Genomic DNA, 144,179 nt, shown 5'->3' on the forward strand with positions numbered 1-144,179 from the left:
TTCCTGACCAGTAAAACTGTAAGTTTTAAACATTCTGAGAACAGAAGTGAACATTTTACCTGTTCTGGGAACATTTTACTATGGTCCCCTGAAAGTTTTCCTGGGAGTTTTTATTTACGTTCTGAGAACAGAATATATGGGTTATTTTGAGATCTTTGAATAACTTCCTTAAAACGTTCACTGAATGCTTCAGTAATAACATTGCTAGCTTAGGTTAACTGTTTGAACAGATAGGACACATGGAAATTAATTTGCTTAGGCATTAATCATGCAAACACATTTTTTTATTTTTTTATTGTGTCACGGCATCAGTGAGATTCGAACCTATGATATTCTATTCTCTAACCATGGAATTAGTCCACTGCACCACCAGGATGGCGCTAGCGTGCCATGTTTTTTTTTACTCATAGAAAGCTGTTCATTTTAGTCTTTTCAAACATACCCCATTTTAAAGGAAACAAGCACTCATTAAGACCAATTAGTGGATGAGGCCAACATATCTGAACACACTTAACAAGGTAGAGGATAGAGTTTTGTTGATGCTGAGAACCGAATGTATATGTTTTTAAATAACGTTCTTTGAACGTTACTAATGTTTTCTTGTGGTTTTATGGTATTTTTTCATAATGTTCTGAGAACGTGACTTTAAATAGAACCATGAGGAAACCTGCAGAAAGCGTTATGCTGAAGTATTGAAATTCCCACAGAAGAACGTTGTTTCTTAACGTTCTCTGAACTATTCCCAATGTCAAACCAGTTGGAGAAAGTTTCTTGAACATTACCAAAAAATATATTACATTTAACCAGGTTTTAACTTTTAGGAAACATTCTGTTAAAGTAATGAAATACCAAGAAAATAACATTATTTTGTCAAGTTCCTTAAATGTGCTGAGTGTGTTCCAAAGCCAAGCAACTATCCTGCACCATTCCCAGAACTTTGCGGGAAGGTTGTATGCAAAACAACCATAGGACAACCACACTCTCACCAAGCTCTAAGAAACATATGGTTCTCAGAACGTTATGTGCTAGCTGGGACAGGAGGTGGAGGAGAACTGTTTGCCTACTCAGCATATGACCCACTCTGCTGTCATGTGACCTCTGAGAAATGCAGTGTTTAGTAATTTGTAACCACTTTCTCTTCCAAAGAGAGGTCAGAGCTGGAGGGGTGTGTGTGTGTGTGTGTGTGTGTGAGAAGCGGAGGTTGTTCGGTGTACTATGCTTGAGTGATGAGTAGCCCAACCTTGCGTGAGAACTGAAGAATTGTGTTAGCCCACTGAGCTAAAGCCTAGGTCTGGGAGCTAACACTATATGTAGGTGTGCAGAACTCAGGTGTACATTCATTGGCCTTCCAATGAATGATATCACAACCATGCTGAAGAAAACTTTTTCAGCAAACAAATGAACCTTTTCAAATTACCCAACCCATTATTGCTTAGCTTTAGGCAGGAGTTAAGTTGAAGCGACCATCTTTTGCAACTACTTCCAAGTTGCTGTAGCCGATCTCTGTTCCATTCTGCAGCAGTTGAATCAGTCCAAGGCTCTGCTTTTAGCACACACACAGTCTGGGCAAGCGAAAAAGGAGGAGAGAGGGGGCGGCCGGCGCTGTGTTTTCAGCGCTGGCACTCGCATTATCACAACTCCCCCTCCGGCCCTCTTTACATTTCTCCCTAGATCTGCTGCGTTTCTAATTGTTTGAGCACAGAGGAAGCCGAGCCAGCGGTATCTTGAAGACGGAAAGAGATGCCTGCGCTAACATTCTTATAGACGCTGTTGTTAAAAAAATCGCTGCTGCTGTACAGTCATTCATATCTGTATGGTTGTCCAACACTTTCTCTTGTCAACATAGCGCTCAAAAAATACATTCACTGACCTTGACCTAGTCACATAGAACACCCTATTGGTAAACATAAGTAGATTTAGATAAGATAGCATTGGTTAGAACACAGCCTCCGAAGAGAGAGGTAAAGAGAGATGATATGAGGGGAGAGATGATATGAGAGGGAGATGATATGAGGGAGAGATGATATGAGAGGGAGATGATATGAGGGAGAGATGATATGAGAGGGAGATGATATGAGGGAGAGATGATATGAGGGAGAGATTATATGAGGGAGAGATGATATGAGGGGGAGATGATATGAGAGGGAGATGATATGAGGAGGAGGAAGAGAGAGCGAGAGAGAGAAGGACAAAGAGGGAGCTAAAGAGATGCCTATGAGGGAGAGGGAGTGAAAGACGGAATGAATGAGTGAGAGATAGATTGTGTGTGTGTGAGAGAGAACCATTACTTGCATATCATTACCCCTACTGCTATTACTACTACTGCTCCCACTACTATCACCACTACCAGTACTACTACTACCACCACTACTGCTGCTACTAGAGAGGTTAAATGCGGAAGACACATTTAAGTTGAATCAAATCAAAATCAAATTGTATTTGCCACATGCGCCGAATACAACAGCTGTAGACCTTACAGTGAAATGATTACTTACAAGCCCTTAACCAACAATGCAGTTAAGAAAAATAAGTGTTAAGAAAAAAATTTAAATAACAAATAATTAAAGAGCAGCAGTAAAATAAAATAAACAGTAGGGAGGATATATACAGGAGGCACCAGTACAGAGTCAATGTGCGGGGGCACAGGTTAGTCAAGGTAATTGAGGTAATATGTACATGTGAGTAGAGTTATTACTGACTAGGTATCCCCTTTCCTTTCTTTCTACCACCACTACTACTACTGCTACTACTACTACTACTGCTACTACTACTACTACTACTGCTACTACTACTGCTACCACCACTGCTACCACTATTTCTACTGCTACTACTACTGCTACCACTACTACTGCTACCACCACTACTACTGCTCCCACCACTACTACTGCTACCACTACTACTACTACTGCTAACACCGCTACTACTACTGCTACTACCAATACTACTACTATTACTGCTGCTACCACTACTACTCCTACCACTGCTACTACTACCGCTACTGCTACCACTACTACTACTACTGCTACCACTACCACTGTTACTACTGCTACCAGTACTGCTACCACTACCACTTACACTGTTACTACTGCTACCAGTACTGCTACCACTACTACCGCTACCACTGTTTCTACTACTACCACTTCTACTACTACCACCACTACTACTGCTACCAATACTACACTGTTATTACTACTACATTTACATTTTAGTCATTTAGCAGACGCTCTTATCCAGAGCGACTTACAGAAGCAATTAGGGTTAAGTGCCTTGCTCAAGGGCACATCGACAGATTTTTCACCTAGTCGGCTCGGGGATTAGAACCAGCGACCTTTCGGTTACTGGCACAACGCTCTTACCCACTAAGCTACCTACTACCACTACTGCTATCACTACTACTACTACTACTGCTACTACAACCACTACCAATACTACACTGTTATTACTACTACTACCACTACTGCTATCACTACTACTACTGCTACCAATACTACACTGTTATTACTACTACTACTACCACTACTACCGCCACTACCACTGTTACTACTACCACCACTAATGCTACCACTACTACTACTACTACTACCACTACTACCACCACTGCTGCTACCACTACCATTACTGCTGCTACCCCTACTACTGCTACTGTTAGTCCCACCATTGTTGTTATATGTGTACTTTGACAATGTAAGTAATATAACTTGCCATGTCAATAAAGTCCACTGAATTGAATTGAGTAAATGAAAGAGGGATGTAGAGGGGAAGACTGGTCCTGAATGCATTAAGGGGCTTGTGATGACTGACAGAGGTCAGAAGGTCACTGGGATTAGGGTAATGGTCCATTGATAATAACATTATTAGAAGGCTAGAATAGCGACGGAGCACAGAGCCTAGCGTGGCCTATTGATGGGCGTGACTGGTGCTAGGGTGGGTAGTAGGATGAGTCAGCACTAAGGCCTTCAGCCTTTCCTTAATTAAAAATACCTGTCAAATTAATTCAAATCAATCCAAATGACTACTGCCACCAACATATTTAATTAAGGTAGGCTTTTTAATCACAAACTGCCCCTGTTGAATCTGCATTGGCCTAGTCTTTGGAGACTTCAACAGGCACAGATCCTGAAGTTTCCTCACTTTTCTCTCCCCTCCCCCCTCCCCCCTCCTATCATCTCCCATCCCATTCTCTCCTCTCCTCTCCCCGTGTCTGTTAGGAGGAGCAGATGGTAGCTGTTACCTACCAGAGAGAGCAGCTCCGACACACGCAGCGATGTGTGTGTACGTAGCCATACGTAAAGCCTTCGGTCTCACACCTTAACCTACCCTCTGCGTCTGACAACGTGTGGAAGGGTGTGTGAATACCAATTGGTAAGTCATAAAGATTGTAGACTTCGAGGTCAATTTGTGTATTGGATATCATTCTATAGGTTAAGCCATGTATGGAATTAATGTCAGTTTAGTATCTGGCAGGTAAATCATGGAGATGCACACTAGGAGTGTGAGACAAGACGCCCCCCCCCCCCACTACACCTCAGAAGACCTCTCTCTCTGCTTCTCTCTCTCTTATAATATGCAGCCAAGGGCCCCTAGAGATGGCACTCTCCGATTTCCTTTGTAGAGCAGAATAATGTGATCCTTTCAGTGAGGCTCCCTCCCCCGCTTTAGTCTGAGATTGATTGCCAACACCTTACCCCCGCTTCATACTCCCTCTCTCTGTAGGCCTAGTGCTGCGGCAAAGCACTGCGTGGCGTCCTGAAACGCCTCCTGTGAATTTATTAGTTTCGAGGTTACTTAATCCACCTGAAAGTTTTTTTCCCCTCTTCCTGCCCAAACTAGAAATCTGCGTGTCACCACTACAAGCGCTTTACGCACACAGCCTGCACCTCCCCCTTGACAGGCACATGAATACTGTATATATGCCTACGTGCGAGAATGTGCGCGCACGTCTTTATGACAGCAGTAAAAATGTGATGCAGAGAGCGTGCATGTCCCCCTCCCTCCGCCTCCCAACAGATGCGCCTTCGCACTGCCGCCAATGCTTCCTTTATCGCTCTCCCCCTCGCTCCGCGCTCCAGAGCCTCCAATGTCACAGCTAATAGATACGCGGGGGATTAGCCCGCGTGCTAGCGCCAATCTGATGACGGGAAGGAAATAATTACCCCACTAATGTAATTTATAGTTTTTTAATTAAGTAGCCTACACACATTTAACCCCCAAAAAGACCCGGAGTGGGAAAATCTAGTCAAACCTCGCTAATTGGAGTGGCAGAAGAGAAAACGTTACCGGTTTGCTTAATTGATAATGATAGCCTAAATCAAAATGATTATTTATAATATTGATGTCTGATTTTGGATATAGGCGCTAGCCTACATTTCAAATACGCCTATTTTATCGGACCATGCTAGCACACGGGCTATACATAGGCTAGTCATTATTTTTGGAAATCAAATATGAAGGGAAAAAAGTGTGTTGCCTAGGGGTTGCTTTCATGTTCTTATACTTCGGACATAACACACCGGAGGTAAATCAACAAGACCTACAAGCGTCAGAGCAAAGGTTTATTTTTGATGTATTGGAGCTAGAAAAGGATAACAGATTAAACAACATGCATCTGGCGCAAACAGGCTTTCCTGCGGTCAGTGCCATAACCAGGCGCTGCTATGCAGCGGTAGATTGTGTCAACTTGTTGACGGTGTTTGTTGTTCTGCCTGGCTTTGTAAAACATTGATCTGGATATTATGCGAACACAAACCAGGAGATATGACTAGCAGCACACCACACAGAGATAATTCATCTTCCGCTATTTCAAGGCAACAACCACCACATGGAATAATAAGGTAGGTCCTATTTCCCCCCACATTCTGACAGAATGTTCTACTTAACTACAGAGGACTGTGTGTGAAGGGAAGGGCGCAATAAAAATGTAAGTGTTTGGGATCCTGGGACAAGGGTTAGCCTAATTTTGACTCGAGCCAAACTATTCCTGCACGCAACACGACGCATGTTCTTCCTCTTCCTATTTATAAAACAAGATCAACCAAGGATGGAAAGTCTAGTGCCCTGAGAGCGGAGTGGAGCGCGAGAGAGCCAGCGTGGCACGTTAAAACCAGGATTCAACACACACAAACAAACCACCAAGATGACTGCAAGAGAAAACAGTGAAAGCTGTTTGGGAGCACTGTATTTCTAGACTAGATTATCCAAAAATGGGGAGGTAGGTTATTCATAGTGGCAAATGTGAATAAAGTATTTTTCAGACCTTATAAATAGGCTTGACAAGCTGTGTTTTTCCATAGTCCTGGTTGGGAGATTCCAAGAACAAGGCAGGAATAAGCAGGAAATCTGGAATTCTACAACCAGAACTTCTGGAAAACCTGGACATTTTGGGAAAGTTACCAGAATTTTACAAACCTAAAAATGGAAATGATTAAGATGAATAAAATACGATAAAGGTTCACTTTTATTGCCATTTATTTAAAGGAACTTTTTTGTAAAATATAAATACAAATAATAGTGTATTTAATTACAAAGTTTAAACACTTACATTGCCAAAACAAAAAGTTAATCAAACACCCCAGTCAGAAAAACAGTTACTGAAATGGTCATCTTATTTACAAGTTCAAGCATGAATCTCACTCTTCAATTGACGTGACATGTAGTATCTTACATTAATATTTTACAAAAAACCCACATCAAATATCTTAATTCCTCATCGTCATAAATACGAGACAAATAAAGCTAGGTTTTTAGACACAATGTCGAAAATAAAATCCCAAAATCTTTGGGATGAGCCATGAGTGCTAAAATGTTTGTCACAGTTTACCTCTATATCTATGAACCACCTGACAAAGTCAGATGGGTCGGTAATGCTCAAATCAAGTGCACTGCCATGATCCAAAGTCAAACAATAACCTTTACCTCAGAGGTCCACATTCAACTCACATTGCTCCTGACCTGTTCACTAGCCTAGTCCCTGCACATCAACCCAAGCAGTGGCAAAACCGACAACCTGACCAAAACATGACAACCAATGCAGCAGATATACAGTATGGATATACATTTATATGTATATATATATATAACAAATCAAATCAGCTGTTAATGTATACATATACATATATTTATTTAAAAAATTCAGTCCTTTGCGTGGCGCTGGGTCCGTTTCCTCTTTGAAGGGATATTGTCCAGTGTTCTAATGTCCAGTCCTCACAGGGCATGGGAACGTACACTAGATACACATGGAGTATGTGTGTGTTGGCTACGTCCCAATACTCTCTCCTTCCTCCCAAAGTGTGCACATGTTCACTTCCCTTCACCGATTTGAAAGGAAATGACTGGTATAAGAAATATGGTGGAAAACTACCACTAGCCAAATATCTGCACCAGATTTGTGGGAACTAGTGAAGGAGTGTCCACTTCAGGTAGAGAGTAGATCTTATTGGGACTCACCCTCGGTGTGTGTATCTCAGGGTCACGAGCGGGCCTTAGCTTTGGCCCGGGCCACTTTGGGCTCCCATCGGCTGTCCAAACACTCTAGCGAGGAGCCGAGCAGCGCGGCCAGCTCCGAGCTGGTCTCAACCAGGTCCAGCAGCTCCTTACTGTCGGGGAGGAAGGCGGCGAGCTCGTCGGGGCACGAGAAGAGCTGCGACAGGGATGCCTGCTTGTAGAACTCCGCCTCGGCGATGGTTGCTACCTCCAGGTGGGCAAAGGCTGCCCTGAAAGCCCTGGAGGACATTCTGAGTCTTTTCAGGACATCTGATAGGAGCAGCCAGTTTCTGGGACTGAGGGGGGGAAGAGAGAGAAGGAGAGGGGGAGAGAGAGAGGGGGAACGGGTTAGCACAGCTCTACACTTGTGATGTGAGACCGGTGGCTCCAGCTTTTCAACACTTGCTGTAATTATGGGCTGTAGCACCGTGGTTGGGGTTTTCAACATCTGTCACACACGTATAAACACAAAGGCTTTTCTGGGGGGCGCTCTGTGAATTCAGTTGGTGTGTGAATAATCCTTATGTGAGAATGGATGTGTGTAACCACCCCCCCCCCCCCCTCCTCCACACACACACACACACACACACACACACACGGTAGGGTAGGTGACGAACAACATGCGCTGTTCAATCGATAGCACTTGAAATGGTTAGATGTGTAGCGTTGCGGCTGGGGAGCAGCTGAATGGGGAGAGGAGTGGAAAAGCAAGTGCTGCCGAGGGCCTCCGTGTGTGTGTGTGTTTGTGAGCGCAGGCCGGCCTCACAGCCCAGGAGATCCATTAATACTGCATCAGCCAGAAGAGCAGAGCGAGCCGAGAGAGACAAGAGGAGAGAGGGAACGAGAGCAGAGAGAGAGAGAGAAAGAGTGGGGGAGGGGAGCTCCGCTGAGAGATAGAGAGAGAGAGCGGAGCCGAGCGGTGCTCAGACTGAAGATTACACAGAACAGTGCGCTGCAGCCAAGACAGAGAGAATGAGAGAGAGGGGAGGAAGAGAGAGAGGGGAGGAAGAGAGAGAGGGGAGGAAGAGAGGGTGTGTGACGAGGCCAGGAGGAAAACGGTGTGGGAGGCAATTAGCGCTGTCTGCATTCACATACGTCTCTAGCTAACGGCAGTCCGCCGTGCTGCGTAGCTTCAATCTCCATCTTCCCCTCTATATTTCTCTCTACCATCCCTCAATCAATCCTCCCCTCTTTCTCCACCATCATCAATCCTCCCCTCTCTTTCTCCACCATCATTATATCAATCCTCCCCTCTCTTTCTCCACCATCATCAACCCTCCCCTCTCTTTCTCCACCATCATTATATCAATCCTTCCCTCTCTTTCTCTACCATCCCTCTATCAATCCTCCCATCGTTCTCTCTAACAATCCCACTCCTCCTGTCTCTCCCCACCCTCTCTGTTCCTCTCCATCTCTCTCTCTCTCTCTCTCTCTCTCTCTCTCTCTCTAACCCCCTCATTTTTCTTCTTCCTCATATCAGAGCAACCCACAGTATTAAAGAGCTCTGCTTCTACTAGTCTCCCTCCCTTAACATAAATAATTTCCTCCTGTGGCGAGCCCCCCGGCTAATGACCCCCCCTCCCCCTCCTCCCTGTCGGTGTGACTAATGACCCCTTCCTCCTCTCCTCCCTCCCCCAGGTCGGTGTGACTAATGACTTTATCGATACCCTGGTCATAATGATCTCTCCTCTCGTCTGCTTAATAACACACTGGAACGGGGGAAAGGAGGGACGGATGGTGGGATGGAACCCAACATGCAGTGAAGTGTAAGGGACTGGTGAGAACAACAACACTATCATAATGTGGCTGGGCTGGGCTTGGTAACGGTGACAATACTGTTGTAATGTAATGGGTGGTCACAGGTGGATGGACTAAAGCTAATTATTTTGCTTACTGCAGGACAGAAACTTATTAAAAACTATAGTCGGAACTGAAAGGAAAAATTGTATTTCTGGGGCTCATAACGACACACACACTTACCCCTGTGAGAGGGAGACCTGAATGTTGTAGCAGGGGAGGAGGGGTCGGTCAGAGAACTCAAACTCAAATCCCTGCCTGGTGTCCTCCTCCTCCTCCTCTCCTGGTCCTGGGGGGTTAGCCAGGATGTCATAGGCTGCTGGGTCCTCACCTGACTCTGCAACACACACACACAAACACGGTTAGAACACTATTCTGGAGCGATGAAGACACACAAACACGGTTAGAACACTATTCTGGAGCGATGAAGACACACAAACACGGTTAGAACACTATTCTGGAGCGATGACCAAACACACGGTTAGAACATTATTTTGGAGTGATGACCAAACACACGGTTAGAACATTATTTTGGAGTGATGACCAAATACACGGTTAGAACATTATTGTAGTGATGAGTGAACACACACACTGTTACAACACTTGTCTGCATCAATGGAGATGACTGGAGAGCACTACACACATCTTAAAAAACTCAATGAGGTGTGCACATACAAACATTCCAAATGATATGCACATGTCTGTCTGTCTACACCTGCACCCCCCCGAACACACACAGCCAGGGTTGAGCTGGAGATAAATGCCTGTGGCAGATAAGGTCAGCCTCGTCAAACAGACAGTCAGAGCATTGTGCTGCTGGTTGTACTCCCTTCTCTCTCCCTCCAGTGATCGCATGAAGCAGCCAGGTGTTGCCTTGGGGTGCCTAGCTCCACTCAGCCCACCGAACCGACCGCAGGGTGTGTGTGTGTGTGTGTGTGTGTGTGTGTGTGTATCAGTGTGTTGAATAATGCAGGTGTGGCGCGATCCTAGCAGCCATCCCCCCCCACTCCATCCACTGCTGCCTTCACAGGACTAGGGATGGTATTAGCATGGACAGAGGGAGTGGGAGTGAAGGAGAAAAGGTTAGAGGGAGGAGAGAAGAGAGTTGGCTTTCCTAACAGCTGGAGTGGGGCCCATTCTGCAGTAGCCCCCCCCTCCCCCCCCTCCCCCCCCTCTCTCTCTCTCCGCTCAAACCTCCACAGCATCACTAGTTAAAACCGGTGACCTTGCTGCATGGCATTGAGATCCACGTATCTCAGTTGGTTGGAGAAAAGGTTGCGAGTTCGATTTCCACATGGGCCATCAATATTGATCGTATGCAATACGTGAGCCACTTGTGGTTTGGAGATCGGAGGGGAGGCAGGCAGGAGGGGAGGTGGCATGAAAGTGTAGCTCGCTCCGTAGCTGGGAGCGAAAATCTATCAGAGACAAGACACTGTTCTTTTTCTTATTTGGTCCTCTCCTGGATCAACGCTCGTCTACTCCCAGAAGACTCCCACAGAGATTTACCTGAGGGTCTTTCTCTCTCTTCTTCCTGTTCCTCCTCCCTCTCTTCTCCTGTCTCCTGTGTGTGTGTGTGTGTGTGTGTGTGTGTGTGTGTGTGTTTGTACTCACCACACACGGCGCTGCCATAAAACTCCCAGTAGATGCCTTCGTCATGGTCTTCACGCCCCTTCAGGTCAGAAAAATACTCTAGAGAGAGAGAGATGGAGACACGTTACGCTATAAACAGGGACAGAGAGCGAGAGAGAGAGAGAGAGAGCGAGAGAGAGACATGTTACAGCTATAAACAGGGACAGAGGAGAGAGATGCATCTTGTTGTAGAAGAGACGTCTGGCTCTGTATTGGCGAGACAGACACAGTGATGAAAAGAAAAGAAAAAACGGAGGATAGAGAAAGCTGCTGCTGCAGACGAGAGGAAAAGAGGACATGTAACCCTTCCCCCGGCCCCCACCCTCCCTGTTCCCTCTGACACACACAGCCTCACCGTGGAACAGGCGGAGCGCGGCAGTGTGTGAGTGCAGGCAGACATGCATCTCTAATCAGATTCCACTCGGGAGCCTTCAAAGCCACTAGAGAGCCATGCACGCGCACGCTCACACACACACACACACACACACACACACACACACACACACACACACACACTTAAAACCACTGGGTGTTCATTCCACAGAGTGTTCATTTAAAAACGGCTCCGGCTGGTTGGACAGCAGGTCACTATGTTTTGCATTCTCTGTGTGTGTATGTTTATGTATGTGTTTGTGTGTGTGTGTGTGTTTGTGCTTGCGCACAGGGAGCCGGTGTGGGAGCGGGGGCAGCTGTGCGGTAGCTTGGCGTTGGGTGGGTAGTGTTGAGATGCCAGAGGCAGTAAGGGAGTGTTATGCCAGCTACAGCCATTCAGGGATTCAGCAGTTAAGCCTCATTAAAAACTCCACGGAGCGAGAGAGAAAGAGAGAGAGGTAGAGAGAGAAAGAGAGGTACTCGGGAGATGGAGAAAGGAGAGAGAGAGAGATGGAGGGAGAGAAAGGAGAGGGAAAGTTAGAAAGTGTGTTGTCTGTGTTGTGCTAGCTACTGATTAGAGAGCTCCCAGGGGGAGGGAACAGATTGGGGGAGGGAGTGGAAATCAGACTGGCAGACAGCACATCCAGACAAACCTGCTGATTTACCACGCCCCCCCTCTCTCTCCCTCTCCCTCCCTCCTCCACACTCCCTCTCTCTACCTCCTCCACGCTCCCTCTCCCTTCCTCCTCCACACTCCCTCTCCCTTCCTCCTCCACGCTCCCTCTCCCTCCCTCCTCCACACTCCCTCTCTCTACCTCCTCCACGCTCCCTCTCCCTTCCTCCTCCACACTCCCTCTCCCTCCCTCCTCCACACTCCCTCTCTCTACCTCCTCCACGCTCCCTCTCCCTTCCTCCTCCACACTCCCTCTCTCTACCTCCTCCACGCTCCCTCTCTCTACCTCCTCCACGCTCCCTCTCTCTACCTCCTCCACACTCCCTCTCCCTTCCTCCTCCACGCTCCCTCTCCCTCCCTCCTCCACACTCCCTCTCTCTACCTCCTCCACGCTCCCTCTCCCTTCCTCCTCCACGCTCCCTCTCTCTACCTCCTCCACGCTCCCTCTCCCTTCCTCCTCCACGCTCCCTCTCTCTACCTCCTCCACACTCCCTCTCCCTTCCTCCTCCACGCTCGTTCGCTCTCCCTCTCTCTACCTCCTCTCGCTCAATCTTTCATTCTCTTTCTTGCTCCTTCACGCTTGCTCAGTCTCGTTCCAGGTCTCTCTGTCACACTCCCCCCCACCCCCCCCCCCCTCTAGCTTTCATTCTCTCTCCCGTCTCTCACTCTCTAGCCCTTCACGCTCCCTCCATCTGTCTTTTAGTCGTACTCTCTCTCTATTTCACACTCACTGTCTCTAGCTTCCTTGCACTTGCCGTGTCTTTCACTCGCTCCGTCTCTCTCTCTCTAACGTGGTCTTACACAAAGCCTGAGAGTAGAGACGGGGAGAGGAAGGGAACGAGGGGACGGAAGGAAGGATGAATCAAGAGGAACGCTCCGGCTCAAGCCTGGGGGCCATTTTACCTCAACACCCCCTCTTCTCTCCCTCCATCCATCATCCCAGCTCAGCCTGCAGCAAATTAGATATGTGGTAATACTAGGTAATACTAGGGGAAATACTGGTCACTTAACCCAAACAGCAACAGCAATGAGATCATTAATATTACACTGCAACGCCACTGAGTGTGTTCATATTTTAGTGCTGGCTTGTTGTATAGACGCACCTCTGCAGTGTGTGTGTGTGTGTGTGTGTGTGTGTGTCAGCAGGGTATAGCTGAGCACTGCGCTCCCCATAGCTCTTAATGACAGGCTGGCTCTGTGGCCGTGCTGCTCTGTGGCCGTGCTGGAGTTTGCGGGGGAAGCAGCCGTTTTAAATGCTAAGTGGGAAGTGGTGATTAGGGGAGGAGAGCGGAGGGAGAGAGGGAGCGAGGGAGAGCGGAGAGGAGAAGAAAAGAGAGGAGAGGTGCTGGGCTCTGATTGCTACCCCCGTCCACCCCTCCTCTCCCCCGGCTCTCTGCTCTCCCTGGGTAATGTGGGTCACGATGTTGCAGCACTCAGCGCTCAGGGCAGTGTGTGTGTGTGTGTCTCTCTACCGACACACACCCCCGATGTGTTATATCACCACCCATACTTCCAGCTCCACACACAGACACGGAAACACACTGCTATTTCAGCTGTCGTCTCGTTAATCTGACATTTCCACGGCGTTCGGGAACGAGGGATCTACCTTCGCAAATAAACAACAGGATTAGGGAACAAAGTCCCAGAGAATCCCTGTAGAAGGCCTAGAGGCCAGGGAGGGAGGGAGGGTGGGCGGGAGAGAGGGAGGGAGGGCGGGAGAGAGGGAGGGAGGGCGGGAGAGAGGGGAGAGGATAGGGAGGGAGGGACTCAGGGTTCTGGGGTGCTCCTAGTGGGCAGGTTTATGTAAAATAGTATCAACTCATCAACACTTGAGGATTAGTGAGTGGAGCGAGGCAGAGGGGGCTGGAGCTGTAGCAGCACTGTGGGCCACCGTGGATTTCAACTGAAGGGGGAAATGGAAATTCACTTTCCTCTTTCTAATCCCCCCTTTTGCCTAAATGGATTGGATTTGTTGTGCGTTTTCTCACCCTCTCTCTGGGAAGCACAGATCAGGTTAGGGGAGTGGACTGAACTAGGCACCGTTTGGCAATCGCTGCTGGAGTGTGTGTAAGAGAATGAAAGTGTGTGTCTATGTGTGAGAGAGTGATAGTGTGTGTGTGTGTGTGTGTGTGTGGGTGCCAGAGCAGGGCTGATTAATAAAGCCCTGAAATAGCCGGGGAGGAGGAGAACGGACAGAGAGAGGAAGAGGGAGAGCGGTAGGGAAGCTAGCTCACTGCGGTGCTCTCAAGCACTCAATGGAACACTGTCCTCTACTTCCCCTTGGAATATCTCCTCACCATCCATTTAAACTGTGTGGTGCCTGTGTGTGTGTGTGTGTGTGTGTGTAGTGAGTTCCCTGTCCTGGCCCCATATCCAGTCAACCAAATCAGCTTGGCTCTATTGCAGACTCTCTCCCCTTGCTCCAGCCAAATGCTCCGCCACGCCCTGCATCCGAGTACCCCCCCCAACGATTTCTAGAGGTTTGGGCCAGAGCCAGAACACACGTGGGTAAAGCGGCGTTTTTTGAAAGTTCGTCATTAGCTTTGATACACCAATTGGTTTAGCGATGATCCAACCGCTGATGACTTTGTTTACTTGGTACAACATCCCTCATTTTGACGTCACCGCCAACGACCTCCCTGACGGCAGTCTCAGACTGTAGTATGTAGGGAACATAGAGCAGCGGAAAAATGCAGTTTCAGTCGTCAGGCAATCTCTCCCCCATCACTGCACCGCTTACAGGGGCCAATCTCTCCCCCATCACTGCACCGCTTACAGGGGCCAATCTCTCTCCCATCACTGCACCGCTTACAGGGGCCAATCTCTCTCCCCCATCACTGCACCGCTTACAGGGGCCAATCTCTCCCCCATCACTGCACCGCTTACAGGGGCCAATCTCTCCCCCATCACTGCACCGCTTACAGGGGCCAATCTCTCTCCCCCATCACTGCACCGCTTACAGGGGCCAATCTCTCCCCCATCACTGCACCGCTTACAGGGGCCAATCTCTCCCCCATCACTGCACCGCTTACAGGGGCCAATCTCTCCCCCATCACTGCACCGCTTACAGGGGCCAATCTCTCTCCCCCATCACTGCACCGCTTACAGGGGCCAATCTCTCCCCCATCACTGCACCGCTTACAGGGGCCAATCTCTCCCCCATCACTGCACCGCTTACAGGGGCCAGCCCTTAGTAAACACACACACACACACAAATTCCAAATCTGCTTTAACCAGAGCCGATTTTCCCGGCGCCGCCAGAGGACGACCCCCTCTACAGCTGTTGCTAAGTAACCTGTTAGTGGGGTAACGAGAGGTGACTCCCGAGGATGATACTGTGTCCCCCACAGAGGAACACAAACACACACTCTCTCTCTCTAAAGCGGTCTCACCAGAGAGGAATCCCTCCATGCCGTGGGAGTGTGTCATGCGGAGGAGGCTGCGGCCAGAGTAAGTAGCCAGGGTGGGGTCAGCTCCGTAGGACAGTAGCAGACGGACCACCTCCAGATGGTCATTCTCCACCGCGTCATGGAGGGGCCTGGGGATGGAGAGAGACACGGCACACACACACACATTATGGAAGGTCATTGTCCATATGTCTGGCCTGCGCCTATATGTCTGGCCTGCGCCTGTATGTCTGGCCTGCGCCTGTATGTCTGTATGTCTGGCCTGCGCCATGCTTAAGTGTGTGTGTCTACCTGGTGCCGTCCTGGGCGCTACAGTTGACGTCGGCGCCGTGCTCCAGCAGGTGCTGAGTGATGGCAAGCCAGCCACGTGCACACGCTTCGTGCAGCGCACAGTAGCCCGCATTGTCACGGTGATTGACGTCACACACCCTGTTCTCCAGGCAGTACAGCACTACATCCTAGATAGACCAGAGACAGAGGGGTTAGGGTCTCCACCTCCTACACAGACAGGGGACAGAGGTGTTAGGGTCTCCACAGACAGAGACAGAGGGGTTAGGGTCTCCACCTCCTACACAGACAAGGGACAGAGGTGTTAGGGTCTCCACAGACAGAGACAGAGGGGTTAGGGTCTCCACCTCCTACACAGACAGGGGACAGAGGTGTTAGGGTCTCCACAGACAGAGACAGAGGGGTTAGGGTCTCCACCTCCTACACAGACAGGGGACAGAGGTGTTAGGGTCTCCACAGACAGAGACAGAGGGGTTAGGGTCTCCACCTCCTACACAGACAGGGGACAGAGGGGTTTAGAGAAGGTCATAGGGCTCCGAATGGAATGCGGTGCTTTAGTCCACATCTTCCAGTTCCATTAAAAATGCCATTCAATTCAATGAAGCTTAAAAGAAACATAGGTACACATTGACAAAGGTGAAATTCATCAATAGCCGCAGGAAGTTTTGAAAAGTTGATTTAGATCAAATTGACAACACATTTGAATGAGAACACGCTCTTGGGTTAGGCCATTAGTCTATTTCTAAGGTCCAATTGAAACCCTAGACCCTGTGGTATTTCTCAGTATTCCAAGTATGTACTACACTATCTGTATCAAACTGACTCAACCCTGCCTTGCCCCTCTTAGCCAGTCCTTCTAATATCAGAAGATGGTGTCAAAGAGAGATAGAACTGGAACTGGTCCAGAGAACTGGATCTATGCGGTTCCCATTTCTCCTCCCTCATCCTCTCAACCAGGGCAGTGGAAGGTAAGCCATTACAGGAGCCTCCGCTCTGATTCCCATCTCTATGCAAATGCTGTGGAGTGGCCGCCGAGCCTTTCATTTTTCAATAAGTCTTATCAAACGGCTGCCTGGGCAGCTCAAAATAGCCCAGTCAATCTGTCCCTCCTGAACGGTCCCATACATTTTCTACCAACATCTGGGTAATGGATTTGGATGGCTGTGTGTGATGGCTCAGGCTGGCCAGTTATGGACCATATCCACAATGGCTGCTCGGTTGCTCTTAAAAACCTGGGATTCTGAGCCACTGGAGAGTATGTTTGAGCCGGAATGCCTCCTAGCATGGAGATCCTTTAACCCAACAGCAGGGAAGCAGGGGCCATTAAATTGTTTCCCCCCACCCAACTCCAGTCAGTAAAGGGGATTAAACAAAATTGAATTCATGTTTGGAATTGGAAAACTGCCAATTATTTTTCCATTAAGGAGGGATTCAATTTCAATTCACTTACAATTTCACTAGACCCTGTAGAGATAGTTAGGATTCTAATTCTGTGCCCGACCTTAAGGGGATCCTTCGTGATTTTGGCAATGAGGCCCTTTATCTACTTCCCCAGTCTCAGATGAACTCGTGGATACCATTTGTATGTTTGAGTCCAGTATGAAGGAAGTTAGAGGTAGACCCTTCCAGTCGATGCGCTAACTCTAGTTAGCAATTACAGTAGCGCTAGTTAGCAACTTCCTTCAAACCGCATGCAGAGACATCAAAATGGTATCCACGAGTTCATCTGACTCCTGGGAAACATGAGTCACAGTAGCAATGAATTAGAATGAATTGTAATTCTATAGACAGTTGTGGAAAGTTTGCCGACTCCAAGGCCTGACCAAAGCAAGGTGACTATGGCTAACACAATGAGAATGAATGTGTAGACCTTCTAAAAAGTCCTCCATAACAGAAATGTATAGTCCTGTAGTATATTGTTAATGATAGAATCCAGTCAGAATGAGAAGAGCAGAACAAGGCAAATGAAGCATCAAGTCAACAGCAGTCTCTCTTCAGTCATTGTGATGGAGCTCCAGTGTCTGTGTGCTCATTTACCTGTCAGTCAGACAGCGCTGCGTGGCGCGGCTAGCATCGTTAACAAACCACACACACCCTTCCAGTCAGCCCAGTGCGACTAGCATCAAACCACACACACCCTTCCAGTCAGCCCAGTGCGACTAGCATCACAAACCACACACACCCTTCCAGTCAGCCCAGTGCGACTAGCATCACAAACCACACACACCCTTCCAGTCAGCCCAGTGCGACTAGCATCACAAACCACACACACCCTTCCAGTCAGCCCAGTGCGACTAGCATCACAAACCACACACACCCTTCCAGTCAGCCCAGTGCGACTAGCATCACAAACCACACACACCCTTCCAGTCAGCCCAGTGCGACTAGCATCACAAACCACACACACCCTTCCAGTCAGCCCAGTGCGACTAGCATCACAAACCACACACACCCTTCCAGTCAGCCCAGTGCGACTAGCATCACAAACCACACACACCCTTCCAGTCAGCCCAGTGCGACTAGCATCACAAACCACACACACCCTTCCAGTCAGCCCAGTGCGACTAGCATCACAAACCACACACACCCTTCCAGTCAGCCCAGTGCGACTAGCATCACAAACCACACACACCCTTCCAGTCAGCCCAGTGCGACTAGCATCACAAACCACACACACCCTTCCAGTCAGCCCAGTGCGACTAGCATCACAAACCACACACACCCTTCCAGTCAGCCCAGTGCGACTAGCATCACAAACCACACACACCCTTCCAGTCAGCCCAGTGCGACTAGCATCACAAACCACACACACCCTTCCAGTCAGCCCAGTGCGACTAGCATCACAAACCACACACACCCTTCCAGTCAGCCCAGTGCGACTAGCATCACAAACCACACACACCCTTCCAGTCAGCCCAGTGCGACTAGCATCACAAACCACACACACCCTTCCAGTCAGCCCAGTGCGACTAGCATCAAACCACACAAACACACACAATCCCAGACAAACAGATGGAACCAGGGTAGCGAAGCGTGGAAAGAGAGAAAGGTCCAGAGAAAGAGAGCGAGAAAGATAGAGTCTAGCTGCAGCGCTCCACACAGAGAGCAGAGACAGACATTAGCATTCAGCTAGCGTAGCGCTGCTTTGACGCGCCCTCCCTCCCGACCCGTTTTCATGGAATCCATTCATAGCTCCACACAGCCGTGCTGCGAGCTGCGCAAACACACACACACACACACAGTGTCTGTATCTTTGGATACAGCGTGGTCGTGTGGCTGCCGTGGCAACAAATGAGTCCAACTCCTGCTACCGCCAGCGCTGCGGCAACTTAACAAGCACTAAACAGCGAGGGCTGGCATTGGGGTTGGCATGCCTGGTGGACAACAAAATAGACCATAACACAGTACACAGTGTTGAAACGACCAGCAGCCCCCCCCCCCCCCCAAAAGGGCTCTTCTCCAAAAAATAGCTCACCAACAGTGCTCAAACATAGGCCGTACGGTCCCTCTCCACTCAAAACACACTACTACAACACTTCAGTGCTGAAAGCTAACGGTGTCCCCTGCCTGGTTGCTCAAAAGCTGCTTTATAGTTGCTTACTGTTGTGTGGCAACTCTTAGTCTACTACTGTGGTAACTCCTAGTCTACTACTGTGGTGTGGTAACTACTAGTCTACTACTGTGGTGTGGTAACTACTAGTCCTCTACTGTGGTGTGGTAACTACTAGTCTAACACTGTGGTAACTACTAGTCTAACACTGTGGTAACTACTAGTCTAACACTGTGGTAACTACTAGTCTAACACTGTGGTAACTACTAGTCTAACACTGTGGTAACTACTAGTCTAACACTGTGGTAACTACTAGTCTAACACTGTGGTAACTACTAGTCTACTACTGTGGTGTGGTAACTACTAGTCTAACACTGTGGTAACTACTAGTCTATCACTGTGGTAACTACTAGTCTATCACTGTGGTAACTACTAGTCTACTACTGTGGTAACTACTAGTCTATCACTGTGGTAACTACTAGTCTATCACTGTGGTAACTCCTAGTCTACTACTGTGGTAACTACTAGTCTACTACTGTGGTAACTACTAGTCTAACACTGTGGTAACTACTAGTCTATCACTGTGGTAACTACTAGTCTAACACTGTGGTAACTCCTAGTCTACTACTGTGGTAACTACTAGTCTAACACTGTGGTAACTCCTAGTCTACTACTGTGGTGTGGTAACTACTAGTCTGCTACTGTGGTAACTACTAGTCTGCTACTGTGGTAACTACTAGTCTGCTACTGTGGTAACTCCTAGTCTACTACTGTGGTGTGGTAACTACTAGTCTGCTACTGTGGTAACTACTAGTCTAACACTGTGGTAACTACTAGTCTACTAATGTGGTGTGGTAACTACTAGTCTGCTACTGTGGTAACTACTAGTCTAACACTGTGGTAACTACTAATCTGCTACTGTGGTAACTACTTGTCTGCTACTGTGGTAACTACTAGTCTGCTACTGTGGTAACTACTAGTCTACTACTGTGGTAACTACTAGTCTGCTACTGTGGTAACTACTAGTCTGCTACTGTGGTAACTACTAGTCTAACACTGTGGTAACTACTAGTCTAACACTGTGGTAACTACTAGTCTAACACTGTGGTAACTACTAGTCTGCTACTGTGGTAACTACTAGTCTGCTACTGTGGTAACTACTAGTCTAACACTGGGGTAACTCCTAGTCTACCACTGTGGTAACTACTAGTCTAACACTGTGGTAACTACTAGTCTAACACTGTGGTAACTACTAGTCTACTACTGTGGTGTGGTAACTACTAGTCTGCTACTGTGGTAACTACTAGTCTAACACTGTGGTAACTCCTAGTCTGCTACTGTGGTAGCTACTAGTCTGCTACTGTGGTAACTACTAGTCTGCTACTGTGGTAACTACTAGTCTACTACTGTGGTAACTCCTAGTCTGCTACTGTGGTAACTACTAGTCTGCTACTGTGGTAACTACTAGTATACTACTGTGGTAACTCCTAGTCTGCTACTGTGGTAACTACTAGTCTGCTACTGTGGTAACTACTAGTCTGCTACTGTGGTAACTACTAGTCTGCTACTGTGGTAACTACTAGTCTGCTACTGTGGTAACTACTAGTCTGCTACTGTGGTAACTACTAGTCTGCTACTGTGGTAACTACTAGTCTGCTACTGTGGTAACTACTAGTCTGCTACTGTGGTAACTACTAGTCTGCTACTGTGGTAACTACTAGTCTGCTACTGTGGTAACTAAAAAAAAAAAAAAACGACTAGTCTGCTACTGTGGTAACTACTAGTCTGCTACTGTGGTAACTACTAGTCTGCTACTGTGGTAACTACTAGTCTGCTACTGTGGTAACTACTAGTCTGCTACTGTGGTAACTACTAGTCTGCTACTGTGGTAACTACTAGTCTGCTACTGTGGTAACTACTAGTCTGCTACTGTGGTAACTACTAGTCTGCTACTGTGGTAACTACTAGTCTACTACTGTGGTAACTACTAGTCTACTACTGTGGTAACTACTAGTCTGCTACTGTGGTAACTACTAGTCTAACACTGTGGTAACTACTAGTCTGCTACTGTGGTAACTACTAGTCTGCTACTGTGGTAACTACTAGTCTACTACTGTGGTGTGGTAACTACTAGTCTGCTACTGTGGTAACTACTAGTCTGCTACTGTGGTAACTACTAGTCTGCTACTGTGGTAACTACTAGTCTGCTACTGTGGTAACTACTAGTCTGCTACTGTGGTAACTACTAGTCTACTACTGTGGTGTGGTAACTACTAGTCTGCTACTGTGGTAACTACTAGTCTACTACTGTGGTGTGGTAACTACTAGTCTGCTACTGTGGTAACTACTAGTCTACTACTATGGTGTGGTAACTCCTAGTCGTACTTCTACTCTGAACATGTGTACATGGTACATGTCCACATATTAAAAGCACAGTGGGTTGTAGTGAGCTGTGGAGGTCTGTGTTTCCCAGACCGCTGGTCGGTCGGTGGAGCTAAGCGGGGCATTAAACACACGATAAAGCACAGCTTTAATGGCCACCAGAGGAGAGGAGCGCAGTGGAGAGCACACGGTTGTTGATTTCTTTCCCACCGCAGTAAAACACCCACCGCCCTCTCTCCTTTCATAGGTCGTCTTTAATCTCTTCCTCCTCAGGGCGGATGGCTTTCCAGCTCCCTCCCCCTGGACCCCCCCACAGACTGTTAACCCTCTAGCTACTTCATCACCCAGAGAACACATCAACCACACACTACCTACCTCTCTCACAAACCCACACATACGGTATCATCGACAAGTCTCACAAAGAAGTGTTAGAATTGAAATGCATATGGAGATTACAGCGAGGAGAGCGAGAGAGCGATTCCAACCGTGAGAATGCTGAAGCCTCGCTTCTCATCTCCTAACACTTGACAGACTGGGACACACACGCTACACAGGCATTGTGTCCATGTTTCACTGTGTCCTAAGCATTATCTAGTCCGGCACCATTTAGATAATCAGGAAGTGAAAAACAACAGCGTGGTTCAGAGCTCTCTGACGGTGGTTCTAATTTTACCCTCCATTCACCCCCAGACAAAGACTAGGAGACCACACCGCGTATTACTATGGAGAGAAAAGAACAGAGGAGCGGAGAGAAGAGGAGAGGAGAGGAGGAAAAAAAGAGGAAAGAGGGGAGCGTGAAAAAGGCCGGGGCGCGCTAAGTGGAGTTTTAATTGAGCGGGCGTGATCTCTCATTTCTCTCGCTTTTCTCTCGTACTCATTCAGCCAGTGAGTGGGAGTACAGCGTTGAAGGGGGAGAGTGCTGGGAGGGAGAGGGAGGGAGGGAGAGGGAGGAGACAGGGGTGTCGAGAGAGCAGTGGGGGGCCTGGGGATATGGAGAGGGTGTGTGTGTGTGTGTGTGTGTGTGTGTGCGCGCTGGGGATGTGTCTGAACGGCTGTGCCTCTGAGGTCTGGCAGACAGACAAGAGAGGAGGGGGGATATGAGCTGCGATAAGACCCTACAGCACTCTCACATAAGGGCCTGTGTGTGTGTGTGTGTGTGTGTGTGTGTGTGTGTGTGTGTGTGTGTGTGTGTGTGTGTGTGTGTGTGTGTGTGTGTGTGTGTGTGTGTGTGTGTGTGTGTGTGTGTGTTTGCGCTCTCTGAGAGAGAGCGCGAGCGGGTGAAAGAGATAGCGTGAGCATGCATTTTTAGAGGGCAGAGCTATATGTGTTTGTTAGCCTTTATGAGTGCTTGAATTGAATGTGCTGCACGTGTGTGTTTTTAAAGGTCACTCCTGCGAATTCTTGAGGAAGTAAAACCTCCAGTGTTTTTTATGGCAAGCATGTGTGCTGACAATCACTTACTTTGGACACGTAAGCATGCAAATGAGTACAATTAGGTGTGCCCATCCCAGTCTCTGTGTGTGTCTGTCTGTGTTATTAGTTCTGGCAGGTACAGGACAAAGCGTTGTCTCATTTTCAATCCAGCCTCATTAACATATCCCATTGACACCCTCGGCACGGCAGGATTGTGACGCGAGAGAGAGAGAGAGAGAGAGAGAGAGAGAGAGAGAGAGAGAGAGAGAGAAACGACTCATGTCGCGACACGCATCGAAAGACTAAAGGATTATGAAATATGCAGGAAGTGAGTGTGTGTGTGTGTGTGTGTGTGTATGCAAGGCAAAGGGCTTGGCTGCAAGCGTGACAGCCGGTAGGAACCATACAGGGCTGTGTGTGTGTGTTGAGTGGAGACACTGTGTCGAGTGTGGCGCTGCTAGCTGGTCAGTGACAAGCGAGTGACAACACAAAGACAGGAGGGCCAGTCTCAGCACTTTGCACTTTCTACCCTTCCCTCACCTCCTTCCCTCACCTCCTTCCCTCACCTCCTTCCCTCCATGAACATTGACCTCACATGACAGAAGAAAGCAACATGGTGGAATCTTATAGCTTACTTTAATGGCAAACAAAGCCACAAAATATGTAGAACTTCCGATATTCACTATTTAACAAACACATACAATTAATCTGAATAAATAACACACAGCCAAATAGCTAAATATAATCTTAATATTATTAGTGGTGAAATGATAGCTGCTCTCTCCCAGTTCTAATAATGAATAGATGCTGTGATCAGACAGACTATGGAAATCACTGCATAACCAATGTCAACCGTTTCAGCAGATAAAAACAACAGTGGCGTCTCTTGCAACCACAGTAAGAAACACAAACCAACGCCATGTCTCACCACTGATACTCATTCCACTCACACACTGCACTCCAAAACCACACGCAAATACACGACTCACTGTAGATGTATACACACACACACACACACACTCTCCAACCGGGAATTGAGATTTTGCACTGAAGCCAGAGTGATATTCCACATTTGAATGTGAATGTGCATGCGTGTGTTGTGTGTTGGTGTGTGTGTGTTGCGAGTGTGTGCTGTGAGTGTGTGTGTGTGTGTGTGTGTGCTGTGAGTGTGTGCGTTGTGTGTGTGTGTGCGTGTATGTGCGTGTGTAATTAAAGGTAGTCCTAAGGCTAAGTGATACAAGTGTGAAGAATGCGGGAGAGATCGATCCCAACGGAGCCTCCCAGCTTTGCACACCGACTGGAATTTGTTTTGGAGGGGCTGAGAAATGAAAGCAGGCGGGCAGGCGGCAAGCCCAGCGTGTGGAGTGGAGGGGGAGGAGGAAGTGGGGGAGGAGAGGGAGGGAGGGAGCGGCGCGTTGAAAGGCCTGGCCTCGCAGCCCTGTCATATTTCACAGTCTTCCTCTCTCTCTTCCATTCTCTACAGTGCTCACTCTGTCTGCTGCGATGTGCTCTCGCTCCCCACCCTCTCTCTCCGTGCTGTGCGAAAGAGAGAAAGAGAGCTAGAGATATATAGAGAGAGAGCTAGAGAGAGCTAGAGAGAGAGCTAGATATATATATATATATAGAGAGAGAGATAGAGAGAGAGAGCTAGAGAGAGAGAGAGAGAGAGATATAGAGAGAGAGAGTGCGGGCGGCCTCAGGGAGCTGCTTGTGGCTTATCACACGCAGGCAGTTAGAAAAGCGCTTCCTGTCGGGGTCCCGCTGAAGGAGGGAGGGAGCCAGGGAGAGAGAGAGGAAGCAACGGAGGGAGAGACAGAGGGAGGAAGCGAGGGAGGGAGGGAGAGACGGCGGGAGGGAAGGAAAAAACCCTGAAGGCTAGAAAAACAAGATGCCGTTGGGTTTACACTCAAACACAGCAGCCATGTCTAGCGGTGCCGAGCGGGGAATGAGGGAGGGAGAGAGGCCTCAGGGGCGGACAGGGCTAGCGGAGGAGAAGAGGAACAAGGGAAGGAGGGAGGGAGAGAGGAAGAGGAGAGCGGACGCTACAGGATTAAATCTGCCCTCCCCTCCTCCTCCTCCTCCTCCTCCTCCTCCTCACGTATAAATCAAAGAGCTCCGTCTGGAGCGCATGCCTCGCTGCCTCCAGCACACACACTATCGAGTACACACACACACACACTCAAAACGCTGGCCACAGACGCTGGTCTACTAAAACCAACCCTACCTTTGATCTACAGGGAAACCATTTCTCCCACCTCACACACCTCCAAACCGTTTTATCTTCCCAGGGGGACATTTCATAGAACACACTACCAATTCTCTCCAACCCCAACTCCATCTGTCCTGCTGTCCACCTCAGGTAAAGACCACATTCAATTTGAGACGCTCTCTCACCCTTCCTCTAACCCCCCAGCTCATCCCATCTCCCCTCGTCTCAAAAGGCTGTCTGCAGTCTGCAGTCTCCTTTAAAAGTACAATGTTTTGCATCGGAGGGTAAGAAGAGGGGGAGGGAGAGGACGAATCATGCGTTCCAAACAGCATTAACGGTTGGTTTTCCTGCGCGCGGTGCCAGTCCTTTCAGACAGCCCTGCTGGAACTAATCCACAGGCTCATTAATCTGGGGGGACAAATTAGTAATGGACGGCCTTAGTCCCAATATTCTTAGTATTCCCAGGGTTTAGACCAGGAAAGGGGATAGGAGGAATTTTTAGGGATCCCAAAAAAGTATGTAGTTTTGGGAAACCGGGATGGATGTGGTAGGAAAGGGTTAAGAGCTACTGGAGACTGGAGAGACAGAGAGAAGAGCTGTACTCCAGCAAGTCTGTGTGTGTGTGTGAGGGAAAGCAGTGTGTGTGTGTGTGCTAGCTAGGCGACTGCTCCGAGCTCTGTGCCTGGTGGAGGGCTCTAACATGTGGCCTCCCGTCTCTTAGAGAAGTAATGAGATGTGAATGATGTGGGTGGGGGGGGGGACGACACACACCCCCAACACTCAGAGGCGCAGAGAGAGAGAAAACGAGAGAACTAGCAGACATAAGCTGAACGAGATGGAGAGAATGAACGACAGAACAACCCAGGAGAGAGAGCGACAGAAGAACCAACCAACACACACTACCACCACACACTACCACCCCACACAACCCTTCAAACCAACACACACTACCACCCCACACAACCCTTCAAACCAACACACACTACCACCCCACACAACCCTTCCACATATGGTATCAGATCATCTTACCTCGTATCCTAGACGGGAAGCCCTCTGGAGCAGGGTCTCTCCTGCGTTCTTGTTGACGATGAGCCTGCGGGCCTCAGGAGGCATGGGTCGGCTGGCAGGGGTACTGGTGGGCACCGGGGGGGTGGAGGGGGTTGGCGTGCGGGCCTGGGTCTCTGTAGGGCTGGGCAGGGGGCTGAGCTCGGGGGCCGGGGTGAGAGGGGGGGCGGGGGAGGAGGGTTTGAGGGGGGAGGAGTGGGAGTAATCCGACAGGGAGGAAGACCTCCTCTGCTTCTCGCTGCAGCGCTTTTCGTTGACCTGGTGTGTGTGGTGGGGGGGAGGGGGAGAGAGGGAGAACGTATTAAGAGTCTGGATGACAGATATTCCACAGAAATCTTCTGACACTCACATACTGAGACAACGCTATCCTCTCTCCATTCTGTGTGTGTGTATGTGTGGCTCGACACACCTGACACATGGCCGTGGAGTGGGGGAACAACAGAACAGAGAGCGGAGGAGAGGAGAGAGAGGTTATCAGAGAGCTTTCCCTCTTTCAGCCTCCTCCTCCCTCGGCTTTTATTATCTGAGCTGCCCTCCTCTCCATCCCTCCCTGTCCTCTCTGCGGAGGTGATGGTTTATGCCGTCCTCCCCTCCCCTCCCCCCTTCCTTTCCCTCTTCTCCTCCTCCTTTCTTCTCTCCCTCTACGGAGATTAGGGTCGCTGGTCTAGTCTAGGGTGAAGTGCTAATTATTCCCGACCACAGGTTGTGTGTGTGTGTGTGTGTGTGTGTGTGTGCGCGCGTTTGTGTGTGTGTGTACTGGCTGCACGGTGGCGGGGCTAATAAATGTCAGCTCTTCTCCTGGGGCCCCGGCCGTGGCCTCGCAAAGTCATTTATAACCATGAGCACACGCTTGTCACCAAGAGAGAGAGGGAGGGAGAGAGGGGAAGGGAGAGATGGAGTGATGGAGGAGGAGGGGGAGGGGGAAGCGAGAGCGTGACTTGACTGCCCACCGCCTGAAATGCCCCAGGACACACACGCGCACACAATTGTTACTCCAAATGTTAAGCGCCTAACAAAAAGCATATTTTCTCACACACTACCTTTCTAACGCTGTTATAAGTTAGGCAAAGGCAGCCATTATAGCAACACACTGCGGTTACAAATTCTACTAATATATCTTCTTCACACATTCCTGATGGTTGGCTATCCAGTTAATATCAATAGTTGATGGTTGGCTATCCAGTTAATATCAATAGTTGATGGTTGGCTATCCAGTTAATATCAATAGTTGATGGTTGGCTATCCAGTTAATATCAATAGTTGATGGTTGGCTATCCAGTTAATATCAATAGTAGATGGTTGGCTATCCAGTTAATGGTTGACACATCTAGATTGTTACCCTGAGTGTGACAATGTTTTATGTAAATATTACTTACATGTATGAAATTATAAAATGCAATATTTAAAAATGGGATCTGAAAAAAACCCTCCATATTTAGGCTATGCGTTTCTGATTTGACACATTTTAAAAGACACGTGAAATTAATGCGACGCTTCTAAAAGGAAAGCAACATGAAAGACGTTACGATGCTTTCATGACATAGATAAGCACATTGTGTGTGTGTGTGTGTGTGTGTTTGGACACATCTGTCAGCGACGGCGCTCGCAGCAGTCAGCGAACGGCAAACAGGATACAGACGCGGCGTCTGCCCCAGAGAGATCTGTGTGTGTGTGTGTGTGTGTGTGTGTGAATACCGGAGCAGGGGGGAGGAAGGAGGAAAGAGGAGGAGTTAGAGAAATAGGGGAAAGGGAGTGGAGAGTTCATGCGAAGCGCGAGGCTCGGGGAGGGGGGCTGTGTGTGTGTATGTGGTGTGATTCTGCAGGGGCCGTGCTGACAGCTGCCTCGCTGGGTAATTCCTCAGGGCTGGACGGACAGACACGCCATCACACACACACACACACACACACACACAGAGTAACAGCACACCACAACACCTGCAATATAGTCAGTATCGTGATGTGATCTACATAGCCAGAGACAAGGCTCTCACAGACATGACAGACACCAGCCGAGGCCCATTACTGCACCCTAGGGTTGGTGTGTTTTGTGGAGAATGTACTTCCGTCACACAGGCCAGACCTCTAGAGCACACTCCCCCTCTTTCCCTTTTTCTCTCTCCCTCACTCACTCCTTCCATCCCTCCTCCTCTTCCAGTCTGGGGAGGATTGTGTTCCGAGCAGGGGGAGTTCACAGCAGTGACACACACACACACACACACACACACGGTGACCCCAAGCACACCTCCCTCTGAGCTTTCCCAGTGAGCTCCAATAAGCCCCATAATTGTAATAATCAACATTGTTGTGATTTGAAGCATATTCAAGGAGCTCTGCCCAGGGGGTTTCAGCCCATGGGAACACACTGTGGAACACAGAGGACTCGCTCTCTCACACAGAGAGAGGATGACAGAAAAACACAGAGAGAGAGAGAGAGCGAGCGAGAGGGTGTGTTTCCGCAAGAGCGTGTGCACAAAAGCATGAAAAGGAGTGTGTGTGTGTTCCACTCACCTTGTTCTCTCTCTCCTCCCCCAGCTCTTCATTCCCCAGCCCCAGCCCCACCCTCTCCCCCAGCTCTTCATTCCCCAGCCCCAGCCCCACCCTCTCCCCCAGCTCTTCATTCCCCAGCCCCAGCCTCTCCCTCTCCCTCTGGCTGGTGTGTTTAGTCTTGCACTGCCGCTTGCCCTTGGGCTTGTCCTGGTCGCCGTGCCGACGGAGTCTGGGGGCCACCAGGTCCCCCGTTTGGTTGGGGTCATGGTCGGGGTGAGGGCCGGGGTGGGGGGGTCCCAGCCCCAGAGCACTGGTCCTGCGGTGTTCCTTTAGCCTCTGTCTCTTGTCTGACAGCCGTGGGGGGGTGGGGGGGACGTGGGGGTGTGCCGGGGCCAGGGAGTGAAAGGGGGTGAGGGCGGGGGTGGTGGTCTGGAGGGGTGGTCTTCTGACAGGGGTGTTGGACGGGGTCCGGGAGAGGCGGTCCAGATGCGCTGGGGTCAGAGGAACAGACGGTAGCACCACTAGACAGAGGGAGGGAGAGAGAGAGGTTAGCTGATCCATTCCCAACAAACAGAACCATCTCCCACAGAGAAAATACAACCAGCTGAATTTAACAAAGATCAGCGTTACACTACAAATACTACATATCCCCTGGAACTACCGGAAGTGCAGGCTTTTGTTCCAGCCCAGCACCAACACACCTGGTGGACCTGATAAGACAGAAAGAATGGACTATTGTTTGTTTCAAGGCCATGTGCGACAGCCAACACCATAAAAAGAAGTCTCTGTTCTTTCCCCAGTCTCTCTTCTTTCTAGGATGAAAACAAAACAAGCATGGATGTAGACTTTCCTCCAAGGTCTCGTTAGGGAATGTGATGGGACAGAGAGGGCTGGGGCTGAATGCTAGAGTGATGTTCTCACGAAGACGTCCGTGGTATCTGGGGATTCTGATCTAGAGGGGGTTATGGGATACAGGAGGGAAATATGAAATATGACAGATTGACAAAGAGAGGGAGAACGGAGAGAGAGAGATCGGGTCGGCAAGAGACGGAGAGTGAGAAAGCGAGGGGGAGGGGGAGGGAGAGGGAGAAGGAGCAGAACAAAGAGAGAGGGAGTGTAGGAGAGAGAGCGAGGGAGAGAAAACACAAGGGACTGGGGGGGGGGGGGGGGTGCAGAGAGGAAAAAGCGAGAGGAGGGTGTGTGTCAGCTGTTTTCCATTGCGTGCTCCAACAGCGGCTTGAAACATACAAGATGACAAACCCTGGGTGCAGCTGCAATACACAGCGCACACACTCACCAACACACACACACACACACACACACACACACACACACTCACTCACCAACACACACACACACACACTCACTCACCAACACACACACACACACCAACACACACACGTGGTGAAGAGAAAGGGAGGCGGTTTCAGAGAGCCAGTGGGGAGTTTTACCTCGTCCATCTGGTAAATGATTTATTGTTCTGGGCGGGAGGCTCACTGCAAATGGCCTTCCTCCTCCTCCTCCTCCTCATCTCTCCTCCTCCGAGGATATCCAGAGGTGAGAGGCCGATCCACCACACACACAAAGGTGTGCCTGTCACACACACACTGGTTTTCACACTATCCTGGTCACACACACACTGGTTCTCCCACTATCCTGGTCACACACACACTGGTTTTCACACTATCCTGGTCACACACACACTGGTTCTCACACTATCCTGGTCACACACACACTGGTTCTCACACTATCCTGGTCACACATACACTGGTTCTCACACTATCCTGGTCACACACACACTGGTTCTCACACTATCCTGGTCACACACACACTGGTTCTCACACTATCCTGGTCACACACACACTGGTTCTCACACTATCCTGGTCACACACACACTGGTTCTCACACTATCCTGGTCACACACACACTGGTTCTCACACTATCCTGGTCACACACACACTGGTTCTCACACTATCCTGGTCACACACACACTGGTTCTCACACTATCCTGGTCACACACACACTGGTTCTCACACTATCCTGGTCACACACACACTGGTTCTCACACTATCCTGGTCACACACACACTGGTTTTCACACTATCCTGGTCACACACACACTGGTTCTCACACTATCCTGGTCACACACCACAGCTCTTTCCTAAGTACTAGTACATGGAGGACGGGCTAAATGGAGGACGGGCTAAATGGAGGACGGGCTAAATGGAGGACGGGCTAAATGGTGTGAAAAAAATGACGTGTTCTATATTGTGTGTGTGTGTGTCTCAAGAACTCTAAGGACAGACTGGGTACCATGACAACAATTGGCACATGTTCTGCTTACCACCAACCAATTCCTATCTGCAGAGAACAAATACACACGTACGTGTGTGTGTGTGTGTGTGTATGTGTGTGTGTGTGTGTGTGTGTGTGTGTGTGTGTATGTGTGCCAATCTGTCTCGCAGTATGGAGGAGGATCCCCATCATCCCCTAGCTACCTCTGATCCCCCCTCCCCCCTAGGGAACAGTCCCCAGAGGGGTGTAGTGTACCAAAGCACATGGTGTGTGTAAACCACTTCCCTTCTCCTATAAGGTCTAATTAACACCCTGTACTGTTGTGTTTCCTCTAGGGCAGGGGTATTCAACTCTTACCCTACGAGCTCCAGAGCCTGATGGTTTTCTGTTATACCTGATCATTCATTACACCCACCTGGTGTCCCAGGTTTAAATCAGTCCCTGATTAGAGGGGAACAATGAAAAAAAAGGGTTGTTTCCTCTAGGGGGTAGAGGAGACACTTTAAATATCATTTCACCCCTCATCCTATTAATCCCCCCTTTTCATGACTCAAGGTTTAACAGGGCTCTTATCCGCCTGGGGTGCAGCTGCACATCTTCAAATTAGTCAGCGCACTCTGACAAACCCTGGGACAACGTGGAGGGGCTTTGAACACACCTCTAAACACCCTGACAAACGAGACTAATGGAAAGGGTGGGTGGTATCTGTGTCGTGTCTAGTCACTTCCACAGAGGATATGGATGTGTGTGCGTGTCTGTGTCTGACTGAGGGGTGTGTGTAGCACAGGGATTGCAGAGGAATGGGTGTCATCTGTTGCAAAGCGGATATCTCTTTGCGGAGCGTTGAGAGTGTGTGTTTGTCGTAGGTTCATTAAACAACCATTAGGATGCAACATGGCCGAGAAGTGACTCAGAAAATAGCAGTTTGACTGACACACCTCTGCATGTTCCATACGTCAGTTAGACTCTCTAAGACAAGGAAGAAGGGAAAGATATCAAGGAGAGAGAGAGAGAGGGTGTGAACAGGTGACTAACAGAAATAACAGGTGACTAACAGAAATAAATCAGAGATGCTAAATTGGAGACGCTGACATGAGAAAGTGAGAGACAAAGATGGGAAAAAATACATTGGCTGGCAGAGAGAGAGAGAGAGAGAGAGAGAGAGAGAGAGAGAGAAAAAAGAGAGAGATAAAAGAGAGAGAACTGCTGGTTGAACTACCAGTGTTATTAGCAGTGGAATCTGACGCCTCATTATGCCCAGGCACAAGTTGCCAAGGCGATATCGTTTAAGAGCCAGAGAGAGGTAGTGGGAGAGAGCGAGAACGTTGTGTGAGAGAGAGCGAGAGAGAACGTTGTGTGAGAGAGAGCGAGAGAGTCAGACAGAAATCTAGAGAGAAGGAGAGAGAGGTACAAGCTGTCTGTCACCCAGACAACCACTAACACAACTCCCCAAAACGGCTGCCTAGGGCCTTCGTTTCCACAACAACACGTTCACTTCCCTGAGCTCTGTTCTCCCTGTAACCCCAAAGAATGGAACATACAACATGTAGGCTATGCTAGCTAGCTGGCGCCAGGCCAATCGTCAAGGTCATTTAGCCAAGGCAACACTCCTGTAGCCTACAGTTACTAAGGTCGAAAATGGGAGCAAAGCTCACCCCCCCCCCCCCAAAAAAAAATAGGTGCAGTGAAATGTGCAGTGAATATATTCATGGTGCTGAATGCAGTGAGTGACTCAACACTATAGCGCTGGAGTGGCTTTTATTGATGTGGAGTCAATAAAAGGTGGGGATATTGTTCTTCATGGACGGTGGTAAAGAACATGATTATCATGCATTCCACATTCACACAGCTCAAAGCCTCCGTGTCTCAATTGAAAACTGTTGTCACCATCTGCCAGAAAGGATGGTTGGATGGATAATTATTATTAGGAATAATATATGACTACCTTTGAAAGCCCAAGCTCTAGCAGACCAAAAATAAGCCATTTTTATCAACTTTGTTTTAACGTACCTCGCTCGTTGTCGCTGTGACCAAACGTTTCATGGCACCAGGCGTGGCCGTTGACCTCTGACCTCCGTTTCAGGCTCCGGTCTTCCTGTGAGGCAACCTTGACCTTCCTATCTGTGGCGCCGACCTCGGGGCACCCGTTGGGCAGGGTCGTCGTCATGGCGATGCTTCCGTTGACCTCTGTCGACCTCTGGGTGGCGGCCTGCCATTGGCTGAGCTCCTGGGCGAGGCGGGGCTTGCTGAGTCGGAGGCCGGTCAGCTCGATACACACCTTGAGGTTTTTGACTTCCTCTGGGACAGGCTCAGTGGGGCCTGGGGAGATGGAAATGGACAACCAATGGTTAAATCAACGTTTGGGAAAACAAGTCAGTGTGGGTTAGATGATTTATGACGTTCACTCAGAGCAACAACCTAATTGAAACCAATGGAGAGAGGCTGTGTAATGGTAGACTGGAAGCGCTCTCCATCTCTCCTGTTCACTGTCCCTCCCCAAATCCACCACCAACACTTTAAAATAGAAATCATCTAATAATTAATGGAAAACACAAGAAAACAATTCTCTCTAATTACATTTGGGTGGAAAAATTATTGCACACCATTAGAATGTTCATAAAAAGAGGGAATGAATTCTAACGAAATGCGCTTGAGTTAAATACATTTTGTTGCATTGGGAGCTCAGCTAAATGTAATAGAAGTTCAAACCTTTTTAAAGCGCTCACCTCCAACCCCATTAACAACAAATGGGAGCATTTCCATTGTGAGTTTTAAATAAAGTAGCGATGCTCAGAAGGTTATTTTGGGTTGAAACCAAACTGGTGTGTTTGTGAAGCCCCTTGACGAATCACAGCTGTGTGTGTGTGTGTTTGGTTTCGTGTAGGCAACTGAACACAAATCACACTACATGAAAGGACTGAGAAAGACACCACCACAAAAGAGAACAACAGAGGGAGAGAGAGAGAGAGCCCCGCCACATGAAAGCAGACGAATCCAGGCAGGGGAGAGAGTGATGACAGACAGGATGGGGGGATTCTCTCCTCCTTGCTACTGAGCGAGGGATGGGGAAGCTGGAAAGGAAAGAGGTAGAGAAGAATAAAGGAGTGGTAAATAGGTCCATGCTGAGGGCCCTTACAGTTTGTTAGCCTGGCTCTTTTGGCTGGAACGTCCATCCTCTCCTCCTCTTCTCTCTCATTTCCATCCCCCTCTTTCCCCTGGCTGTCGCCCTGGAGTGGCAGGCACGGTTCCAGGGCGTATGTGTGTTTCCTGCCGGGCACCGCAGTGGGCATGGAGGCTGGCATGGTGGGCATGATGCCAGGGTTGGCATCCTTCTGGGCCAGCCTTTCCACTGGGGCCGTGGGCAGGCTGGCAGGCTGCTCCCGTGGGGGCATACACACCCTCTCGTCTTTCTCCATCGTCATCCCCCTCTTCCACTCCTCCAGGGTGGGGCAAGCCTGCTCCCTCTCTCTGGGTGGGAGGCCCTCGGTGTGTGGGCATCGCTGGAGAACAGGCACTCTGTTGTTGGGGCACGTCGGCTGCACACCTGCACACACAGAAGGGGGATAATCAAATTCACTGAGCAGCACTGGAGAAACCACAGCCCTCTCATCAAACTAAATCAGTTTCAAATGATGACCGCTGGTCCAGGCTCAAGACGAGGTAGAAAATACCCCCCACACAAATAGCAGCCACCACTATGTTAGGCCGAGGCCCACCATGCTCTTCCCACACAGAGGCAGAGAGAGAGAGAGAGAGGGGCAGAGAGAGAGAGAGAGGCAGAGAGAGAGAGGGGCAGAGAGAGAGAGAGAGGGGCAGAGAGAGAGAGAGGCAGAGAGAGAGAGAGAGAGGCAGAGAGAGAGAGAGAGAGGCAGAGAGAGAGAGAGAGAGAGAGAGAGAGAGAGAGAGAGAGAGAGAGAGAGAGAGAGAGAGAGAGAGAGAGAGAGAGAGAGAGAGAGAGAGAGAGAGAGAGAGGGGCAGAGAGAGAGAGAGAGAGAGAGGCAGAGAGAGAGGCAGAGAGAGAGCGAGCGAGCAGGCAAGCGACTGGGCCTTTCCGACTCCCTGGGCTCAAATTAGCTTCAAACATCAGCTCGGGCTGGCTTCCAGCTCTACCCCCTATTCCCACCCACTGCTGCTTTCAGCTCTCTCTCCCTCTCCATTTCGCTCAGTCCTCTCTCGCTTTTCCAGCCCTCTTTCCCTCTCTCTTTCTCCCCTCTCTCTTCCTCCCTCCCTCCCTCCCTCCTCTGCATGTCCGGGGCTGTAAAAGGCTCCTTGAGAATGTCTCCAGGCGTTCTAAAGCAGCCGCTTGGATCAAAGGCAGCTGGTGGGGGTGTCTGCTCTCTCCATCGCCGGCTCTCTCCCTCCCTCCTCAGCTGATGGGGGTGTCTGCTCTCTCCATCGCCCGCTCTCTTTCTCCCTCTCTCCCTCCTCAGCTAGTGGGGGTGTCTGCTCTCTCCATCGCCCGCTCTCTTTCTCTGGCTGTATCCCAGACCCAGGCTACATGCTGTGCTGCCTCACAGGGCTGCCCTTGTACTGGCCCGGACAGGAATGCCCCGCCCTGCTCTGAGCCACACACACACAGGCTTGAACATACACTCTCACCCATCCCCCCAGGTCCTGTCCTGCCAGCGCCCCAAATATCTCTCCATCTGGTAAACAGCATCATATGACTCACGCCACTCCGCTCGGCACGGCGCGCAACCCATAACGACAGTGTCTGCACCATGGCAACACGCCACCAAAGGGGGTCACCATGGAAACATGTGCCGCTCTGTGCGAAGAGGGCTACACGCTGCCCCTCTCCTAATGTCCACTGGTTTCCAAAACGTCCAGAGAGGAAGCTAGTTCACCCATGCCGTGCAATATGCCATAATAGCTCTAACACACAGCGTGTTAAAATATCTTCCCCTAATATAGACTCCAAATTCCTCTCCCCCACATACTCAACAGTGAAGTATTCTAATGTTGTGGCTTTTTATGCATAACAGGTCCTGTTGTAGGGGACGGATAGGGAAGGGTTAAATGTGAAGGCTGTTTTGTTACAATAGAGAGAGAAAAAGCCCTCCGTCAGCCCTCATGAGGAAGGGAGAGAGGGGGTAGGCTGGGCAGGCGTGCGGATGTGTTTACCGCCCCGTATCCGCTGGTTACGAGCTGCTGCACCGTGTTACAGCTCTTTGGGGCTGTCCCTAGACAGGGAGGAAGTGCGCAGCAGCTCTTTGAGGTAGGTAGGAGTGTGTGTGTGTATATATGAGTAAGATAAAGAGCAGACAGGAGTGAGAGTGAGTGAGAGGCATACAGTACAGATAGAAGGGCGAGCATATATAGAATTTTATTTTATTTCACCTTTATTTAACCAGGTAAGCCAGTTGAGAACAAGTTCTCATTTACAACTGCGACCTGGCCAAGATAAAGCAAAGCAGTTCGATAAAAACAACAGAGTTGTGTGTGTGTGTGTGTCTGGTGTGAGCGGAGCGCTCCGGGTTCCTCTTACCGTCCTTCTCAGCCTGGTCTGTGAGGGCTGTGGCCCCTGGCCCCGTTCTGACTGGGCATTGGCAGCACGCCCAGTCCTCTCCTCCAACTCCATCCCCCTCTCCCTCTCCCCGCTGGCGCTGGCTGTCTGCCAAGTCCACCGCTGCCCCCCCTCCTCCTCCTCCCTCCTTCTCCTTCAGTTCCAGCTCAGAGAAGCGCAGCATAGCACGCTACAGACACACACACACACAGTCATGAGACCGACCCTGCGCTGCTCTCTTTCTCTCTCTCTCTCTCTCTCTCCGCACCGAGGCCTCTTTCCCTGCTCCTCTACAAAGGGTCTGCGTCCCCAAAGGCCAAAGTGACTTCCTTCCTTCCTTCCTCCTTCCCTTATTTCCTCCCTTTATTTATCGCCTCCTGTCCGTCATTTGCACTGATGTGGATGCAAGAGCTGACAGGGTGAACGCCAGCCTCTGGAGAACTCTTAGTTATGTAGCCTTAACCTTCACCTGTCAACTTGTTGTGAGATCAGATCAGTGCAGATTGAGGAAGGTGAGGGGGAAGGAAAGGAACCCATTTTAGACTCTGGCTGTGATATAGCTGTTCATGTTTTACAGTGAGGTCACCTCAACAACAGCTAACATTGACATTAATACAACAGTTATGGTCTGGTAACAGTATTCCATGCCCCTTGTCGATTCTTACTCCTGACTGTCTTTAACAGAAACACACAAAAACAACCACAGAAAAGCCTGATTCTTCTACTACGCTCCTGAAACTGCAAAAACCAAAATGAAAAGAATCATTTGTCAAATTTTGGAATAAGAAGTGTAAATGAACTGACCTCACAGTAAGCAGCAGGTTGACTTAATTTACTGTCCTCTTGTGTTAAGCCTTCCATCTAAGTAATTGAATTAAATGGGTGCTCAATATTTTTGGCCAGTCATTTCAGTCATACAACTGTCATTTCAGTGATATAGCAAACAACTGTGACATTCATTGATATTAAAACCCTTCCTATTAACATCACACAGTTATGCATATGAATTGATTTAATAAACAAGTCAACAGAGTAGTAAGGTAAACAGCAGTGTGAATAGTCTATAGATCACATTCAATCCAACTGGGTTTCTGACAGCCAAATGCCAATCTAGAAAGACATGAACACTGGAGCACACAATCGTGGGAGTAGTAGAAACCTCCCTGTTGGACTCCCATATGGGAACCATTAAAGCAGTGGTTAATCAATGACCAGGCAGCAGAGGCAGATATCTGCTGGCTGATTGTGTGTAGGTTACATGAGGTAATGAGTATGGGGAATAGGTTTGGGGCTGTGGAATAGGTTTGGGGTTGGGAGACCGAAGCTTGGGAATAAGGCTGGGGTTGGGGAATAGGTCTGAGGTTGGGAGACCGAAGCTTGGGAATAAGGCTGGGGTTGGGGAATAGGTCTGAGGTTGGGAGACCGAAGCTTGGGAATAAGGCTGGGGTTGGGGAATAGGTTTGGGGTTGGGGAATAGGTCTGAGGTTGGGAGACCGAAGCTTGGGAATAAGGCTGGGGTTGGGGCGAGAGCCGCTCTATTCGCAGGGCTTTGTTGAGTCTGTTTAGCGAGGGCTGCTAGCGGGCGCTAATCTCCACCGTCGGAGAAGTACTGGGACTTGGCCAGGATTCCACTAGAGCAGAGCTGAGAGAGCCAGGCTGACTCCGTACCGCAGCGCTCAGCCAACAGAGCAAGGAGGAGGAGGACGGGGGAGAGGGGGAGGGGAGATTAACAGAGTATAATTTAAGGACAGAGGAGCCTTTTGGGGACTGGGAGAAGGGAGGGGGCTGGCTGCTCTACCTCTATGCCACCCCTCCTTCACCACCATCTATACCCCCATCCCCAGGGCTCACCTGCAGGTTAACAATAGCCCGGGGCTTTAAGAGCCCGACAGGCCGCCAAGGCACACACACGCTCAGAGGCACACAAACACACACACACACAAGCAGCTGAGCTTCTGCCCGGCTGAGCAGCGCAGGCACACACACACAGCGTGTTGTGTTCACTCGCTCTCCCCGCAAACTAAACCACCACTGCAGTGGAGGGCAGCTCCACGGGCTCATAGCATGGGCGGGGGTGAGGGAGGGAGGGAAGCAGGGAGGATTGTAGGAAGGGAGGGAGGGAGACAGAGGGGAGGGGAGGCAACGGCCAACAGTAATTATACTGGAGCTTGTGGAGTCGGGGATGGCAGGGCAGAGCAGCTTATACAGAGCAGAGAGCTTCCTACTTCCAACTCCACTGCTCTCTATAGACCACTGTCTCCTTTAGTTCTGCCCAGTGAAACCTTACTGCCTGAAATCTTAGAAAGCCCTATCCTTTCAGTCTTCCTCCCTTGTGGTCCCAACTGCTAACACACCAGATTAAAGTCATCATCTAATCACAAAATCTTGATTTTCAAATCAGGTGTGTTATTCTTGGGTTGGAACAAAAGCCAACACGTACTGCCTCGCTCTAGGAACCAGGAAAGGACTATTGAGGATGTTTTTAAAAACTTTTAAAAGGTTAGTTGTGTATTTGTTCTGGGAGCTCACCTGCAGTGCCCGCTGCTCTCTGCTCAGCTTGCTGGAGTCGGCGTACAGCTCGGTGGTGACACACTTGATGCGGTCACCAACGTAGCCAGAGGAGTTAGCGATGCGCTTGGCCAGGCTGGACCTCCTGGCCCTGGGGTAGCCTTGGTCGTCGTACTCCTCACCCTCGTGGGACTCTGTGTCCGTGTGCATGTCCTTGTCCAGGTCCGAGTAGTGGTCCATGGTCCTTTCATTCCTAAACCCAGATTCGTTCAAGGTGCGTTCCCTAGGAGAGTGGTCTCCGGAGGTGCGGTCCTCGCAAGAGCGGTCCCTACATGTATGATCCACACATGTACGGTCCCAAGAGCTGCGGTTCCCAGAACTACGGTCCACAGAGGTGGGGTCCTCAAAAGTACAGTCCCTGCTATCAAGGCCCTCTAAAGAGTGGTCTCTACGGTCCCAAGAGGTGCGGTCTCCAGAAGTCCTTGCGCAGCGAAGGGTCTGCTCCTCCGGCAGGTCAGAGAGGGGGCTGCTCTCTGCAGGGCTGGGGCTGTCCTCCTCATGGCTGGGGAAAGGGCAGGGGGAGAGGGAGGGGGGCTCAGGACAGAGGGAGGAAGGGTGGAAGCCCAGCCACAGCTGGCTGCGTTGCTGCTGCTCTGCCTGCATGTGGGCCTGGCCTGGCCTGAGTTCAACAGCCTGGCCGGTACGGAGCATGTGCTGGAGCTCTGCCTCTCTCCCCTCGTTTCTCCCAATACTCCCACTACCCACAGGTTTGGAGGGGTCTCCTCTCTTAGCACATGGAGAGACAGCTTTGGTCAGGGGAGAGTCGCTGTCCCCATCGTCTTGGATTAAGTCGATACAGACTATCTCCTCTCTAGTTCCCGTCAGGGGCTTGTGGTTGAGGCTCTTTGAGCCCAGGCCTGTGGACCGGTCTGTCTCTCTGTCCCCCCTGCGGGTGTGTTTAGTGTCTGGGGCCTGGGTCTGGCTCTTGTAGGCCGAGGCGGAGTCCTCGTGGTGCTGCCAAACCTTCTCATGGGGCCTGGACCGGAGCTCCTGCAGCCGCTCGCTGTTCTTGAGGTCCAGGCCTGTGTGGGGGGAGGACATGAGGGGGTGGACCATCTCCTGAGAGTCATGGTAGGTCATGTAGTCCCCGTGGCTGGGGGGGATGCCATACGGGAGGCCGTGCTTGGGGGGCAGGCGGGGTGGGTACAGGCTGCTGCTGCCCAGCAGGACAGGGTGGGGGTACACTGGGCCTTTGCCTGGCATGGGCATGTGGGGCAGGGACATGCTCTCCTGGACTGAGTAGGGCAGGTATCTGTTAGCGTAGGCTAGGCTAGGGGGCAGATAGCCGTCGCTCTGGGGGAGGTAGAGGTGGCTGGGGGGGTGGCCGGACGGATGGCCGTTCTCTAAGTGGGGCGGCTGCTGGGGTTTGAAGGGCATCTCCTGAGCCTCTGGTTTCTTGAGGGGTTTCAATGGCTTCCCAGAAGAGGGATGGCTGCCCACTCTGTTGGAAGAAGGGGCTTTCTCAGAGTAGTTGGGGGAGGATCTTGGCCAATCACCGTTGACCTTGGGAGAGGGGGAGGCAGAGGACGGTCGGCTCCCAGAAGGAGCCACCACAGATGGGGCAGGGCTCGGGACGACAGCCCCATCGACCTCACCTATCCTGGGACAGGAGGAGCTTCGCTGCTGTGGTGAAGAAAAGTTATCCAGGTTTTTGTTTTTGATGACAGAGGGGTCTTTGTTGTGGTTGGCGTCTGAGCTGGAGCTGTCGTGGACCAGGGTCGGGCTGGGCACCACCCAGGAGGAGTGTAAAGTGCTAATGATCTCAGGCCTCTCTGGGGTTTTGGAGGAAGCCTCTGACGGGGAGAGGGTCTCTTTGAGGAGCTCCCGGCTGGGGGGTAAGCCGTATCGAGCCGCGGGTGAGTATCCCAGCTTAGCCAAGGCCTCTAGTTTTGGGGGGAATCCGTTGGGGGAGCCTTCCAACTCCAGGATTTTGGCCGACAGATCCAGAGGCTTGTCCGCAGGGTCTTTGGCAGGAGCCTGTAATACCGCTGGTCTATCAGAAGACAAAGTCTTCAAAGGGGACTGGCTCTGCTTCCTTTCCCCGTTCCTCTCCACGTTCCTGTGCTCTGAGCTGCTACCCTGCTCTTTGAGTTTGGCTTTGTGGCTGTGGCTGCCGGACCGCACAGGGGAGCGGTGCTCAGAGGCCATGCTGCTCATGTAGAAAGGATGGGACACCGACGGGGAGGAAGAAGAGGTGGTGGTGGAGCAGGGGGGGCTTCTGAACAGTGACTTCTGGAAGTCCAAAGTGCTGTTGTCTATGAGAGGAGAAGGGGGAGGGACCGAGGTCTGGGGAGGGCGGGGGGCTGTGCGGGGGGACTGCATTATAAGTGCTGGTTTGGAGTCCACTGGTAGGCTGCTGCTAATACCAATCCCAGCACTAATACTACTGGTAATACTGCTACTGTTGTGAATGCTGCTGCTGCCAGAGCTCTTACTAGAGGAAGTCCGGCTGGGCTTACTACTGCTGCTGTTGCTGTGCTGCCTGTCATTATGGGACTGGGGTTGGGACTGGCACTGCCTGTCACTACTGTGTGACTGGTGATGGGGTTGGGGTTGGGGCTGCCTGTCACTATGGGACTGGTGATGGGGTTGGGACTGGGGCTGCCTGTCACTATGGGACTGGTGATGGGGTTGGGACTGGGGCTGCCTGTCACTGTGTGACTGGTGATGGGGTTGGGACTGGGGCTGCCTGTCACTATGTGACTGGTGATGGGGTTGGGACTGGGGCTGCCTGTCACTATGTGACTGGTGATGGGGTTGGGACTGGGGCTGCCTGTCACTATGGGACTGGTGATGGGGTTGGGACTGGGGCTGCCTGTCACTACGTGACTGGTGATGGGGTTGGGACTGCTGGTGTGCCTGGTGCTGCTGGTGAAGCTGGGACCCGTAGGGGGAGGCCTCGTGGTGGATCCGGGGCCCCAGGCCCTGCATCGGGGAGAGGGTGGTGGGGGCCACTGTGGCCATGGGGATCCTCATAGGAGGGGCCAGGGGGGAGGAGATGGGGGCCGGGGGGTACGGGGGCATGTAGAAGAGGCGCTCAGCCCCAGCGGCGCTACCCCCCGCCCCGCCACACAGGGACTGGTAGGCCAGGTGCTGGGGCAAGTAGGGTGAGGGCTGGGACAGGAACGAGGCCTTGTACATGTTGAGGGCTGCGTATTTGGAGGAGTCCAGGAAGGGGTACAGGCCAGGGTCAGCGTACGGGTTTACCGCCCAGGGCAGCCGCAGAAAGCCGTTGCTGCCGTTGAGGCCCAGCTCAGAGGGCTTATCTCCAGGCCCCACACGGCGCTCCATCCCCAGGCCCTCCCCTCCTCCGCCAGGCCTCTGCAACCCGGGGGGAGGGCTCTTATACAGACCCACATAACCGTTACCAGGCTTCCTACCGTCCAAGGTCAACCCTTCGGGTTTGTAGACAAGGTCGTAGCCCAGGGGCAAGGAGGAAACCCCCTCCCTGGCTTTTTCGGAGGCGGACAGGGTGCGGATGCCCGGGTAGACCATCCCTCCGTGGACGCGGAGGCTCTCCCTCATCAGGCTGCTACGGTCCATGCCCAGGGCAGCTAGCGGGTTCATTCTGCAGGCAGCACTCGCATCCACCTGCAACAAGACAACACATAAGGCCAAAGAGAGGGGTGAGACTCAGAGCGTTATAGCACTGAAGGGATGACATTCTCATTCACCCACACACATTTATAGTTTCTCAGTATACTGTGGAATCCTATTAGAGAAGCTCTTGTGATTTTACATTAGAGAATATTAAAGTGAATTAACTCACTTTTGGAAATAAAATAAGTAGAATTTCCCCTCAATAAAAACAGATCCACGATCAACTTTTAAAGCTGTAGTAAGACCCTCATAAACAGTTTTAACACAAAGCAAGAGACCACTAGCCAGAGACGTGGGTATATGTTGTAGAATTTCCATTAGGAGCACATTAGTAATACATCTCCATTAATCAAGCGCGGGAGGAGTCATTTAACAGAGAGTCCCATACTGTAACCACAACACTTGAGAACATGTCTCAGGACCCAATCTACAAACAGGGAAAGTCAAGGTCATTGGAGAGCGCCACACAAGCAGCAGAATATGGAGCCTTGCTTTGCAAATTGCACCTTTATTCCCTATATAGTGCACTACTCTGGTCAAACGTAGTGCACTATATAGGGAATAGGGTGCCATTTGGGACGTAGCCTTGCTCTATCTGGCTCTTGTAAGAGGGAAGCGTTAGCTGCTGCTGATTTCTAACAGGGGAAGAGAAGCCTTTGAGGCAGTCAGGCAAACGGCATGTATCAGTCTGAGCCATCATCACTAGCAGGGGGAATAATGTGTCTACCTGGATGGCTGATGTACCGCTAAAGTAGACCAACCCTCTGTTCTACTCCCACGGACCAAACCATACCTGGGTTCAAACAGTATTTGTTTTTATTCAAATACTTCAGCTGCACTTGATTGAGCCTTCCTGGCGCAATGGCACCAATGCAATTGTCCCAAAAGTGCCCATTTCACTCGCACTCCAAGGCAGGCTCAATCAAATATTCAAAGTATTTGAGAGATAGCCAAACACTATTTGGACCCAGGTCTGCCTGCCACAGAGCGAGTCCATGACAGAGCAGAGTACGGATGCCAGGAAGTGGATTAATTGAGTTTCCTGCCTGCCTACGGTACGATACGGGGGCGGCTGTTTGATTCATCTCATATTGGATCAACTGCAGGACCCATTTAGAAATGATACCAGCTAGCCCTGTGGAGGAGTAGCAACAACACAGTAATCCTACATCCAAATGAAAACCAAAGCCCTTGTGGAGGGCTCTTCCAGGTCTGCCATTCAGTACATTAGAGAGAGGGCTTTATATACAGTAGCTTACCATGCTTTGTGTGATGTGGTGGTTCCTGGATGGTTAGTTCCACATGGGTAGTCTGCCTCCCACCATCCCTCACTGGTACAATCCTGTCAAGACAGAGACAGAACAAATATGTGTTACCATCAATCAATCACATTTATAAAGCCCTTTTTACATCAGCAGATGTCACAAAGTGCTTATACAGAAACCCAGCCTAAAACCCCAAAGAGCAAGCAATGCAGAAGAGCAGTGGCTAGGAAAAACTGCCTAGAAAGGCAGGAACCTAGAGAGCGCGCGCGAGAGAGAGAGAGAGCGCGACAAAAAGCGCGAGAGTGAGTCAAAACAGCAGGTGACAAGGTAGCACGTCCGGTGAACAGGTCAGGGTTCCTCTTAGAAAAAAATATACAACTATTGGAACCATGACTTACAAATAATTTATGTTGGCACAAGATGGAGGGAAAGTTGGAGCATAACTATGGAATTTGGTAAACGAAAATGTACGCTTAATCCAGTATAAACTAATGTATAGAATTTATTATACAAGCGAAAAAATTCACAAATTCTACAGCACAATGGCAGAGTCGTCTTAAGTGTAAAACTAATAATGACTCAATAATCCATGCTTTCTGGGAATGCTATAAAGTCTGGAAGTTGTGGGCGGAGCTAGAAAGTTGGCTGTCAGGAGTATTACAATGTGAACGTACTTTTAATCTGTCTGTCTGCATATTTCAAGACATGGAATATGGGGGTGTAGTGAGATACCCGATGGCTTGGAGGATTCTCTTATCACTCATCTTGGAAAAACGTTTACTAAAAACTTGAAAATCAATCAATCCGCCATCATTAACACAATGGAAAAATCGAATGATTTATTATTTAAATATTGAATGTCCGGGACAAGGTAGCACGTCCGTTGAACAGATCAGGGTTTCATAGTCACAGGGAGAATTTCTTGGACTAATCAAATCTTGGCAAATGTAATGCATCTATGGTATAGCAATTTGACAATTCGGTGTGGGACCTACTACGTGTGGTTATCACGGAGCCAGAGCGACGATAACAAATTCCTCCTCTCAGCTCCTCTCCTAGGCAGAACATAACTCATAATCCAACGGCCCCAATGGCTGTCATCTGTCACAGGGAAACGTTTCAGCACTCGCTGCGCTCTGACAAAGATGCAAATCACCTCGCTGCCTCACCTGGGCTTTCCAGCCACACAGCTTGCTGCCTCTCCTCACCAGGGCTTTCCAGCCACACAGCTTGCTGCCTCTCCTCACCAGGGCTTTCCAGCCACACAGCTTGCTGCCTCTCCTCACCAGGGCTTTCCAGCCACACAGTTTGGCTGCGACATAAAAGGAGAGGGGGCCTTTGGCAGGCAACTACATAAACAAACACGCACCAGACGCATGCCACACACACACACACAGTCACCCGCTATTGATGGGTTTACGGACGTGGGATTTCAATAATGCAGGCCTGCCCTTATCTTCAGACATGGCTCCAGTCACTGCCATTGAAGGAGGGGGGAGGGGGAGAGTTTTCATCCATCAAACTGTCCCCACCTCACAATCCCTCCACGCTCCCTTCCTACCGCCTGCTGGCTGCTTTCGTAATTTGCATAGCAACATTGTAGCTATGAAGCAACATTATCATTGCCAAGCAACCTGAACAAAGAAATGGGGCAAAAACAATGTGTCGAGGGGACTTCAACATTTTAGATGTATGCAAATTCCCACCTGTGGATTGGGGGCATATTCTGGTGGAATGAAAGTCTCGTTAAAAAGCTACATTTCATCACTTCAGGTGACAAAAAACAATGGAAAGGATGGAAGTATGTGCACAATCTAGATATTGCAGTAGCAATATCTATATATACAGTGAGGGGAAAAGTATTTGATCCCCTGCTGATTTTGTACGTTTGCCCACTGACAAAGAAATGATCAGTCTATAATTTTAATGGTAGGTTTATTTGAACAGTGAGAGACAGAATAACAACAACAAAATCCAGAAAAACACATGTCACAAATTTTAATGAGGGAAATAAGTATTTGACTCCTCTGCAAAACATGACTTAGTACTTGGTGGCAAAACCCTTGTTGGCAATCACAGAGGTCAGACGTTTCTTGTAGTTGGCCACCAGGTTTGCACACATCTCAGGAGGGATTTTGTCCCACTCCTCTTTGCAGATCTTCTCCAAGTCATTAAGGTTTTGAGGCTGACGTTTGGCAACTCGAACCTTCAGCTCCCTCCACAGATTTTCTATGGGATTAAGGTCTGGAGACTGGCTAGGCCACTCCAGGACCTTAATGTGCTTCTTCTTGAGCCACTCCTTTGTTGCCTTTGCCGTGTGTTTTAGGTCATTGTCATGCTGGAATACCCATCCACGACCCATTTTCAATGCCCTGGCTGAGGGAAGGAGGTTCTCACCCAAGATTTGACGGTACATGGCCCTGTCCATCGTCCCTTTGATGCGGTGAAGTTGTCCTGTCCCCTTAGCAGGAAAACACCCCCAAAGCATAATGTTTCCAACTCCATGTTTGACGGTGGGGATGGTGTTCTTGGGGTCATAGGCAGCATTCCTCCTCCTCCAAACACGGCGAGTTGAGTTGATGCCAAAGAGCTAAATTTTGGTCTCATCTGACCACAACACTTTCACCCAGTTCTCCTCTGAATCATTCAGATGTTCATTGGCAAACTTCAGACGGGCCTGTATGTGCTTTATTGAGCAAGGGGACCTTGCGGGCGCTGCAGGATTTCAGTCCTTCACGGCGTAGTGTGTTACCAATTGTTTTCTTGGTGACTATGGTCCCAGCTGCCTTGAGATCATTGACAAGATCCTCCCGTGTAGTTCTGGGCTGTTTCCTCACCGTTCTCATGATCATTGCAACTCCACGAGGTGAGATCTCGCATGGAGCCCCAGGCCAAGGGAGATTGACAGTTATTTTGTGTTTCTTCCATTTGCGAATAATCGCACCAACTGTTGTCACCTTCTCACCAAGCTGCTTGGCGATGGTCTTGTAGCCCATTCCAGCCTTGTGTAGGTCTACAATCTTGTCCCTGACATCCTTGGAGAGCTCTTTGGTCTTGGCCATGGTGGAGAGTTTGGAATCTGATTGATTGATTGCTTCTGTGGACAGGTGTCTTTTATACAGGTAACAAACTGAGATTAGGAGCACTCCCTTTAAGAGTGTGCTCCTAATCTCAGCTCGTTACCTTTATAAAAGACACCTGGGAGCCAGAAATCTTTCTGATTGAGAGGGGGTCAAATACTTATTTCCCTCATTAAAATGCAAATCAATTTATTATATTTTTGACATGCGTTTTTCTGGATTTTTGTTGTTGTTATTCTGTCTCTCACTGTTCAAATACACCTACCATTAAAATTATAGACTGATAATTTCTTTGTCAGTGGGCAAATGTACAAAAATCAGCAGGGGATCAAATCCTTTTTTCCCTCACATACATATACATATACATATACATATACATATACATATATATATATATATATATATATATATATATATATATATATATATATATATATATGAACGCCATTTAGTATACGCTTTTATCCAAAGCAACTTAGTCATGCGTGCATACATTTTACATATGGGTGGTCCCGGGAATCGAACCCACTATCCTGGCGTTGCAAGCGCCATGCTCTACCAACTGAGCTACAGAGGTACATAGAAGACAAACACCTTTGTCTTTTGAACAAAATGCATTATTCTAATGAAGTGTAATAACAGTCCTATAAACAGCAGCACAGTCATCACATTTTTACACTCTGGACCCCAGATCACACACAACATAGGACCGTGCCTGGACAGTTCCAAATGGGCTCGCGTCACTCCTACAACCAAACCCATCACCTAGTCCCTATAGACATCACATTCTCTCCAGCCATTCAAACCCCTCCAGCTCTGCTCAAGGATGAGTCTATAGCACAGAGGGTGGAACAACAGTTCAGTCACGTTCTCCACATTCATTCTCCACACCCTCCATGACCCTAGCTTTCAGTCAGCCGACAGGGAGGAGGAGGAGGAGATGGAGGGAGGGGAGCGGAGAGATTAACCCATTTCGTACCCTCCCCCAGGATAAACGAACCCCACTCTCTATCAATCCTAAAGCATGTGCCGTTGAATAGGCAGAAGGCGACTTATTGCTTATTTCTAGAGCGAAAATAGGGTTTAATTTTTTCTTGTTCGGATACACAGAACTGCTTTCCATAGGCTATTAATCAGACCAGGGGTGTCATGCACCTCAAAAATCAGAGGGGCACAAAGTACATGAGGATGGCTGTGGGGTTGGTCCGGAAGGGGATTAGCCCCCTTGTCTGGAAAATTGAGAATTTTATATATATATATATATATATATATATATATATATATATATATATATATATATATATATATATATATATATATATAGCATATCTAACCATACCTCTGGAGCTGTCTGACTGGTGTCTATTTTTTTAAATAAAATTATGCGGCCCTGTTATTGGTGTGACACAAGTGGCCAGAAATGAACTCGTTTTTTTATTTGATCCAGTTAAAATGCAAAGTGCCAGCTGAGCCATTTGTTGTTTTGGCCTTGCTTCCATGAATCTTTCACATTTGGAGTCCCCCCCACCCTCTATTTTGGCTCCAACTCTCATGACGCTTGGATGCCCTAACAGCGCCCCAGACAAAGCAGCCTGTAGTCTGGTTTTGTTTTGTGCGATTCGCCCCAGCAGCAGCCTGCCTGTGCTCCTTAATCAGAGATATTTGATAAGCCTGTTACGAAACAACTTCCCCCCTTCGTCACGCAGAACAGAGGTCTCTCGCGCAATGTCCTTTCCGAGGAGGTTTGCAGCCAAGGGAATTGTGCCACTCACCGCAATGTGAGACAAGCAATTCGTCATTAATCTGTCACCTGGTGTCATTTGTCCCTCTGTCTACATTAATTTACATTTCAATATAAAATTAATTTTTGTGACAGTGGCCAATGCACACATTTGTATGATTGTCTAGGCATACTGCATTACGGCAACATAATGTCGGCTTTGAAAAGGGCCAAATACAATAGTCATTATCATGTAATTAATTAAAATTACTAAATAAAATGGATTAGTTGTATTCCGATTGATTAATACTTTTCAGGGAAACAGGGGTGTCCAGACTTCAGATTACAACCATGGAGGCGTTTGGTGCGCCATTATTCGAACAGATAAAACCTTGCAGGCCACAAAAACAATTCCACTTATGTGCAATCATTTAATGGTTGTGTTATTTTGTTTCCAGTAGGCAATTCAATGTGAAACCAAACCATTGGGCTCTCCCTCTCACCTTCTGGAGGTTGACGGCTTTGTTTGTTGGTGCATAAAACCAATCCAAAATAATAGGGCCCTAAGCCTATCCAAAAAGTAGTTCAAAGGGTTGTACTTTTTACAGTTTTTATTGCATCAGGGGATCAGCCTACACATACACGTTTCGGCAATGACAGTGTCAGGAATTAGGAAACACGGCAACACCCCTGGCTGCATGCATGGTGGTGGTTTTACAATGTGGATTCGGCTCATGAATTAATCAATAACGTAAGCGTCAACATGTAGGCTAAACTTTATCCAACGGCCTAGGATATTTGTAGGCTATAGGGCTAGGATAGGACGAGCACCCAACAGAGAGCATGAGACCTGTACGACATGCCTTCTAATTGCACAGCCTATATTACAGAATCATAGACGTGTCATTCAAAGTACGGCGTGACAAATTCTAAAACCAATGGGTGGCGAGCAGAAACAGCCAGCCAACACCTCGTGGGTGTCCCTCACTTGACCTAAAACTTGGCTGCCCCAATTCCTATTTAAATAAAATATGTGCCCCTAGTGAAAGGTACGTCGGGCTGTTATCCTTTCTACTTAGGTGCATTCTGGCTGCTGGTGAGAACACCGCGTAAAGAAAACAATGTGTGGGCGTCAGGAGGCGTCCTTTTACGAGAGAGCGCAGCGAACCGTGCACACAGAGCTCCTGCTGCGGCACAAAAGCGCTCTGAAGCGGAGAGAAGAGCTCTCCTGTTTCGGGACCGCCGTCCCAGGGGAGACTCGCCTTGGCGAGGAGAAGATTCAATCAAACTGTGACATCTCCAGCGGGAGTCGACTAAGACATTCGATCTCTACAGCTCACTGCAGTGCTGTGGGTTTATTTTCCTTCACAAGCATTTCCACTGATTGTGTCAAACTCGGAAAATAGCGGGCCTATATCCTATTAATAAATTCGGCATATGTTAGAAGTAGCCTATACGCCTACTTAAAGAGAAATGCCTAATTTAGGCCTACATGACAACCAGCTAATATTGTGGCAGCAGAAAAAGCTTGACAACCGTGAGTCAATCACGCTTATCTTTTATGCCTGATTACCCTTTCTACTGTTCAAAATAAAATGCATAAATACATGTTTATCTGACGCCGAATGTTCTCAGCGGTTGGCCGACGCCTTTCCATATCACATTTCAAGGTGGTGGATGAAGGAAAAAATATCCTCAAAACCACGGTCTCTCTGGACACGACTCGTCTGGCTGCGTTGAATGCACAAAGGCTCCTGCAGACAGAGATGGCCGCGCTAAAAATAAACAACCCGGGTTGACATAATTGGGGGCGTAGGCCTTCACCAAATAAATGGCGAATGCGAGCAGCGATGTCTCTTCTCAGATAAATAATTTAAAATAGTATGATTTTGACAATACCAATTGGTTAGGCAAGCTGTTTAAGCCGTTCTTTTCTCCTGAAATCTGTTATTCGAACATAAAAACTAGTCTACAGGTACTTGCGTAACTGCGGTAATGGATGTCTTTCAAGATTTATCCAAGTTGTAGGCCTAATTGTTCGTCTGTGACATCATTCATTAGATTCAACTGCCATATGAAATAGGCCTAGATAGTTGTCAGCAGCATGATAGGCTTCATTTAGGCCCAATGCAAACAACAACGCGGGTAAATTGCGCTCACAGCCCCCATATCAAATTGGTTTGATTCAAATAAACAAAAAACTAGGAATGTCTTGAAATGCGATCAGTTAAAAGTTGGTTCTTCAGTAAGCCTATAAGGACAAGTATTTTGAATAACTCCGTGACAACAGGCCTACTACTACGCTAACCATTCGGTATTTGTGCCACATTCAGCCTTCAGTTAGGCAACCAAGTATTCGGAATTAATTTATCTAGCAAAGTAGGACACTGACAACAAATGCCAGATAACTTTTGTGAAATAAACAGCCTAGGCCTGTAATTATTTTCCTATGAGCCTACAGCGCAGTAAGTTGCTTCTCCACTGTGTTAGCTCTGTTCTTGGAGTAGAAGTTCAAAAACACCATTTGGGGCGTTTATATGAGTCCAAAAACACCGCACTCCGTTGTTGCGGCTGCGCTTGCCTGTGTCTCGTATGTGCAACGAGACGAATTCCGTAGCGCAGCCTGTGACCGGATTCATTTCCCGTCCCCGGGGCGAGGGGAGGACTTTAGTTTGGACTCGTTTAAGTTAAGGCGCCAGGACACGTCAAGTTGCCATCATGACAAGAGCAGTTGGCGTACAAGAAAACAGACCTTGCATTATCCAAAGTGGGACAGAAGCCTCAGACACGTTTACGTAGGCTTAAATTATCCTTCAGGACACCTACACGCGTCTCAATGCGCTCGATCACCGTGCCGTTATAACAATTAATGAAAAGAATGATTGCCGCATTCTGTCCATGAAGTCGTTCATAAATGGAAAACCATACAGCCCCACCACACATCATCCACTCGCTGAAATGCGCAGGGAAATTACACAGATGACCTCCACGAGCATTTATCTGCAAAGTCGTTCCACAAGGTATATGGGATGGTGTCAAATGGGCGAGGCACTAAATTAAGACAAAATAAATAAATAGATTATATAGAAAAACGCCTATAGGCCGATTCCCACGGACACGCAACTAATTTGTTTATGGCAGGCCATGCATTGGAAACATAATTAGACAATTAGATAAGCCTACATCGAAATCACACGCGCTACACGCTATTTTTGTTATTTTACATTATCCTTTAAATGTTGCTGACTGGCTGAGAAAAAGGTTCGCTGGAAAGTCCCGTGACAACGTCGGATCTTTCACATTATTACCTACTAAAACAGTTCGGATAAACGATAAAACATTTAGGCCTAATCAACACTAATGAATCAATTTCCGTTACCAAACCCTCCAATATCACACCACCAATACGCTACAATCTTTCTATAGAAACGGTTGTAGGCTAGACTAGGTTTATACAAAGCCTATGTGAAAAATGAACTAGGTTAACACATATCTCTCAGTCCACTAAAACATTGGCAAGCAACTAAATATTCCACTTAAATACGCAGTTCTTTGTAGAAGCCCTTATCAGATGGCCAGGTCTCCACATCGTCAGAGCGACGCCGAACAAGATCGAGTCTTCAGACTGGAGCAAGACAGAAAAACAAACCAAACGAAACATGGAAAGGAAAACAAAGCCACAAACGTCCACAAAAATTAACTTAGCCTACCTGATAGAAATTCCAGAATAATTTAACTAAATTCGATTGTCCTTGGCCAAAACGTAAAATGTCCAGTTGGAACTTTTTGGCCGTGTTCTCTAGGCTCCACGAGTCAGTCAAAACGACCCAACGAGAGTTCGTGCGTCGGGGGAAATATCACTTTTGTAATCTAATTTTACAGCAAACAGGGGTGACTATGCTTCCCATGTTAAATGACATGTAGGTAAGAGAAGGCTACGAAAACATCCACAGTCTTTATACATTTCCAGTTGGTAAAATTCCGGGAGAGACGAGTAGGCGACAATGAACGACCACATCCACGGAGTCGCAGTGATAGACTACGTTTCTGCCCCCAGTAAATATATCCATTAGTAAAAAGACACCAAGTGAATCGTTGCCATGAATGTTTCAAGGTGCACAGGTGGCAACAACGGTCGTAGGTCTCAACAAACAATGAACTAATTCCGTCTGGTTATGCATTGCAGCGCCATGTTGAGCTCGTCATACGGCACACACGCCACCTCAAATATATGGCGAGAATTTCCGTTTTCAACAAATAAAGAATGCTAACAGTGCCCATTATCTTCAGTTTGACGCTAGGATGTTTCGGTCAATGTTCCCATTAGCTTTTATTTCGTCCTAGTTTCACTGTTCCGCATTAGTTTTTATTTCGTCCTAGTTTCACTGTTCCGTTTTCTTCCGTATGGCGCCGTTCCGAGCATTTACAACTGCCGCCTCTAGACGTGAAGCGGGGAATGAGTGCCTGCGCCTTGCTTCCAGTCGCAGACTCTACCCAGAAGGCCAATCGGGGAACCGCAATTACCATAAACCTCCAGCACGCTTAGCTCCACCAACGAAAACAAAGGGAGAGAGAGCAAGAAAGAGAGAGAGCGAAAGAGACCGCCAGCGAGCGAGCGAGGGAGAGATTGAAGGTAAATAGGTTACTGTGCATATTTGTTTTTTTCTTCCTGGGCAATAGATTATGCTATATGCCTAAATATATGTTTTAGTTTCAGTGTTGGGTATGGCATTTTGTCCAGTCTATGATTCCAGGGATAGATAATATTATAAAATGTTCTATCCCAATTATACTATATAATTTGTGTACTTCTACTTAGAGGAAAGCAACAAACAGAAGACTTCATACTAGAATTTACCCTACACTCTTAGAAAAACAGGTTCTGGATAGAACCAAAAAGGGTTCTATGCTTGCTTCATATATGAAACCTCTTAATGTTCAATATAGAACATAAATTGGTTCCATATAGAACCTTAAATGGAACCCAAAGGTTCTATATGAACCAATGTTGGTTCAGTGAAGAAGAACCCATGGGGTTCTGATTAGAGAACCCAACAAAATGATTTTAAATAGAACCTTTAAGGGTGCCATATATGAAACAAACAATATAACCCTTTTTAAGGTTTTATCCAAAACCTTTTTTTTCTAAGAGGGTAAATTCGAGTATGAAGTCTGTTTGTTGCTTTCTTCAAAGTAGAAGCACACAAATGATACAGTATAATTGGGATAGAACATTTTATAATATAATCTATCCCTGGAATCATTGGGACAGAGACTGGACAATATGCCATACCCAATACTGACAGCAAAAAATATATTTAGGCATTTAGCTAAATCTATTGCCCAGGCCTATAACCACAGATCTAGGATCACCTGACCCCAAATCCATCCTAAACCTAAGGAATATAATATAATGGAATATAATTTAAACAGACTAGAGAGATATAAAATACTTGGCGCTGTATCATGAGAAAAACGACCTATTTCGTTTATAACTGTGCAAAAGGAAGCATCATAATAGCTCAAACCGGGTCCGAGTAATTGGATTGCCGTTATTAATGACAGACAACTCCGTCCCCTGGGAACTAACCCGTGGGGTTATGCGGCTTCATTGCGCTCTGCACCGCGGTGGATTTCACATGAGCACGATGAATGCACACACAGTAAAGGCATTAAATGCGATCAATACGCAGAGGGGAAATGGTTGTTGAATAGATAACGGTTCCTTTCACGTCTAAAACACGTTTTTTCTACGGTCACATAGGCCTAACTGAGAATCACTGTCAACCGAATATGAGGCAAAGTTGCAATTGGTTGGCCTATGAAGTTAAATCCAAACGTGTCAAATGTTATTAGATTACATTGTTGACTATAATGAAGTACCTGGAGATTGGACATGTGTAATTTATTCTGAGAATTTACAAACAGATGATGAGAGGAAAAAAAGTTGCCAAAGCCCTTGTCAGCAATACTCAGCATCAAAGCCAAACTTGTCAGTGACAGTGACTGCATTTGTAGACTGTTTGTGAACATGCCCTCTGGACTTTTTATTGCACATAGGCTACAGGTCTGGAACTATATGGCACTGGCAGTGCGCTCGACACGCAGGCCTGTGGTCGCTTGCTCAAGTTCCATTAAAGCTGTTTCCCTTCAGGTACAGTAGGTTTAGGCCTTTATAAATCACGCCAGAAAAGGGGGGGGGGGGGGGGGGGGGGGGGTAGTGGAGTGTCACTTTTACATAATAAGGCGAGGCTGTGTATTGTATTTGTCAGTGCATTTGTAATGGCCTACGCATTAAGTTTCGTGCGTCATTATCCTAATGGTTTGTGTCAGACGCATGTTGATTCTTTCCAATCAACTCCTAATGAATGAACAATGACCTGTAGGCTATCCGTTTATTTAGCCCTGGTTACATGTAGGCCTACATGTGTGATGGCTATCAAAATGGAATATTCCCCTTTTATCAGCTGGTGCTCCCTAAAACACTGAGATGACACTGGATCAACATCAAGTGCAAGGTAGTGGTAACACGGTTTGGCACTTCGAGACAGATGAACGCCTTGCAATGGAAAACCGGTTGCAACCCACCACCAGGTTCAAGCGAGCCCATAATGGTAAAAGCCGACTGTGATGGTGCATTACTGCCACCGACTGGACAGTTGTGTCAATGAAGATTTGACACACAAAGAAAAGAAGGCGACGCCTTAGTCTTTTACCCGTGGAGCAGCACTGTTATTACACCGTGACAACAACATTGTATAAACACTTGCCCCCAATCCCCCTTCCCCAAAACACCTGATAATATTGGACTATAAATTGTGCCTCCTGTATTATACCGATGGTGTTTTCTATTCTACTGAGCCATTTACTTTATGTTCGTATTCTTATCTTTTATTATTTATTTTGTTGTTGCGTTGTCAAGAAGGAACCTGCAAGTAAGCATTTCGTTGGACAGTGTATACCATGTGTATCCCGTACACAAGGCTAATAAAACTTGAAACAAGTGGCCTAACTGGCCCCTTATTCATAAAGTGTCTTAGAGTAGGGGTGCTGATCTATGATCAGTTTGAACTTTTGGATGATAATGAACAAGATCACATGGACAGGAAGGACCTGATCCTAGATCAGCACTCCTGCTCTGAGATGCTTTATGAATAAGGCCCCTTGGGAGCAGTGGAAGGGGAGAACCCCCAAAGACCCAAGACAGTGACTGAGAGGATGATGTCACAGGGGTATTTGGAAGAAGCCCAGTAGAGTCCCTGTAGATAGAGCCATTTCCCTGATATGTAGACACTAGTCTCGAAACCTGTCCCTAGGCAACACAGTGACTAGGTTCTGGTTTCAATGAAGGACTCTTTTGGCATAGAGGAAGGAACTACGTAGTTCCTCTATGCCAAAAGAGTCCATCGTTGAAACCAGACCATAGTCACTGTGTTGCCTAGGGTCGGTTTTCAAGACTATGTAGACCCCATAGCATCAGGCATTGTGTCACTTTACCCTGCCATAACACTGGGTAACTGAAGTATCATCAAGGATGGACCATTTGAGGAGTTTTGTGAATGTGAATATCAGGGGAGGGTCAATTCCATTTTAAGTCCAGGCAATTCAGAAAGTAAACCAAATTCCAATTCCAAATGTTCCTCATTGAAAAGCATTGAAGAGAATTGGAATTTCAGTGCACTTCCTGAATTGACTGGGATTGAAATGGAATTGACCCCAACCCTGGTGAATATTGCATTAATGGTCCAAAAGCTATGGCTAAATTGTTATGCATGATTTACTCTACACATCTAATAGTGTTCATATCTACAGTTGAAGTCGGAAGTTTACATACACTTAGTTTGGAGTCATTAAAACTAGTTTTTCAACCACTCCACACATTTCTTGTTAACAAACTATAGTTTTGGCAAGTCGGTTAGGACATTTACTTTGTGCATGACACAAGTAATCTTTCCAACAATTGTTTACAGACAGAATATTTCACTTAAGATTCACTGTATCACAATTCCAGTGGGTCAGAAGTTTACATACACTAAGTTGACTGTGCCTTTAAACAGCTTGGAAAATTCCAGAAAATGATGTCATGGATTTAGAAGCTTCTGATAGGCTATTTGACATCATTTGAGTCAAGTGGAGGTGTACCTGTGGATGTATTTCAAGGCCTACCTTCAAACTCAGTGCCTATTTGCTTGACATCATGGGAAAATCAAAAGAAATCAGACAAGACCTCAGAAAAAAAATTGTAGACCTCCATAAGTCTGGTTCATCCTTGGGAGCGATTTCCAAACGCCTGAAGGTACCACATTCATCTGTAAAAACAATAGTACGCAAGTATAAACACCATGGGACCACACAGCCATCATACCGCTCAGGAAGGAGACGCGTTCTGTCTCCTAGAGATGAACGTACTTTGGTGCAAAAAGTGCAAATCAATCCCAGAACAACAGCAAAGGACCTTGTGAAGATGCTGGAGGAAACAGGTACAAAAGTATCTATATCCACAGTAAAACTAGTTCTATATCGACATAACCTGAAAGGCCGCTCAGCAAGGAAGAAGCCACTGCTCCAAAACCGCCATAAAAAAGCCAGACTACGGTTTGCAACTGCACATGGGGACAAAGATTGTACTTTTTGGAGAAATGTCCTCTGGTCTGATGAAACAAAAATAGAACTGTTTGGCCATAATGACCATTGTTATGTTTGGAAGAAAAATGGGGGGATTGCAAGCCGAAGAACACCATCCCAACCGTGAAGCACTGAGGTGGCAGCATCATGCTGTTGGGGTGCTTTGCTGCAGGAGGGACTGGTGCACTTCACAAAATAGTTGGCATCATGAGGAAGGAAAATTATGTGGATATATTGAAGCAACATCTCAAGACATCAGTCAGGAAGTTAAAGCTTGGTCGCAAATGGGTCTTCCAAATGGACAATGACCCCAAGCATACTTCCAAAGTTGTGGCAAAATGGCTTAAGGACAACAAAGTCAAGGTATTGGAGTGGCCATCACAAAGCCCTGGCCTCAATCCTATAGAAAATGTGTGGGTAGAACTGAAAAAGCGTGTGCGAGCAAGGAGGCCTACAAACCTGACTCGGTTACACCAGCTCTGTCAGGAGGAATGAACCAAAATTCACCCAACTTATTGTGGGAAGCTTGTGGAAGGCTACCCAAAACATTTGACCCAAGTTAAACAATTTAAAGGCAATGCTACCAAATACTAATTGAGTGTATGTAAACTTCTGACCCACTGGGAATGTAATGAAAGAAATAAAAGCTGAAATAAATCATTCTCTCTACTATTATTCTGACATTTCACATTCTTAAAATAAAGTGGTGATCCTAACTGACCTAAGACAGGGAATTTGTACTAGGATTAAATGTCAGGAATTGTGAAAAACGGAGTTTAAATGTATTTGGCTAAGGTGTATGTAAACTTCCGACTTCAACTGTACACAGTATGCCTGTGTTTCTTTGGGTTTAAGATAATGTTGTTAGGAAACCATTTATTATGAAAGTGTATTGCAACAAACAAACGCTTGCCATATAAATTCTTTCACAAGCATCACCGGAACAAATACTGTTGTAAAACCATAGCATGTGACCATTTACATGTGCTATTTATGTGGTGGTGGTGTGATGTGCAACTTTCCACTGTGCAAGATCTTTCTCACAACTGCTGCTCTACTTTACTTTCAACTGAGTGGGCCATGAGTCATACCTACTACTCTACTTTACCTTCAACTGAGTGGGCCATGAGTCATACCTACTACTCTACTTTACCTTCAACTGAGTGGGCCATGAGTCATACCTACTACTCTACTCTACCTTCAACTGAGTGGGCCATGAGTCATACCTACTGTTCTACTTTACCTTCAACTGAGTGGGCCATGAGTCATACCTACTGCTCTACTTTACTTTCAACTGAGTGGGCCATGAGTCATACCTACTGCTCTACTTTACCTTCAACTGAGTGGGCCATGAGTCATACCTACTGCTCTACTTTACTTTCAACTGAGTGGGCCATGAGTCATACCTACTGTTCTACTTTAACTTCAACTGAGTGGGCCATGAGTCATACCTATTGTTCTACTTTACCTTCAACTGAGTGGGCCATGAGTCATACCTACTGTTCTACTTTACCTTCATCTGAGTAGACCATGAGTCATAGCTACTGTTCTACTTTAACTTCAACTGAGTGGGCCATGTGTCATACCTACTGCTCTACTTTAACTTCAACGGAGTGGGCCATGAGTCATACCTACTGCTCTACTTTACTTTCAAATGAGTGGGCCATGAGTCATAGCTACTGTTCTACTTTACCTTCAACTGAGTGGGCCATGAGTCATACCTACCGTTCTACTTTATCTTCAACTGAGTGGGCCATGAGTCATACCTATTGCTCTACTTTACTTTCAACTGAGTGGGCCATGAGTCATACCTATTGCTCTACTTTACTTTCAACTGAGTGGGCCATGAGTCATACCTACTCTTCTACTTTACCTTCAACTGAGTGGGCCATGAGTCATACCTACTGCTCTACTTTACTTTCAACTGAGTGGGCCATGAGTCATACCTACTACTCTACTTTACCTTCAACTGAGTGGGCCATGAATCATACCTACTACTCTACTTTACCTTCAACTGAGTGGGCCATGTGTCATACCTACTGCTCTACTTTAACTTTAACGGAGTGGGCCATGAGTCATACCTACTGCTCTACTTTACCTTCAACTGAGTGGGCCATGAGTCATACATTTATTTTGTTCCTGTGAACCTTACCGCAATTTCATTGGCAATTTCCACAGAAGTCACAGCTTTAGAACAAAAAGGAAGTTCAGCAGCTGAATACTGTAATCATGACATTTTACTAGAAGATAGTTACACTAATGGATTGACCATTCATGTATACAATAACACACTAGGCCAGCGTTTGCCAAACTCAGTCCTCAGGACCCCAAGAGGTGCACGTTTTGGTTTTTGCCCTAATACTACATAGCTGATTCAAATGATCAAAGCTTGATGATTAGTCGATTATTTGAATCAGCGGTGTAATGCTAGGGCAAAAAACAAAACGTGCACCCTTTGGGGTCCCGAGGACCGAGTTTGAGAAACCCTGCACTAGGCCTACATCATGCATGCATTTGAGTAAAGTACAAATAAATGTCAAAGTAGGGGGAAATGAAGAAACACATGTATTTATTAATTATTGACTAGCAGTTAAAAGGGGTGATAGGATACAGGCATATTCACTAGAGTATTTTAGTCATATGTTCACTCTGCCATTGTCACATGACTTGCATCATTCTACAGTAAGTGATTCTAAGAATAGACCTATTGCAGGAGTTGTTATCTTACGCTTGTGGAAGCATGCAGTATACTGCAATAGTAATGATTGATACAAGTTCAGGATTTAATCCTGTTCTTGGTGGTGTGTGAGCTGTGTCACTGATTTCTGGAGAAAAAAAACATACATACCTACAGTCAAAGTTATGTCATGATATGTTGTACGCTTTTCAGTATTTGATTCTGTTAAGTTTCATCAATTGGTCCGGGAGAATTCTGCAACTGTTCAGGTGCTTTACAAAAAGTCTCTTACCTCTGGTCTGCATCTTGAGGTGGTCTTAGTTTTGAAAGACAGTTTATGTTCTGACATGCCAAGGTCACGATATGTACTGAAATATGAACCAACAACATATGATATGTCAATATCAACATTACACAAGCAACATTGGCTACTCAGCAAACAACATTAAAGTGTTAAATTATTTAAAATGTTTACATTTTGATATTATCTAGTATTTCCATTTACTCACCCAGGATCAGAACGATCAGAATAACATTCAGAACACTGTAAATGGACAGAAGACAGTTCTCCCATGATGACCTGCAGTTGGAGGTCTGGTTTAGATAGTCAGCATAAACCTCTGGGGAAAACAAAACAGATTTACTACACAGCCGATGTAAAATGTCCTGAGACATTCTTAACCACATCTAAAGCTGAAAAATAGTGTTTTACATTATTGGGAAGATAACCAAAAGGTAGCTCATCTGTAGACCATACATATCTTAAAGATATTCATCCTTGAATTTAATCTACACTTACCAGTGGTCATGAGTCTGGTGCCGTTGCTGAATAGGAGACCATTGTTTTCTTTCATTGCACAGTAGTACACTCCATTCTCATCTACCGTTACATTCTGTATTAACAATCTATTTCCTGTTAGTAAAGAATATGTCTGTTTAAAATGATTATTGTAATAAAAAGCAGCAGGAATACTACTAGTGAAAGAGCGGAGTATGGCCAGTGGAGGCTGTGGTTGGTGCTGTATGTACCAGTGTACACTTTCTATGTTAAGAGAACAGTTTATGGTTGCATTCTGTCCAAGTTCCACCAGTGTCTCTGTCAAGCCACCAGCTCCCCAACAGCATATAAAGAGACCTAGAAACAAAACAGGTCTTTACACATTTGATTTTTTTCTTAAGTTATTAAGTACATGTAGTAAAAAACAATCGTCTTACACAACAGATGTCCCAGAACTCTCAACATCTTCTCAAATGTGTGTTGTTGAGTGGGTTGGTGACCTGCTTGTGTAGCAGCTATCTGTTTGAGAGCTCTTTACTGCTGAACAGACAAACCACAACGTAAAAAAAAAAGGGAACTAGAGGTCTAAATCAGACCAATCATAATCATGTCCACTTCACTTTGCCTTATATAGGCATACTCATTGTAGGGATACATTATTTACTATCACAAGATAAAAATTCAAGAACATAATTTCAATTAAAGACCTGAATTAAAAAGCAATTTATTTAATTGACCTCCACCACCACCACCTTCATACAGTAGCCATGTCTAGATTGTCAGTTTACTTTCAATTTACATTACTAGTGGATAACCTATCAGGACCGGCGTTATGGGCAGGCCTTAAGAGGTCTGGATCGCCCTACCGTAACTCCTTGCCTGTCCAAATAAAATATAGATAATTTATTTGACAGAGACACGCGCCGACAGAAAGACGCATCAATCTCAGATTAAGCATCCGATCGAGTGAAACAGCGCCCCTCTGTCTCAGTATGTGTAGACCATGTATCTGATGCTGTCTGGACAAAAAGAGCATGGCATGTCACACTATTTCTGGACAGACAGGATTAGATACGTGCTACATTTAGCAAGACAGACGGGCGCTGTTTGGCTCCTTCGGATGCTTTCTCCAGTGATAGTTTCGGCAGTGAGGAAGAGGCGAAGTGAGAGGGCTCACTCTCGCCAAAATCTGTCCAGAATACACCCAATGCGTTTTCATATTAAGCAGACCTAAGCTTGTAGCCTGCCTTCCTGCCTTTGGGACAAGGACTCCCATTGTTATTTATTTATTTATTTTATTTAACCTTTATTTAACTAGGCAAGTCAATTAAGAACAAATTCTTATTTACAACAACGGCCTACCAAAAGGCAAAAGGCCTCCTGCGGGACGGGGGCTGGGATTAAAAATTAAAATATAGCAATACTGGCACACAGCTCAGACACCCATGCATACCCCACAAGACATGCCACCAGAGGTCTCTTCACAGTCCCCAAGTCCAGAACAGACTATGGGAGGCGCACAGTACTACATAGAGCCATGACTACATGGAACTATATTCCACATCAGGTAACTGATGCAAGCAGTAGAATCAGATTTAAAAAACAGGTAAAAATACAGTCGTGGTCAAAAGTTTTGAGAATGACACAAATACAATTTTTCACAAAGTCTGCTGCCTCAGTTTTGATGATGGCAATTTGCATATACTCCAGAATGTCATGAAGAGTGATTAGATGAATTGCAATTAATTGCAAAGTCCCTCTTTGCCATGAAAATGAACTTAATCCCCAAAAAACATATCCACTGCATTTCAGCCCTGCCACAAAAGGACCAGCTGCCATCATGGCAGTGATTCTCTCGTTAACATAGGTGAGAGTGTTGACGAGGACAAGGCTGGAGATCACTCTGTCATGCTGATTGAGTTAGAATAACAGACTGGAAGCTTTCAAAGGAGGGTGGTGCTTGAAATCATTGTTCTTCCTCTGTTAACCATGGTTACCTGCAAGGAAACACGTGCCGTCATCATTGCTTTGCACAAAAAGGGCTTCACAGGCAAGGATATTGCTGCTAGTAAGATTGCACCTAAATCAACCATTTATCGGATCATCAAGAACTTAAAGGAGACAGGTTCAATTGTTGTGAAGAAGGCATCAGGGCGCCCAAGACAGTCCAGCAAGCGCCAGGACCGTCTCCTAAAGTTGATTCAGCTGCGGGATCGGGGCACCACCAGTGCAGAGCTTGCTCAGGAATGGCAGCAGGCAGGTGTGAGTGCATCTGCACGCACAGTGAGGCGAAGACTTTTGGAGGATGGCCTGGTGTCAAGAAGGGCAGCAAGGAAGCCACTTCTCTCCAGGAAAAACATCAGGGACAGACTGATATTGTGCAAAAGGTACAGGGATTGGACTGCTGAGGACTGGGGTAAAGTCATTTTCTCTGATGAATCCCCTTTCCGATTGTTTGGGGCATCCGGAAAACACCTTGTCCGGAGAAGACAAGGTGAGCGCTACCATCAGTCCTTTGTCATGCCAACAGTAAAGCAAGGGAGTGGGCTTCTCAGCCAAGGGAGTGGGCTCACTCACAATATAGCCTAAGAACACAACCATGAATAAAGAATGGTACCAACACGTCCTCCGAGAGCTACTTGTCCCAACCATCCAAGAACAGTTTGGTGACGATCAATGCCTTTTCCAGCATGATGGAGCACCTTGCCATAAGGCAAAAGTGATAACTAAGTGGTTCAGGGAACAAAACATCAACATTTTGGGTCCATGGCCAGGAAACTCCCCAGACCTTAATCCCATTGAGAACTTGTGGTCGATCCTCAAGAGGCGGGTGGACAAACAAAAACCCACAAATTCTGACAAACTCCAAGCATTGATTATGCAAGAATGGGCTGCCATCAGTCAGGATGTGGCCCAGAAGTTAATTGACAGCATGCCAGGTCAGATTGCAGAGGTCTTGAAAAAGAAGGGTCAACATTGCAAATATTGACTCTTTGCATAAACTTAATGTAATTGTCAATAAAAGCCTTTGGCACTTATGGAATGCTTGTAATTATACTTCAGTATACCATAGTAACATCTGACAAAAATATATCATAACACTGAAGCAGCGAACTTTGTGAAGACCAATACTTGTGTCATTCTCAAAACGTTTGACCATGACTGTACACCTTGTAGAACAGAGGGTACTGTGAAGAGACACACACAGGCACATACACTGTCACGCCCTGACTCTGGGGACTCTTATTTGTTGAGTCAGGGTGTGATTTTCTATGTTGTATTTTCTATGTTTAGATCTAGACATACTAGATCCATGTTGGCCTGTGTGGTTCCCAATCAGAGGCAGCTGCCGCTCATTGTCTCTGATTGGGGACCATACTTAAGCAGCCTATTGGCACTAGTGGGTTGTGGGATCTTGTTCCGTATGAGGTATGTTGTTTGTGTCTACCTTGGACTTCACGTTTCGTTTCGTTTCTTGTTTTGTTGAGTGTTTATTAAGTTTAAATAAACATGTATGCATATCACGCTGCGCCTTGGTCTGACCTGTCTATGAACGAACGTGACATACACACATACAGTTGAAGTCGGAAGTTTACATACACTTAGGTTGTAGTCATTAAAACTCGTTTTTCAACCACTCCACAAATTTCTTGTTAACAAACTATAGTTTTGGCAAGTCGGTTAGGACATCTGCTTTGTGCATGACACAAGTAATTATTTTTTCAACAATTGTTTACAGACAGAATATTTCACTTATAATTCACTGTATCACAATTCCAGTGGACAGAAGTTTACATACACTAAGTTGACTGTGCCTTTAAACAGCTTGGAAAATTCCAGAAAATGATGTCATGGCTTTAGAAGCTTCTGATAGGCTAATTGACATCATTTGAGTCATTTGGAGGTGTACCTGTGGATGTATTTCAAGGCCTACCTTCAAACTCAGTGCCTCTTTGCTTGACATCATGGGAAAATCAAAAGAAATCAGCCAAGACCTCAGAAAAAAAATTGTAGACCTCCACAAGTCTGGTTCATCCTTGGGAGCAATTTCCAAACGCCTGAAGGTACCACATTCATCAAGTATAAACACCATGGGACCACGCAGCCGTCATACCACTCAGGAAGGAGATGCGTTCTGTCTCCTAGAGATTAACGTACTTTGGTGCGAAAAGTGCAAATCAATCCCAGAAGAACAGCAAAGGACCTTGTGAAGATGCTGGAGGAAACAGGTACAAAAGTATCTATATCCACAGTAAAACGAGTCCTATATCAACATAACCTGAAAGGCCGCTCAGCAAGGAAGAAGCCACTGCTCCAAAACCGCCATAGAAAAGCCAGACTACGGTTTGCAACTGCACATGGGGACAAAGATCATACTTTTGGAGAAATGTCCTCTGGTCTGATGAAACAAAAATAGAACTGTTTGGCCATAATGACCATCGTTATGTTTGGAGGAAAAGGTGAGGGAGCTTGCAAGCCAAAGAACACCATCCCAACCGTGAAGCACGGAGGTGGCAGCATCATTTAAATTTTAGTCATTTAGCAGACACTCTTATCCAGAGCAATTTACAGTTAGTGAGTGCATACATTATTTATTTTTTATATATATATATATTTTTTCATACTGGCCCCCCATGGGAATCGAACCCACAACCCTGGCATTGCAAATGCCATGCTCTACCAACTGAGCTACATCCCTGCCTGCCATTCCCTCCCCTACCCTGGACGACGCTAGGCCAATTGTGCGCCGCCCCATGGGTCTCCCAGTCGCGGCCGGCTACGACAGAGCCTGGATTCGAACCAGGATCTCTAGTGGCACAGCTAGCACTGCTATGCAGTGCCTTAGACCACTGCGCCACTCGGGAGTGGCATGCTGTGGGGGTGCTTTGCTGCAGGAGGAACTGGTGCACTTCACAAAATAGATGGCATCATGAGGAAGGAAAGTTATGTGGATATATTGAAGCAACATCTCAAGACATCAGTCAGGAAGTTAAAGTTTGGTCGCAAATGGGTCTTCCAAATGGACAATGACCCCAAGCATACTTCCACAGTTGTGGCTTAAGGACAACAAAGTCAAGGTATTGGAGTGGCCATCACAAAGCCCTGACCTCAATCCGATAGAAAATGTGTGGGCAGAACTGAAAAAGCGTGTGCGAGCAAAGAGGCCTACAAACCTGACTCAGTTACACCAGCTCTGTCAGGAGGAATGGGCCAAAATTCACCCAACTTATTGTGGGAAGCTTGTGGAAGGCTACAAATGTTTCACCCAAGTTAAACAATTTAAAGGAAATGCTACCAAATACTAATTGAGTGTATGTAAACTTCTGACCCACTGGGAATGTGATTAAAGAAATAAAAGCTGAAATAAATCATTCTCTCTACTTTTATTATTCTGACATTTCACATTCTTAAAATAAAGTGGTGATCCTAACTGACCTAAGACAGGGAATTTGTACTAGGATTAAATGTCAGGAATTGTGAAAAACTGAGTTTAAATGTATTTGGCTAAGGTGTATGTAAACTTCCGACTTCAACTGTACATATAGACACTCACGTACACATGGATGTTGTATTGTAAATATGTGATAGTGGAGTAGTGGCCTGAGGGAACACACTAAATGTATTGGGTAAAGTGTTATGAAATATAATGTCATGTAATATTTTAAATTGTATATAACTGCCTTAATGTTGCAGGACCCCAGGAAGAGTAGCTGCTGCCTTACAAATAGGACAAAACACACATCAGGACAAGAGAAACACTGCAACACTGTTGGGGGAGACATGAGCATATTGTCTCGTCGTTATATACAGATCTCTGGTTTCAGCCTCTTGCGAACTGGAAAGGAAAGTTGGCGATTGCACAGTGCACTGTTCTGCTGCTGGCTTCCCCTGAAGTAAATGGATGTTTTGCCAAAGTTATTAAATTACTCCTGCCTTAATAAAATAATTCAAAATACTTAACCAGAGAGCATAGCCACGGGAAGTTGGGGTGCTGAACAATCAGAAGAACAAAAAAATATACACTACCAGTCAAAACACACCTACTCATTCAAGGGTTGTTCTTTATTTGTACTATTTTTTACATTGTAGAATAATAGTGAAGACATCAAAACTATGAAATAACACATATGGAATCATGTAGTAATCAAAAATGTGTTAAACAAATCAAAATACATTTTATATTTGAGGTTCATCAAATAGCCACCCTTTGCCTTGATGACAGCTTTGCACACTCTTGGCATTCTCTCAACCAGCTTCATGAGGTAGTCACCTGGAATGCATTTCAATGAACAGGTGTGCCTTCTTAAAAGTTAATTTCTGGAATGTATTTCCTTCTTAATATGTTTGAGCCAATCAGTTGTGTTGTCACAAGCTGCAGAGGATAAGTTCATTAGAGTTACCAGCCTCAGAAATTGCAGCCCAAATAAGTGCTTCAAAGAGTTCAAGTCACAGACACATCTCAACATCAACTGTTCAGAGGGGACTGTGTGAATCAGTCCAAAGAAACCACTACTAAAGGACACCAATTAGAAGAAGAGACCTGCTTGGGCCAAGAAACACGAGCAATGGACATTAGACCGGTGGACATGTGTCCTTTGGTCTGGAGTCCAAATTTGAGATTTTTGGTCCCAACCGCTGTGTCTGTGAGGCGCGATGTGAGTGAACGGATGATCTCCACATATGTATTTCCCACCGTAAAGCATGGAGGAGGAGGTGTTATGGTGTGGGGGTGCATTGCTGGTGACACTGTCTGTGATTTATTTAGAATTCAAGGCACACTTAACCAGCATGGCTACCACAGCATTCTGCAGCGATACGCCATCCCATCTGGTTTGGGCCTAGTGGGACTATACTTTGTTTTTCAACAGGACAATGACCCAACACACCTCCAGACTGTATAAGGGCTATTTTACTAAGAAGGAGAGTGATGGAGTGCTGAATCAGATGACCTGGCCTCCACAATCCCCGGACCTCAACCCAATTTAGATGGTTTGGGATGAGTCGGACGGCAGAGTGAAGGAAATGCAGCCAACAAGTGCTAAGCATATGTGGGAACTCCTTCAAGACTGTTGGAAAAGCATTCCAGGTGAAACTGGTTGAGAGAATGCCAAGAGTGTGCAAAGCTGTCATCAAGGCAAAGAGTGGCTATTTGAAGAATATCAAATTTGATTTGTTGAACACTTTTTTGGTTACTACATGATTCCATATGTGTTATTTCATAGTTTTGATGTCTTCACTATTATTCTACAAAGTAGAAAATAGTAAAAATAAAGAAAAACCCTTGAATGAGTAGGTGTGTCCAAACTTTTGACTGGTACTGTGTATATATATACTTTTTTTAAACAATTTTTTTTCGCAGAAGTAGTGCACTGGGCCTTTACTAGTATTAGCAGACAGATATAGACATCTGTAGCGGGAGCAAAATATTTTTTTCAGCATCTACACATTGGTAATTCAGTACATTGAGACATCAAGTGGTTTGTGATGATGTGGCTCAGTTGGTAGAGCATGATGCTTACAATGCTAGGGTTGTGGGTTCAATTCCCATGGGGGAATATTTTCAGCATCTCTACTTTGGCAAAAAAGGTCGTTGTATAATTAAGAACAGTATCTTGCAGGATTGTCATGCTAATGGTTACAGAAAGAACAAAACCCTGTCCTCAAACATTTACATTAAAAGGTGCAAAGTTATGGACAAAGACACAAAACATCCACATCAAATTAAATATTTTTCTTGATCAAATAACATGGAAAACAACCACGTTTTGTGCAATATTAATTTACCATCCTTACAAACCACTTCATATAATTGTACATTACTGTATTGTACATAGGCTGCTCAGCTAGGTTTGTACCCATAGACTTTCCATCACCATGAAGAAAAACAATGCACAATACAGTAATTGAGTACATTTGAGACATCAAGTGGTTTGTGATGATGTGGTGTTGTGGCTCAGTTGGTAGAGCATGGTGTTTGCAATGCTAGGGTTGTGGGTTCAAATCCAACAGGGGACCAGTATGAAAATGTATGCACTCACTACTGTAAGTTGCTCTGGATAAAAGTGTCTACTAATAAGGAATGAGTAGACCGTTTTCACATAGAAATAAATTGCATTTGCTTACTATTTCAAGAAACTGGAAAACACTATTTTTATATTCCATAAGTATTATCAGTACTGTTTTGTACAGATAATTATCAGACTCAACTAACAAATGCTGGTAAACACTCAAATACAGTTAGTAAAATAAAATCATTAAAGAAGTGAGCTGGGCCTTTACTAGTCCTGTATTAGCTGACCAAAATAGACATCTTCAGCCTGGGCCAAAAAACACCCCCACCCACAAAATACTTCCTGCGCTATGCCAGAGAGCTATGCCACAATGCATCAATAGCTTCTTTAAATAAAATAAAACGTGGATTATTTCAAGTCACAAGTGCATATTTGGGAAGGCCGCAATTTGGGCAGCGGGCGTGGCAATAGGCCTTCCTGATTGAGTTGCGGCTGTCAGTGAAAAGCATCTAAAATACGTGTGAAGATAATGTGTCTTGAGTATAATTTAAATTGTCTTCATTCACCATGTCCACCACTAATAAGCTGAGCTTCTCATTCATTTTTTTCTTCACCTCACACAGTAAGTCAACAAAGTCTTATTTTTATTTTTTTACATACAGTGCTATGAAAAAGTATTTGCCCCCTTTCTAATTTTATCTGCTTTTGCATATTTGTGATACTGAATGTTATCAGATCTTCAACCAAAACCTAATATTAGATAAAGGGAACATAAGTGGACAAATAACACAACAATTACATATTTATTTCATAAACAAAGTTATGCAACACCCAATTCCCCTGTGTGAAAAAGTAATTGCCCCCTAACACTCAATAACTGGTTGTGCCATCTTTAGCTGCAATGACTCCAACCAAATGCTTCCTGTAGTTGTTGATCAGTCTCTCACGTCGCTGTGGAGGAATTTTGGCCCACTCTTCCATGCAGAACTGCTTTAACTCAGTGACGTGTGGGTTTTCAAGCATTAACTGCTCGTTTCAAGTCCTGCCACAACATCTCAATTGGGATTAGGTCTGGACTTTGACTAGGCCATTCCAAAACTTCCAATTTGTTGCTTTTTAGCAATTTTCATGTAGACTTGATTGTGTGTTTTGGATCATTGTCTTGCTGCATGACCCAGCTGTGCTTCAGCTTCAGCTCACAGATGGATGGTCTGACATTCTCCTGTAGAATTCTCTGATACAGAGCAGAATTCATGGTTCCTTCTATTAAGGCAAGTCGACCAGGTCCTGAGGCAGCAAAGCATCCCCCAAACCATCACACCACCACCACCATGCTTGACCTTTGGTATGATGTTCTTACTGTGGAATGCAGAGTTTGGTTTTCGCCAGACATTACTGGAACCATGTCGTCCAAAAAGTTATACTTTTGAATAATCTGTCCATAGAACGTCCTTCTAAGAGTCTTGAAGATCATCCAGGTGCTTTTTGGCAAACTTGAGTCAACTTTTTGGACGAGATGGGTCCCATTATGCCTGCCGAAAAACAAACACTGCATTCCACAGTAAGAACATCATACCAAAGGTCAAGCATGGTGGTGGTGGTGTGATGGTTTGGGACTACACAATTTCCACATACAGAAATGAGCCCAATAACATATTGGTAAAATTATTTGTCACAACTATTTTAGCATATTGGACCATGCATATAGCCTATGCATGGTCCATATAATCAAATATCATACTAGCAAAAAGCATTATCACCTGTAGCCCAACTGTTGTGTCTTAGTAAAAATAAATTGCTCATTGAAAGGTTGACTGAAAACTACAACAAAAAAACAACACATGATTATGTTCAATCTCAAGTTCTCACCAAAATGACTGTTAAATGGCAGTACAATACTTATCACGTGATATTGAAATATTTTAATAGCCTTGTAATTGAAAATGTATTGACAGGAGCGGCACACTACACAATTGTATTTCAATCCTATTTCCTATTTTGATTTAACAGATGACCCAGGTTTTAAAAAACATTATGCATTTACTCACCACCTCTACAAAGAGTTCTAGCAAGCGGTAGCCTATATTTGCAGTTTCATATTTCATGCATACTGTATAGAGAGAAGCCTTTCAGCCGTTTGAACACACAGAAGTTGCAAAACACAGCCACATAAAATGGCACAATTACCAATTTCTATGCTGTGGGTCAAAGAAGGTGGAGCGTTTGACTGAGGAGGAGAAACAGGAAGGGGATGAGTTTCTGTACTCTGATGCTAACGCTGCTGCTATATGGAGTTGGTTTCTCTGTAAAATAAAGAGGGACATTTTCCTTAGAGTTATCATACTGTATCATCAACTTCTTAAAACTGTTAATGGAAATTCCAATACTGTATAGATAAGCAAAGGCTGAATCATGAGCATTCTCTATGAATTGTCTAGTCAATTGTCAATTGTCTATAAATGCAGGCTATGCAGGTATCAAAACAGTTATGTTACACTTGTGAATAATGTAAGGAAATGCAACACATGAAGGAAATGCAACACATGAGGCAAGAAAGAGCATAACTGCAAACCTTTGACAGAAAGGTCCACTTGGCGATGAATGCTCTGTGATTGTATGGAACATGAATAACTCCCACTATCTGTGCCATTGAGATCAGTCAGTAAGAGAGAGAAGTTGCCGTTTGCCCACTCATCAGAGAACATACTGGTTCTGTTTATGAACTGACGGTGTTGCTTGGACAATTCTGCTTTTCCATTGATAATATAGTAGACATTCACGTCATCTGCGTATTCCCAAAAAATGTTGACATTTTTAAGTGCCTTGTATGTGCAAGGCAAGATAACATTATGTCCCTTGAAGCCTTCAACTTTGACCTGCGAAGAGACTTCAGAACAGAGACATACAAATTAGCCTCCAATGAATCCATCTGACACTATGATATCAATTCAATATGCTGTGTTTGCAAAGGCAAACAACAATACTAAGTGACTACTTGAAATGAATACCTTGGGGACCAATCAACAGGATCACACAAACCGGCAACCAGCACCTGTGGAGTAGTGATAGAGCATGTTATGGTTGGGAACGAGACTAGCAGGGTTATAAACACAGTGGCCTGGCTGAACATGAAAGGAAGGCTGAGCAACCAATCATAACCTAAGGAACTGTTCATTTACTGTGCTTTAAATTACTTTGTAAAGCAACGAAAAACAATATAGACCTACTCGTTGTTTCTAAGATATAAACTAGGCAAAAGATGTGGTCTGCATGGTATAACTTGTAACTGTGGTAACTAAAGGTAATGCAGGTAACTGAGACGTACAGCAGTCCACTGGCAGTACAGGTTAGTGATGCGCAGGTTGACTCATAACCCACAGTCGCTGCGGTTATATCCTTCGGGCGGGTGGGCTTAAGGTAATGAAAAAATGTCTGGATGAAGGGCGGGTGGGTGGTAGGCGGTTGAGTAAAGAGAGAAAATACCTTTAAAAATTCACCAATTCTTGTGCCGTTTATATCTATAGGCTACATTTAGGTTTTTCTTTCATTATTTAATTCTTAAAAGTTTGACATATGGAATTGTTTTAAGAAGGTCATACCTTGGTTCATTTAGCTATTTGATTTTGAATTGTAGGATATCTTTAGGTATAAAAAAAAAAGATTTAATCTGGTCTTTACTACTATAGCCCATAGAAACGCATTGAAAAATGACAAAAAAAAGTGTCTGTCCTATATCTACGAGATATACGAAAGCTCAGGAAATATATTTATATATATAAACAGTACCAGTCAAAAGTTTGGACACACCTACTCATTCAAGGGATTTTCTTTATTTTTACTATTTTCTACATTGTAGAATAATAGTGAAGACATCAAACTATGAAATAACACATATGGAATCATGTAGTGACCAAAAAAGTGTTAAACAAATCAAAATATATTTTATATTTGAGATTCTTCAAATAGCCACCCTTTGCATTGATGTGACAGCTTTGCACACTCTTGGCATTCTCTCAACCAGCTTCATGAGGTAGTCACCTGGAATTTATTTCAATTAACTAGTGTGCCTTCTTAAAAGTAAATTTGTGGAATTTCTTTCCTTCTTAATGCGTTTGAGCCAATCAGTTGTGATGTGACAAGTTAGGGGTGGTATACAGAAGATAGCCCTATTTGGTAAAAGACCAAGTTCACATTATGGCAAGAACAGCTCAAATAAGCAAAGAGAAACGACAGTCTATCATTACTTTAAGACATGAAGGTCAGTCAATCCGGACCATTTCAAGAACTTTGAACGTTTCTTCAAGTGCAGTCGCAAAAACGCTATGATGAAACTGGCTCTCATGAGGACCGCCACAGGAAAAGAAGACACTGAGTTACCTCTGCACCTCAGATTGCAGCCCAAATAAAGTAACAGACACATCTCAACATCAACTGTTCAGAGGAGACTGTTTGAATCAGGCCTTCATGGTCGAATTGCTGCAAAGAAACCACTACTAAAGGACACCAATAAGAAGAAGAGACTTGCTTGGGCCAAGAAACACGAGCAATGGACATTAGACCGGTGGAAATCTGTCCTTTGGGCTGATGAGTCCAAATGTGAGATTTTTGGTTCCAACCGCCGTGTCTTTGTGAGATGCAGAGAAGGTGAACGGATGATCTCTGCATGTGTGGTTCCCACCGTGAAGCATGGAGGAGGAGGTGTGATGATGTGGGGGTGCTTTGCTGGTGACACTGTCAGTGATTTATTTAGAATTCAAAGCACACTTAACCAGCATGGCTACCACAGTATTCTGCAGCGATACGCCATCCCATCTGGTTTGCGCTTAGTGGGACTATCATTTGTTTTTCAACAGGACAATGACCCAAAACACACCTCCAGGCTGTGTAAGGGCTATTTGACCAAGGAGAGTGATGGAGTGCTGCATCAGATGACCTGGCCTCCCCAGTCGCCTAACCTCAACCCAATTGAGATGGTTTGGGATGAGTTGGACCGCAGAGTGAAGGAAAAGCAGCCAACAAGTGATCAGCATATGTGGGAACTCCTTCAAGACTGTTGGAAAAGCATTCCGGGTGAAGCTGGTTGAGAGAATGCCAAGAGTGTGCAAAGCTGTCATCAAGGCAAAGGGTGGCTACTTTGAAGAATCTAAAATCTAAAATATACTGTATTTTGATTTGTTTAACACTTTTTTGGTAACTACATGATTCCATATGTGTTATTTAATAGTTTTGATGTCTTCACTATTATTCTACAATGTAGAAAATAGTCAAAATAAAGAAAAACCCTTGAATGAGTAGGTGTGTCCAAACTGTACAGTGAGGGAAAAAAGTATTTGATCCCCTGCTGATTTTGTACGTTTGCCCACTGACAAAGACATGATCAGTCTATAATTTTAATGGTAGGTTTATTTGAACAGTGAGAGACAGAATAACAACAACAAAAATCCAGCAAAACGCATGTCAAAAATGTTATAAATTTATTTGCATTTTAATGAGGGAAATAAGTATTTGACCCCTCTGCAAAACATGACTTAGTACTTGGTGGCAAAACCCTTGATGGCAATCACAGAGGTCAGACGTTTCTTGTAGTTGGCCACCAAGTTTGCACACATCTCAGAAGGGATTTTGTCCCACTCCTCTTTGCAGATCTTCTCCAAGTCATTAAGGTTTCGAGGCTGACGTTTGGCAACTCGAACCTTCAGCTCTCTCCACAGATTTTCTATGGGATTAAGGTCTGGAGACTGGCTAGGCCACTCCAGGACCTTAATGTGCTTCTTCTTGAGCCACTCCTTTGTTGCCTTGGCCGTGTGTTTTGGGTCATTGTCATGCTGGAATACCCATCCACGACCCATTTTCAATGCCCTGGCTGAGGGAAGGAGGTTTTCACCCAAGATTTGATGGTACATGGCCCCGTCCATCGTCCCTTTGATGCGGTGAAGTTGTCCTGTCCCCTTAGCAGAAAAACACCCCCAAAGCATAATGTTTCCACCTCCATGTTTGACGGTGGGGATGGTGTTCTTGGGGTCATAGGCAGCATTCCTCCTCCTCCAAACACGGCGAGTTGAGTTGATGCCAAAGAGCTCCATTTTGGTCTCATCTGACCACAACACTTTCACCCAGTTCTCCTCTGAATCATTCAGATGTTCATTGGCAAACTTCAGACGGGCCTGTATATGTGCTTTCTTGAGCAGGGGGACCTTGCGGGCGCTGCAGGATTTCAGTCCTTCACGGCGTAGTGTGTTACCAATTGTTTTCTTGGTGACTATGGTCCCAGCTGCCTTGAGATCATTGACAAGATCATCCCGTGTAGTTCTGGGCTGATTCCTCACCGTTCTCATGATCATTGCAACTCCACGAGTTGAGATCTTGCATAGAGCCCCAGGCCGAGGGAGATTGACAGTTCTTTTGTGTTTCTTCCATTTGCGAATAATCACACCAACTGTTGTCACCTTCTCACCAAGCTGCTTGGCGATGGTCTTGTAGCCCATTCCAGCCTTGTGTAGGTCTACAATCTTGTCTCTGACATCCTTGGAGAGCTCTTTGGTCTTGGCCATGGTGGAGAGTTTGGAATCTGATTGATTGATTGCTTCTGTGGACAGGTGTCTTTTATACAGGTAACAAACTGAGATTAGGAGCACTCCCTTTAAGAGTATGCTCCTAATCTCAGCTTGTTACCTGTATAAAATACACCTGGGAGACAGAAATCTTTCTGATTGAGAGGGGGTTAAATACTTATTTCCCTCATTAAAATGCAAATCAATTTATAACATTTTTGACATGCGTTTTTCTGGATTTTGTTGTTAATATTCTGTCTCTCACTGTTCAAATAAACCTACCATTAAAATTATAGACTGATCATTTCTTTGTCAGTGGGCAAACGTACAAAATCAGCAGGGGATCAAATACTTTTTTGCCTCACTGTATATATACAGTACCAGTCAAAAGTTTTTTATTTTTTATTTTTATGAAATCATGAATTTAATCATTAATAACACCCATTTTCGTTACTGTCCTATGATTAATTATAACACAGAAATCTATTTTCCCTCCACATTTTTCAAAGCCTTCATCTAGTAATTTTAGAATCACCCAAGTGACCCAAGGTAGACATCACCCTTTATGTGTTATCAGGGCTTGACATTAACTTTTTTACTTGTCTAAAGGCTCAAGTCACTTGTCCCCCCAAAAAAAGGTCTGCAACGCTATTGGGCCAAAAAGGTGACTGAAAATTGTGTTGTATGATGCAAGGAACCACTTCACAAAATAAAATTCATTATTTTCACTGGTATTGACAATGTAAGGCTGCTGGCCTCTGATCCCATGTATTATACAGTATCTCCTGCTGTTGTTCCCTTAGGCACTTAACCCCCCACAAAGTAAAATACTGCACTGATAGACTACTGTATAAAACACATGTGGTCCGTCAACCCTCCATCTGGAGAGCTACTGGGTGTGCAGGCTTTTGATCCAACCCTGCTCAAACACACCAGAGTCATCTTATCAAGGTCCTGTGGAGCAGCTGATTTTTTAGAATGTGGTGTGTTCGAGCAGGGCTGGAGCAAAAGCCTGGCACCCAGTAGCTCTCCTGAAATCTCCAGGAGGATGGTTGGCATCCCTGCAACATTACAATTACAAGCAAATACTTTTTATGTCTTTCTAAAATAATTCCCTCAAAATAATTCCCTCACTCAATGAACCAGGGCTAAGGTGGGCGAGGTATTTTTTAAATTATGTATTTTTTATTATTAACAACAATTATAACACAATTTACAAAAAAATCTACCAAATAACACAGAAACGTTATACACAGGGTTATACACATGTAAACAAAAATACACAAGGCTTCACAGGGAATTAGAGTTCGTTTTGCTTTACAGTTTTTCAGATTATGCACCATTTTTAAATTAAATTCAAACTCAATAAAAAAAAACAAGATTTTTGGGTTTTCTTTTGCCCACTTGCATGTATGTACTGTAAATAATATTTACCATGCAGATTCATTATATATACTTTGTTCTGATATAAATCATGAAACAAAAGTAAAACATATTTCCCATCAAGACGAACCCTAGCACCAGTTGATCTAAATGTACATCCATCCAAAAGATCTTGGTGCAAATAAATTCAAAGAATAAATAACTTGTAGTTTCATTTTCAATTTGACAAAACAGACACTTTTCATCGATATCAATTTGAAATCTTGTCAGTACCTGGTTTACTGGATATATTAAATGTCTAATTTAAAAATACACTTCACTGACTTTTTTAGTGACACAATATTTTCTATTTAAGTTCCATACCGCATTCCAATTCTATAATTCCAGTATACTTTCGCAGGAGGAAACGAAGGCTCGGTACTCATCTTCCAATTATACAACGCGTCGGTCTAATCCTGAATGCTGATTGGTTAAAACTGCATTCCAGCCGGTGTCTATTCCACAAGTTACCACCAGCTAAATATATGACGTTAAAATGCCTATTTACACTGTTCCATCTGACTGCGCAATACACTGTCTCATCAACCCAGTCAGGCACTTTATAAACTTGATCTCCACTATAAAAAGCATCTAGACATTATCTCACATTTATTTTAGACTAACATTTAGTTTTCAACAGTGGAGATTTGTATAAACCTTGCTGTCTGTCTCTCCAACATTTGCAACATTGTTTCAATATTCAAATTCGATCTCCAGCTGTCCCATAGTATTGAAAGTGTCGGGAGTCGGGACGAAACAGAAAGGCAGGCAGCGTTTCTCAGCCCGTCGAAATCATGAATCAGCTGGCATCATTTCTATGGATATATACAAAAAAAATATCCATTGAAAAAAGGTCAAACGAAACGCAGCTAATTTGCAGTCTTTCCAGCTTCAGTTTGAAGTGATTGTGTTACTGTAGCTGTGTTGTTGGCTAGCTCCTCTGAACAACAGTGTCCTGACGAGTGAGCACATTCTCTATGCCATGCGAAATCGCGCCTCTTTAGCTCATTGTTATGGATGTATCCAAATAAATGTTACTAGAAAACAGCTTAAACAAATGCAAATGCAGCTACTTTGCTGTTATTCTGGCGGATATTTTAGATACAGAACAAAAAGACTGAACGACTGGGCCGCGTCTCTAGCAACCCTAGATGTGTTTCGGGACTATATCTTGTGGAAGGAAGAATTAGAACAAATACATTCATCTAAATAACGTTTTTAATAAAAATATGTAAGTCATTATTTGAATATGTTGGTAACCCGTTGTATAAAAGTCGGTGTTTGTTGGATGTATTGGCACGGTTTGTCGGCCCGAGACGAACAACACCCGTGCCAATATATCCAACAAACATCGGCTTCTCGGGCATTATCACTTAAATATAATTATTAGTGCACTTTTTATCCTTGATGCATAAACCATCTAATAGGACGCTGAAACTGAATTCCACATTCCTCTCAAGAGCATAATTTCCCTGTAAAAGTATTATAAGGCCTGTAGGTATTGCATCAAAAACGATGGCATACTCCACCGTTTAATTTCAGGGGAATTTTATTTAGCTCAAAGTTACATTTGAGGAGAAATTCAGTGGCACCAACCTTTTTAAAAACAAGATTTTGAATAATATTTCAAATCCTAGCCTTAAATTGGATGTAATTCTTGATCAGTCTAGTCTTAAAGATATTATTGGATGTACCAAAATCAAGCACATTTAAACCCCCCAGATCAAGAGTATTACATAATGCTTTCTTTTTTTTAAATTAATGTGGTTTATTCCTCCAAACAAAATGTAACAGTTTCAAGTCTACTTTAATTGTTGCTTGGGGAATCTCCAATGCCATTGCAGTATATACTAGTCTTGATAATCCTTCAAATTTTTTGACAGCAATACTCAACCATTTAAAGATATATCCCTTAACAACCAAGCATCAAACCTCTTCTTAACATTCTCAATGATGGGATTACAATTCTAATTAGCCCTTTCTGTTTGGTTTTTACATATCTTAATTCCCTATTTTTTTAAACATTTAAAGTCAAACCAGATACAGAGGAAAATACATTCAAACAATCAACAGCTTTTTAAACCTCTATTCAAGGTGGGCGATGTAGCCAACTAAGATGTTTATCTATTTGTAAGGTTAAAATATTCCGCGTTCAGGGGAGAGCTTGACAGCATAGGAGTTACTTGTCAATTAGGCTTTTCTAAGAATATTTTTAAAACTTTGTAATAATTACATGGCCAGTATTGAATAGAGAAGAATCCTAGCCATTTCTTTGCGCTTGAGAGATGGTTTTTCAACCGGAGTATGCAGCATTGGTTTCATCAACTGTGCACCAGTATCAACTGCATGCATGCCAGTTGCGGTTATACACCAGAGCCGGTGGAAAGTTATTTTAGGACATCGGACATGAAAATGACATTAATACATACTAATAGTTAACTAGCTAGATAACCAGCCAAACTACACAATATGTCTAGTTAGTCTGTTGTATATCATTATTTTACCTCCTGGGCAAATGTCTCTCTCTCGCTCTCTCTCTCGTCTGGCTACGGCCCACTGACACACACCATGACTTTTCCAGGATTTTCATTGATGACCCAAAATGGGCTATAACTGGCCAAATAAGTCACTAACTAACAATTAAAATCAATACATGTGTACACACGGCTAGACTCGCTTTAATCTAAAAAACAGATCTCATGACTGCATGATTGAAAGCCCGCTTGTGCCTGTCAATGCAGGCCTACACTCTAAACATTAGGGGTTCAACAAGGGTTTATCTAAGATCCTCAAAGTTCTTCAAAGAACCTTAGGGTTCTTGGCACTGAAAGTTGCCCCCAAAAGCTTCTTCCAAGAACCCCATAGGAGGTGGGGTTCATCGAGGAACCTCCTTAGTAGGTGGGGGTTCTTGCAGGAACCTAACTGCCCAACTGAAACATTTTGATTTTAATTTGAAAGGACAGCAGGTGCAGGCACTTAACTGAACAATTTAAAGATCTCCTCAATTTAAGGTAAGGTTTGTCCCTTGTATGATCTAAATTGATATTGTTTTATGATGATACTATCTATCTTTTCATATTGTGCAAATCTTTGTGAAACAGAAAATGTACACAATTCAATGGATATTAATCAAGAAAGAGGTAAGAATATGTAGGCTATAAGAATATGTTGAAGGCTAGCTGTATTGGGTGCAGATGACTGAACTGCTCACTTTTGTGTCTGCAGGTATACAGACGAGGAGGCATACAAAGGTATGTCAATTGGTATTGGTATGTTATGTTATGCAGATCACATGTACCATCCTCCTCCCTTACCTCTTCAATGAATATCCCATAGGCCTCTACATTATGGTATGTATATGAAAATCATTATCAAAATGCACTGCTCAAAAAAATAAAGGGAACACTAAAATAACACATCCTAGATCTGAATGAATGAAATAATCTTATTAAATACTTTTTTCTTTACATAGTTGAATGTGCTGACAACAGAATCACACAACAATTATCAATGGAAATCAAATTTATCAACCCATGGAGGTCTGGATTTGGAGTCACCCTCAAAATTAAAGTGGAAAACCACACTACAGGCTGATCCAACTTTGATGTAATGTCCTTAAAACAAGTCAAAATGAGGCTCAGTAGTGTGTGTGGCCTCCACGTGCCTGTATGACCTCCCTATAACGCCTGGGCATGCTCCTGATGAGGTGGCGCATGGTCTCCTGAGGGATCTCCTCCCAGACCTGGACTAAAGCATCCGCCAACTCCTGGACAGTCTGTGGTGCAACGTGGCATTGGTGGATGGAGCGAGACATGATGTCCCAGATGTGCTCAATTGGATTCAGGTCTGGGGAACGGGCGGGCCAGTCCATAGCATCAATGCCTTCCTCTTGCAGGAACTGCTGACACACTCCAGCCACATGAGGTCTAGCATTGTTTTGCATTAGGAGGAACCCAGGGCCAACCGCACCAGCATATGGTCTCACAAGGGGTCTGAGGATCTCATCTCGGTACCTAATGGCAGTCAGGCTACCTCTGGCGAGCACATGGAGGGCTGTGCGGCCCCCCAAAGAAATGCCACCCCACACCATGACTGACCCACCGCCAAACCGGTCATGCTGGAGGATGTTGCAGGCAGCAGAACGTTCTCCATGGCGTCTCCAGACTCTGTCACGTCTGTCACATGTGCTCAGTGTGAACCTGCTTTCATCTGTGAAGAGCACAGGGCGCCAGTGGCGAATTTGCCAATCTTGGTGTTCTCTGGCAAATGCCAAACATCCTGCACGGTGTTGGGCTGTAAGCACAACCCCCACCTGTGGACGTCGGGCCCTCATACCACCCTCATGGAGTCTGTTTCTGACCGTTTGAGCAGACACATGCACATTTGTGGCCTGCTGGAGGTCATTTTGCAGGGCTCTGGCAGTGCTCCTCCTGCTCCTCCTTGCACAAAGGCGGAGGTAGAAGTCCTGCTGCTGGGTTGTAGCCCTCCTACGGCCTCCTCCACGTCTCCTGATGTACTGGCCTGTCTCCTGGTAGCGCCTCCATGCTCTGGACACTACGCTGACAGACACAGCAAACCTTCTTGCCACAGCTCGCATTGATGTGCCATCCTGGATGAGCTGCACTACCTGAGCCACTTGTGTGGGTTGTAGACTCCGTCTCATGCTACCACTAGAGTGAAAGCACCGCCAGCATTCAAAAGTGACCAAAACATCAGCCAGGAAGCATAGGAACTGAGAAGTGGTCTGTGGTCACCACCTGCAAAACCAGTCCTTTATTGGGGGTGTCTTGCTAATTGCCTATAATTTCCACCTGTTGTCTATTCCATTTGCACAACAGCATGTGAAATTTATTGTCAATCAGTGTTGATTCCTAAGTGGACAGTTTGATTTCACAGAAGTGTGATTGACTTGGAGTTACAATGTGTTGTTTAAGTGTTCCCTTTATTTTTTTGAGCAGTGTAGTTTCTTTCATTCACATTTACCTCAATAATCAAGGTATAAATACTGTTGTGTGCATGTTTTGTTAATCGTCTGTATAATGAAATTTTTTTGGATTCACAGACTTCACCCTCCCTACACCTCTGATGAATATAACAGAAAACCTGTTCGATCACCATGCACTGAAAAATCATTCTGGCTATGGATATGGAGAACATCAACACTAACATCAACACGCCAGAGGATATACCCATTATACTTTGGGCTCTGCTGGGAGTTTACCTCATATTTAGATTTTTTTATTCTGCTTTGCCACTAAAATAATAATAAACACTGACAACTAAAATATTGTGTTATTGTTGTTTTTGTTATGTATATTATTATTATTAATAATAATAATAGGGGGGGTAGTTCAAAAATGAACCCCAAAATATTATTCAAAAGGTTAATCGAGGATCCATTAAAAGGGGTTCTTTGAAGAACTTAAAGGGGTTCCCCCACAGTTTCAATTTGAAGAACCCCTAAAGGATACTCCAGTATGGCAGAATAGAAAAATGTCCGCCATGACTGCCAGGAGGAGTTTTTGTGATGGCTCCACATCTGAAAATGTTCAGGACCCCAAACTGTACAAGTGTAGACTTACCAAGTTTTATTATTTCATGAAAAAGTGAACCATTCACTTAAGATTTGGCACATATCACCTGGACTATTTGTTATTTTGTTGGGTAGCCGGGATGCAGTGTGGGAACACATGCAGTGCTTACTATTTTCAGTAGATGGTACTGTTCAACCAGTTAAAACGTACCCAGTCAAATTGTGTAGTACTGTGTATTATTGTAAGTGATGACGCCACATAAGAATAAAAAGACAAGTGCAGGTTTGCACAGATTATATGACCTGTATATAATATTAATGTGGTTCTTGAAATGTTAAAGAGACCTTGCAGAGACTTTGACCACTGCCTCACCTGAAATCCCTGAATAAAGTTTGCTTGTTTCCAGCACTCCTAACCGGTTGGTTTTGAGGGATGTCTGAATAGAAGATAGTTACAATAGAACTGGATTGACCCTTCATTTAGAAAAGGACACACTACATCATTGCATTTAAGTAAAGTACAACTCATGGCAAAGTAGGGGAACATTAAGAAACAATATAATTACTGACTAGCAGTGAAAAGGGTGACAGGCATATTCACGAGACTCTTTTAGTCATCACTGTAACAATGTCACATGTCTACCATCATTTAACAGTAAGTAATTCTAAGCATAGTTGTTAGCTTGCGCTTGTGGATCATGCATTATACTGCAAAACGGTGCTGTGTCACTGACTTCTGTAATTTAAAAAAAAACAAATAAACAATACAGTGACTCTTTTTTTTTTTTAAACATGCATGCAATCAGAGTTATGTTATGATATATTGATATGCTTTTCAGCACATGTTATACTGTTAAAGTTGCACTATGGTTGCTAAAATTCTAATAGTTCGCCTAATTTCAATTTCTGTGACAAAACAAGCAAGCATAGTGTTGAGAATCTTTGTACCATCTAAACCACTGTGAAATATATTTTCCATAACCAAAAACATTGTATTTTCAGCTGTTTGAAGCTGGTGTACAAAACAAAGTAAAAGATGCAAAAACAAAACTTCAGAACGGGAAGCATAGAAATAGTTAACATAGAACAGATCTACCTCTTCTTAGACTTGCTTTCAAAGATAATGACAGATCTATAACTAACATTACTATGTGATTTTGGTTGCATAGCCCAAAAAGTTACATATTGCAGCTTTAAGCTAAATTTGTGGTCCAAATTAGGTGAGACTGATGCAACTGTTCAGGAGCTTTACAAAAAGTAACTTACCTCTGGTCTACTCTGCGTCTTGGTGTTAGTTTTGAAGGAGAGTTTCTGTTCTGACATGGCAAGGTCAAGATTAGTACTGAAATATAAACCAACAAAATAGGAAAAGTCAATATCATGTTGATCAACATAAGCAATATGTCAATTCTCCGTAAACGACAATAAAATGTTAAACTATTTCAAATCTGGTATTTCCATTTACTCACCCAGGATCATAACCATCAGAATAGCATTCAGAACACTGTAAATGGATAGAAGACAGTTCTCCCATGATGACCTGCAGTTGGATGTCTGGTTTGGATAGCTGGATGCCTGGTTTGGATAGCTGGATGTCTGGTTTGGATAACTGGATGTCTGGTTTGGATAACTGGATGTCTGGTTTGTCTGATTGGGATAGTCAGCATAAACCTCTGTGCAATAATGCACATGGAAAAATCACTATATCACTATATTAAATGTACATGTAGTGATATCCACACAATGCCACTTTACAATTAAAGTACATGAAGTCGGTGTACAGTGCATCACACATGCAATGTTGGGACTGGATACATTTGAGAGTGTACATACTCAAAATTGGATGTATTTCAATAAAGATTGATGTTACATTGAAAGGTATTTATCATTGAATAAAATGTGCACTCACCAGTGATCATGAGTCTGGTGCCGTTGCTGAATATCAATCTGCCCTCTTCTTTCTTTGCACAGTAGAACACTCCACAATCATCTACTGTTACATTCTGTATGAACAATCTATATTCTGTTAGTAAATAATATTTCTGTTTAAAATGATGATTGTAATAAAAAGCAGCAGGACTACTACTAGTGAAAGAACGGAGTATGGCCAGTGGAGGCTGTGGTTGGTGCTGTAGGTACCAGTATGCACTTTCTATGTTAAGAGAACAGTTTATGGTTGCATTGTGTCCAAGTTCCACCAGTGTCTCTGTCAAGCCACCAGCTCCCCAACAGCATATAAAGAGACCTAGAAACAAAACAGGTCTTTACACATTTGATTTGTTTCTTAAGTTATTAAGTACATGTAGTAACAAAACAATCATCTTACACAACAGATGTCCCAGAACTCTCAACATCTTCTCAAATGTGTGTTGTCGATTGGGTTGGTGTCCTGTTTGTGTAGCAGCTATCTGTTTGAGCGCTCTTTGCTGCTGTACGGACAAAACACTTTTTTGTTTGTTTGTTTTTTAAGGTTGCCAGAGGTCTAAGTCAGACCAATCATCAGGGCCGGTCCTAGCTTTTTTGGGGACCTAAGCAAGATTTGGTTGCGGGACAGTTTGTTTCCTGGACACAGATTAAGCGTAATCCTGGACTAAGCACTTTCAATAGAGATTCTCCATTGAGCATCCTTTTGTGTCCAGGACAAGGCTCAATCTGTGTCTGGGAAAGTTCAGATCAAGGCATAGGTTTTCATCATGTCACTCCTTTCAGTGGTCATGAAGGAAAGGAGATAAGGAAATTAGCTGAGACGCGGAAAGGAGATGAGGAAAGGAGATGAAATGAGGAAAGGAGATGAAATGAGGAAAGGATATGAAATGAGGAAAGGATATGAGATGAGGAAAGGAGATGAGATGAGGAAATGATATGAAATGAGATGAGGAAATGAGCTGATAGTAGGAAAGGTGATGAGGAAAGCAGACGAGGAAAGGAGACGAAGAAAGGAGTGAGGTGAGGAGGATAGTGGATATCTAACCTATTGGAACACAGCCCTTGTATTTATTGTAATAGATAGTCCTGAGTTTCAGAACACGCTGGGGAGTAAAACTTTGCAACACTAAACTTTGACTGAAGTGACAAACATGATCTTCTCCAACCACATCCCACCAGTCAAGGCCCTTTAGTGTTTACTTCAGAGTTAAACTGTAAGCTTTGGTCAAATACTATCTGTTTACTCTCCTAACTGTTTCTCTGTAATTCAGGTGGACATTGATGTCTGTCCGTGTCCAAAATTCCACCATATTCCCTAGATGGTGCATTACTTTTGACCAGAGCCCATAAGGGCGCACTACAACAAAAGTGCACTATACAGGTAATAGAGAGCCATTTCAGACACAGCCCACTGTCTACTCTGTGTCTGTGTTTCTGTCATTCTTCTAATATGAAACAACAACCCTGTGTTCTTCACCCCACCATCTTCTTTATTCCGTCTTTTCTTTATATCTGAAATGGGTAGGGAGTAAAGAAACTCGGTACGTTTAATTTAGCCTGGAGACCTAGTCACGCTTGCTTACGGCACAGTGAAAACATGACCCTCGTTTGGGACGACGCTCACTTGGGTGAACCAATGGCTATGTACACTCTGTTTGCTTGATTTTCACCGGTCTCTTCTCCTCCCGTGTTTTGCTCCGACAGTCCAACCATTTAGATCAGAGCTGTTAATTGCACTCACCAGGTCTGAATTAGTCCCTGATTCAAAGGAGAGGATGAAAAACAGAAGTGTTTCGGCCCTCCAGGACCGACATTGAACAACCCTGATTTAGATACAGATGTAGGATCTTAATGTGAGCCAGTTTGCTACAGCAGGAAAATAATCCTGCAGCATGTGGATTCAAATTCATGGACATTTTTTGTCGGGGTTGATACATTTTTCGTCAGGGCAAATCAAGTCTGACATTTTAAAGTGGAAATGACAAACTTTAGCAACATAAACGTGATCAAATTAAGATCCCACATCTGTACTGTCTGTTTGATAGCAAGCTATCAATGTGCATAATACTTAACAATCGGAGAGAGGGTAGGAAAAAATGATCTGCCCTCCGCATGTTTTGAGAACACACACTCACACTGCTGCTGATCTGCTTCTTCCTTGGTTTATATGAACATGCAGGGAGATGATTAGCCTAGGTATTGTCAATCTCTATTTAAGCATTTTATAACATACATTATTCAAATTACGAGTGCGCTATCATGCGATCCGTCTATCAACTGTCAATTACAGAAACTATTACAAATACAGTAGGCTGTGGCCAGATCAGCATTTCAGACACATACCCTGGGTTAGTCACTCTTTATCCAGTGCTCTCAATCAGTTTAGCAACCTACTGTTTTTTTGGACCCTGGTCAAAAGCTGTGCACTATTTAGTGAATAGGGTGCCATTTTCGATGCATTGTCTGTTTCTCTGTGTTTCAGACATTAATGTCTGGCTACGTCCAAAATGTCGTGCATAGGTGGCCAAAACTAGTGTACTATGTAGGGAATAGGGTGCGGGTGCCTCTGTTTACGCTGTGTTTCTCTGTACCCTAGGTGGACATTGACATCAAACTGAGGTCCTGCCAAGGATCATGCAACAGGACCTTTGCTTTCCTCATTGACCATGACAGCTAACGGTCACTACAGCACCTGATGACCAAATTCAATAACACTACCGAGCATCAGAAGAAGAACTCCCCCGTTAAAGACATCCTGAAGATCAAACTACAACCAGTGGATGTCGATCCTCCGTCGTTGTTCAGCTACAAAACCATCTCCATCGTCCAGAAGGAACTCCTGACTCAGTTTGAGGACCTAGAACAGAACCAAGTGGTTGTAGAAGAAATGGATGTCTGGGTTCCGTAGGGGAGACAGCCTTTCAAGAATGTTAATAAACCAAGAGAGAACTCTCTTGCTGGATAACCAAAATGTTATTGTGAACCGTATATTGTGTCATATTGTACCCTTATAACTTATATTAAAGGAATATTGTTTTAACGTAAACTACAAATGACATATTACCTGTATATGTATGCTAAACATTACATGATTATATTCCCTAAACAGCAAAGCACTCCATTTTGAAAACATATTGTTTTTAAGCACTTTGAACTGCATTTTTTGTTTAAAAAAATTTGTTATATAAATAACATTTAGTTAAATAGTAATGTAAGCCTATTAATGTATCTGTTATGGAGTTACAGAGTCAGTCTCTGGACTGGTACAAGGGCCCTAGCTGGGCCCATATTCATAAAGCATCTCAGTAGGGGTGCTGATCAAGGATCAGTTGTAAGCTTTAGATCATAATGGACAAGCTCACATGGACAGGGGGACCTGATCCTAGATCAGCACTCCTACTCTAAGACTGTGTATAAGAGCCTGAGAGGATGATGTCACAGGGGGTATTTGGAAGCCCAGTAGAGTCCCTGTAGATGGAGCCATTTCCCTGATATGTAGACACTAGTCTCTAAACCCGCAGTGAGATAGTTCCTCTATGTCAAAAGAGTCCATCATTGAAACCAGACCATAGTCACTGTGTTGCCTAGGGTCGGTTTTCAAGACTATGCAGACCCCATAGCATCAGGCATTGTGTCACTTTACCCTGCCATAACACTGGGTAACTGAAGTGTCATCAAGGACGGACCATTTGAGGAGTTTTGTGAACATTGCATTAATTGTCCACAAACTATGCTAAATCATTGTGCATTACTTACTCTACACAGGAAACACATCTTATAGTGTTCATATCTAAAATGTAGGCCTATGTTGTTTTGGTTTAAGACAACTTTGTTAGGACAGGGTAATTGTTCCCGTGAAACCATTCATTATGATGTGCATTCCAACAGACAACCTTTTGCTAGACCAGGGGTGTCAAACGTACGGCCGCGGGCCGCATCAGGCCCGCAAACGGGTTTAATCCGGCCCGCGAGATGATTATTATTATTATTATTTTTTTTAAGTATAAAAATGCGCTGCAATTTTTCAATAAAATAAACTGCTGTTCCAATTGCGTCCACTGGATGGCGCAATAGCAATTGTGTTAAGCAAGCAAACTGTTTATACCGGGGCAGAGCAAGTAGGTCAAGCACGTGCAGCCAATGAGCTACTTTGTTTTGCCCGCAATATTTATTACGGCTTCTACTTTTAACATTATGTGCTTTGGCACCCTCATTGCCCCAATATGTCTCTGTCAAAAAAGAGAAAAGTGAACGCAGAGTGCAGAGTGTTCCAAGAAAAATGGTCATCCTATTTAATCACGGAATTGAATGGGAAAGCTGTATGTTTGGTGTGTTCAGAGCATGTTGCAGTGCTGAAAGAATATAACCTTCGTCGCCACTATGTGAGTCTTCATGCAGACAAATATGACAACTTTCAAGGACAGCGGAGATGAGAGAAGGTGAATGAACTGTTGGTGGGTCTGAAGAAACAGCAGTCTGTGTTTACTCACAGCCGAGACATCAGTGACGCTGCAGTGAAAGCTAGCTACCTCATTGCTAATGAAATCGCAGTGGCTTCAAAACCATTTACTGAGGGTGAATTTGTAAAAACATGCATGATGAAGGCAGCGGAGATTGTGTGCCCTGAAAAGCGGCAGGCTTTTGCAAATATCAGCCTGACAAGAAACACAGTTGCAGACAGGATTTCCGATCTTTCAGTGGATTTGGACAGCCAGTTGAAGCAAAAAGTAAAGTCATTTATTGCGTTTTCGGTTGCAATTGATGAAAGCACGGACATTACAGATGTTGCACAACTGGCCATTTTTTCATCCGCGGAGTTGATGACACATTGACCGTCACCGAGGAGTTCGTGGAGTTGGTGCCGATGACAGATACAACGACAGCAGTTGATATTTTTACCGCACTCGTCGGCGCGCTGGACAGGGTCGGAGTGGACTGGTCCCGCCCTGTCAGCCTGGCTACAGATGGTGCGCCCTCAATGATCGGGAAAAAAGCAGGCATTGTGACAAAGTTCAGAGAGAAAGTGCAATCTGCAAATGGAGGATGTGATTTTTTGACTTTTCACTGTATTTTGCACCAGGAGGCTTTGTGTTGCAAGTCATTAAAGATGGATAACGTCATGAAGGTGGTCATCCAAACTGTTAATTTCATCCGATCCAGAAGCCTGAATCACCGTTAGTTTGACAGCCTTCTCAGAGAGAAAGACCACATCTATGGCCTGCCATACCACACTGAGGTAAGATGGTTAAGCCGAGGTGCTGTGCTGAGGCGTTTCTTTGATTTACGAGAAGAAATTGAACAGTTCATGGAAGAAAAGGGCAAACCAGTGTTAGAATTTCATTCCGCAGAATGGATGCAGGACCTTGCATTTATGGTGGATGTTACAGAGCACCTGAATAACTTGAACAAACAGCTGCAAGGGCGCAACAAAGTTGTCACGCAGTATTATGACATTATACGTTCTTTCAAGTTGAAGCTGTCATTGTGGGAGACGCAACTTGCCGGTGGTGATGCAGCTCACTTCCCCTGTCTGAAAAATGTGTGCGCGACCCAACATGTGGCAGACATGAAGCGGTTCAAAGATAAAATAACGGGACTGTTACGGGAGTTTGAGCAACGCTTTCAGATTTATGTTTATATGTTTTTATGTTGATGTGCTATTGTTTTTAATTTATTTTATTTTATTTGTATATTTAACCTATTCTTGACTCTGTGGTTCTTGCACTTGTTTGGGGAACAGGATTTCATTATTTTTATCTACATTTCTGCCTGAGAAATGACACCCTGATATAGTTCTGTGATCTGTGATATACTTCTGTGAATCACTGAGGCATTGTGTGTTTGTGTGTTCTTTGTCCTCAGAACTTTCAAATAACTTGAGGTGTTTTATGATTAATAGTTATGTTGTGCTTTTGGACACTGTCCTCAGGCTCCAGCTTTATGTTTATATGTTTTTATGTTGATGTGCTATTGTTTTTAATAGATTTTATTTTATTTGTATATTTAACCTATTCTTGACTCTGTGGTTCTTGCACTTGTTTGGGGAACAGGATTTCATTATTTTTATCTACATTTCTGCCTGAGAAATGACACCCTGATATAGTTCTGTGATCTGTGAAACAGTTCTGTTAATCACTGAGGCATTGTGTGTTTGTGTGTTCTTTTTCTTTAGAATTTTCAAATAAACTTAACGTGTTTTATGATTAATAGTGATGTTGTGCTTGTACTATTTTGGACACACTGTCCTCAGGCTCCAGCTTTATGTTGTATGTTGATCGTATTAAAACAAAGAAAACAATCTGAAGTTGTTGTTTTTAAGTTATATGTACCATGATTTTTCCGGTCCGGCCCACTTGGGAATAGATTTTCCTCCATGTGGCCCCTGAGCTAAAATGAGTTTGACACCCCTGTGCTAGACAAACTATTGCACAAGCATCACAGGAACAACTACTGTTATAACGGCGTAACCAATCACCAATTACATGTGCTATTTTTGCGTGTGGTGGTGTGTGGTATTTTCCACTGTGCAAGAGCTTTCTCGTAACTAAAAAGCTCTACTTCAACTGAGTGGGCCATGAGTCATACATTTCTTTTGTTCCTGTGAACCTTACCGCAATTTCATTGGCAATTTCCACTGAAGTCACAGCTTTAGAACAAAAAGGAAGTTCAGCAGCTGAATACTGTAATCATGACATTTTACTAGAAGATAGTTACACTAATGGATTGACCCTTCATGTATCCAGTAACACACTAGGCCTACATCATGCATTTGAGTAAAGTACAAATAAATGTCAAAGTAGGGGGAAATGAAGAAACACATGTATTTCCTAATTTTTGACTAGCGGTAAAAAGGGGTGATAGGATACAGGCATATTCACTAGAGTATTTTAGTCATATGTTCACTCTGCCATTGTCACATGACTTAAGGTGTTTGTTTTGTTTGAGGTGGTCTTAGTTTTGAAAGACAGTTTCTGTTCTGACATGCCAAGATCACGATACGTACTGAAATATAAACCAACAACATAGGAAAAATTCTATATCAACATTACACAAGTGACATCTACATTCTCAGAATACAACATTAAAATGTTAAACTATTTAAAACGTTTACATTTTGATAATATCTAGTATTTCCATTTACTCACCCAGGATCATAACGATCAGAATAGCATTCAGAACACTGTAAATGGAGAGAACACAGTTCTCAGCATAAACCTCTGGGGAAAACAAAACAGATGTACTGCACAGCCAATGTGGTACAGTGCATTCGGAAAGTATTCAGACCCCTTGACTTTTTCCACATTTTGTTACGTTACAGCCTTATTCTAAAAGTGATGATAAAACACAAACATAATGACGTGTAAGGTCATTGTTAACTTGCTTAAAGTTTCCACATGAAGCACAAGTCTGTGCAAAGTGTGAAGAGGAAGTGGTGAGCATCAATTCGTCTCTTGCTTAACGACCAAATTCTCATTATGCAGAAGGTCAAAGGTAACAATATACAGAGCAGGAAATTCTATTGAAAAAGGCCCCTCTATCTGGTATTAAAGCTAGAATCCTTAGTTTCTACATCCATTTTTAGACTTTTATATACTGAACAAAAATATAAACGCAACATGGAGCAATTTCTAAAATTGTACTGAGTTACAATTCATAGAAGGAAATCAGTCAATTGAAATAAATTAATTAGGCACTAATCTACATATGGATTTCACATGACTGGGCAGGGGCACAGCCATGGGTGGGCATGGGAGGGCATAGGCCCACCCACTTGGGAGCCAGGTCCACCCACTGGGGAGCCTGGCCCAGCCAATCAATTAGTTTTTCCCCACAAAGGGGCTTTATTAGAGACAGAAATACTCCTCATAACCCCCCGCCCTCCTCAGACGACGATCCCGCAGTTGAATAAGCCAGATATGAAGGTCATGGGCTGGCGTGGTTACTTGTGATCTACGGTTGTGAGGCCTTTCTTACAGTGGTCTTAACTTAAACAACTAAAATATACAAACCACTGTGTGGTTGATGCAGCATCAAAACAATGCAAAAGGCTGAAATACACAAACCTCTTCCTCACTTACACAAACCTCTTCCTCACTTACAATTTACTTTCAAGACAGGCACAAATGAAAACTTATTTCCAGCAATGAACAATGAAAAACATGAATCAAGACACAAAAGTAACAATTTCCTTGAAAGATATTGCTGACTGGTATAAAGACCATAGTGACAAAGAGCAGCATTAGATACTGTATACAAAGATATGAATATTCACAGTTGATTAACATTATCTACCAAAGTCATATTGTAGTTCAGATTATCCACCAAAGTCACAACTATTATCATAATAGCCCAGATATGTTAAACCCAGACTGAAGAGGAAGGGTAGATACAGATTTGGCACCTTATTAAGCAGGAGTTGTGAGTTCAGGATTTGGAAACTGGACTCTGGAGTAAATAGTTGAGGCTATGCGGTCTGGCCTTGGTCCTCCCAGTGGGGGTACCAACTGTATCACGCAATACTGAAAAACAATGTGGATATGAGTGAAAACATCCCTCATAAAGATAGACATGGTATAATATTCATATACTGTATGTACAGTACCAGTCAAAAGTTTGGACACACCTACTCATTCAAGGGTTTTCCTTTATTTGTACTATTTTATACATTGTAGAATAATAGTGAAGACATCAAAACTATGAAAAAACAGTAGCTTTGATTGGACTGATCATGTCAACATCATACTTTCAAAATCTTAGCTATGAGTCATCATCATGAATCAAGTCGACAATCTACTGGCAAATCCTTTTTAATCCTTGTCATGTGAAGATAAGATGATAAATTATAGATAAAATGTCATCAAGGCAAAGGGTGGCTACTTTGAAGAATCTCAAATGATTCCATATGTGTTATTTCATAGTTTTGATGTCTTCACTATTATTCTACAATGTAGAAAACAGTAAAAAAATAAAGAAAAACCCTTGAACGAGTAGGTGTGTCCAAACCTTTGACTGGTACTGTACATCCATCTTCCCACTACAGATACTGACCTCTGGCCCGTCTGCCCTTTCAGGAGGTTCAGTGGTTGGAGGAGAGTCAGGATTCTTCTGGCAAGCAGCTCTCTTCCACAGCACTAAAATGGTTAAGATTACCCATATAGATGGAATTAGTATAGACTATTGTGATCACACATCACTGAGTAACATCTTACATATTGCAGTGGGTTTTGGGTCTGCATGCAGACAAAAGTACAGGAAAAGATAGTCCTGACATAGCATGTAAAGGCAGGAAAGGTTAGCCTGGTACCCAGTCTAAAGAAAAGTTTTAGTAAGATAAAAAATATAATAATATGCCATTTAGCAGACACTTTTAACCAAAGCGACTTACAGTCATGAGTGAATACATTTTACGTATGGGTGGCACCGGGAATCAAACCCACAACCCTGGGGATGCAAGTGCCATGCTCTACCAACTGAACCACACAGTACCACCCAGTTGTTACTAGTTACTAACAAACCCTATTTTAAGAGTGTAAAACACACCTGACGCCAATAAAATGAGAACTGCATTCAAGACCCCGGATCCAATGAGAAGACCTTTTAGCCACGTTGCGTTGAAGTTTCTGGGTTGCTCTGAGGCTTCAGGATCAAATGAAATTGTCAAAAATGGTCACAAAATATGATAGCGTACATTTGCACAATATGCTATTAAAGTCACTATTAAATCAGTTGAAAAATTACAAACACAATCACTTACGAAACTTAAAACTTGTGTTTGTTGTTTCATTGATTGATTCAAGTCCAACAGGGTTATGGTAAATATGTATAGCCTACATCCACTTTGAGTTACAGTGCCTTGCTAAAGTATTTATCCCCCTTGGCGTTTTTCCTATTTTGTTGCATTACAACCTGTAATTTAAATGGATTTTTATTTGGATTTCATGTAACGGACATACACAAAATAGTCCAAATTGGTGAAGTGAAATGAAAAAAATCACTTATTCCAAAGAATTCTAAAAAATAAATAATGGAAAAGTGGTGCGTGCATATGTATTCACTCCCTTTGCTATGAAGCCCCTAAATAAGATCTGGTGTAACCAATTACCTTCAGAAGTGACATAATTAGTTAAATAAAGTCCACCTGTGTGCAATCTAAGTGTCACATGATCTGTCACATGATCTCAGTAAATATATACACCTGTTCTGAAAGGCCCCAGAGTATGCAACACCACTAAGCAAGGGGCACCATCAAGCAAGCGGCACCATGAAGAAAAAAATATCTGAAACTTTGAACATCCCACAGAGCACCATTAAATAAAACAAATTGAAAGAATATGGCACCACAACAAACCTGCCAAGAGAGGGCCGCCCACCAAAACTCATGGACCTGGCAAGGAGGGCATTAATCAGAGAGGCAACGAAGAGACCAAAGATAACCCTGAAGGAGCTGCAAAGCTCCACAGCAGAGAATGGAGTATCTGTCCATAGGACCACTTTAAGCCGTACACTCCACAGAGCTGGGCTTTACAGAAGAGTTGCCCGAAAAAATAAACATTGCTTAAAAAATAAATAAGCAAACACGTTTGGTGTTCACCAAAAGGCATTTGGGAGACTCCCCAAACATATGGAAGAAGGTACTCTGGTCAGATGAGACTAAAATGGAGCTTTTTGGCCATCAAGGAAAACGCTATGTCTGGCACAAATCCAACACCTTTCATCACCCCGAGAACACCATCCCCACAGTGAAGCATGGTGGTGGCAGCATCATGCTGTGGGGATGTTTTTCATCGGCAGGGACTGGGAAACTGGTCAGAATCGAAGGAATGATGGATGGCGCAAAATATAGGGAAATTCTTTAGGGAAACCTGTTTCAGTCTTCCAGAGATTTGAGACTGGGACGGAGGTTCACCTTCCAGCAGGACAATGACCCTAAGCATACTGCTAAAGCAACACTCGAGTGGTTTAAGGGGAAACATTTATATGTCTTGGAATGGCCTAGTCAAAGCCCAGACCTCAATCCAATTGAGAATCTGTGGTATGAATTAAAGATTGCTGTACACCAGCGGAACCCATCCAACTTGAAGGAGCTGGAGCAGTTTTGCCTTGGCGAATGGGCAAAAATCCCAGTGGCTAGATATGCCAAGCTTATAGAGACATACCCCAAAAGACTTGCAGCTGTAATTGATGCAAAAGGTGGCTCTACAACGAATAGTTATGCACATTTACATTTTTGTCATTTAGCACGCTCAAGTTCTGTTTTTATGTCTTACATCTTGTTTGTTTCACAATAAAAAAATATTTGCATCTTCAACGTTGTAGGAATGTTGTGTAAATGAAATTATACAACCCCCCCCAAATCCACTTTCATTCCAGGTTGTAAGGCAACAAAATAGGAAAAATGCCAAGGGGGTGAATACTTTCGCAAGCCACTGTATATGTTACTCAAAGTGGATGTAACATTTCAATAGTGGTCTTGCACCTCGCTGCAAAAATATATTTTAGACAAAATATATTATGTTGATCATTGAATGAAATGTACACTTACCAGTGGTCATGAATCTGGTGCCGTTGCTGAATAGGAGACTATCGTTTTCTTTCTTTGCACAGTAGTACACTCCATTCTCATCTACTGTTACATTCTGTATTAACAATCTATTTCCTGTTTCTAATGAATATTTCTGTCTAAAATTATGATTGTAATAAAAAGCAGCAGGACTACTACTAGTGAAAGAGCGGAGTATGGCCAGTGGAGGCTGTAGTTGGTGCTGTATGTACCAGTGTACATTAGTTCCATTAAGAGAACAGTTCAGAGTTGCATTGTGTCCAAGTTCTACCAGTGTCTCTGTCAAAGCCTCAGCTCCAACACACAGTTTTAAGACACCTATGAACAGAAGAATCCATAAGACACTTCATTTATTGTAAAATGAATGTAAAATAAATAAGATAAGAAAAATAAATGGTCTTACAGAACAGACAGGCAACAATCCTCGACATCTTCAGAGCTGTGATTAATCTGAGTCTGAACTGACTTCCTCCTAACACAGACATCTGTCTGAACACACTGTGGAATCACATGATCAAACCATAGTTTGCAAAAAGCTAAAAGAAACACTCTTCAATAAAGAGCATTGAGGAAGTGAATATGTTCCCTTTCATAACACTGTGGTGTTAAAGTCAAATACTTTCTAATTGAAAGGCTGACTGAAATAATATTTTTACTGTGCAGCAAATGTTCAATCTCAAGTTCTCAACAAAACTTCTGTGATTTGGTAGTGCAATATTAATAACTCATCTTATTACATACATTCCAAAAATAATTAGTATTTCAGCAGTTTGAACACTCAGAACTTGTCAACAGTCTCATAAGTGGCACAAAGACCAATTTCTGTGCTGTAAGTCAAAGGAAGTGGAGAGTTGGACTGAGGAGGAGAAACAGGAAGAGGCTCTGGTTCAGCTCTCTGATACTCATGCTGCTGCTCCTGTGATCAACTTTAGGCTCAGGAGTTGGTTTCTCTGTAAAATAAAGAGGGACATTTCAAATCAAATCAAACCAAATTCTCTTTGTCACATGCGCCGAATACAACAGATGTAGATGTTACCGTGAAATGTTTACTTACAAGCCCTTAACCAACAACGCAGTTCAAGAAATAACAATGCATTTTTCTTAGAGTTATCATACTGTTTCATCAACTTCTTAAAACTGTTAATGGAAATTCCAATACTGTATAGATAAGCTAAGGCTGAATCATGACCATTCTCAATTAATTGTATGTTAAACTTGGTTGTAACGCAAACCTTGAACAGAAAATTCCACTTGACGAAGAATGTTCATTGTTGGTATGAAACATGAATAACTCCCACTATCGATGTCCTTGAGATCAGTCAGTAGGAGAGAGAAGTTGCCGTTTGCCCATTCCTCAGGGAACATCCTGGTTCTGTCTCTGAACTGACAGTCTTCGTCTGTCAAGTCTGCTTTTCCACTGACAATATTGTAGACATTACGGTCATCCTTGTATCACCAAAATATGGTGACCTCTTCAATAGGCATCACATTGTACCTATATGGTAAAATAACCTTCCCTCTTGTAAACCTTCAACTCTCGCCTGTGAAGAGACTACAAAACACAGATATCAAAATTAGCCTCCAATGAATCCATCTGACACAGACATCAATATGCCGTTTTGCACATGCAGAATCAGAACAAACAACAACATAACGTATGACTGATATTAATACCTTGGAGTTCCATCAACAAGATGACACAAACTGGCAACCAGCACCTGTGGAGTAGTGATAGAGCATGTTATGGTTGGGAACAAGACTAGCAGGGTTATAAACACAGTGGTCTCGATGAATATGAAAGAAAGGCTGAGCAACCAATCATAATACAGATGTGAATGGCCCATATTGACACTGACAGGTGCGTGCATTCCAAAGGAGTAGAGTCAACCTAAAGGACATGTTGCAACAGATGATACGTTCCTCCCCATTGCACATTTTCCATAGGCCTAGTTTTTTCTCTGCCTAAGGAACTGTTACTTTAATGTACTTGAAATGCCTTCGACTAGACTGCATCCATATATAAAAGTATGTGTAAAGCAACAATGTAGTCTACGTATAAAGTAGCCAAAACAAAAGATGCAGTGAAGTGTGTGTTATAGGCTAACTTGTGAGTGCAGGTAACGAATGGTAAGAGGTCTCTGAAGTACAGGCCTATCCACTTTATTTGAGATAGCAGGGACCTTCCTCACTACTTAGATAGGCCTACTTGCTACATACTGAAAGCTAGGCTACCTAGCTACATTTGTTGAGTGGACTAACATCGTGGGAGGGACAACACTCAACCTATGTGCCTTGGGTGGGTTGGCAAGCTAGCTAATGATTAATGTTTGGTTAGCTATGATCCATCTCTGTCTAACAGACCAAGGTCAGGCTCCTCACAGCCATATGAACTAGTAGCTAGCTAGATAATTGGCCACGTTTAGGCTACTTCAGCTAGTTAGCTCCTGACAATTTAGAATTCGACATAGTTATGTTTTATAGATAAGTTCAGCTGGCCAGTTAAGGAAGTTAGGCAATGCTAGCTAGCTACCGTTAGTTGCTCAAGTAGCTAACTTACATATCAGATAAAAATAAAAGCAGGCCTAATGATTTTAAAAATGTGTTAGCTAGTCTAGATCTAACTAACACTTCTGCTAAGTTAACTACAATAACTTGGGACTTGCTTTGTCTTTGTAGCCAAAATTATAACTTTATATAGCAAAAGCATCTGTTTAACTGGTAGGTAACGTTAGCTACCTACCTACGTGGTTAGTTCACAATACCAATAGCACAAATTACTCCACATTTTATCAATTTCTTCTTGACCTTATGTATATGACACGTTATAGGTGCTTAGCTAGCTAACAATTACTAATTGTGATAGCGATATGTTGTAATGTTAATTAAGGCTATAGATACGGAAGTCTTGCACTGCGCAACCGCTTAAATTACGTCATCCCATTGAACGTATTGGATATCACGAAATTGGGGAGAAAAGGGGAGAATATATATATATTTTTAAATATGGTGACCTCTTCAATAGGCATATCATTGTACCTACATGGTAAAATAACCTTTCCTCTTGTTAGATCGCATTTAACAAAGATAATACATTCAATGGATGACGTAGTTTATGTGGCTGCACAGTACAAGGCTTCCGTATCTATAGCCTAAATTAACGTTTAACGTTTGCAATGCATTATCCACTTATGTATCACCAGAGCTGATCCATAAATACATGTTTTTTATGGTTTAATTGGCTTTGCCTACACTACACGCCACGCCACTTGTAGGCCTATTAATACATCTACCAGACCTGTTTGGCGCACCAAATAGTGCAAACAGGTTGAGCGTGAACACACTTTCACCAATTTCCTTGTCTTCTTCTTCTTTGGGATTTGGTTGGCGGATCGCATCTAACTTTTAGGTGCACACACACCGCCACCTACTGTACTGATGTGTGAGGCCATTCACGGCCTACCTACATTATATTCTTTGATACAATAATACAAACTTGGGGACAAGGAAAATTGCCCTATCACCTATTAGCCCTCTCTAAAAATCCATTCCACTATTTAACCCTATCTAGTCCTAGTCCAGACCAACGGTCTGAGAGGACATATCCCTACCACTCAACACCCCCTGCAGCTGCCACCACAACCTCTATTTTCTGTGACTTTCGATCAATTTCTGCAGAACAATTAACAACCATGGCTATAAATGCTAAAAATTCCACTTTACTGAAGCACATATTCTTCCCATCACTCTCTCTTGGTCTCTGCCTACTCACATGAATCCTCGCAGGATCCCTCACCCTGTACCCATCTTCCTGTGGTCCTCTGTAGCTCAGCTGGTAGAGCACGGCGCTTGTAACACCAAGGTAGTGGGTTCGATCCCCGGGACCACCCATACACAAAAATGTATGCACGAATGACTGTAAGTCGCTTTGGATAAAAGCGTCTGCTAAATGGCATATTATTATTATTCCTCTACCACTCTCTTCACTACTTTGGCATAGGACACTTTCTGTACTACTCTAACCCTGGCAACCTCAATCTGCCTTTCTCTCACCAGACACCTCCGATCTCCAGCCCCATGATCACCCCCACAACTAACACACACAACTTTCTGCACTGATACCACACATTCCTTCCTCTCATGCCCTCCTGCACAGATCCAGGCAACTCCCTCCTACACACTGCTTTAATATGCCCATAACCTTGACACCTAAAACACCGTAATATTTTCGGAACATAAGCTCTCACGGGATAACTGACAAGTCCTACCTTGACCTTATCTGGTAACGACTCTGCATCAAAATTCAGCATGACAGATAATGTCTTCTCCGTTTCCCCACCAGATCTGCGGCTCACCAAACGGTGGGCGTCACAGACACTGGGAATCTTCCATTTCAACTGCTCCTCCTCAACACTTAATGCTACCCCCGTAATCACTCCTTTCGACAGCGCCCTGCTCCGGAGAGCAAAGCACGTCACAATTCTTGTCCCTAATCTCGTAATCCGGAGCGCCCTCTCCCTCTGGGCGGAGGAAACATAATAAATCATCATGAGTCCACTCCGAGTTACCTTCACCAACTCAACAGTACCCAACCTCTCCTCCACCCAACCTGACACCACATATGGATCAACCAAAAAGCAAGGATCCATTCTCTCTACAAATCTCACTCCCACTGGGCCAAAATCATCCTTATCATCCTTGGGACGAGGCCCGAATTCGGCGGACCTCACCGCAGGTACTACACCCTCACTCTCAACAAGTTCCATCTCTGAACTACTGGAGCATGTATCTCTATTTTTACACTTGACGCCCACCTTCCTCACCTCACTACTTCCCTCTACACTCAACTTCTTCTCAGCAGTCATCACTGCACCTGCCACCACATTTAATTCATCCTCACTCTCGTCATGAGGGGTCATGTCTAGACGGGATACAGCTTCAGTCAAATTGACGTGAAAAGTAAAACATTTTGCATTTTAGCTAACCCTAATCCCTTTCCTAACCTTAACCTAATTATCCTAACCTGCTACGCTAATTATCCTAAACTGCTGCATAAATTCTCCTAAGCTTGCTGCAAAAACTCACTTTTGACAAAAGCTGTATTCCTTCTAGACAAAACCCTAGGTAATGAACGTAAAAGACGTAAGGAAGAAAAGCTAAGAATGCATGAAGATGTATACCGTAATATACTATGTGTGATTCTGGAGAATCACTGGATGCTGAATTCACAATGTTTGAAATAGCGAGGGCTTTGGATGGGGTGTGGTTGCACTGCTCCAGGTGAGGATCGATTATGCTTCATTATGTTTAAACATCTGCCTACAGAAGTTTTGGGAAAGATTTTTAGTTTTTTAAACAAAATATGAAGGACAGGAGTGCTAAAAATAAGGATGGAAACGTGCTGTGGTGTTGCCTTTTATGAAGCTTGGTAAAGATCCATCAAGTCCTGCTAGGTATAGACCTATTGCACTTATATCAAATCTCTGTAAATTAATGGAAAAGTTGACTGTAGGTAGATTTATGTATTATCTGGAACATAGGGGTCTATTAAGTCCATACCTGAGTGGATTCAGAAAAGGAAGGATACCCTTGATGAATTGGTTACAGTTAGTAGTGAGGTGACCAAGCGATGGCAAGGAAGTGATGTCAATATTATATTTTGACATTTAAAAAGCATATATACAATGTGACAGGAAGGTGTACTGATTAAATTGAATGGAATGGCTATTAGTGGGCAGTGGGATAATGTCCAACTGGAATAGGATTTCTTGTTTGACCAAATCTTCCAGGTCAGGGTGGAATGGAAGTTATCAAGAGAATATGAGGTGGAAAACGGAACTCCACAGGGTAGTGCTATTTGTCCTATCTTATTCACGTTGATGATTGATGATATGTTTGGCAATATCGGACAGGGTATAGGGGCGGCCTTTTATGCAGATGATGTTGTCATATGGAAAAGGGCAAGGAATATTCCTCATGTAATAGAGAAAATGCTGTTGTAGCAGTAGAGGAATGGTCCATATCATGGGGTTTCAAGTTATCTTTATCTAAATCCTGCCACATGTTGTTTGCTAACAAAAAGATAAAGGAAGATGTCAGTGTTCGATTATATGGAGAACTAATGGAAAGGGTAACAGAATTTAAGTATTTGGGGCTATGGTTTGATGAAAAGCTTACAAATAATTTAATAGCTTACAAACAGTAACAGTGTGTCAAACTAATTATTGCTTGAAAAAATTGTTTTTTAATAAAAATGATATCACTTTTAAACTTTAACGTCAATTATCTAAAAACGCGTTCAAAAAATATATACATATTTGCAGATGTTGTACCTTAGACCCTACTCCACATCATTTTTGTGTTGTGCCTGCCATCGGTTGAGACACAACATGCATAACATGCATAGTCACTTTAACTCTACCTACATGTACATATTACCTAAATTACCTCGACTAACCTGTGCCCCCGCACATTGACTCTGTACCGGTACCCCCTGTATATAGCCTCAATACTGTTATTTTACTGCTGCTCTTTAATTATTTGTTTTTTATTTTTAAGTTATCTATTTTTTACTTAACACTTATTTTTCTTAAAACTGCATTGTTGGTTAACGGCTTCTAAGGAAGCATTGTATTCGGCACATGTGACAAATACAATTTGATTTGAACATGCTCTTAAATACAGGGTGGGTAATATTTCATTTGGGTGTTGGGTAGCCTAGCGGATAAAGCGTTGGGCCAGTAACAGAAAGGTCGCTGGTTTGAATACCTGAGCCGACAAGTTGAAAACTCTGTCGATGTGTTCTTGAGCAAGGCACTTCATCCACATTTTCTCAAAGGGGCGCCGTACTACTATGGCTGACCCTGTAAATCAACACATTTCACTGCACCTATCCAGTGTATTTGACAATAAAACACAATTGTTTTGTTAAAGTCATTTCAATGGTACACCATTCTAATTAGTACCACAAAGATGACCGCCAGTCCATCTATTATTGGATGTCAACTTAAATGGTCATGTCTATTCTATTATCTATATTTCTATGATTCGAATAGGTTTCTTATGGGGGATTGACAGTATCATTTAAAACAGACTTTCCCATTCAAGTCAACGTTCTTTGATGTGTGGATCTCAAACCATCTTTGTGGTTCCATTTTATTTATATTTTAGTAGATTTATCATCAGCCAAATCATGACACCACCCTGTATTCAAGAGCATGTTGTGTCTCAATCGATGGCGGGCACAACACCAAAACCTTAGATGATGTAAAATGGGGTTCATTTACATTAAAAGGTAAAACATTTTACATTTTTATTAAAAAACTAGTTTTTCCCCAGAAATTATAGAATAGTTTGACAACCCTGTTTCTATGCTTTTAAATGATATCAATCTCAAACGTTTATCTTTTCCAGTGATGACAAGGTTTCATTCAAATCAAAAGTGGTGCTGTCAAAAAACAGTCCCATCATCATGCTAATGAAACCTTTTGAGTTGAACATTGGCGGTCACACACTTTACAAAAATGCGTCCCATCACACCTATGTTGATTTTGTCCATCCACACCAGACGCGATCAGGACACGCAGGTTGAAATATCAAAATGAACACTCTGAACCAACTATATTAATTTGGGGACAGGTCGAAAAGCATTAAACATTCATGGCAATTTAGCTAGCTAGTTTGCTGTTGCTAGGTAGTTTGTCCTGGGATATAAACATTGGGTTGTTATTTTACCTGAAGAGCACAAGGTCCTCTACTCCGACAATTAATCCACAGATAAAAGGGTAAACCCAGTTAGTTTCTATTCATCTCTCCTCCTTCAGGCTTCTTCTTCTTCTGACTTTATATGGCGGTTGGCAACAAACTTTAAGGTGCATTACCACCACCAACTGGACAGGAGTGTGGACCTCAGTTCATCTTTAAATCATCCATGTGGGTATATGCTCCTAAAAACCAATGAGGAGATGGGAGAAGCGGGACTTGCAGCGAATCATGCGTCACAAATAGAACCAAGTTCTATTTTAGTGCCTGGCTACGCAGAAGCCCGTTGATGCGCGCGAGTAGTTTGGATGCAATGATTGAATAACATGCATGTGTACATTTATTTTGTAACGCGAGCGGTGTGTTCAGCATACATGAACAGGATCAACAAGTGACGTGAGGCAACGCACTGGACCAGAGCTATTTGTACAGTACTCAAAGACAATGTACTGCTGGATTAAGAATGTCAATTACAGTGGTGTAAAGTACTTAGTTAAAAATACTTTAAAGTACTACTTAAGTAGTTTTTTTGGGTATCTGTACTTTACTTTACTATTCATATTTTTGACAACTTTTAATGTTACTTCACTACATTCCTAAAGAAAATATTGTTATTTTTACTCCATACATTTTCCCTGACAACCAAAAGTACTCGTTCAATTTTGAATGCTTAGCAGGACAGGAAAATGGTCAAATTCATGCTTAGCAGGACAGGAAAATTGTCAAATTCAAGCACTTATCAAGAGAACATGTGGTCATCCCTACTGCCTCTGCCCTGGTGGACTCACTAAACATAAATGCATCTTTTGTAAATAATTTCTGAGTGTTAGAATGTGCCATACATTTTAAAAACAAGAAAATGGTGCTGTCTGCTTTGCTCAATATAAGGAATTTTAAATGATTTATACGTTTACTTTTGATACTTAAGTATATTTAAAACCAAATACATTTACTCAAGTAGTATTTTACTGGCTGACTTTCACTTTTCCTTGAGTAACTTTCTATTAAGGTATCTATACTTTTACTCAAGTATGACAATTGGGAACTTTTTCCACCACTGGTCAATTGTCTCTCCTAGATGATTTACGTATTGACTCCCTTGGGAGCATAACGTGTCCACCTATTTTCTGCGCTAGGGCTTTTGCCTCATGCCTGGTTTCTGTTGGTTATTTTGTTGGGTAGCCAGGATGCATTGTGGGATCACCTGCAGTGCTTACTATTTTCAGTAGATGGTAATGTTCAACCAGTTAAAATGTACCTGGTCAAAATGTGTAGAACTGTGTGTATCACTGAAAATCACACATAAGGACTAAAAAGTGCAGGTTATATTACACAGATTATATTAACGTTAGATGATATTGATGTGGTACTTGAGATGTTATAGAGACGTTGCTGAGATGTTTGTGTACACTGCCTCACCTCAAATCCCTGACTACAGTTTGTTTGTTTGCAGCACTCCTAACCGGCCCGAGATGATGTCACATGGGGTATTTGGAAGCCCAGTAGAGTCCCTGTAGATGGAGCCATTTCCCTGATATGTAGACCCCATAGCACCAGGCCCTGGAACCTGCCTTAACTAACTCCTGTACCCAGTCATAACACACACACACACACACACCTTGCCATGCCACAACTAGTAAAATGAAGTGTCATCAAGGACAGACCATCTGAAGAGTTTAGTGATTATTGCATCATTGGTCCAGAAGCTATGGGTACTTTACTATTCATATTTTTGACAACTTTTAATGTTACTTCACTACATTCCTAAAGAAAATATTGTTATTTTTACTCCATACATTTTCCCTGACAACCAAAAGTACTCGTTCAATTTTGAATGCTTAGCAGGACAGGAAAATGGTCAAATTCATGCTTAGCAGGACAGGAAAATTGTCAAATTCAAGCACTTATCAAGAGAACATGTGGTCATCCCTACTGCCTCTGCCCTGGTGGACTCACTAAACATAAATGCATCTTTTGTAAATAATTTCTGAGTGTTAGAATGTGCCATACATTTTAAAAACAAGAAAATGGTGCTGTCTGCTTTGCTCAATATAAGGAATTTTAAATGATTTATACGTTTACTTTTGATACTTAAGTATATTTAAAACCAAATACATTTACTCAAGTAGTATTTTACTGGCTGACTTTCACTTTTCCTTGAGTAACTTTCTATTAAGGTATCTATACTTTTACTCAAGTATGACAATTGGGAACTTTTTCCACCACTGGTCAATTGTCTCTCCTAGATGATTTACGTATTGACTCCCTTGGGAGCATAACGTGTCCACCTATTTTCTGCGCTAGGGCTTTTGCCTCATGCCTGGTTTCTGTTGGTTATTTTGTTGGGTAGCCAGGATGCATTGTGGGATCACCTGCAGTGCTTACTATTTTCAGTAGATGGTAATGTTCAACCAGTTAAAATGTACCTGGTCAAAATGTGTAGAACTGTGTGTATCACTGAAAATCACACATAAGGACTAAAAAGTGCAGGTTATATTACACAGATTATATTAACGTTAGATGATATTGATGTGGTACTTGAGATGTTATAGAGACGTTGCTGAGATGTTTGTGTACACTGCCTCACCTCAAATCCCTGACTACAGTTTGTTTGTTTGCAGCACTCCTAACCGGCCCGAGATGATGTCACATGGGGTATTTGGAAGCCCAGTAGAGTCCCTGTAGATGGAGCCATTTCCCTGATATGTAGACCCCATAGCACCAGGCCCTGGAACCTGCCTTAACTAACTCCTGTACCCAGTCATAACACACACACACACACACACCTTGCCATGCCACAACTAGTAAAATGAAGTGTCATCAAGGACAGACCATCTGAAGAGTTTAGTGATTATTGCATCATTGGTCCAGAAGCTATGGGTAAATCATTATACATTATTTACTGGACATGTGTAGGCTATACCTTATCTCAAAGTTTTTTGTTTGTTTGTTTAAGACAACTTTGTTTAGGCAGGGTAACAATTCCTGTGAAGGCATTCATTATAAAAGTGTATTGCAACAGACAACCTCTTGCCAGACAAATTCTTGCACAAGCATCACAGGCACAAATAACGTTATAAAACCACAGCCTGTGACCATTTACATGTGCTATTTTTGTGGTGGTGTGGTGTGCTACTTTCCACTGTGATCTTTCTCACAACTGATGCTCTACTTTACTTTCAACTGAGTGGTCCATGAGTCATACCTACTTCTCTACTTTACCTTCAACTGAGTGGGCCATGAGTCATACCTACTGCTCTACTTTACCTTCAACTGAGTGGGCCATGAGTCATACCTACTGTTCTACTTTACCTTCAACTGAGTGGGCCCTGAGTCATACCTACTGCTCTACTTTACCTTCAACTGAGTGGGCCCTGAGTCATACCTACTGCTCTACTTTACCTTCAACTGAGTGGGCCCTGAGTCATACCTACTGCTCTACTTTACCTTCAACTGAGTGGGCCATGAGTCATACCTACTGTTCTACTTTACCTTCAACTGAGTGGGCCATGAGTCATACCTACTGCACTACTTTATTTACTTTATTTATTTTATTGACCCCCCTCCCCCCTTTCATATACGCATGTCTTTATGGTCAGTTAGCTTTCAGCTTACATTACTAGTGGAACACCTAACTTAAGTAGTCAAGTTAACTAAGTTAAAACTTCTTAAAGTGATGAAAAAACACAAACATAATGATGTGTAAGGTCATTGTTAACTTGCTTAAAGTTTCCACATGAAGCACAAGTCTGTGCAAAGTGTGAAGCGGAAGTGGTGAGCATCAATTCGCCTCTCGCTTAATGACCACATTCTCATTATGCAGAAGGTAAAAAGTAAAAATATACAGAGCAGAAAAGTCTATTGAAAAAGGCCCCTCTACCTGATATTAAAGCTAGAATCCTTAGTTTCTACATCCATTTTTGGACTTTTGTTATAGATTAATGATACACCCATTGATTCTTGAGGAATATAAGTTATAAATGCCTCATGAGCTTAGTTCAACTGTCGTATCCCATACCCAGGCGGTGTGTTTGGGATCATTGTCATGCTGAAAGACCCAGCCATGTTTCATCTTCAATGCCCTTGCTGATGGAAGGAGGTTTTCACTCAAAATCTCACGATACATGGCCCCATTCATTCTTTCCTTTACACGGATCAGTCGTCCTGGTCCCTTTGTAGAAAAACAGCCCCAAAGCATGATGTTTCCACCCCCATGCTTCACAGTAGGTATGGTGTTCTTTGGACGCAACTCAGCATTCTTTGTCCTCCAAACACGACGAGTTGAGTTTTTACCAAAAGGTTATATTTTGGTTTCATCTGACCATATGACATTCTCCCAATCCTCTTCTGGATCATCCAAATGCACTCTAGCAAACTTCAGACGGGCCTGGACATGTACTGCCTTAAGCAGGGGGATTTGAGTCCCTGGCGGCGTAGTGTGTTACTGATGGTAGGCTTTGTTACTTTGGTCCCAGCTCTCTGCAGGTCATTCACTAGGTCCCCCCGTGTGGTTCTGGGATTTTTGCTCACCGTTCTTGTGATCATTTTGACCCCACGGGGTGAGATCTTGCGTGGAGCCCCAGATCGAGGGAGATTATCAGTGGTCTTGTATGTCTTCCATTTCCTAATAATTGCTCCCACAGTTGATTTCTTCAAACCAAGCTGCTTACCTATTGCAGATTCAGTCTTCCCAGCCTGGTGCAGGTCTACAAATTTTTTTTCTGGTGTCCTTTGACAGCTCTTTGGTCTTGGCCATAGTGGAGTTTGGAGTGTGACTGTTTGAGGTTGTGGACAGGTGTCTTTTATACTGATAACAAGTTCAAACAGGTGCCATTAATACCGGTAACGAGTGGAGGACAGAGGAGCCTCTTAAAGAAGAAGTTACAGGTCTGTGAGAGCCAGAAATCTTGCTTGTTTGTAGGTGACCAAATACTTATTTTCCACCATAATTTGCAAATAAATTCATTAAAAATCCTACAATGTGATTTTCTGGATTTTTTTTCCTCAATTTTTCTGTCATAGTTGACGTGTACCTATGATGAAAATTACAGGCCTCTCTCATCTTTTTAAGTGGGAGAACTTGCACAATTGGTGGCTGACTAAATACTTTTTTCCCCCACTGTAAGCTTGTTTGTAAACACACACTGTGTAGCCTCAAAGCATGGTTAAAACTATAATTTTTTAAATCATGGATGCTGTCCATAGCTCTGTCTACGAATTTGAGTGATTACATTTCTCCAGGCCCATCCTTCAGGTTTTTACCAAAATTGAGGCGGGGTGTTCTCTTTGTTATTGTTTCAATTAAGGATTCTAGCTTTAAGACACACCTTGTGACCTTGATGACCATTTAGTGATAGGTTACTGGTACCACTGCCATTAAAACATGCTGTTTATAAATGCTTTGTTTTGTGGACGATCTTAAATTGAAGGCAATGTAGGTAGAGTACTTCAAATAAGAGGTGGTTTATTCCAAAACAGAGATTTTATGTTTTATTTTTCATGAAGAGTTTGAAAAAAGTGCAACACACTGATGTTTGAAAAAAGTGCAGCACACTGACATGACCTTTCTTACAGTGGTCTTAACTTAAACAACTAAAATATACAAACCACTACTTTCTACTCACAAAGGTGTTATAGGGCACATGCAGTTGGCTTTTTAATGAACTTAACATTTCCAACTTTAATTGAATGCTTGAAAAAGTCAGTATTAAAAATGGTAAATTGTACAGTAATTGGGACACGTGTGCTGCTCAGTAAGCGGCTAAGCTCTCAAACAGGATATGTGTGGTTGATGCAGCATCAATACACTACAAAAGCCTTGGGGGCTTTTTCTACAGAAATACACAAACCTCTTCCTCACTGCTTCACAAAAAAAGAGACAATTTACTTTCAAGACAGGCACAAATGAAAACTTATTTCCAGCAATGAATAATGAAAAACATGAATCAAGACACAAAAGTAACAATTTCCTTGAAAGATATTGCTGACTGGTATAAAGACCATAGTGACAAAGAGCAGCATTAGATACTGTATACAAAGATATTAATATTCACAGTTGATTAACATTATCTACCAAAGTCATATTGTAGTTCACATTATCCACCAAAGTCATAACTATTATCATAATAGCCCAGATATGTTAAACCCAGACTAAAGAGGAAGGGTAGATACAGATTTGGCACCTTATTAAGCAGGAGTTGTGAGTTCAGGATTTGGAAACTGAACGCTGGAGTAAATAGTTGAGGCTATGCAGTCTGGCCTTGATCCTCTCGGTGGGGGTACCAACTGTATCACTTCATACTGAAAAACAATGTGGATATGAGTGTAAACCACCTGTCCTTCATAAATGTAGACATGTTATGATATCCATCTTCCCACTACCGATACTGACCTCTGGCCCGTCTGCCCTTTCAGGTGGTTTAGAGGTTGGAGGAGAGTCATGGTTCTTCTGGCAAGCAGCTCTCTTCCACAGCACTAAAATGGCTAAGATTACCCATATAGATGGAATTAGTATAGACTATTGTGATCACACATCACTGAGTAACATCTTACACATTGCAGTGGGTTTTGGGTCTGCATGCAGACAAAAGTACAGGAACAGATAGTCCTAACATTGCATGTAAAGGCAGGAAAGGTTAGCCTGGTACCCAGTGTAAAGAAAAGTTTTAGTAAGATAAAAAATAAAATAATATGCCATTTAGCAGACACTTTTAACCAAAGTGACTTACAGTCATGAGTGCATACATTTTACGTATGGGTGGCACCAGGAATCAAACCCACAACCCTGGCGATGCAAGTGCCATGCTCTACCAACTGAGCCACACAGTACCACCAAGATGTTACTAGGTAACTAACATACCCTATTTTAAGAGTGTAGAGACACACCTGACGCCAATAAAATAAGAACTGCATTCAAGACCCCGGATCCAATGAGAAGACCTTTTAGCCACATTGTGTTTAAGTCTCTGGGTTTCTCTGAGGCTTCAGGATCAACTGAAATTGACAAATGTACTTTTTTAAATGTACTGCATTTTATTTCAACAAAATTTGATAGACTAAATAAGCACAAGAGATTTACAATCATTAAAACACCGTCCATACTATTAAAGTCACAATTAAATCAGTAGAAAAATTATAAACACATAACCACTTACGGAGCTTCAAACTTGTGTTTCTTGTTTCATTGATTGATTTGAGACCTGCAGGGTTATGGAAAATATGTATAGCCTACATCCACTTTGAGTTATGTTACTCAAAGTGGATGTAAAATGTCTGTAGTGGTCTTGCACCTTGCTGCGTTAAACATGAACAAAAACACTTCTCAAAATTATATTTTACACCAACTATAGTATGTTGATCATTGAATAAAATGTGCACTTACCAGTGGTCATGAGTCTGGTTCCATTGCTGAATAGGAGACTATCGCTTTCTTTCTTTGCACAGTAGTACACTCCATTCTCATCTACTGTTACATTCTGTATTAACAATCGATTTCCTGTTTCTAATGAATATTTCTGTCTAAAATGATGATTGTAATAAAAAGCAGCAGGACTACTTCTAGTGAAAGAGCGGAGTATGGCCAGTGGAGGCTGTAGTTGGTGCTGTATGTACCAGTGTACATCAGTTCCATTAAGAGAACAGTTCAGAGTTGCATTGTGTCCAAGTTCTACCAGTGTCTCTGTCAAAGCCTCAGTTCCAACACAGAGTTTTAAAACACCTAAAAAGAAAATAATCCATGAGACACTTCATTTATAGTCAAAGAAATGTAAATGAAATAAGCTAAAAATAAGAAATGGTCTTACAGAACAGACAGGCAACAATCCTCGACATCTTCAGAGCTGTGATATATCTTTGAGACTGAACTGACTTCCTCCTAACAGACATCTATCTGAACACACTGTGCAAACACATGATCAAACCATAGTTTGCAAAAAGCTAAAAGAAACACTCTTCAATGAAGAGCATTGAGGAAGTGAATATGTTTCCTTTAATAACACTGTGGTGTCCAAGTAATCAACTTCCTAATTGAAAGGTTGACTGAAATAACATTTTTACTGTGCAGCACATGTTCAATCTCAAGTTCTCAACAAAACATCTGTCATTTGGTAGTACAATATTAATGACTGATCTGGAGATATTTCAATAACTTGGTAAGTAAAGCTGCATCTTGTTGACAAGAGGGACACACTGACACAATCATATTTATATCCTATTTCCAATTTCCAATTTTGATTTTACATATGACCCTGGGTTGAAAAAAACGTTATACATTTGTCATCAACAAATATTGTATTAAAAGTGCATGAAATATAGTTGACAAAAGCAAACTTACATAAGTGCAGAAGTTGCTGTGGTTCTATCAGTAAACACACTGTGACTACAGGCAATTTGGAAACACTTTTTTCCTCACCTCTTGAAAGGTGGTTCTAGCAAGAGGTATATTTGCAGTCTCCTATTACATACGTTTCAGAATAAATACGTATTTCAGCAGTTTAAACACTCAGAACTTGTCAACAGTCTCATAAGTGGCACAAAGACCAATTTCTGTGCTGTAAGTCAAAGGAAGTGGAGAGTTGGACTGAGGAGGAGAAACAGGAAGAGGCTCTGGTTCAGCTCTCTGATACTCATGCTGCTGCTCCTAGGATCAACTTTAGGCTCAGGAGTTGGTTTCTCTGTAAAATAAAGAGGGACATTTCAAATCAAATCAAACCAAATTCTCTTTGTCACATGCGCCGAATACAACAGGTGTAGACATTACCGTGAAATGCTTACTTACAAGCCCTTAACCAACAATGCAGTTCAAGAAATAACAATGCATTTTCCTTGAGTTATCATACGGTATCATCAACTTCTTAAAACTGTTGATGGAAATTCCAATACTGTATAGATAAGCTAAGGCTGAATCATGACCATTCTCAATTAATTATATTTTAAACTTGGTTGTAACGCAAACCTTGAACAGAAAGTTCCACTTGACGAAGAATGTTCATTGTTGGTATGAAACATGAATAACTCCCACTATCGATGTCCTACCGATCAGTCAGCAGGAGAGAGAAGTTGCCGTTTGCCCATTCCTCAGGGAAAATCCTGGTTCTGTCTCTGAACTGACGGTCTTGGTCTGTCAAGTCTGCTTTTCCACTGACAATATTGTAGACATTACGGTCATCCTTGTCTCGCCAAAATATGCTGACCTCTTCAATAGGCATCGCATTGTACCGACATGGTAAGACAACCTTTCCTCTTGTAAAACCTTCAACTCTGCTGTAAAGAGACTACAAAACACAGACATCAAAATTAGCCTCCAATGAATCCATCTGACACAGACATCAATATGCCGTTTTGCACATGCAGAATCAGAACAAACAACAACATAACGTATGACTGATATTAATACCTTGGAGTTCCATCAACAAGATGACACAAACTGGCAACCAGCACCTGTGGAGTTTGATAGAGCATGTTATGGCTGGGAACGAGACTAGCAGGGTTATTAACACAGTGGCCTGGCTGAATATGAAAGAAAGGCTGAGCAACCAATCATAATACAGATGTGAATGGCCCATATTGACACTGACAGGTGGGTGCATTCCAAAGGAGTAGTCAACCTAAAGGACATGTTGCAACAGATGATAAGTTCCTGTCGTATCGAGTGAGTGGTGGCAATTATTGCTGATGAACAAAAGGAGTCTGCTCATACTGAACGTTGATCATAAGGTTTATTCAGACCACAAGCTTCAGCATGAGTAACAGACTCGCGAGGTCTGGAGAGCAGTGTCCTCCAATTCTAATGGCTGCTCTGCCCTCTCTTCTTCGTGTACCCCTATTTATCAACCAGATGGGCTCCCTCTTCTGGCCAATCACCAGTCTCCAACACACTTCCTGTCTATTGTATGTGACATTACACTAAACATTGCCTTTTGATACTAACATAACCAACATTCCATTTCTTCATGAAAAACATTTAACAAAGACATAATCTTAATACACTACATTCCTCCCCATTGCACATTTTCCATAGGCCTAGTTTTATCTCTGCCTAAGGAACTGTTAATTAACTGTACTTTAAATGCCTTCGACTAGACTGCATCCATATATAAAAGTATGTGTAAAGCAACAATGTAGTCTACGTATAAACTAGCCAAAACAAAAGATGCAGTGAAGTGTGTGTTATGGGCTAACTTGTGAGAGCAGGTAACGAACGGTAAGAGGTCTCTGAAGTACAGACCTATCCACTTTATTTGAGATAGCAGGGACCGTCCTCAGTACCTAGACAGGCCTACTTGCTACATACTGAAAGTTAGGCTACCTAGCTACATTTGTTGAGTGGACTAAAGTCGTGGGAGGGACAACACTCAACGCATGTGCCTTGGGTGGGTTGGCAAGCTAGCTAATGATTAATGTTTGGTTAGCTATGATCCAGGGGTGTCAAACTCAATTTAGCTCAGGGGCCACATGGAGGAAAATCTATTCCCAAGTGGGCCGGACCGGAAAAATCATGGTATATATAACTTAAAAACAACAACTTCAGATAGTTTTCTTTGTTTTAATACGATCAACATACAACATAAAGCTGAAGCCTGAGGACAGTGTGTCCAAAATAGTACAAGCACAACATCACTATTAATCATAAAACAGTATATCACAGATCACATAACTATATCAGGGTGTCATTTCTCAGGCAGAAATGTAGATACAAATAATGAAATCCTGTTCCCCAAACAAGTGCAAGAACCACAGAGTCAAGAATAGGTTAAATATACAAATAAAATAAAATAAATTAAAAACAATAGCACATCAACATAAAAACATATAAACATAAAGCTGGAGCCTGAGGACAGTGTCCAAAAGCACAACATCACTATTAATCATAAAACACCTCAAGTTATTTGAAAGTTCTGAGGACAAAGAACACACAAACACACAATGCCTCAGTGATTCACAGAAGTATATCACAGATCACAGAACTATATCAGGGTGTCATTTCTCAGGCAGAAATGTAGATAAAAATAATGAAATCCTGTTCCCCAAACAAGTGCAAGAACCACAGAGTCAAGAATAGGTTAAATATACAAATAAAATAAAATGAATTAAAAACAATAGCACATCAACATAAAAACATATAAACATAAATCTGAAAGCGTTGCTCAAACTCCCGTAACAGTCCCGTTATTTTATCTTTGAACCGCTTCATGTCTGCCACATGTTGGGTCGCGCACACATTTTTCAGACAGGGGAAGTGAGCTGCATCACCACCGGCAAGTTGCGTCTCCCACAATGACAGCTTCAACTTGAAAGAACGTATGCTGTCATAATACTGCGTGACAACTTTGTTGCGCCCTTGCAGCTGTTTGTTCAAGTTATTCAGGTGCTCTGTAACATCCACCATAAATGCAAGGTCCTGCATCCATTCTGCGGAATGAAATTCTAACACTGGTTTGCCCTTTTCTTCCATGAACTGTTCAATTTCTTCTTGTAAATCAAAGAAACGCCTCAGCACAGCACCTCGGCTTAACCATCTTACCTCAGTGTGGTATGGCAGGCCATAGATGTGGTCTTTCTCTCTGAGAAGGCTGTCAAACTGACGGTGATTCAGGCTTCTGGATCGGATGAAATTAACAGTTTGGATGACCACCTTCATGACGTTATCCATCTTTAATGACTTGCAACACAAAGCCTCCTGGTGCAAAATACAGTGAAAAGTCAAAAAATCACGTCCTCCATTTGCAGATTGCACTTTCTCTCTGAACTTTGTCACAACGCCTGCTTTTTTGCCGATCATTGAGGGCGCACCATCTGTAGCCAGGCTGACAGCGCGGGACCAGTCCACTCCGACCCTGTCCAGCGCGCCGACGAGTGCGGTAAAAATATCAGCTGCTGTCGTTGTATCTGTCATCGGCACCAACTCCACAAACTCCTCGGTGACGGTCAATGTGTCATCAACTCCGCGGATGAAAAAATGGCCAGTTGTGCAACATCTGTAATGTCCGTGCTTTCATCAATTGCAACCGAAAACGCAATAAATTACTTTACTTTTTGCTTCAACTGGCTGTCCAAATCCACTGAAAGATCGGAAATCCTGTCTGCAACTGTGTTTCTTGTCAGGCTGATATTTGCAAAAGCCTGCCGCTTTTCAGGGCACACAATCTCCGCTGCCTTCATCATGCATGTTTTTACAAATTCACCCTCACTAAATGGTTTTGAAGCCACTGCGATTTCATTAGCAATGAGGTAGCTAGCTTTCACTGCAGCGTCACTGATGTCTCGGCTGTGAGTAAACACAGACTGCTGTTTCTTCAGACCCGCCAACAGTTCATTCACCTTCTCTCATCTCCGCTGTCCTTGAAAGTTGTCATATTTGTCGGCATGAAGACTCACATAGTGGCGACGAAGGTTATATTCTTTCAGCACTGCAACATGCTCTGAACACACCAAACATACAGCTTTCCCATTCAATTCCGTGATTAAATAGGATGACCATTTTTCTTGGAACACTCTGCACTCTGCGTCCACTTTTCTCTTTTTTGACAGAGACATATTGGGGCAATGAGGGTGCCAAAGCACATAATGTTAAAAGTAGAAGCCGTAATAAATATCACGGGCAAAACAAAGTAGCTCATTGGCTGCACGTGCTTGACCTACTTGCTCTGCCCCGGTATAAACAGTTTGCTTGCTTAACACAATTGCTATTGCGCCATTCAGTGGACGCAATTGGAACAGCAGTTTATTTTATTGAAAAATTGCAGTGCATTTTTATACATTATTTTTTTTATTTTTTTTTTTATTATTTTTTTAAAATCATCTCGCGGGCCGGATTAAACCCGTTTGCGGGCCTGATCCGGCCCGCGGGCCGTACGTTTGACACCCCTGCTATGATCCATCTCTGTCTAACAGACCAAGGTCAGGCTCCTCACAGCCATATGAACTAGTAGCTAGCTAGATAATTGGCCACGTTTAGGCTACTTCAGCTAGTTAGCTCCTGACAATTTAGAATTCGACATAGTTATGTTCTTATAGGTAAGTCAGCTGGCCAGTTAAGGAAATTAGCCAATGCTAGCTAGCTACCGTTAGTTGCTCAAGTAGCTAACTTACGTATCATATAAAGATAAAAGCAGGCCTAATGATTTTAACAATTTGTTAGCTAGCCAAGATCTAACTAACACTTCTGTTAAGTTAACTACAGTAACTTGGGTCTTGCTTTGTCTTTGTAGCCAACGTTATAAGGTTATTTATCAACAGCATCTGTTTAACTGGTTAGCTAGCTACCTACGTGGTTAGTTCACAACACCAATCGTACAAATAAATCGACCTTTTATCAATTTCTTCTTGATCTTACGTATACGACACGTTATAGGTGCTAAAATAGCTAGCTAGCAATTACTAATTGTGATAGCTATATGTTGTAACTTTAATTTACGCTATAGATACGGAAGTCTTGCACTGCGCAACCTCATAATTTACGTCATTCCATTGAACGTATTGGATATCACGAAAAGGGGGTAAAATACAACAACAAAAAAGATTGTCCAGTGTACACAAAGAGAATATGTTCAATGTATGACGTGGTTTAGGTGGATGCACATTGCAAGGCTTCCGTATCTATAGCCTCAATTAACGTTACACGTTTGTAATATATTATCCACTTATGTATCACCAGAGCTGATCCATAAATACATGTTTTTTTGTGGTTTCATTGGATTTGCCAACACTACACACCACGCCACTTGTAGGCCTATTAATACATCTACCAGACGTGTTTGGCGCACAAGAGCGCAGACAGGTTGAGCGTGAACACACTTTCACCAATTTCCTGGTCTTCTTCTTCTTTGGGATTTGGTTGGCGGATCACATCTATCTTTTAGGTGCACACACACCGCCACCTACTGTACTGATGTGTGAGGCCATTCACCGCCTACCTACATTATATTCTTTGATACAATAATCCAAACTTGGGGACAAGGAAAATTGCCCTATCACCTATTAGCCCTCTCTCAAAATCCACCACCCATTCCACTATTTAACCCTATCTAGTCCTAGTCCAGACCAACGGTCTGAGAGGACATATCACTACCACTCAACACCCCCTGCAGCTGCCACCACAATATCTATTTTCTGTGACTTTCGATCAATTTCTGCAGAACAATTAACAACCATGGCTATAAATGCTAAAAATCCCACTTTACTGAAGCACATATTCTTCCCATCACTCTCGGTCTCTGCCTACTCACATGAATCCTCTCAGGATCCCTCACCCGGTACCCATCTTCCTCTACCACTCTCTTCACTGCTTCGGCATAGGACACTTTCTGTACTACTCTAACCCTGGCAACCTCAATCTGCCTTTCTCTCACCAGACACCTCCGATCTCCAGCCCCATGATCACCCCCACAACTAACACACACAACTTTCTCCACTGATACCACACATTCCTTCGTCTCATGCCCTCCTGCACACATCTATGCATCTCCCTCCTACAAACTGCTGCAATATGCCCATAACCTTAACACCTAAAACACCGTAATATTTTCGGAACATAAGCTCTCACGGGATAACTGACACGTCCTACCTTGACCTTATCTAGTAACTACTCTGCATCAAAACTCAGCATGACAGATAATGTCTTCTCCGTTTCCCCACCGGATCTACGGCTCACCAAACGGTGGGCGTCAGAGATACCGGGAATCTTCCATTTCAACTGCTCCTCCTCAACACTTAATGCCACCCCTGTTATCACGCCTTTCGACAGCGCCCTGCTCCGGAGAGCAAAGCACATCACAATTCTTGTTCCTAATCTCGTAATACGGAGCACCGCACCCTCTGGTCGGAGGAAACACAAAAAATCATCACGAGTCCACTCCGAGTTACATTCACCAACTCAACAGTACCCAACCTCTCATCCACCCAACCTGACACCACATATGGATCAACCAAAAAGCAAGGATCCATTCTCTCTACAAATCTCACTCCCACTGGGCCAAAATCATCCTTATCATCCTTGGGACGAGGCCCGAACTCGGCGGTCCTCACCGCAGGTACTACACCCTCACTCTCAACAAGTTTCATCTCTGAACTACTGGAGCACGTATCTCTATTTTTACACTTGACGCCCACCTTCCTCACCTCACTACTTCCCTCTACACTCAACTTCTTCTCAGCAGTCATCACTGCACCTGCCACCACATTTAATTCATCCTCACTCTCGTCATGAGGGGTCATGTCTAGACGGGATACAGCTTCAGTCAAATTGACGTGAAAAGTAAAACATTTTGCATTTTATCTAACCCTAATCCCTTTCCTAACCTTAACCTAATTATCCTAACCTGCTACGTTAATTATCCTAACCTGCTACGCTAATTATCCTAACCTGCTACGTTAATTATCCTAACCTGCTGCGTAAGTTCTCCTAAACTTGCTGTGACAAGTCACTTTTGACAAAAGCTGTATCCCTTCTAGACAAAACCTTAGGTAATGAATGTAAAAGACGTAAGGAAGAAAAGCTAAGAATGCAAGAAGATGTATACCATAATACGCTATGTGTGATTCTGGAGAATCACTGGATGCTGAATTCACCATGTTTGAAATAACGAGGGCTTTGGATGGGGTGTGGTTGCACTGCTCCAGGTGAGGATCTATTATGCTACATTATGTTTAAACATCTGCCTACAGAAGTTTTGGGAAAGATTATGAGTTTGTTTAACAAAATATGGAGGACAGGAGTGCTACCATCAGGATGGAAACGTGCTTTGGTGTTGCCTTTTATGAAGCTTGGTAAAGATCCATCAAGTCATCACGGTTGACAACTCCGTTGTGTCCTCCTCCCAGAGTTCAAAGAGCCTTGGCGTGACCCTGGACAACACCCTGTCGTTCTCCGCTAACATCAAGGCGGTGACCCGATCCTGTAGGTTCATGCTCTACAACATTCGCAGAGTACGACCCTGCCTTACACAGGAAGCGGCACAGGTCCTAATGCAGGCACTTGTCATCTCCCGTCTGGATTACTGCAACTCGCTGTTGGCTGGGCTCCCTGCCTGTGCCATTAAACCCCTACAACTCATCCAGAACGCCGCAGCCCGTCTGGTGTTCAACCTTCCCAAGTTCTCTCACGTCACCCCGCTCCTCCGCACACTCCACTGGCTTCCAGTTGAAGCTCGCATCTGCTACAAGACCATGGTGCTTGCCTACGGAGCTGTGAGGGGAACGGCACCTCCATACCTTCAAGCTCTGATCAGTCCCTACACCCAAACGAGGGCATTGCGTTCATCCACCTCTGGCCTGCTGGCCCCCCTACCTCTGCGGAAGCATAGTTCCCGCTCAGCCCAGTCAAAACTGTTCGCTGCTCTGGCACCCCAATGGTGGAACAAGCTCCCTCACGACGCCAGGACAGCGGAGTCACTCACCACCTTCCGGAGACACTTGAAACCCTACCTCTTTAAGGAATACCTGGGATAGGATAAAGTAATCCTTCTACCCCCCCTTAACCCACCCCCCCAAAAAAAAAAAGTCTAAGGTGAATGCACCAATTTGTAAGTGGCTCTGGATAAGAGCGTCTGCTAAATGACGAAAATGTAAAATGTAAATCCTGCTAAGTATAGACCTATTGCACTTATATCAAATCTCAGTAAATTAATGGAAAAGTTGACTGTAGGTAGATTTATGTATTATCTGGAACATAGGGGACTATTAAGTCCATACCAGAGTGGATTCAGAAAAGGAAGGATACCCTTGATGCATTGGTTACAGTAAGTAGTGAGGTGACCAAAGCGTTGGCAAGGAAGTGATGTCAATACTATATTTTGACATTTAAAAAGCATATATACAATGTGACGGGAAGGTGTACTGATTAAATTGAATGGAATGGGTATTAGTGGGCAGTGGGAGAATGTCCAACTGGATTATGGATTTCTTGTTTGACCAAATCTTCCAGGTCAAATCAAATCAAATCAAATTGTATTGGCCACATGCGCCGAATACAACAGGTGCAGACATTACAGTGAAATGCTTACTTACAGCCCTTAAACAACAGTGCATTTATTTTTCATAAAAAAAGTAGAATAAAACAAAAAAGTGTTGAGAAAAAAAGAGCAGAAGTAAAATAAAATAACAGTAGGGAGGCTATATATACAGGGGGGTACCGGTGCAGAGTCAATGTGCGGGGGCACCGGCTAGTTGAGGTAGTTGAAGTAATATGTACATGTGGGTAGAGTTAAAGTGACTATGCATAAATAATTAACAGAGTAGCAGCAGCGTGAAGTGATGGGTTGGGGGGGGGGGTTGGGGGGGAGGGGGGCAGTGCAAATAGCCCGGGTAGCCATGATTAGCTGTTTAGGAGTCTTATGGCTTGGGGGTAGAAGCTGTTGAGAAGTCTTTTGGACCTAGACTTGGCACTCCGGTACCGCTTGCCGTGCGGTAGCAGAGAGAACAGTCTATGACTAGGGTGGCTGGAGTCTTTGACAATTTTGAGGGCCTTCCTCTGACACCGCCTGGTATAGAGGTCCTGGATGGCAGGAAGCTTGGCCCCAGTGATGTACTGGGCCGTACGCACTACCCTCTGTAGTGCCTTACGGTCGGAGGCCAAGCAGTTGCCATACCAGGCGGTGATGCAACCAGTCAGGATGCTCTCGATGGTGCAGCTGTAGAATTTTTTGAGGATCTGAGGACCCATGCCAAATCTTTTCAGTCTCCTGAGGGGGAATAGGCTTTGTTGTGCCCTCTTCACGACTGTCTTGGTGTGTTTGGACCATGATAGTTCGTTGGTGATGTGGACACCAAGGAACTTGAAGCTCTCAACCTGTTCCACTACAGCCCCGTCGATGAGAATGGGGGCGTGCTCAGTCCTCTTTTTTTTCCTGTAGTCCACAATCATCTCCTTTGTCTTGGTCACGTTGAGGGAGAGGTTGTTATCCTGGCACCACATGGCCAGGTCTCTGACCTCCTCCCTATAGGCTGTCTCATCGTTGTCGGTGATCAGGCCTACCACTGTTGTGTCGTCGGCAAACTTAATGATGGTGTTGGAGTCGTGCCTGGCCATGCAGTCGTGGGTGAACAGGGAGTACAGGAGGGGACTGAGCACGCACCCCTGAGGGGCCCCCGTGTTGAGGATCAGTGTGGCAAATGTGTTGTTACCTACCCTTACCACCTGGGGGCGGCCCGTCAGGAAGTCCAGGATCCAGTTGCAGAGGGAGGTGTTTAGTCCCAGGATCCTTAGCTTAGTGATGAGCTTTGAGGGCACTATGGTGTTGAATGCTGAGCTGTAGTCAATGAATAGCATTCTCACGTAGGTGTTCCTCTTGTCCAGGTGGGAAAGGGCAGTGTGGAGTGCAACAGAGATTGCATCATCTGTGGATCTGTTGGGGCGGTATGCAAATTGGAATGGGTCTAGGGTTTCTGGGATAATGGTGTTGATGTGAGCCATGACCAGCCTTTCAAAGCACTTCATGGCTACAGACGTCAGTGCTATGGGTCGGTAGTCATTTAGGCAGGTTATCTTAGAGTCCTTGGGCACGGAGACTATGGTGGTCTGTTTGAAACATGTTGGTATTACAGACTCAGTCAGGGACATGTTGAAAATGTCAGTGAAGACACTTGCCAGTTGGTCAGCACATGCTCGGAGTACACGTCCTGGTAATCCGTCTGGCCCTGTGGCCTTGTGAATGTTGACCTGCTTAAAAGTCTTACTCACATCGGCTACGGAGAGTGTGATCACATAGTCATCCGGAACAGCTGGTGCTCTCATGCATGCTTCAGTGTTGCTTGCCTCGAAGCGAGCATATAAGTGGTTTAGCTCGTCTGGAAGTGTCACTGGGCAGCTCGCGGCTGTGCTTCCCTTTGTAGTCTGTAATAGTTTTCAAGCCCTGCCACATCCGACGAGCGTCAGAGCCGGTCAGGGTGGAATCGAAGTTATCAAGAGAATATGAGGTGGAAAACGGAACTCCACAGGGGAGTGCTATTAGTCCTATCTTATTCACGTTGATGATTGATGATATGTTTGGCAATATCGGACAGGGTATAGGGGCGGCCTTTTATGCAGATGATGGTGCCATTTGGAAAAGGGCAAGGAATATTCCTCATGTAATAGAGAAAATACTGTTGTAGCAGTAGAGGAATGGTCCATATCATGGGGTTTCAAGTTATCTTTATCTAAATCCTGCCACATGTTGTTTGCTAAAAAAAAGATAAAGGAAGATGTCAGTGTTCGATTATATGGAGAATGAATGGAAAGGCTAAAATAATTTAAGTATTTGGGGCTATGGTTTGAAAATCTTACTTTTGCATACCATGAGACATGCATGTCTTCATCACTGGAAAATATAAACAATTGAGTTTGTTATCATGTAAAAGCTTACAAATCATTTAAGCTTACAAACAGTAACGGTGTGTCAAACTAATTATTTCTGTGGAAAAAACTTGTTTTAATAAAAATGATATAACCTTTAAACTTTAGCGTAAATTATCTAAAAACACATTCAATAATATATATGCAGATGTTGTACCTCAGACCCTAGTCCACATCATCTGAATTTTTTGTGTTGTGCCTGCCATCGGTTGAGACACAACATACTCTTGAATACAGGGTGTGTGCTATTTCATTTGAAGAAAGGTCGCTGGTTTGAATACCTGAGCCGACAAGTTGAAAACAAGCCGATAAGTTGAAAACTCTGTCGATGTGTTCTTGAGCAAGGCACTTAATCCATATTTTTTCAAAGGAGCGCCGTACTAAAATGGCTGACCCTGTAAATCAAGACATTTCACTGCACCTATCCAGTGTATTTGATAATAAAACATAACTGTTTTGTTTTTCAATCATAGAAATTAAAGTAATTTCAATGGTACACCATTGAAATGTAAATTGAATTGAAACTTCTAATTACTACCAAAGATGAACGCCGGTCCATCCACTTTTGAATATCAACTTAAATGATAATGTACATTCTATAATCTATATTTCAATTATTTCAATAGGTTTCCTATGAAATAAAACAACAGATATTCTCATTCAAGTCAACGTTCTTTGATGTTTGGACCTCCAACCATCTTTGTGGTTCCATTTTATTTATATTTTAGTAGATTTATCAGCCAAAAATGACACCACCCTGTATTCAAGAGCATGTTGTGTCTCAATCGATGGCGGGCACAACACCAAAACCTTAGATCATGTAAAATGGGGTCTAGGCTACAACAAATGCGATTGCGAACATGAAATAAATCAGAGTTCATCTACATTAAAGGTTAAAAGATTACATTTGTATTAAAACCCCCCACCGAAATTATAGAATAGTTTGACAACCCTGTTTCTAAGCTTTTAAATGATATCAATCTCAACCGTTTATCTTTTCCAGTGATGAAGACAAGGTTTCGTTCAAATCAAAAGTGGTGCTGCCAAAAAAAGATTGAATTCAAATAGATTTACCCAAAGGCATATCTGGCAAGTATACAGTATAACTAAAATACTGAAACGTTTTGAGTTGGACATTGTCAGTCACACATTCTCCAAAACTGCGTCCCAAATGGCACACTATTGCCTATATAATCAATGCACTTCTTTTGACCATAGGACTCTGGTCAAAAGTAGGGCACTAAGGGGAATAGGGTACCATTTGAGACGCAGCCCCAGACTCTTCTATAACTTAAACCTATCACTCTCAAGACACTTTAAAAGCTGAAGGTCAATGTACTATGAATGGAAATTGAGGAATGTATAGAGATTATCTGTCTCTCGTACATAGCGTTCATGCGCCTTTTTTACATGCTGACTAGACCGGGCGTGCGCGTGCGTCCGGGTGCACCATCACACGCCCATCACATGATTTTGTCCATCCACACCAGACGTGATCAGGACACGCAGGTTGAAATATCAAACGAACTCCGAACCAACTATATTAATTTGGGGACAGGTCGAAAAGCATTAAACATTCTTGGCAATTTAGCTAGCTAGCTTGCTGTTGCTAGCTAGTTTGTCCTGGGATATAAACATTGGGTTATTATTTTGCCTAAAATGGACAAGGTCCTCTACTCGACAATTAATCCACAGATAGAAGTGTAAACCCAGTTAGTTTCTATTAATCTCTCCTCCTTCATGCTTCTTCTTCTTCTTTGGACTTTAAATGGTGGTTGGCAACCAACTTTAAGGTGCATTACCACCACCAACTGGACTGGAGAGTGGACCTCAGTTAATCTTTCAATCACCCACGTGGGTATATGCTCCTAAAAACCAATGAGGAGATGGGAGAGGCGGGACTTGCAGCGCTTCAAGCGTCACAAATAGAACCAAGTTCTATTTTAGTGCCTAGCTACGAAGACGCCTGTTGATGCATGCGAGCAGTTTGGATGCAATTATTGAATATTTTGTAACACTTGCACACGTAATGCGAGCGGTGTGTTCAGCATGCATGAACAGGATCAACAAGTGACGTGAGGCGACGCACTGGACCTGATTTTATTTGTACAGTGCTCAAAGACAATGTGCTGCGTGATTAAGAATGTAAATTACAGTTGTGTAAAGTACCTAAGTAAAAATACTTTAAAGTACCAATTAAGTAGTGTTTTGGGGTGTATGTACTTTACTATTCATATTTTTGAGAACTTTTACTTCACTACATTCCTAAAGAAAATATTGTACTTTTTACTCCATACATTTTACCTGACTACCAAAAGTACTCATTCAATTTTTTATGCTTAGCAGGACAGGAAATGCTCAAATTCAAACACTTATCAAGAGAACACGTGGTCATCCCTACTCCCTCTGGCCTGGTGGACTCACTAAACACAAATGCATCTTTTGTAAATAATGTCTGAGTGTTGGAATGTGCCGCTGGCTATCCATACATTTTAAAAATATGAAAATGGTGCTGTCTGCTTTGCTCAATATAAGGCATTTTAAATGATTTATACTTTTGATACTTAAGTAGATTTTACAATTACAGTTACTTTTGATACTTAAGTATATTTAAAACCGAATACTTTTAGACTTTTACTCAAGTAGTGTTTTACTGGCTGACTTTCACTTTTACTTCATTAACTTTCCATTAAGGTATCTATACTTTTTCTCAAGTATGACAATTGGGTACTTTTTCCACCACTGGTCAATTATCTCTCCTAGATGACTTACTTGATTTACCTCTTGACTCCCTTGGTAGTATAAGGTGTCCACCATGACTCTCTACACCTCTTTTCTGCGCTATGGCTTTTGCCTCTTGCCTGGTTTCTGTTGGTTATTTTATTGGGTTGCCAGGATACAGTGTGGGAACACCTGCAGTGCTTACTATTTTCAGTAGATGGTAATGTTCAACCAGTTAAAATGTACCCGGTCAAAATGTGTAGTACTGTGTGTATCACTGAAAATCATATAATAATAATATGCCATTTAGCAGACGCTTTTATCCAAAGCGACTTACAGTCATGCGTGCATACATTTGTGTGTATGGGTGGTCCCGGGGATGATACATAAGGACTAAAAAGTGCAGGTTATATTACACAGATTATATTAACGTTAGATGATATTGATGTGGTACTTGAGATGTTATAGAGACGTTGCTGAGATGTTTGTGTACACTGCCTCACCTCAAATCCCTGACTACAGTTTGTTTGTTTGCAGCACTCCTAACCGGCCCGAGATTATGTCACATGGGGTATTTGGAAGCCCAGTAGAGTCCCTGTAGATGGAGCCATTTCCCTGATATGTAGACCCCATAGCACCAGGCCCTGGAACCTGCCTTAACTAACTCCTGTACCCAGTCATAACACACACACACACACACACACACACACACACACACACACACCTTGCCATGCCACAACCGGGAAAATGAAGTGTCATCAAGGACAAACCATCTGAAGAGTTTTGTGATTGCTGCATCATTGGTTACTGGACATGTGTAGGCGATACCTTATCTCAAAGTTTTTTGTTTGTTTGTTTAAGACAACTTTGTTTAGGCAGGGTAACAATTCCTGTGAAGGCATTCATTATAAAAGTGTATTGCAACAGACAACCTCTTGCCAGACAAATTCTTGCACAAGAATCACAGGCACAAATAACGTTATAAATCCACAGCCTGTGACCATTTACATGTGCTATTTTTGTGGTGGTGTGGTGTGCTAATTTCCACTCTGATCTTTCTCACAACTGATGCTCTACTTTACCATACATTGAGTGGGCTATAAGTCATACGTTTATTTTGTTCCTGTGATCTTCACTGCCATTTCATTGAACATTTCCACAGAAGCCACAGCTTTAGAACAAAAAGGAAGTTCAGCAGCTGAATACTGTAATCATGACATTTTACTAGGTGATAGTTACACTAATGGATTGACCAGGGGAGCAACTTTCACTGGGGACGGGGAGGGACATGTCCCACCACCATTCTGAAATTGTGTCCCCCCCCCTCCCCCTCCCCCCAGTTTTATCATTAGAATGTGATACAAAACGAGGCTAGGGGGTGCTTTAGGACCATGCAGACGCCTCCGAAAGGTCGGGTAGGCTGTTTGGAGAGTTTATGTCCCCCACTTCTAAAACCAAAGTTGCGCCCCTGGGATTGACCATTCATGTATATAATAACACACTAGGCCTAGCTGGAGTTGTTAGCTTGCACTTGTGGCAGCATGCATTATACTGCAATAGTAATTATTGATACAAGTTCAGGATGTAATCCTCTTGATGGTGCTGTGAGCTGTGTCACTGATTTCATAAAAAAACAAACAGTGCAATTCATATTTTACAAAGACCATAGCTACAGTCAAAGTTATGTCATGATATGTTGTATGCTTTTCAGTATTTGATACTGTTAAGTTTAATCAATTGGTCCGGGAGAATGCTGCAACTGTTCAGGTGCTCTACAAAAAGTATCTTACCACTGGTCTGCATCTTGAGGTGGTCTTAGTTTTGAAAGACAGTTTCTGTTCTGACATGACAAGGTCACGCTATGTACTGAAATATAAACCAACCACATAGGAAAAGTCTATATCAATATAACACAAGCAACATATACATTCTCAACCAGGATTATAATGATCAGAATAACATTCAGACAACAGTAAATGGACAGAATAAATTTCTCCCATGATGACGGCAGGTAGCTTAGTGGTTAAGAGCGTTGTGCCAGTAACCGAAAGGTCGCTGGTTCTAATCCCAGAGCCAACTAGGTGAAAAATATGTTGATGTGCCCATGAGCAAGGCACTTAAACCTAATTGCTCCTGTAAGTCGCTCTGGATAAGAGCGTCTGCTAAATGACAAAAAAATTAAATAATAATAATAATAATTACCTGCAGTTGGAGGTCTGGTTTAGATAGTCAGCATAAACCTCTGGGGAAAACAAAACAGATTTACTGCACAGCCAATGTTATATGTCCTGATTTATTCTTAACCACTTTTACATTTACAAGACATCATACATTTGTCACAGAATAAGGACAACAGTAATAAACAGAGGAAGTTAAAATTGGTCTGAATCCCACATTCAACATATGTTGTGAGAGGATAAATACTCAAAATGTGATATATTTAAATAAAGATGTATATTTTGATGAAATATATTTGTAATTGAATTGAATGTGCACTGGTGGTCATGAGTCTGGTACCGTTGCTGAATAGTAGACACTGGTCTTCTTTCTTTGCACAGTAGAACAGTCCACAATCATCTACTGTTACATTCTGTATTAATCTATTTCCTGTTTCTAATGAATATTAATAAAAAGCAGCAGGACTATTATTATTGAAAGAGTGGAGTATAGCCAGTGGGGGCTGTGGTTGGCGATGTCTGTGCCAGTATGCTTCACCTACACTAAAATAACAGTTTAGGGTTGCATTCTGTCAAACCATCAGCTCCCCGACAGCAGAGACCTATAAACAAAACACATGACATATTTGATTTGCTTCTCAATCACATTCAATATCACATGTAGTATCTAAACAATCGTCTTACAGATGTCCCACAACTCTCAACATCGTCTCAAATGTGTGTTGTCGATTGGGTTGGTTTCCTGCTTGTGTAGCAGCTGTCTGTTTGAGTGCTCTATGCTGCTGTAAGCCTACAGAAAAACCAAGGGTGCTAGAGATCAGACCAATCACATTCATGTCCACTTTGCCTATAGTCTTACTCATTATAGGGCTACATTATTTTCTTTGACAGTTACTAAATCCAATAACTGAATTTCAATTCAATAGCAATTTATTTTATTGACCCCCTTCCCCCATTTCATATAGGCATGTCTTTATGGTCAGATAGATTTCAGCTTACATTTCTAGTGGATCACATAACTTAAGTAGTCAAGTTAACTATGTTAAAACTTCAAAAAGTGATGATAAAACACAAACATAATGATGTGTAAGGTCATTGTTAACTTGCTTAAAGTTTCCACATAAAGCACAAGACTGTGCAAAGTGTGAAGAGGAAGTGGTGAGCATCAATTCGTCTCTTCCTTAATGACCACATTCTCATTATGCAGAAGGTCAAAAGTAAAAATATACAGAGCAGGAAATTCTATAGAAAAAGGCCCCTCTACCTGGTATTAAAGCTAGAATCCTTAGTTTCTACATCCATTTTTGGACTTTTATTATAGATTAATGATACACCCATTGATTCTTGAGGAATATAAGTTATAAATGCCTCATGAGCTTAGTTCAACAGTCGTACCCCATCAGAACCCAAAATATAAGCTTGTTTGTACACTGTGTAGCCTCAAAGCATGGTTAAAACTATAATTTTAAAAAATCATGGATGCTGTCCATAGCTCTGTCTACAAATTTGAGTGGTTACATTTCTCCAGGTCCATCCTTCAGCTTTTTACCAAAAATGAGGCGGGGTGTCCACTTTGTTATTGTTTCAATTAAGGATTCTAGCTTTAAGACACACCTTGTGACCTTGATGACCATTTAGTGATAGGTTACTGGTACCACTGCCATTAAAACATGCAGTTTATAAATGCTTTGTTTTGTGGACAATCTTCATTTGAAGGCAATGTAGGTAGAGTACTTCAAATAAGAGGTGGTTTATTCCAAAACAGAGATTTTATGTTTTATTTTTCATGAAGAGTTTGCAACACACTGATGTTTGAAAAAAGTGAAACACACTGACATGACCTTTCTTACAGTGGTCTTAACTTAAACAACTAAAATATACAAACCACTACTTTCTACTCACAAAGGTGTTATAGGGCACACACAGTTGGCTTTTTAATTAACTTAAAATGTCAAAATCTAATTGAATGCTTGAAAAAGTCAGTATTAAAAATGGTAAATTGTACAATAATTGGGACACGCGTGCTGCTCAGTAAGCGGCTAAGCTTGGGGGCTTTTTCTACAGAAATACACAAACCTCTTCCTCGCTGCTTCACAAAAAGAGAGACAAATGACTTTCAAGACAGGCACAAATGAAAACTTATTTCCAACAATGAATAATGAAAAACATGAATCAAGACACAAAAGTAACAATTTCCTTGAAAGATATTGCTGACTGGTATAAAGACCATAGTGACAAAGAGCAGCATTAGATACTGTATACAAAGATATGAATATTCACAGTTGATTAACATTATCTATCAAAGTCATATCGTAGTTCACATTATCCACCAAAGTCATAACTATTATCATAATAGCCCAGATATGTTAAACCCAGACTGAAGAGGAAGGGTAGATACAGATTTGGCACCTTATTAAGCAGGAGTTGTGAGTTCAGGATTTGGAAACTGGACTCTGGAGTAAATAGTTGAGGCTATGCGGTCTGGCCTTGGTCCTCTCAGTGGGGGTACCAACTGTATCATGCAATACTGAAAAACAATGTGGATATGAGTGTAAACCACCTGTCCTTCATAAATGTAGACATGTTATGATATCCATCTTCCCACTACAGATACTGACCTCTGGCCCGTCTGCCCTTTCAGGAGGTTCAGTGGTTGGATGAGAGTCATGGTTCTTCTGGCAAGCAGCTCTCTTCCACAGCACTGAAATGGCTAAGATTATCCATATGGAATTAGTATAGACTATTGTGATCACACATCACTGAGTAACATCTTACATATTGCAGTGGGTTTTGGGTCTGCATGCAGACAAAAGTACAGGAACAGATAGTCCTAACATTATATGTAAAGGCAGGAAAGGTATCCAGTCTAAAGAAAAGTTTTAGATAATAACTAAAATAATATGCCATTTAGCAGACACTTTTAACCAAAGCAACTTACAGTCATGAGTGCATACATTTTACGTATGGGTGAAACCGGGAATCAAACCCACAACCCTGGCGATGCAAGTGCCATGCTCTACCAACTGAGCCACACAGTACCACCAAGATGTTACTAGGTAACTAACAAACCCTATTTTAAGAGTGTAGAGACACACCTGACGCCAATAAAATGAGAACTGCATTCAAGACCCCGGATCCAATGAGAAGACCTTTTAGCCACATTGTGTTGAAGTCTCTGGGTTTCTCTGAGGCTTCAGGATCAACTGAAATTGCCAAATGTACTTTTTTAAATGTACTGCATTTTATTTCAACAAAATTTGATAGCCTAAATAAGCACAAGAGATTTACAATCATTAAAACACCTTCCATACTATTAAAGTCACAATTAAATCAGTAGAAAAATTATAAACACATAACCACTTACGGAGCTTCAAACTTGTGTTTCTTGTTTCATTGATTGATTTGAGACCTGCAGGGTTACGGAAAATATGTATAGCCTACATCCACTTTGAGTTATGTTACTCAAAGTGGATGTAAAATGTCTGTAGTGGTCTTGCACCTTGCTGCGTTAAACATGAACAAAAACACTTCTCAAAATTATATTTTACACAAAATATAGTATGTTGATCATTGAATAAAATGTGCACTTACCAGTGGTCATGAGTCTGGTTCCATTGCTGAATAGGAGAATATCGCTTTCTTTCTTTGCACAGTAGTACACTCCATTCTCATCTACTGTTACATTCTGTATTAACAATCGATTTCCTGTTTCTAATGAATATTTCTGTCTAAAATGATGATTGTAATAAAAAGCAGCAGGACTACTACTAGTGAAAGAGCGGAGTAAGGCCAGTGGAGGCTGTAGTTGGTGCTGTATGTACCAGTGTACATTATTTGCAGTAAGAGAACAGTTCAGCGTTGCATTGTGTCCAAGTTCTACCAGTGTCTCTGTCAAAGCCTCAGCTCCAACACACAGTTTTAAAACACCTAAGAAGAAAATAATCCATGAGACACTTCGTTTATTGTAAATTGAATGTCAAATAAATAAGATAAGAAAAATAAATGGTCTTACAGAACAGACAGGCAACAATCATCGACATCTTCAGAGCTGTGATAAATCTGAGACTGAAATGACTTCCTCCTAACAGACATCTGTCTGAACACACTGTGCAACCACATGATCAAACCATCGTTTGCAAAAAGCTAAAAGAAACACTCTTTAATGAAGAGCATTGAGGAAGTGAATACTTTTCCTTTAATAACACTGTGGTGTCCAAGTAATACACTTCCTAATTGAAAGGTTGACTGAAATAACGTTTTTACTGTGCAGCACGTTCAATCTCAAGTTCTCAACAAAACATCTGTCATTTGGTAGTACAATATTAATAACTGATCTGGAAATATTTCAATAACTTGGTAAGTAAACCTGCATCTTGTTGAGAGCTTCAAGTTCCTTGGTGTCCACATCACCAACGAACTATCATGGTCCAAACACACCAAGACAGTCGTGAAGAGGGCACAACAAAGCCTATTCCCCCTCAGGAGACTAAAAAGATTTGGCATGGGTCCTCAGATCCTCAAAAAATTCTACAGCTGCACCATCGAGAGCATCCTGACTGGTTGCGTCACCGCCTGGTATGGGAACTGCTTGGCCTCCGACCGCAAGGCACTACAGAGGGTAGTGCGTACGGCCCAGTACATCACTGGGGCAAAGCTCCCTGCCATCCAGGACCTCTATACCAGGCGGTATCAGAGGAAGGCCCTCAAAATTGTCAAAGACTCCAGCCACCCTAGTCATAGACTGTTCTCTCTGCTACCGCACGGCAAGCGGTACCGGAGTGCCAAGTCTAGGTCCAAAAGACTTCTCAACAGCTTCTACCCCCAAGCCATAAGATTCCTGAACAGCTAATCATGGCTACCCGGACTATTTGCACTGCCCCCCCACCCCATCCTTTTTACGCTGCTGCTACTCTGTTAAGTATTTATGCATAGTCACTTTAACTCTACCCACATGTACATATTACCTCAACTACCTCAACTAGCCGGTGCCCCCGCACATTGACTCTGCAACGGTACCCCCCTGTATATATAGCCTCCCTACTGTCACTTTATTTTACTGTATATATAGCCTCCCTACTGTCACTTTATTTTACTTCTGCTCTTTTTTTCTCAACACTTTTTTTGTTGTTGTTTTATTCTTACTTTTTTTGTTTAAAATAAATGCACTGTTGGTTAAGGGCTGTAAGTAAGCATTTCACTGTAATGTCTGCACCTGTTGTATTCGGCGCATGTGACCAATAAAATTTGATTTGATTTGATTTGAAGAGGGACACTGACAAAATCCTATTTCTATGCCATTTCCAATTTCGATTTAACATATGACCCTGGTTTTAAAAAAATATTATGCATTTACTCAGCAATAAATATTGTATTAAAAGTGCATTAAATATAGTTGACAAAAAGCTAAACTTACATAAGTGCAGTTACTGTGGTTCTATCAGTAAACACACTGTGACTACAGGCAATTTGGAAAAACTTTTTCCCTCACCTCTTGAAAGGTGGTTCTAGCAAGAGGTATATTTGCAGTCTCCTATTACATACATGTCAGAATAAATACGTATTTCAGCAGTTTAAACACTCAGAACTTGTCAACAGTCTCATAAGTGGCACAAAGACCAATTTCTGTGCTGTAAGTCAAAGGAAGTGGAGAGTTGGACTGAGGAGGAGAAACAGGAAGAGGCTCTGGTTCAGCTCTCTGATACTCATGCTGCTGCTCCTAGGATCAACTTTAGGCTCAGGAGTTGGTTTCTCTGTAAAATAAAGAGGGACATTTCAAATCAAATCAAACCAAATTCTCTTTGTCACATGCGCCGAATACAACAGGTGTAGATCTTACCGTGAAATGCTTACTTACAAGCCCTTAACCAACAATGCAGTAAAATAAATAACAATGCATTTTACTTAAGAGTTATCATACAGTATCATCAACTTCTTAAAACTGTTAATGGAAATTCAATACTGTATAGATATAGATAAGCAAAGGCTGAATCATGACCATTCTCAATTAATTGTATGTTAAACTTGGTTGTAATGCAAACCTTGAACCGAAAGTTCCACTTGACGAAGAATGTTCATTGTTTGTATGAAACATGAATAACTCCCACTATCGCTGTCCTTGAGATCAGTCAGTAGGAGAGAGAAGTTGCCCTTTGCCCATTCCTCAGGGAACATCCTGGTTCTGTCTCTGAACTGACGGTCTTGGTCTGTCAAGTCTGCTTTTCCACTGACAATATTGTAGACATTACGGTCATCCTTGTATCGCCAAAATATGGTGACCTCTTCAATAGGCATCACATTGTACCTACATGGTAAAATAACCTTCCCTCTTGTAAAACCTTCAACTCTCTCCTGTGAAGAGACTACAAAACACAGACATCAAAATTAGCCTCCAATGAATCCATCTGACACAGACATCAATATGCCGTTTTGCACATGCAGAATCAGAACAAACAACAACATAACGTATGACTGATATTAATACCTTGGAGTTCCATCAACAAGATGACACAAACTGGCAACCAGCACCTGTGGAGTTTGATAGAGCATGTTATGGCTGGGAACAAGACTAGCAGGGTTATAAACACAGTAGTCTGGCTGTATATGAAAGAAAGGCTGAGCAACCAACCAGATGATAAGTTCCTCCCCATTGCACATTTTCCATAGGCCTAGTTTTTTCTCTGCCTAAGGAACTGTTACTTTACTGTACTTGAAATGCCTTCGACTAGACTGCATCCATATATAAAAGTATGTGTAAAGCAACAATGTAGTCTACGTATAAACTAGCCAAAACAAAAGATGCAGTGAAGTGTGTGTTATAGGCTAACTTGTGAGAGCAGGTGACGAACGGTAAGAGGTCTCTGAAGTACAGGCCTATCCACTTTATTTGAGATAGCAGGGACCTTCCTCACTACCTAGACAGGCCTACTTGCTACATACTGAAAGTTAGGCTACATTTGTTGAGTGGACTAACGTCGTGGGAGGGACAACACTCAACGCATGTGCCTTGGGTGGGTTGGCAAGCTAGCTAATGATTAATGTTTGGTTAGCTATGATCCATCTCTGTCTAACAGACCAAGGTCAGGCTCCTCACAGCCATATGAACTAGTAGCTAGCTAGATAATTGGCCACGTTTAGGCTACTTCAGCTAGTTAGCTCCTGACAATTTAGAATTCGACATACGCTAGTTATGTTTTATAGATAAGTTCAGCTGGCCAGTTAAGGAAGTTAGCCAATGCTAGCTAGCTACCGTTAGTTGCTCAAGTAGCTAACTTACGTGTCAGATAAAGATAAAAGCAGGCCTAATGATTTTAACAATGTGTTAGCTAGCCTAGATCTAACTAACACTTCTGTTAAGTTAACTACAGTAACTTGGGTCTTGCTTCGTCTTTGTAGCCAACGTTATAAGGTTATTTATCAACAGCATATGTTTAACTGGTTAGCTAGCTACCTACGTGGTTAGTTCACAACACCAATCGTACAAATAAATCTACCTTTTATCCATTTCTTCTTGACCTTACGTATACGACACGTTATAGGTGCTAAACTAGCTAGCTAGCAATTACTAATTGTGATAGCTATATGTTGTAACTTTAATTTAGGCTATAGATACGGAAGTATTGCACTGCGCAACCTCATAACTTACGTCATTCCATTGAACGTATTGGATATCACGAAAAGGGGGTAAAATACAACAACAAAAAAGATTGTCCAATGTATGACGTGGATACGCATTGCAAGGCTTCCGTATCTATAGCCTCAATTAACGTTACACGTTTGCAATGCATTATCCACTTATGTATCACCAGAGCTGATCCATAAATACATGTTTTTTGTGGCTTAATTGGATTTGCCTACACTACACGCCACGCCACTTGTAGGCCTATTAATAAATCTACCAGACGTGTTTAGCGCACCAAGAGCGCAGACAGGTTGAGCGTGAACACACTTTCACCAATTTCCTTGTCTTCTTCTTCTTTGGTATTTGGTTGGTGGATCACATCTAACTTTTAGGTGCACACACACCGCCATCTACTGTACTGATGTGTGAGGCCATTCACGGCCTACCTACATTATATTATTTGATACAATAATACAAACTTGGGGACAAGGAAAATTGCCCTATCACCTATTAGCCCTCTCTCAAAATCCACCACCCATTCCACTATTTAACCCTATCTAGTCCTAGTCCAGACCAACGGTCTGAGAGGACATATCACTACCACTCAACACCCCCTGCAGCTGCCACCACAACCTCTATTTTCTGTGACTTTCTATCAATTTCTGCAGAACAATTAACAACCATGGCTATAAATGCTAAAAATCCCACTTTACTGAAGCACATATTCTTCCCATCACTCTCGGTCTCTGCCTACTCACATGAATCCTCTCAGGATCCCTCACCCGGTACCCATCTTCCTCTACCACTCTCTTCACTGCTTCGGCATAGGACACTTTCTGTACTACTCTAACCCTGGCAACCTCAATCTGCCTTTCTCTCACCAGACACCTCCGATCTCCAGCCCCATGATCACCCCCACAACTAACACACACAACTTTCTCCACTGATACCACACATTCCTTCATATCATGCCCTCCTGCACACATCTATGCATCTCCCTCCTACAAACTGCTGCAAAATGCCCATAACCTTAACACCTAAAACACTGTAATATTTTCGGAACATAAACTCTCACGGGATAACTGACACGTCCTACCTTGACCTTATCTGGTAACTACTCTGCATCAAAACTCAGCATGACAGATAATGTCTTCTCCGTTTCCCCACCGGATCTACGGCTCACCAAACGGTGGGCGTCACAGACACCGGGAATCTTCCATTTCAACTGCTCCTCCTCAACACTTAATGCCACCCCTGTTATCACTCCTTTCAATAGCTCCCTGCTGCGGAGAGCAAAGCATGTCACAATTCTTGTCCCTAATCTCGTAATCCGGAGCGCCCTCTCCCTCTGGGCGGAGGAAACACAATAAATCATCACGAGTCCATTCTGAGTTACCTTCACCAACTCAACAGTACCCAACCTCTCATCCACCCAACCTGACACCACATATGGATCAACCAAAAAGCAAGGATCCATTCTCTCTACAAATCTCACTCCCACTGGGCCAAAATCATCCTTATCTTCCTTGGGACGAGGCCCGAACTCGGCGGTCCTCACCGCAGGTACTACACCCTCACTCTCAACAAGTTCCATCTCTGAACTACTGGAGCACGTATCTCTATTTTCTTCTCAGCAGTCATCACTGCACCTGCCACAACATTTAATTCATCCTCACTCTTGTCATGAGGGGTCATGTCTAGATACAGCTTCAGTCAAATTGACGTGAAAAGTAAAACATTTTGCATTTTAGCTAACCCTAATCCCTTTCCTAACCTTAACCTAATTCTCCTAACCTGCTACGTTAAAGCAAGTTCTCCTAAACTTGCTGTGACGAGTCACTTTTGACAAAAGCTGTATCCCTTCTAGACGAAACCTTAGGTAATGAATGTAAAAGACGTAAGGAAGAAAAGCTAAGAATGCATGAAGATGTATACCGTAATACGCTATGTGTGATTCTGGAGAATCACTGGCTGCTGAATTCATCATGTTTGAAAGAACATTTTATACATTTACATTTTAGTCATTTAGCAGACGCTCTTATCCAGAGCGACTTACAGTTAGTGAATACATATTCTATTTTTAATTTGTTTCATACTGGTCCCCCGTGGGAATCGAACCCACAACCCTGGCGTTGCAAACGCCATGCTCTATCAACTGAGCTACATCCCTGCCGGCCATTCCCTCCCCTACCCTGGACGACACTAGGCCAATTGTGCGCCGCCCATGAGTCTCCCGGTCACGGCCGGCTGCGACAGAGTCTGGATTCTAACCAGGATCTCTAGTGGCATAGCTAGCACTGTGATGCAGTGCCTTAGACCACTGCGCCACTCAGGAGACAGGGCTTTGGATGGGGTGTGGTTGCACTGCTCCAGGTGAGGATCGATTATGCTACATTATGTTTAAACATCTGCCTACAGAAGTTTTGGGAAAGATTTTGAGTTTATTTAACAAAATATGGAGGACAGGAGTGTTACCATCAGGATGGAAACATGCTGTGGTGTTGCCTTTTATGAAGCTTGGTAAAGATCCATCAAGTCCTGCTAGGTATAGACCTATTGCACTTACATCAAATCTCTGTAAATTAATGGAAAAGTTGACTGTAGGTAGACTGATGTATAATCTGGAACATAGGGGTCTATTAAGTCCATACCAGAGTGGAATCAGAAAAGGAAGGATACCCTTGATGAATTGGTTACAGTAAGTAGTGAGGTGACCAAAGCATTGGCAAGCAAGTGATGTCAATAGTATATTTTGACATTAAAAAAGCATATATACAGTGGGGGAAAAAAGTATTTAGTCAACCACCAATTGTGCAAGTTCTCCCACTTAAAAAGATGAGAGAGGCCTGTAATTTTCATCATAGGTACACGTCAACTATGACAGACAAAATGAGGAAAAAAATTCCAGAAAATCACATTGTAGGATTTTTAATGAATTTATTAGCAAATTATGGTGGAAAATAAGTATTTGGTCAATAACAAAAGTTTCTCAATACTTTGTTATATACCCTTTGTTGGCAATGACACAGGTCAAACGTTTTCTGTAAGTCTTCACAAGGTTTTCACACACTGTTGCTGGTATTTTGGCGCATTCCTCCATGCAGATCTCCTCTAGAGCAGAGATGTTTTGGGGCTGTCGCTGGGCAACACAGACTTTCAACTCCCTCCAAAGATTTTCTATGGGGTTGAGATCTGGAGACTGGCTAGGCCACTCCAGGACCTTGAAATGCTTCTTACGAAGCCACTCCTTCGTTGCCCGGGCGGTGTGTTTGGGATCATTGTCATGCTGAAAGACCCAGCCATGTTTCATCTTCAATGCCCTTGCTGATGGAAGGAGGTTTTCACTCAAAATCTCACGATACATGGCCCCATTCATTCTTTCCTTTACACGGATCAGTCGTCCTGGTCCCTTTGCAGAAAAACAGCCCCAAAGCATGATGTTTCCACTCCCATGCTTCACAGTAGGTATGGTGTTCTTTGGATGCAACTCAGCATTCTTTGTCCTCCAAACACGACGAGTTGAGTTTTTACCAAAAAGTTCTATTTTGGTTTCATCTAACCATATGACATTCTCCCAATCCTCTTCTGGATCATCCAAATGCACTAGCAAACTTCAGACGGGCCTGGACATGTACTGCCTTAAGCAGGGGGACACGTCTGGCACTGCAGGATTTGAGTCCCTGGCGGCGTAGTGTGTTACTGATGGTAGGCTTTGTTACTTTGGTCCCAGCTCTCTGCAGGTCATTCACTAGGTCCCCCCGTGTGGTTCTGGGATTTTTGCTCACCGTTCTTGTGATCATTTTGACCCCACGGGGTGAGATCTTGCGTGGAGCCCCAGATCGAGGGAGATTATCAGTGGTCTTGTATGTCTTCCATTTCCTAATAATTGCTCCCACAGTTGATTTCTTCAAACCAAGCTGCTTACCTATTGCAGATTCAGTCTTCCCAGCCTGGTGCAGGTCTACAATTTTGTTTCTGGTGTCCTTTGACAGCTCTTTGGTCTTGGCCATAGTGGAGTTTGGATTGTGACTGTTTGAGGTTGTGGACAGGTGTCTTTTATACTGATAACAAGTTCAAACAGGTGCCATTAATACAGGTAACGAGTGGAGGACAGAGGAGCCTCTTAAAGAAGAAGTTACAGGTCTGTGAGAGCCAGAAATCTTGCTTGTTTGTAGGTGACCAAATACTTATTTTCCACCATAATTTGCAAATAAATTCATTAAAAATCCTACAATGTGATTTTCTGGATTTCTTTTCCTCAATTTGTCTGTCATAGTTGACGTGTACCTATGATGAAAATTACAGGCCTCTCTCATCTTTATAAGTGGGAGAACTTGCACAATTGGTGGCTGACTGAATACTTTTTTTCCCCACTGTACAATGTGACGGGAAGGTGTACTGATTAAATTGAATGGAATGGGTATAAGTGGGCAGTGGGAGAATGTCCAACTGGATTATGGATTTCTTGTTTGACCAAATCTTCCAGGTCAGGGTGGAATCTAAGTTATCGAGAGAATATGAGGTGGAAAACGGAACTCCACAGGGTAGTGCTATTAGTCCTATCTTATTGACGTTGATGATTGATGATATGTTTGGCAATATCGGACAGGGTATAGGGGAGGCCTTTTATGCAGATGATGGTGCCATTTGGAAAAGGGCAAGGAATATTCCTCATTTAATAAAGAAAATACTGTTGTAGCAGTAGAGGAATGGTCCATATCATGGGGTTTCAAGTTATCTTTATCTAAATCCTGCCACATGTTGTTTGCTAACAAAAAGATAAAGGAAGATGTCAGTGTTCGATTATATGGAGAATGAATGGAAAGGCTAAAATAATTTAAGTATTTGGGGCTATGGTTTGAAAAGCTTACTTGGAGACGTCATATTACATGTATTACCCATTTTGCATACCATGAGACATGCATGTCTTCATCACTGGAAAATATAAACAATTGAGTTTGTTATCATGTAAAAGCTTACAAATCATTTAAGCTTACAAACAGTAACGGTGTGTCAAACTAATTATTTCTGGGGAAAAAAAGTGTTTTAATAAAAATGATATAACCTTTCAACTTTAGCGTAAATTATCTAAAAACATGTTCAATAATATATACATATTTGCAGATGTTGTACCTTAGACCCTATTCCACATCATCTGAGGTTTTTGTGTTGTGCCTGCCATCGGTTGAGAAACAACATGCTCTTGAATACAGGCTGTGTGCTATTTCATTTGAAGAAAGGTCGCTGGTTTGAATACCTGAGCCGACAAGTTGAAAACAAGCCGACAAGTTGAAAACTTTATCCAAATTTTTTCAAAGGAGCGCCGTACTACTATGGCTGACCCTGTAAATCAAGACATTTCACTGCACCTATCCAGTGTATTTGATAATAAAACATAACTGTTTTGTTTTTCAATCATAGAAATTAAAGTAATTTCAATGGTACACCATTGAAATGTAAATTGAATTGAAACTTCTAATTACTACCACAAAGATGAACGCCGGTCCATCCACTTTTGAATATCAACTTAAATGATAATGCACATTCTATAATCTATATTTCTATGATTTCAATAGGTTTCCTATGGAGGACTGACAGTATAATTTAAAACAACATATATTCTCATTCAAGTCAACGTTCTTTGATGTTTGGACCTCCAACCATCTTTGTGGTTCCATTTTATTTATATTTTAGTAGATTTATCAGCCAAAAATGACACCACCCTGTATTCAAGAGCATGTTGTGTCTCAATCGATGGCGGGCACAACACCAAAACCTTAGATGATGTAAAATGGGGTCTAAGCTACAACAAATGCGATTGCGAACATGAAATAAATCAGAGTTCATCTACATTAAAGGTTAAAAGATTACAGGCATAGCTGGCAAGTATACAGTATAACTAAAATACTGAAACGTTTTGAGTTGGACATTGTCGGTCACACATTCTCCAAAAGTGCGTCCCAAATGGCACACTATTGCCTATATAATCAATGCACTTCTTTTGACCATAGGACTCTGGTCAAAAGTAGGGCACTAAGGGGAATAGGGTACCATTTGAGACGCAGCCCCAGACTCTTCTATAACTTAAACCTATCACTCTCAAAACACTTTAAAAGCTGAAGGTCAATGTACTATGTATGGAAAGTGAGGAATGTATAGAGATTATCTGTCTCTGGTACATAGCGTTCATGCGCCTTTTTTACATGCTGACTTGACCGGGCGTGCGCGTGCGTCCGGGTGCACCATCGCACGCATGTTGATTTTGTCCATCCACACCAGACGCGATCAGGACACGCAGGTTGAAATATCAAACGAACTCCGAACCAACTATATTAATTTGGGGACAGGTCGAAAAGCATTAAACATTCATGGCAATTTAGCTAGCTAGCTTGCTGTTGCTAGCTAGTTTGTCCTGGGATATAAACATTGGGTTATTATTTTGCCTAAAATGCACAAGCTCCTCTACTCGACAATTAATCCACAGATAGAAGTGTAAACCCAGTTAGTTTCTATTAATCTCTCCTCCTTCATGCTTCTTCTTCTTCTTTGGACTTTAAATGGTGGTTGGCAACCAACTTTAAGGTGCATTACCACCACCAACTGGACTGGAGAGTGGACCTCAGTTCATCTTTCAATCACCCACGTGGGTATATGCTCCTAAAAACCAATGAGGAGATGGGAGAGGCGGGACTTGCAGCGCTTCAAGCGTCACAAATAGAACCAAGTTCTATTTTAGTGCCTGGCTACGAAGACGCCTGTTGATGCATGCGAGCAGTTTGGATGCAATTATTGAATAACATGTATGTGTACATTTATTTTGTAACACTTGCACACGTAATGCGAGCGGTGTGTTCAGCATGCATGAACAGGATCAACAAGTGACGCGAGGCGACGCACTGGACCTGATTTTATTTGTACAGTGCTCAAAGACAATGTGCTGCGTGATTAAGAATGTAAATTACAGTTGTGGAAAGTACCTAAGTAAAAATACTTTAAAGTACCAATTAAGTAGTGTTTTGGGGTGTATGTACTTTACTATTCATATTTTTGAGAACTTTTACTTCACTACATTCCTAAAGAAAATATTGTACTTTTTACTCCATACATTTTACCTGCCTACCAAAAGTACTCATTCAATTTTTTATGCTTAGCAGGACAGGAAAATGCTCAAATTCAAACACTTATCAAGAGAACACGTGGTCATCCCTACTGCCTCTGGCCTGGTGGACTCACTAAACACAAATGCATCTTTTGTAAATAATGTCTGAGTGTTGTAATGTGCCGCTGGCTATCCATACATTTTAAAAATATGAAAATGGTGCTGTCTGCTTTGCTCAATATAAGGCATTTTAAATGATTTACACTTTTGATACTTAAGTAGATTTTACAATTACAGTTACTTTTGATACTTAAGTATATTTAAAACCGAATACCTTTAGACTTTTACTCAAGTAGTGTTTTACTGGCTGACTTTCACTTTTACTTCAGTAACTTTCCATTAAGGTATCTATACTTTTTCTCAAGTATGACAATTGGGTACTTTTTCCACCACTGGTCAATTATCTCTCCTAGATGACTTACTTGATTTACCTCTTGACTCCCTTGGTAGCATAAGGTGTCCACCATGACTCTCTCCACCTCTTTTCTGCGCTATGGCTTTTGCCTCATGCCTGGTTTCTGTTGGTTATTTTATTGGGTTGCCAGGATACAGTGTGGGAACACCTGCAGTGCTTACTATTTTCAGTAGATGGTAATGTTCAACCAGTTAAAATGTACCCGGTCAAAATGTGTAGTACTGTGTGTATCACTGAAAATCATGATGACACATAAGGACTAAAAAGTGCAGGTTATATTACACAGATTATATTAACGTTAGATGATATTGATGTGGTACTTGAGATGTTATAGAGACGTTGCTGAGACATTTGTGTACACTGCCTCACCTCAAATCCCTGACTACAGTTTGTTTGTTTGCAGCACTCCAAACCAGCCCCAGAGGATGATGTCACATGGGGTATTTGGAAGCCCAGTAGAGTCCCTGTAGATCACATATGTCAGAGTCAAGGCCCGCGGGCCACATCCGGCCCGCGAGAAGGTTTTTTACGGCCCCTGGGATGATCTTGATTTATTATTAGAACCGGCCCGCAGACCGCAGCAAGCCGGCAGCCCGCAGATCTTTTACACGCACCAATACTACATTTCCCACAATGCAACGGTGACGCACCGAGCAGTAGGCTGCTTCATTTCAATATTTATTGGCACAGCAGTCGTCAGCATCACAGTAAAATTAACTTTCAGATACCCATCAAAAATGGCAAAACGGAAGGTGGACACTGAGAACCGGGGGTTTCAAACAAGGTGGGAGTCGGAGTATATGTTCACGGAGGTAGCTGGAAAACCTGTGTGTCTTCTGTGTGGAGAAAGTGTGGCGGTACTGAAAGAGTATAATCTGAGACGACATTATGAAACGAAACACGCGGACAAAAACAAGAATATGGACATGGAACAAATGCCCCAGCTGCGCATCCAGGCTGCTCAAACGTTGTCTATGTTTGGCAGCACATACCTGTGTGAACAACTGTTTTCTTTGATGAACCTGAACAAAACATCACACAGAAGTCGACTTACTGCTGAACACCTCCACTCAATTCTGAGGATTTCCTCAGCTCAGAGCCTTACCCCGAACATTGATGAACTTGTGGAA

At 43.6% G+C, this 144,179-nt stretch overlaps 2 protein-coding genes and 3 long non-coding RNA genes across 5 annotated transcripts; all 5 read right to left on the reverse strand.

Annotated features, from left to right (window-relative positions):
* Positions 1–6,463: 6,463 nt before the first annotated feature.
* bcor (BCL6 corepressor) lies at positions 6,464–53,215 on the reverse strand. The gene is made up of 14 exons (XM_084152463.1): positions 52,498–53,215; positions 43,982–44,064; positions 39,084–42,713; positions 37,359–37,415; positions 36,537–36,744; positions 34,185–34,592; positions 33,059–33,367; positions 28,827–29,275; positions 26,232–26,525; positions 15,652–15,818; positions 15,346–15,491; positions 10,891–10,968; positions 9,460–9,613; positions 6,464–7,775 (listed from the first exon to the last, which is right to left on the reverse strand). Exons 2-14 carry the CDS (start codon positions 43,982–43,984, stop codon positions 7,466–7,468), a joined length of 6,213 nt encoding a protein of 2,070 aa, XP_084008589.1. The 5' UTR covers positions 43,985–44,064; positions 52,498–53,215; the 3' UTR covers positions 6,464–7,465.
* Positions 53,216–59,954: 6,739 nt separating this feature from the next.
* LOC311109613 lies at positions 59,955–61,377 on the reverse strand. Its single transcript, XR_014610614.1, has 5 exons — positions 61,305–61,377; positions 60,889–61,224; positions 60,599–60,709; positions 60,382–60,457; positions 59,955–60,237 (listed from the first exon to the last, which is right to left on the reverse strand). It is a non-coding gene; the product is annotated as an uncharacterized lncRNA (long non-coding RNA).
* An 8,286-nt stretch (positions 61,378–69,663) lies between these two features.
* LOC311109759 (uncharacterized protein) lies at positions 69,664–84,832 on the reverse strand. The gene is made up of 7 exons (XM_084152736.1): positions 84,712–84,832; positions 84,295–84,630; positions 83,855–84,058; positions 83,652–83,727; positions 71,888–71,931; positions 71,452–71,766; positions 69,664–71,182 (listed from the first exon to the last, which is right to left on the reverse strand). Exons 1-7 carry the CDS (start codon positions 84,737–84,739, stop codon positions 71,085–71,087), a joined length of 1,101 nt encoding a protein of 366 aa, XP_084008862.1. The 5' UTR covers positions 84,740–84,832; the 3' UTR covers positions 69,664–71,084.
* Positions 84,833–90,990: 6,158 nt separating this feature from the next.
* Positions 90,991–96,329, reverse strand: LOC311109600. Its single transcript, XR_014610611.1, has 5 exons — positions 96,275–96,329; positions 95,854–96,189; positions 93,852–93,947; positions 93,360–93,442; positions 90,991–92,830 (listed from the first exon to the last, which is right to left on the reverse strand). It is a non-coding gene; the product is annotated as an uncharacterized lncRNA (long non-coding RNA).
* Positions 96,330–131,801: 35,472 nt separating this feature from the next.
* LOC311109483 lies at positions 131,802–135,467 on the reverse strand. The gene is made up of 4 exons (XR_014610605.1): positions 135,348–135,467; positions 134,339–134,382; positions 133,896–134,216; positions 131,802–133,607 (listed from the first exon to the last, which is right to left on the reverse strand). It is a non-coding gene; the product is annotated as an uncharacterized lncRNA (long non-coding RNA).
* Between the last annotated feature and the right edge of the window lie 8,712 nt (positions 135,468–144,179).

This window comes from Coregonus lavaretus (genome assembly GCF_964263955.1).
Source record: "Coregonus lavaretus genome assembly, chromosome: 35".
NCBI classification, from domain to species: domain Eukaryota; kingdom Metazoa; phylum Chordata; class Actinopteri; order Salmoniformes; family Salmonidae; genus Coregonus; species Coregonus lavaretus.

Coding starts and splice junctions, on each gene's coding strand:
- LOC311109759 (XM_084152736.1), bottom strand. CDS start 84,739: ATGTTGAGAGTTCTGGGACATCTGTTGT. Junction 83,728..83,854: donor TCTGATGGTTATGATCCTGG/GTGAGTAAATGG, acceptor TTTATATTTCAG/TACTAATCTTGACCTTGCCA. Junction 71,767..71,887: donor CCTGTTGATTGGTCCCCAAG/GTATTCATTTCA, acceptor TCTGTTCTGAAG/TCTCTTCGCAGGTCAAAGTT.
- bcor (XM_084152463.1), bottom strand. Junction 33,368..34,184: donor AAGAGCCAGGCTAACAAACT/GTAAGGGCCCTC, acceptor CCATCTCCCCAG/GCCCCACTGAGCCTGTCCCA. Junction 9,614..10,890: donor TTATGGCAGCGCCGTGTGTG/GTGAGTACAAAC, acceptor TGTGTGTTGCAG/AGTCAGGTGAGGACCCAGCA.